At 44.3% G+C, this 104,689-nt stretch overlaps 1 protein-coding gene across 1 annotated transcript; it reads left to right on the plus strand.

The window, feature by feature from the left end:
• Positions 1-9,593: 9,593 nt before the first annotated feature.
• On the plus strand, positions 9,594-77,694 carry TRAF3IP1 (TRAF3 interacting protein 1). Its single transcript, XM_068245300.1, has 15 exons — positions 9,594-9,870; positions 20,198-20,266; positions 26,088-26,249; positions 31,250-31,393; positions 33,940-34,497; positions 35,664-35,741; positions 37,107-37,188; positions 41,070-41,090; positions 42,696-42,771; positions 45,898-45,981; positions 46,934-47,063; positions 47,154-47,190; positions 52,901-52,968; positions 73,272-73,495; positions 77,436-77,694. The coding sequence occupies exons 1-15, from the start codon at positions 9,748-9,750 to the stop codon at positions 77,599-77,601; spliced, it is 2,022 nt and encodes a 673-aa protein (XP_068101401.1). The 5' UTR covers positions 9,594-9,747; the 3' UTR covers positions 77,602-77,694.
• The last annotated feature ends 26,995 nt before the right edge of the window (positions 77,695-104,689 follow it).

Consider the following 104,689-nt stretch of genomic DNA (forward strand, 5'->3'; position numbering starts at 1 on the left):
GGGGGGGAGGACATGCTGCATAATGCTTAGTTAACTTGGGGACATACCTGTCTGCTTAATTGTGTTATTCTGGGGACATAGGTAAAAACTATTATAACAGCCACCACTGTACAAGCAGCAGTCACCGATTAGCTGCCACCACTATTCTAGCAGCCATCACCATATGGCCCTGTGCCCACAGCTACCACTGATTAGAAGCCGCCACTGTGCCAGCAGATGCAGTACCCACTGCGTAGACAGCTGCTACTGTACCAGCAGCAGTAATAGCCATAGATTTGCAGCTACCACTACCAACACCAGTAAGGGCTGGTGCACACCGCTTTGAAAAGCGATTATCTACTGCCTACTGAAACCCTACAAGGGTGTTCAGCGTTGTAATTTTTCTAAAATTGCAAGGATTCTGCATGTAGCATTTTTGGGAGTGATTCAGCTTGAATGAATGAGCAAAAACACTCAAATAAGCGGTAGGTCCACGCATGTGACTGACGGAAGTGCGGGGACCCAGTACCGGCACTGCAGAAGACTGAGGGCGGCGGCGTGGGAGCGATCAGAGCATATGGGGCTGGAGGAAGCCCCAGGTATGTATAAATCTTTTTAGTTTCCTGAACTCTGAGTTCCTTTAAAGTGTACCAGAGCTCACAAAAGGAAAAAGACTTATACATACCTGGGGCTTCCTCCAGCCCCATCTGCTCGGATCGCTCCCACTCTGCCGTCCTTCGTTGCCTGCAGCTTCGGGAACCGGGTCCCGTCACTTACGTCAGTCTGAGCCAGTCTACACAGGTGAGGTGCACCCTCTACGTATTTCTCCAGCATTACCCTCTACTCATTGTGTGGTAAGACTTTACACATGTTACGCTGCTTATTGCTGTTTAGTGGTCACAACCATAAGCACTGGCGTAACAATAGGCCCTGCAGCCCCTGCTATCACGGGGGGGCCCAGGCCCCCCCCCCCCCGGGGCCCGCTTGTGGCCATTTTGTGGGGGCTGGAGGGGTGGCAGCATGAGGGGAAAGCCTTGGCCACAGTCTGCGGGGAGAGGGTAAGTTCCCCCCCTCTCCCTTAGGGCTCTCCCCTCTGCGCTCCCCTCCAGCTAGTTACAGTGTGGGCAGCGGCAGGCAGATACATACCTTCCGTGCGTTCCACCGCATACTCCTCGCTCTAGCTGTTTAAAGGGAACCTGGACTGAGTAAAATTATTTAACTACTTTACGACCGCTCCACGCCAAGGGGCGTGGCCGCGGTGGCAGCCCCAGGACCGCCTAACGCCAATTGGCATCAGGTCCTGGAGCCGGCTACTGAAAGAGATCGCACGCATCTCCTTCTCGGGGGGCGGAGCTCCGCCCCCTCTTCAGTCTCCGAGCATGTATTGCCGCTTGGGAGACTGTTAGACAGCGTGATCGCCATCTATTTACACCGTGCAGCGCTGCGATCAGCAGGAGCGCTGCACTGGGGACAGCCGTGTGTCACGGCTGTCCCCCTGGGGGCAAGAGAGCGATCGGCTCTCATAGGCAGAAGCCTATGGCAGCCGATCGCGTGATTGGCCGGCTGGGGGGAGGGAGGGGATTTCTAAAAAAAGAAAAAGAAGAAGAGTTAGTGAAAAACAGTAAAAAAAAAAAACCGCAACATACATATTTATAAAATATGTACATAAAAATATAAAACACTCTAAAATTTCATATCATAGTTATGAGTTGGAACACAGTTGAGGGTCTTCTTAGACGGTGAGTCAGGCACCAAAGGGTGAGGTGGAGGCTGTTCTATTGGATGTATGCCTGGCACATGTGAACAATACTAACTTTGTATCCATCTGGATGGAATGAGAAGCCCTCCATATGATATTATTTTGGACTGTGTATATACTACATGGACTTTGTGATTGAAGTAGCATTATAGAGACCACTGTGTTCCAACTCATAACTATGATATGAAATTTTAGAGTGTTTTATATTTTTATGTACATATTTCATAATACCCCACCAACAGAGCTCTCTGTTGGTGGGCTCTGATCGCCCCCCTTGTGTTTATTTTTTTCTTATAAATATGTATAAAAACCAAAAACACAAGTGCGCAAGACACCCGGATACACCGGCTGAGCTCCCCCAATATTTGAGATAAAAAGATATATAAAATGAGCAAAACAAACACAAAACACCTGGTTCGCCTCCTCTTCTTAAACTTTACACAGCTGCACAGAGGTGGCGCACCTCTGTGCAGCTGTGTAAAGTTTAAGAAGAGGAGGCGAACCAGGTGTTTTGTGTTTGTTTTGCTCATTTTATATATCTTTTTATCTCAAATATTGGGGGAGCTCAGCCGGTGTATCCGGGTGTCTTGCGCACTTGTGTTTTTGGTTTTTATACATATTTATAAGAAAAAAATAAACACAAGGGGGGCGATCAGAGCCCACCAACAGAGAGCTCTGTTGGTGGGGAGAAAAGGGGGGGGGGTCACTCGTGTGCTGTGCGGCCCTGCAGCTTGGCCTTAAAGCTGCAGTGGCCTATTACACAAAACACAGCCTAGTCTTTAGGGGGGTTTACCATAGTGTTGGGCGAACAGTGTTCGCCACTGTTCGGGTTCTGCAGAACATCACCCTGTTCGGGTGATGTTCGAGTTCGGCCGAACACCTGACGGTGCTCGGCCAAACCGTTCGGCCATATGGCCGAACTAAGAGCGCATGGCCGAACGTTCCCCGAACGTTCGGCTAGCGCTGTGATTGGCCGAACGGGTCACGTGGTTCGGACCCGAACGCGCTCTGATTGGCCGAACTGTCACGTGGTTCGGGTAAATAAATACCCGAACCACGTCATATCTCCGCCATTTGTCTGTGGGTTTAGCTTTGGGTAGGCAGGCAGGGTAGTTCGCGCTCCAGCCACGCTAGCCAGGGTCCCCCCTGTCATTGTGTCACTGCTGGGAACAGTAGTACACCGCTTGCTCAGCCACACTATATAGCATTCTGTTTACTGCCACTCTGTGTACCTCGCTCAGCCACACTATATAGCATTCTGTTTACTGCCACTCTGTGTCTGCTGGGAATAGTAGTACACCGCTTGCTCAGCCACACTATATAGCATTCTGTTTACTGCCACTCTGTGTACCTCGCTCAGCCACACTATATAGCATTCTGTTTACTGCCACTCTGTGTCTGCTGGGAATAGTGGTACACCGCTCGCTCAGCCACACTATATAGCATTCTGTTCACTGTTCTGTGTCTGCTTGGAATAGTGGTACACCGCTCGCTCAGCCACACTATATAGCATTCTGTTTACTGTTCTGTGTCTGCTGGGAATAGTGGTACACCGCTCGCTCAGCCACACTATATAGCATTCTGTTTACTGTTCTGTGTCTGCTGGGAATAGTGGTACACCGCTTGCTCAGCCACACTATATAGCATTCTGTTCACTGTTCTGTGTCTGCTGGGAATAGTGGTACACCGCTCGCTCAGCCACACTATATAGCATTCTGTTCACTGTTCTGTGTCTGCTGGGAATAGTGGTACACCGCTCGCTCAGCCACACTATATAGCATTCTGTTTACTGTTCTGTGTCTGCTGGGAATAGTGGTACACCGCTCGCTCATCCACACTATATAGCATTCTGTTCACTGTTCTGTGTCTGCTGGGAATAGTGGTACACCGCTCGCTCAGCCACACTATATAGCATTCTGTTCACTGTTCTGTGTCTGCTGGGAATAGTGGTACACCGCTCGCTCAGCCACACTATATAGCATTCTGTTCACTGTTCTGTGTCTGCTGGGAATAGTGGTACACCGCTCGCTCAGCCACACTATATAGCATTCTGTTTACTGTTCTGTGTCTGCTGGGAATAGTGGTACACCGCTCGCTCAGCCACACTATATAGCATTCTGTTTACTGTTCTGTGTCTGCTGGGAATAGTGGTACACCGCTCGCTCAGCCACACTATATAGCATTCTGTTTACTGTTCTGTGTCTGCTGGGAACAGTAGTACACCGCTCGCTCAGCCAGAGTATATAGCATTGTGTTTACTGCCACTCTGTGTACACCGCTCAGCCAGACTATATACCATTGTTTACTGACACTCTGTGTACACCGCTCAGCCAGACTATATACCATTGTTTACTGACACTCTGTGTACACCGCTCAGCCAGACTATATACCATTGTTTACTGCCACTCTGATTCTGCTGGGAACAGTAGTACACCGCTCGCTCAGCCAGACTATATACCATTGTTTACTGACACTCTGTGTACACCGCTCAGCCAGACTATATACCATTGTTTACTGACACTCTGTGTACACCGCTCAGCCAGACTATATACCATTGTTTACTGCCACTCTGATTCTGCTGGGAACAGTAGTACACCGCTCGCTCAGCCAGACTATATACCATTGTTTACTGACACTCTGTGTACACCGCTCAGCCAGACTATATACCATTGTTTACTGCCACTCTGATTCTGCTGGGAACAGTAGTACACCGCTCGCTCAGCCAGACTATATACCATTGTTTACTGACACTATATAGCAGACTATATAGCATTGTGTGTACACCGCTCAGCCAGACTATATACCATTGTTTACTGACACTCTGTGTACACCGCTCAGCCAGACTATATACCATTGTTTACTGCCACTCTGATTCTGCTGGGAACAGTAGTACACCGCTCGCTCAGCCAGACTATATACCATTGTTTACTGACACTCTGTGTACACCGCTCAGCCAGACTATATACCATTGTTTACTGCCACTCTGATTCTGCTGGGAACAGTAGTACACCGCTCGCTCAGCCAGACTATATAGCATTGTGTTTACTGCCACTCTGTGTACACCGCTCAGCCACACTATATAGCATTGCGTACTCTGCCAGTCAGTGTGTATATTGCTGGGATCAGTAATACTCCACTCACCGTCAACCACTATATGAGCTCAACATGAGTTCCCCAGAGACCTCCGCTGTGAGCAGCACTCCCAACAACAGCAACAGCCAACGCCCCACGCAAGCTATAACATCCACCCCAGCAGCCAGTGGTCAGCAGCAGCCCTCCCCGGAGGAGAACGTTGTGTCCATCAGTCCGTCGCCAGAGCGATTAATGAGGGCTGCCATTGAGGAGATGATGGGGCCTGATGTGGAGGAGGAGGTCTGGCTCAGGCCAGCATCCCAAGTTAATGTTGAGGACGATGAGGGGTCTGTGTCTGGGGATGTTGGGGTGGCAGAGGTGGTGGGTGGGTCAGACTCAGGAGAAGAGTTGTATGATGAGGATGATGATCGGGACCATCTGTATATGCCTCAGAGTCCGACCCCGGAAAACATGTTGTATCGTGTGTTTAGGTACTAAAATCTGCGTTCCCTCCCAGTAGTGTTGGGCGAACAGTGTTTGCCACTGTTCGGGTTCTGCAGAACATCGCCCTGTTCGGGGTGACTATATAGCAGACTATATAGCATTGTGTTTAATGCCACTCTGTGTACACGGCTCAGCCACACTATATAGCATTGTGTTTACTTCCACTCTGTGTCTGCTGGGAACAGTAGTACACCGCTCACCCGCCACTGTATAGCATTGTGCTCTGTGTCACTGCTGACAATAGTGGTACACCGCTCACCCACCACTGTATAGCATTTCTGTACTGCCACTGTACTGCTGCCAGTCAGCGTGTACTTTAAGGATAAGTGAAATGAGGAAGAAATCCGGTGAAAGAGGGAGGGGCAAGGGAAGAGGTGTTTCCCCTGACGGTTCACGTACAGGCCACAGGGGAGCACCCAAGAAAACCCACTCAATACTGCCCATGTTGTCCAGGACAACAACCCTCACAGATCCAAAAGAACAGGACCAGATAATTACTTGGATGACCTCTCAAGCGTCCAGCAGTGGGTTAAGCAGCACCAGCACATCACGCACGAGGTCCGAGTCCTCAGCCAGTTAAAGTCTGGGCTTTCTTTGAAGACTGCACTGAGGATGTTACCATGGCGATTTGCAAGGTGTGCAAGACCCGCCTGAGCAGGGGGAAAAGTATTAACAACCTCTCCACCACCAGCATGAGCCGCCACATTCTATCCAAACATCCCACTCTGTGGGCAAACGCGGCAGGACAGGGTACCACCAGCAACACTGCCTCCCTTGGGTTCACCAGACTCACCACCAGACCCGCCTCAGCAGCAGCAGTAGCCCAGCCATTGCGTGGTTCACAACATTCACAAACATCAGACGATGCTGACACTGTCACTTTCCGGACTAGTGCTCTTGAGGTCTCCCAGTGTTCATCAAACACAACAACCAACAGCCCTTCGGTGTGCAGCGCTACGGTTGAGTTGTCTGTCTCTGAGATGTTTGAGCACAAGAGGAAATTGCCAGCAAATGACCCCCGGGCCGTGGCAGTAACAGCCAGCCAGCATAGCCAAGCTTCTGGCCTGCGAAATGCTGCCATATCGAGTGGTGGAGACAAACAGCTTCAAGGGCATGATGTCAGTGGCCATCCCACGTTACGTGGTTCCCAGCCGCTACCACTTTGCGCGCTCTGCAGTGCCTGAGTTGCATGAGCACGTGGTCAGCTAAATAACCCGAAGCTTGAAGAATGCCGTTGCCTGCAAGGTTCACCTCACCACTGACACCTGGACGAGTGCGTTCGGCCAGGGTCGATACATCTCCCTTACCGCGCACTGGGTGAACCTTGTGGAGCCTGGCAGCGATTCCTCACCTGCTACGGCGCGGGTGTTGCCCACGCCGCAAACAGCTGGATAACAACAGCAGCACCTACCTCTCTGACTCCTTCTCCTCCAACGCATCTCAAAGCTGTACCTCATCCGGAAATGCTAACCCAGCACCAGCAGCAGTAGGATCGTGGAAGCAGTGCAGCACAGCTGTTGGCATGCGTCAGCAAGCGTTGCTGAAGCTGATCTGCCTTGGGGATAAGCAGCACACAGGGGAGGAAATTTGGAGGGGAATAAAGGAACAGACGGATTTGTGGCTGGCACCGCTGGACCTGAAACCGGGCATGAAGCTAGACACCTGGCACGAACTGGCAATGTACGCAATAGAGGTGCTGGCTTGCCCGGCAGCCAGCGTTATGTCGGAACGCTGTTTCAGTGCTGCCGGAGGCATCATCACAGATCGGCGTATCCGCCTCTCCACAGAAAATGCAGACCGTCTGACTCAAATTAAAATGAATCAATCCTGGATTGGAAACGACTACGCAACACTCCTGGACCCCAACCAAGTAACATGACCGATGAACATCTGGGATGGTTTAGCGTTTCCGGTCCCTGTTTATTGAACCTCTCATCTGTATTACATTTATGACTGCATGGCGGCAAAAAGCATTGCTGCTATATCCGCACGCTTTTTGTCCTCATGCAAGGCCTGGGTTGTTGTGTCTCACAAAGCGTGGCCTTCTCCTCCTGCGCCTCCTCCTGTTCCATCACGTGTGCTGCTGCTGCTGCTGCTGCTGCTGGGTTACCGTTGCCGGTCCCTGTTTATGGAACCTCTTATCTTTATTACATTTATGACTACATGGCGGTACAAAGCATGCTATCCGCACGCTTTTTGTCCTCATGCAAGGCCTGGGTTGTTGTGTCTCACAAAGCGTGGCCTTCTCCTCCTGCGCCTCCTCCTGTTCCATCACGTGTGCTGCTGCTGCTGCTGCTGCTGCTGGGTTACCGTTGCCGGTCCCTGTTTATGGAACCTCTTATCTTTATTACATTTATGACTACATGGCGGTACAAAGCATGCTATCCGCACGCTTTTTGTCCTCATGCAAGGCCTGGGTTGTTGTGTCTCACAAAGCGTGGCCTTCTCCTCCTGCGCCTCCTCCTGTTCCATCACGTGTGCTGCTGCTGCTGCTGCTGGGTTACCGTTGCCGGTCCCTGTTTATGGAACCTCTTATCTTTATTACATTTATGACTACATGGCGGTACAAAGCATGCTATCCGCACGCTTTTTGTCCTCATGCAAGGCCTGGGTTGTTGTGTCTCACAAAGCGTGGCCTTCTCCTCCTGCGCCTCCTCCTGTTCCATCACGTGTGCTGCTGCTGGGTTAGCGTTGCCGCGTGGTCCCTGTTTATTGAACCACTTATCTTTATTACATTTATGACTGCATGGTGGTACAAAGCATGCTATCCGCACGCTTCTTGTCCTCATGCAAGGCCTGGGTTGTTGTGTCTCAAAGCGTGGCCTTCTTCTCCTGCGCCACCCTCCTCCTGTTCCATCACGTGTGCTGCTGCTGGGTTAGCATTACCGGTCCCTTTTCCTGGAACCTCTTATATGTATTACATTTATGACTGCATGCCGACAAAAAGCATGTTACCTGTGCAAAGAAAACAGACATTTCCCGCATTTAAAAGACAGTTTTCCCTTTGAAAGTTTAAAATCGATTTTCTCAAAAACTATAAGCTCTTTTTGCTAATTTTTTTTTTCCTCTTGTACCCACTCCCAAGGTGCACATACCCTGTAAATTTGGGGTATGTAGCATGTAAGGAGGCTTTACAAACCACAAAAGTTCGGGTCCCCATTGACTTCCATTATGTTCGGAGTTCGGGTCGAACACCCGAACATCGCGGCCATGTTCGGCCTGTTCGGCCCGAACCCGAACATCTAGATGTTCGCCCAACACTAGTTTACCACTGTGGTCCTCAAGTGGTTAATATAAACACATGACGTAGCTGCAAATAAATATTACATACTTCCCTCGCTGTCAGTTCCTCTCAGATGCTCACCATTTTCTTCGTACAGTGATCCCTTCCAGTTCTGACAATATTTTGTCAGAACTGAAATATACCAGTTGGTGTCAGTTATACATCAGCTGCTGTCAATTACAACTGAATGTGCAAGGTAATGTCCATGTTTCCCTATGGCTCAAGTGGGTGATATAACAGTTTAACAGTTTGCTGACCAGGAAACTGTTAGGGGATAATGGCCATTTTCGAAATGGAAAAAAATTCCATTGATTACAGTGGACAAACAGGACATAGGAGAGGACAGGGGCGTAGAAATAGGGGTTGCAGAGGTAGCCACCGCATCGGGGCCCTTGTGCCAGAGGGGCCCCGAAAGGCCCTCCCTCAACTGCAGTATTAGCTCTCTGTTGGTCCTGTGCTCATAATAATCACTTCTATAAGATACTTTGAATAGCGGTAATCATTAACAAACTGTTCCCCACCCCCTTCTTGCACCTCTGACACTGTAGTTGCCATTGGCAAGTTTTGGTGCGCTGTATCAATTGTTATGTACAGAGTGCTTGGGGGGCCCCATTGTAAAACTTGCATAGGGGCCCACAACTCCTTAGCTACGTGACTGGGAGAGGAGAAAGAGATTGATGAGCAGACTGCATGGGAGGTAAGTATTACTTATGTATGTTTATTTTGACTTTTTATTTTCCGTTCAGGTTCTCTTTAACAAAGTGATCGTGTTCATTTTTCATTAATTTCTAATGTAGAATTTATGGAAGAGGCACCGCACGTCTCTAGCGTATCTCATGACTTGTATCACTGCTGGATGCTGTCACTACTAGTCCCGCCCTCCACTGAGCTGACAGAATGACACCTAGATTGACTCCAATTGTATCTGCAAGCCACGCCCTTCCTTGTGTTACTGTGTGTTGCCATGGCGGCGGACGCTTAGTAACGGCGGAGGCGGTGCATGCGCAGAACGGAGAGCGCTAGGCCTTGTGGGAAGGGAAGGTCTGGCTGCTGCTGAGCAGCATACCGAACCTTGGAGACCGGGTGTAAACGAGCGGCAGGAGGCGGCGGTAGAGCAGTGGGGTAGGACTCCTCCTGTTCTTTCCCCGGCATGGATGCCGCTGTTATCCGGAGCACTCAGGAATCTCTGGGCAAGGTGATCAGGAAGCCGCCGCTCACCGATAAGCTGCTGGGGAAGCCTCCGTTCCGCTATCTGCATGACATCGTGTCGGAGGTGAGATTCTGTAGAGCTGTACTCAGGGCAGGTCTGCTGGGACTTGTAGTACTGCTGGGGCAGACAAGCTACAGGTTATCTAAACTCACTGACCAAAGAAACTAGAATTCAGAGTACTGAATCAATCAGGAGTCCTGACTCAGGACTACTGACTGTGGCAAAAATAACAAAAGGAGAGCTGAAAATAAATTCTGGGATTCAGGTGGGATTATGCTGCTGAGTGTATTAGCTCCTGAGTGTACAGATCAATGTCACCTAACTGCCTGGATCAGGGCCCCTGATTCAGGGGTGTCACACTCATATACAAAGTGGGCCAAAATGTAGCACTGCGACCAAGTCACGGGCCAATCTCAATGTCTAGTGGCTTCTCCCTCACTTATAAATTTCTGTTGTGTCAAATTACATCCTGGTGTCTTGTGATTTCCCCCCCCCCCCCCTCACACCTCCTAAATAGTTCCCTGGGGTCTAGTGACCCCCTCTCTCCCCTATACAGTTTCCTGCTTTCTAGTGCTTTCCCCCCTCCCTCCCCCATACGGCTTTAAGTATTTATATAGCTCTGACATATTACGCAGCGATGTACAGAGTATATTGTCTTGACACACTAGCTGTCCCTCAGTAGGGCTCACAATCTAGTCTGATCTTGGGCTTTACCTCTAATATAGCTTCCCTGGTGGTATAGAGTGGGCCAAACATAATGTAATGTAGGGAAAGCCACATCTGGCCCTCGGGCCAGAGTTTGACATGAATGCCCTAGACCATGCGTGTAAGGATGGAGGCACCCAAGTGTAGAACGTTGTCAACCTGTAGCTGCTAAATGTGCATGACATAGGGCTCTATTCTCAAAGACTTCCCGCATGCGGTAAAGTACATGCGGGAAGTTTGCACCCAAAATACCGTCAAGTTGGAATTCTCAAAATGTTCCGCATGTTTTTTCCGCATGCGGAAAAAGTGTGATAAAAGTGCGGGATTCATGCGGAAAAATTTCCGCAAAAGTCTGTATTTTCCGCAATAAAAGATCAATTCTCAAAAATGTTCAGGCGCATCATTTCGTCGTTAATTACCGATTTTTTTTTTTTTTTTTTTATCACCTACAAATAGTAGGTGATATATTTCGCATCCCATTGACTTTAATGAAGTGTGGAGGCTTAAGAGCTGGACTTTAACTTTTTTTTTTAAACACTTTTTCATGCGACCTTTTTACCGCATGATTCCCGCATTAATAATCGCTGTTTCCGCATCTTTTTCCCGCATGCCGAAAATATTAGTGAATGTGGAAAAAATGCGGAGTTTACCGCTGGCGGGAATATAGCGGTTAAAGTTTGTGGAAAATTTGGCTCTTTGAGAATAGAGCCCATTGTCATATACCAGTGCCGTGGCTTTTGAGTGTGCATAATGTTGTCACATGACCACCCTTAGCTCCTGCGTGGCTGTGCATTCAGATATTATGGATGTGCTGTACCGCTCAGGAGGTCCATTACAGTGTTTGCTAAACTCAGGAAGGGATGTGTGCCATTCTATGGAAGGAATGGCAGTGCATCTGCTGGCCAATATAATTTTTCAGGTCAGGTGTATGTGTTGCAGAAACGTAGAGCACAAACCCAAAAACTGAAACAGACCTGTTCATGACTCAGGGTTGTCTCTGGGCATAGGAATTTCAAGTAAAGGCCTGTAGGTAGAAAAAACAAAGACTGTTTGCGCAGGCCCTGGTGTGCCGATTTGCATATTTTTTTCTCTTTTTAAACACGCAGCTAGCACTTTGCTAACTGCGTGTTTTCCCGATTCCCCCCCCCCCCCCCCCCCCCGTGAAAGAGGACCCCCCCGCTGACCCCTTGTGCAGCCTGACCAATCACCGCCAGGCTGCGCTATGGGGTGGATTGGGGCTCCCCCTGATGACGTCACTCCGATCGTCACCATGGTGGTGGGGGAAGCCCTACAGGAAATCCCGTTCAAAACGTAATTTCCTGATGGGTATTAACGCTGGCGGCGATCAGAAGGGTGGGAGGGAGAGAGCAGGGAGGGGGAATCATGTAGCTAGTGCTAGGCTAGCTACATGGAAAAAAAAAATGAGGTCAAAAAAACCTTCCCGCGGCCGTGCGCCGCACGTAATCAAAACGCCAGGGAGGTTAAATAATGCAAGCTTTCTGGGATCTAGTCCCCTTCTTCAGGCATATTTCCAGATGTTAGCTGAAGTAAAACACTGATGCAGGTAAATAGTAAACACGAAGATGGCAGTTGTGCTAGTTGCTGTTTTAGCAGTTAGATGTCAGGTGATGATTCAGCAGGCTGGAGCCAGTGAGCTCATGCAAGCAAACATGAAATCTAGCTGGTTTCTGAAGATCATGAAGCCAAGTCAATCATGTTACATAAGGAGTCATGAATCCCGTTCCACAATTTAACCCTTCTGTTAATGTCTTAAACATTTTCATAAATTTGTACTCACAAATCTTTCTTGCTTGTTCATTTTTTAAGTTACCCTTAAGAGTAAGTAGTTTGAGATCTTGCATGCTGTGTCCTGGTTCACAGAAGTGTTGGCCCACTGGTGTGTCCATTTTGCCCTCGTTAATTTTAAAGCGGTGATGGTTCATTCTTGTGCGCAGTTTTTGTCCTGTTTCTCCTTTATAGATTCCTCTTGAGGGGCATTTCATGCAGTGTATCATGTATACAACATTGGATGACTCACAGGAAAATTGGTCTGATATTTGATGATATTTCTGTGAGTTTGGTATTTGTATTTGGCTTGTGCACAAGATATAAGGGCAGGTCTCACACCTTGCGTTATTGCAGGGTAATGTGCCTGGAGTTTCTGGTGTAGATAATGCACTTCTGATCATCATTTTTCTGAAATTGGGAGGTTGTCTGAAAGCAAGCAGTGGTAAATCAGGAAAAACTTATTTCAGGTGTTTGTCTTTGTGAAGTATCGGTTGCAGGGCTTTCGATATCTTCCTCAGTGTCTTTAATCTTGCGTTGTAGGTGACCACTATTGGGACTCTGTTGTTTTCAATCTTTGGTGTGTACTTCAATAGTTCCTCTCTAGATTTTAAAGTTGCTCTGTGTATTTGATCATCAACGATTCGTGGGTGATATCCCTGATCTATTTAATATATTACGTAGTGACATAAGTTGTCTGTCTCTGTCCTCTGAATTAGAACATATTAGGTTATACCTCAGAGCCTGGCTGTAAACATTAGATTTTTTTGGGTGTGTTCCGGGTGGAAACTATTCCACTTGAGGTAAATATGCCGGTCAGTTGGTTTACGGTAGATGGATGTTTGTAAAAATCTATCTTGTACATAAATTGTGGTATCCAGGAAACTGACATGGGAGGATGAAAAGTTGAGTTAACTTGATGTTCTTGTGGTATTCTGAGAATTTTTTTGTGGAATTTGATTAATTCATCCTGTGATGCTGTCCAAATTAATAGGCTATTGTCTATAAATCTGAAGTAAGCCCAAGGTTTAATTTCACAAGTTGAAAGGAAGTTTTCCTCCAATCTGGCCATAAATAAATTTGCATAGTGGGGTGACATTCTACTTCCCATAGTCCATTGTCTGTAGATACATCATTCCCAAATGAAACATAGTTATGAGTTAGTGTATATTTGATAAGTTGTAGTGTGGGCTCTGTTGGTAGATCATTCAGTTGATTATTTTTTAAAATCTTTATTAATTGTTCTGTATTGTGATACAATTCTTGTGCTAAGGCTGTGGCTTCAGTATATTTCAGTAAAATATTTTAGCTTTTAAAAACAGATATAACGTTACACCACAGCCAAAATGCCCACATTCCTCAATAAGCTTTAGACAATTTTTTTTTTCTTGGATGAATTTAGTGCTGGCTGTGCTATAAATGCTAATGGCATTATAGCCTTCATTAAGTTCACTTTTTCTCCTAAGTTTTCTCCTATGAGATAATTTTCCATCTTCTGTTTTACATAACTTTTCAGCACTCTGCAATTAAAAAAAAAAGTTCCAAAAAGTAGATATGTTCTTTCTCACTGGGGGCTTAAAAGGCAGTGATGAGGTGTAAAAATATCACCTAGGAGAAAAAAGGAGGACATAAAGAGGTAGTGGAGAGACACCTGGGTAGTTATTCATTTAGCTTTCCTACTGAAAGTATCCAAACAAGTTTATTATTCTTTTACCTACTTTTTTTACTTTATTTTCTAGGCGCTGAAAGGTTACTTTGTAGGTGACATGAAAAAAATGGTCTTCTGAGAGAAAACACAGGAGAAAAAAAAAATAGAATTGGGGATATAGAGAGGTGGCAGAAGTAGTGGAAGGGGGAGAAATTGGACATCAAGATTGGAGAGACTAGCTAAAAAGAGAGAGAGCTCTCAGCATATCACCCTTGAGAAATGCACCCTCCTCCTCGTTGTGTGGCTCTTCCCATTTCCCCTCCCTTGGCATTGCTGCCCTCCGAATTATGCCATCATTTCACTTACCCTCATAACAACCAACTCAAATAAATGAGCCTCTTTTTACTGGAATACATACTGGAGTACTTTTCCTACAAAAGGGCAAACGTCCACAGCGATACCTCAGAGACGTATCTCCACATAATGTAAACATGTTTATTAACTGAAATAAAAAATTGACTCCGGCATAAAACAGTCAAAGTTTATCCACAGTATTGGCCTCCAGGGGCAGGCAAACTTGCATGGAAAGTTGGAATTCAAGTTTTGACAAATAAAACGTTCACAATCACACTTGCCCAATAAAGGGGCACATTGGTGCATGGAGGAAAAAAACGTTATGACAAGTGCTCCTTTTTACTGAGCATGTGTGAATGTGAATTCACGCTTGTCCAGTTCAAATGCAAACTTTGTGGCATCGGGTGCTTCTGGAGATTATTAGTATTAACTAATAATCAACAAGACTGTTGGAAGACCATTTCAGGTGACTACCTATTGAAGCTCATCAAGAGAATGCCAAGAGTGTGCAAAGCAGTAATCAAAGCAAAAGGTGGCTACTTTGAAGAACCTAGACTATGACTTATTTTCAGTTTTCACACTTTTTGGTTATGTACTATATGTCCACGTTAAAGCAGAGAAACCGAGAGCCCAATATAGTGTAGTATGTATTGGATCAGGGAGAATTAGTGTAGAGTAAGTATTATACTCTATATGTCCACGTGTTCATTCATAGTTTGGATGCATCAGTGTGAATCTACAATGTTCATAGTCATGAAAATAAAGAAAACTCTTTGAATGAGAAGGTGTGTCCAAACTTTTGGTCTGTACTGTATATGTTATGGCCAGAACCCAAAGTCTGGCCACTTCGGGTTCTGGCCAGTCAAAGCTAGATGTGGCCAACTGAAGCGACCAGTGTGCGAAACGAGTTTTTGCAGACTTTGACCATCCAGAACACATTATGGCTAGATGTGGCCGGCCAAGTCCCGTTCCCCACCGCAAATGACCTCCTCTGCCTTCACCTGCTGCTGCTGCCGCCCTACCCTTGGTTCTCCTCACCCCTCTCCTGCATAGATCCCGGGCTGCCTTTCATGCCGGTATTTTGTCGGCAGACCAGCTGCAGCTGACTCTCCTGCAAGGACCTGGCTGGCTCATGGCTGGGGCTGGCTCATGTGCTGCCGGGAGCAGATTCCCCCGCCGCCTTCCGTCTCAGGCTCTCCGCTTTCTCCTCATATTCTTCCCCACTGCCTTCTGAATTTTCTTCATCTTGTGTTCCTCTGCTCCCCGCCGCTGCCTTAAAGTGGACCTGAACTCACAGGACAGAAGAAAACAGACAAATTACACCCTGTTTGAATTTAGAGAGTTTATTCTAATTTCCCCTTATCTAACTTTAAAGTGGACCTAAAATCTTGCTCAGGACAGAAGGAAAACAGAGAAATGCACCCTGTAATATTTAGAGAGTTTAGCTTGTCTAATTCCCCTCTCATCTGTGTCTAATCACAAGTTGTAATTTGATGTCTCCCCGTGTTACCTAACTGCCACAGCAGATAAGCTCATTTGAAAGCACAGGATGTTAACAATATGTTTGTAGACACACTGCAGATATATTGCAGGATTTGTATCAGCTGTAACAAAGAAATGTTTTTCTTTAAAGATTATTCTGCTACTGCGGGTTTCAGAGCAGAGAAGTTTCTGAGTGCCTTTCATGCTGCCGGACAGGACCCAGGATGTTCTGCGACTTGTACATTTTCGACTTTGGGCAGTTGACTTTGGCCACTTTGCAAACTGGCCTGCCAATGTCAGAAATTCCCCAGCATTTTGGACTTTAGCCGACGTAAAATCGGCCAGTTCTAGAAGTGGCCGGCCACTTCCCACTTTGGCCATTTCTGTTTTTGGCCATAACATATGCAAAGATGTCAGCCAGCTTCCGTGCTTGTTTGCATGCTATTTTGGCAGTTGGACTGACCAACTGCACTTCAGTGCTTTTTGTAAAGAGAGAAATAACTGACAATACCCCGTGAAGACATGGACTAGTCCAAAATCGGAGAGATCTGTCCGATGTACACTACCCACTGTAATGCCTGGTACACACCATGCAATTTCTTGTCAGATCGAATCGATAATTTCTGACAGGTCCGATCATGTTTTCGATTGATTCTACAATCGATTTGTGCAGAAGTGATCAGACAGTCGTTGGGAAACTTGAGCGGACCTGTCGGAAATCATTGATTTGACCCGTCTATCTGACAGGAAATTGCATGTTGTGTTCCAGGCATAAGTGATCGTGACCTAGGAAGAAATTAATTTATAGTGCATTTTACTCTGGGGCAAAATGTATATTTCTGTATGTATATTACATTTTAGAATTTTTCACAATAGTTGTCCTTTATATCAGTGTTTCTCTCAGTCCTCAACTCCCGCCTACAGTGCATGTTTTGTGGAAATGCACCTACAAATACTGGGTTTACCTCTGCATGGTGTAGGTGATTACACAAGAGAATGTATGCGTTTAACTTAGCTGTAGGGATAGCAGTGGTTCCTGGATGATTGATTTCCATGAAAGCATTTGTATGTACATTTGCATGTGAGTGTGCGAAGGGTTAATTGACTTTATTTTCTTGGCCACACCCCCTTTAGCACCTCTCTAGTAACTTATTTAAATGTCCTAACTTGAGGAGATGTGCTTTGATCTATGTGTTTTTTCTTGTGGAAATCCACAGAGGTAGTTAATGAGCTCTGCTGGGACACTAATTACCCCACCTGTGAATGTTTGGTTTTCTGAAAAGAGTTGAGAAACTCTGCTTTATAGGACTATGGGGTTGTTTCATTCATGAATATTACCACACGTGCACGGCAATTGTACTTGTACTAATGGCAGCAGAGTACAGTGCTTTTCACAATTAGCGCAATCCCCGTTACACCAGTAATACGGGCATTGTTGAGGTAACGCTTGTAGTAAGTGCATTACTGTAGCAGCATGTGTGTTATGTACTTCAGGTCGTGCTAACTGCATAACACATGATACTCTGCTGCCGTTAGCACTGGTAATTTTGCCATGTGCTGCCTGCGCAAGGCAATGTTAACGGCGCTATGTGAATCATCCTTTCAGTGCACATAGTATTCTTGTAAGCATTCAAAACCTTAAAGAGAACTTGAGATGAGAAGGGAGAGAAAAATTATACATACCTTGCGCCTCCTCCAGCCCCCTTCAGGCTTACTGCTCCATGCCATCCTCCTCCGCCTCCTGGATCTTCTGCAATATGCCACGGAAAGTCCTCCAGTTCGGGGTATACTGCGTATGCCTGGCTGCGTTCCCGCCCCCAGCCTACACCGACTGGAGGACTGTTAGGGGCCAGTCACAGAAGATCCAGGCGTCAGAAGAGGACAGCGACAGGGTGATAAGCCTGGAGGAGGTAGTAGATAGGTATATAAATGCCCCCCCCCCCCCCCTTCCCGGTCTGGGGTACACTTTAGGCTTTTTCTTTAGGCATCATGAGACATCAGAACTAGATCAGCAGTGTATCTTCTCTATCTATGGGCCATACCTCACTTGCTTGTTTTAAAAGTGAACGGCATTGGCTGGATGGCATTACAGAGAGAGATTAGATACAATTATAAAAGATAATTTCCGACATATCCGATCGTTTTTCTGATCGATTTGTCATAGCAGTGAATGGAAATTGATCAGGAAAAATAAGAAAATTGATCGGAAATAAGATCGGACAGTAAATAGACTGAAAAATCTCATTGTGTATTCCCAGCATTAAAGGAAACCAGAGCTGATGAAACATAAAAGATTTATACATACCTGGGGCTTCCGCCAGCTCCATAAGCTCGGATTGCTCCCACATCGCCGTCCTCCGCTGTCTGCAGCTCCGGTATCGGGTCCTGTTACTTCAGCCAGTCACGGCCAGTCTGACGTCTTTGCGTATCTCTCCAGCAGCCACTTCTCTTACGTCAGATTGGCCGCGACTGGCTGAAGTTACGGGATCCGGTACTGGAGCTGCAGAAGGCTGAGGACAGCAGCGTGGGAGCGATCTAAGCTTGTATGAGGCTGGAGGAAGCACCAGGTATGTTTCATCAACTCTGGTACACTTTACAGAAAACCTGTAACATCAAAAAGTTCCCCTGGGGGGTACTCACCTCGGGATGGGGAAGCCTCAGGGTCCCAATGAGGCTTCCCACGCCGTCCTATGTCCCTCTGGGGTTTCGCTGCAGCCCTCCGAACAGAGGCGATGTAAATATTTACCTTCCCGGCTCCTGCGCAGGCGCTGTGGCGGCTCTCGGCTCCAAAATAGGCGGAAATACCCGATCGCCGTCGGGTCTGCTCTACTGTGCAAGCGCAAGTCTCTGGCGCCTGCGCAGTAGAGCGGACCCAACTGAGATCGGGTATTTCCGCCTACTTCAGAGCCGAAAGCCGCAACAGCACCTCCGCTGGAGCCTGGAAAGGTAAATATTGAACAAGCTACAAGCTGTTGGATCTGTCGGGCCGCTGTTCGGAGGGCTGCAGCGAGACCCCTGTGGGACAGAGGACGGCGTGGGAAGCCTCATTGGGACCCTGAGGCTTCTCCCTCCCGAGGGGAGTACCCCCCAGGGGAACTTTTTAGTTTCAAAAGGTTTTTATTGAACAATATGCTCATTAACACAGAACAAGCTTTTCCATCAGTTCCCCAACATGGGGTGAGGGTATAACATTGCATGTTAAAGAATTACAAAAACATAGTTCCACAGAAATATAAAACAATATGGCACGTTGGTAGCACAGGAGATTTGCAATATACATTCCCATAGTTTCCACTGTTTGTTAGAGATCTACTTATGCGTCTGTGGGTTAGGGATTTAAAACCAGGGTGCGGAATCCAGGGTTATCTATGTAGTCCAGCCAAGGCTGCCAAGTTTTAGTAAATACGTGCAGTGTGTCGTTGACTATGGCAATTAATCTTTCCGAGGTGAGGATGTCGTTAATTATAGTAATGGTCATTTCGACAGAGAGTGTGGGCTTTTGCCACATTCTAGCTATGTGGAGTTTGGCAGCCTTAGCTAGATGTTGAGCCAACCTATGCATTGGATATTTCCAACCCTTGGGTTTATCACCTAACAGAAGCATGAAAGGGTCCGGTGCTAGGTCTACTTCGAGTGTTGAGCTTATCAGGGAGGTAATTGATGCCCAGTAAGTTTTAACCTTTGGGCAAAACCACCAAATATGTGAATGGTTACCTTCTCGACCACAGTTCCTAAAGCATGTTTTGGGCCTGCTGCTGTCAATTCCATGCATTACAAGTGGGGTGATGTGTGTTCTATGTAGGACTTTCAAGCTTGTTTCTATGTGAGAGTAATAACTACTTCCCTTGTTAATAGACAGACAGCATTTAGACCATTGGGAAGTAGTCTTAGTGGTGTTGAAGTCAGCTTCCCATTGAATCATTGGCTTCATCTTATACGGATCTAGGGGTTGGGATAGTACAGAATATAAATATGATATAAGGCCCCCTGTCAGTGGGAAGTGTTCACACCATCTTTCATACTGGGTGACAGCAGCAGGCCCTTTGGCACGTCCTGGGATGGACCTGATGAAGTGGTATATCTGGAGGGCCCTAAAAAATTCGGTTGGAGGAAATCTAATCGTGTTACTAAAGTGCTCCCAACTAGGAAGATTGTCTTTCAGTAAATATTGTCGTAGTATTGTATAGTTATTGTTTTTCCACCATTGGAAAGCTAGCGGGTCCATCCCCCAGGGGAACTTTTTGATGTTACAGTGTCTCTTTAAGCAATTATAAATGTCCTAATTCCGACATGAGCCTTATTGATTTGTTATGATTTTTTTTTCGTGATGAGAACATTGTAAAAGTGAATGAACCTATAACTGTTAGAGTGCTGTATTTTAAAATCCTGTCATTTTCAACCACCTGGGTTTTTCAGGTAATCAGAACTACTGGCTTTCTGAAGGGATTGTACACAGAGGCAGAATTGAAGTCCGACAACGTTAAGGTAAGGATTATTCCTTATGTGTTTTATAGTCTTCCACTGTTAGTGTATGGTGTTTACATGTAGAGTTCCACAATTCTTCTTTTGCTGAAATCTTAACACTATTTGATATTTCAGTAATAAATATTTGTAAACTATACAGCCTTTATGTGAGAAAACGCGGAAAAGCCGCCGCGTGTGCTCAGAGTAAGGCGGCTGTTTCTGCGTCCAACGCGGCGGTCTACATCTGCTAGTATGGCCGAACGCGGAGAAACCGCTGCATGCCTTGATAGCGGTGCGTCGGTTTCCGCGACCAGCGCGGCGGGTGGTACGCAAGACATGTCTGGTGTGGCTGGGACTGATAGTCCACACAGGTTCAGAAGGGCGCTCGCGTTGAGGCAGAACTTTTATGACAGCCAGAAGGGAGTCAGCTGACCAAGCCGGTCAGCTGATGATTGTACCAGTTCCCATTGGTCCAGCACTTAGGGGAGGCGCTGGAGAGCTCTGGGCTCTATATACGGGGTGCTGGTCATTCTCTGGTTGTCTGCCGTTGCGATCACTACGTGGAAGCACTCAGACCTTATTGTCAGAATCTGTGTTATCATTCTGTTATACTTCAGACTAGGGGTGCACGGTTTCTCGATTTTTAATCGAAACCGCGATTCATTAGAAGACGATCTTCTGATCGTCAGTACCTTGAAAATCGCGGTTTTCCGGCGCCCGCCCGCTTTGTGGACGTTGCTCCTTTTACCCGCGCTGTGCGCTTTGCAGACGGATTACCAGGACTCTCCGTTCATCCTCGGCTTCCAGCTGGAGGGCAGTACCGACACCAAGCTGTCAGTGGACGGGCAGCTGTAAGGTGACGGAGGGCAGCTGGCTGCAGCTCCGCTTCTGTGGCATCAACCTGCAAGCCGACAGCGCCCAGCTGCTGGCATTCACTGAGGCGGGCGGGACTAGGCGGCCAGGACAACCACAACTGCGGGGTGAGCACTCAGGACCTGACGTGAAACCACACCAGGCTGAACGTGAGCGAGGAGGCGGCGGGTACGGCCGCTCTGCTCCGCCTGGAAAGTGCTGCCCCTGCAGAAGACCTATCACTCACGGATCTATGCTCTGTGCACCTGCCGGGGCCCCGGGCTGCCCTGGACTCTGCACCCGGGCCCTGATGGCCACCGGCGGGTCCTGGAGGAGCACAAGCCTCTCATGCCGATCTGGCTGCAGGCGATCGTCATTGCGGTGCTGCTCGCCTTGTCCGGCATCTTCAGCGGCCTGAACCTAGGGCTGATGGCGCTGGACCCCATGTAGCTGCGGTGCAGCGGTGTGGCACGGACCGGGAGAGGGAAGTATGCCGCCAAGATCAAATCTGTGCGCCGCCTACTGTGCTCCCTGCTGCTGGGCAACATGCTGGTGAACACTACGCTCACCACCATGCTGGACGAGCTGATCGGCTCCGCGCTGGCTGCTGTGGCCGCCTCCACCATGGGCATCGTGGTGCTGATAGAGATTGTGCTCCCACCACGACCTGGCAGTGGGGGCCAACACGCTCTTCCTCACCCGCTTCTTCATGATTGTCACCTTCCCCATTGCCTATCTGGTGAGCCGCCTGCTGGACTGCGTGCTGGGGCAGGAGATCGGCACCGTCTACAACCGGGAGAAGCTGCTGGAGATGCTCAAGGTTTGTGTGTGTGTGACCGATGTCCTGCCAGCACGAGGTGTGTGTCATTACACCTGCCTGATCCTCATCAGGGGTCTTCTTGTTTAAAAAAAAAAAAATCATGAAAAAATCGAAATTGCAATTTCTGAAAGAAAAATCGCAATTTCAATTTTTTCCTAAAATCGTGCAGCCCTACTTCAGACTAGTCCCAGGATGTTGATGATCAAGGACCTCACACCCAAAGATTAGGAATCTGTGTTATCATTCTGTTATACCTCAGACTAGTTCCAGGGTGTTCATGATCAAGGACCTCACACCCAAAGATTAGGGACTTGTGTTACCATTCTGTTATACTTCAGACTAGTTCCAGGGTGTTGATGATCACGGAGCTCACACCAAGACTAGGCATTGTTTATTATCTGTGTTATGACCTTCTGCTTTCCTGACCACTCTTCTGTTCACTGATTTAGTACTTCGCTATATCTGATACTCTGTTGCCAAACCCTGCTTGCCTTAGGATTACCGAATCAGCCTCCTGTCTTTGTACTTTGCATGTCCGTGTGTTGCCGACCTGGCTTGTCCGACCTTGAGAGCTATCTCCTCAGTTAAGAGAGAGTTCACAGATCAGTCAGTGACATCCTCCTATTGGTGTCACTCACGCTCTGGTCCTTACTCTCCCAGTCTGACTCCTCCCTGCGGGAGGTTCTCAGGCTGCTAAAGGTACTCATACTCCAGCAGTATTCCTTACTGCCTTTGTACCTGTCCTCCTGATATTGTTCTCAAAGTATTACTGTTGCGCCAAACACTCATATCTCTCAGATGTCCAGAGGTTAGTAATATATCTGATTATTGGTGATACTGCAGATCGGCAATAATCAGGTATATACTGTATCTGTATTCTTGGTGATACTGCAGATCACCAATAATCAGACCCTCTCTGTGTTACACCGATCGTTACACTTTATAGGATGCTTTATATATCATGTCTCCACTTCACATTGCCAGATTCCCTCTTAGCTGTTCTGCAGAACGTTTTGCAAGTTTCCCTTTTTCTACCATTCATTGAATGGTAACCGTGTGTGCACGGCTCAACCTCACCTCTACTATACAGTGGTGCAGGAACCAAATAGAGGCAAATGCTGTGGAGAAGTCTAAAGCTCGCTGCATTTGAATAACATCCAACCTTTATTGAAATCATCAGAAAGACACAGGTAAAAGGGGCTAAACGTGTTTCAGACCGCACGTCCTTAATCACAGGCTATAATTAAGGATGTCTATAAAAGAAATGGAGCGCACGATAGTGGGATGGGCGTGGCTGAGAATCAGTAGGCGTGCAGCGTCATTACGCGTTTCGTCATCTGGCGAAGGCGCAGACTGCCGAAACGCGTAATGACGCTGCACGCCTACTGATTCTCAGCCACGCCCATCCCGACAGCGAGACGGCTCTCCCCAACCACCGGGTCCCGCGCTGCTGGCCACAGTGCGCTGCCGCCCTGCCTGGGATAATAAGCGGTTGGCTTTACCGCTGAAAAGCGTTTTTAGATTTGAACCCTTGTGAGTATAACATTTAATTCTTCAATAAAAACAAACATAGGTAATGCACTATTGTGCGCTCCATTTCTTTTATAGATATCCTCTTTTGTCCTAATATCTGGAGCGGCACAGTACATTATCTCCTTTAAGCAAAGAAGACCCACAACTGTGTATGTGTGACTGCAGCCTCCAGAGAGGAGCGCAAGGATTTTCGTTGCTTTTGTTTATAATTAAGGATGCACCGTCTGAAACTTTTGTCCATTCGTGTCAGGTACACTTTAAATCCCCTGAAATGCAGTCTTGTAGCAAGTGGTTGAGTCCCCATTTATTAGCATTAGGACTTGTTCCTTTTGTATTACAGTTCTCCAGCTAGACTGCCCCTTTTTCAAGCTATCCAGACAAACACCTGATATTCAGTTACTAAGATATTAAGCTGCCATATGCCCTCAGGCTCCTTTTTCTGTTTAATCTGGAAGATGGCAAATCCAGGAATTTATCAGCACCCCCTCATTTTAATTTTAACACTTACATTTTTATTAAATACACTTCAAATAATAGTTTTTAGCAACCACTTAAGTAAAAGATGACTTCTCAAAGTTTGTACTTATCCTAAGCACTGACCCATTGAAATATGTGATACAAGCCACTGGAGCTGGTTAATTTATTTCATGGTTAAACACATGGCACATTCCTGAGCTATCACTTACATGGCAACCTCCATATAAACTGCTGCGGTGTTGCCCAGTTACAGATGAACACAAGGGCAAGCTGCAGTGACTGAGGAAAAGGGAGAGGCAGCCAGACTAGTAAATTGATGGCAGGAATTCCATATCTGCCTGCTGGGCCTGTGTAGGTTCACTTTTTTGTGTTTCTGTTCTTCTGATTTTCCACCTCTAATACTTTTAGCCATAGACACTGAACAAGCATGCAGCAGATCAGGTGTTTTTTGTCAAATCTGACAGCATTAGCTGCATGCTTGTTTCTGGTGAGATTTAAACACTACTGCAGCCAAATAGATCAGCAGGGCTGCTAGGCAACTGGTATTGTTTACAGGGAGATAAATATGGCAGCCTCCAAATGCTTCTTGCTTCAGGCTCCCTTTAACAGAAATCTGTAGTCTTTATAAGCCAAACTGCAAACAAGCATAAAAAAAGTGTGAAATGAAGGAAAGTCGGCACACTTAAAGAGAAACTCCGACCAAAAATTGAACTTTATCCCAATCAGTGGCTGATACCACCTTTTACATGAGAAATCTATTCCTTTTCACAAACAGACCATCAGGGGGCACTGTATGACTGATATTGTGGTGTAACCCCTCCCACAAGAAAAGTTCGAACTTTTGTGGGAAATAGCTGTTTACAGCTGTTTCCAACTGCCAAAAACCATGCAGCAGCTACATCACCTGCCAACAGTAAAATGTTCACTGGAGTTCCTCTTTAAACTATCTGGGCGCCCGACAGAGCTGGGCCGGGTTAATTGACGCTTCTCAATTCACGGATAATGGTAGGCAAAGCTTCCCTCTGCGTGCTCAGCCACAATATGACAAGAAGTAGAAATCCAAACAAGAGAAACAAAGGCTGGCACTGCAGAGCTCCAAACACTTTTGCTATATCAATGGTGCATCCAATTGGACAAGTGAGGTGTGTACAACAAAAACGGGGTGAGAGCAAGGTGGGTGCCCAGGGAGTAACGGAGCAGCTAACAGCGGTTTTGTGTGAGCGGGAACACTTGTTCACAGGCTTGCGGGAACAAGCAGGATGCTAGTGGGAAACATCTCTGGGCACCCACCTTGCTCTCTGAAACACTTCCCCATTTTTGTGGTACTCGCCTAGTTTGTCCTATTGGATGCACTTTTGATATTGAATAAAACTTCTGGAAAACTTTCATTTCTTTTGTTTGGAAAAAAAAAATCTTAACTTAATGTGCTCAGGAATCCTAAGGCTGAAAAATCGATTCAAAACATTTACCTCTGTGTATTCAGGATGTGCAGCAGTGGAGGATCGCGTCCTCTGTTTCTGCTCGTAGTGCTTTGTTTTAGTGTAAAATCCTCCATAGCACGCCCAAACCAGTCGGGACCTTTGAACCAGATGTTGTAAAAATTGACAGACGAGGAGCCCCAATGTAGTACGCAATGGGTAAATGTGGGTAATGAAACAGTCCTTCCTCAGGTAGGAGGTTTAAAGATAATTTTATTAGACAAAGGAAAAGACAATGCATTTTGTGGGACCTGCCTGCTTCCTCAGGTCTACAGTACAGTGTCTTATGCAGCTGCACACATGGACTGGGAGCGCCTATGGGAATCACTGCCATAGGCTTCCTGTAGTTAAGTGCTTTTGGAATTGCTGGCTATTCCTAGAAAGTGCAGGTCTCTTGTAAGTGCTGTAGTGGGCCCCAAGTCTTTTTTTTTTTTTTTTTTTTTTTTTTACTACCGTAGGTGCTTTCGGCAATGGACAGATGTCCTCGTAGGCACTCTGACTGGTCTGTGGCCATGTAGCTCCATACACAGAAATCTCCAATGTGCTCCTTGGAGTCTCTGTGCATCTCTACTATTAACTCTAAGCTTGTTTGAATTTTAAGATGTCATATTCCTAAATACCATGTTGAAATTGCTTGCACTTTTCCACATGTTTCTGTATATAATGTGTTTGTCACCCATAGGATAAGGATGCCAAAATCAGCTTCTTGCAGAAGGCAATAGATGTGGTGTCCCTGGTATCTGGAGAATCCCTCTCTGTGAAGCCAGCTCGTATCGTAGCTGGACATGAACCGGAGAAGACTAATGAGTTCCTTCAAGCTCTAGGAAAATGCTGTTTAAATAAAGTACGTATTGGAATTAACAAGGCCTGTTCATATTTTTTCTTTCCCAAAACATTTTTATTGTGGTTTAGACTAGGTTCACAGTGGGCCATTGCTGTGCAGCTTTATTGTAGCATCTTAACGCAGAAAGTCGCACTGCAATAGTAAGTCTATGGAGCTTTCACAGAGCATGCGGAGCGTTGAGATTCAGCCCACTACAGTATCTTAGCTCGCTGCATGCAGTGCGTTACTGCATGACGCAAGTTTTATTGAAGATTTTTCTTTTAAAGAATAAAGCTGCGCAATTCAATAGTTGCATTCAAAGAGTACTTGTATACAAATGTTTCTGAACTGAACAATCATTTTCAGATATTTGGCAGCTTGTGAGACATATGTCTTAATAACAGAACAAGACGGTTGCCGCTATGAGGTAAATTGGGGAAGGGAGGGCTGAGGGTAGGGGAATGGGAGGTTGCAGCTGGGAGGTAAATTATGGAAAGGAGGGCTAAGGGTAGGGGCATGGGAGGTTGCAGCAATGAGGTAAAGTAGGAAATGGGAAGGGAGGGCTGAGGGTAGAGGAATGGGAGGTTGCAGCTATGAGGTAAATTGGGGAAGGGAGGGCTAAGGGTAGGAGCATGGGAGGTGGCAGCAATGAGGTAAATTAGGAAAGGAGAAGGGAGGGCTGAGGGTAGGGGAATGGGAGGTTGCAGCCATGAGGTAAATTGGGAAAGGGAGGGCTAAGGGTAGGGGCATGGGAGGTTGCAGCAATGAGGTAAATTAGGAAAGGAGAAGGGAGGGCTGAGGGTAGGGGAATGGGAGGTTGCAGCTATGAGGTAAATTGGGGAAGGGAGGGCTAAGGGTAGGAGCATGGGAGGTGGCAGCTATGAGGTAAATTGGGGGAAGGGGAAGGGAAAGGGAGGGCTGAGGGTAGGGTAATGGGAGGGGAAGTGTGAGAGATGGGAGGAAGAACATCTAAAGTCAACCATGCATACATAACAGAAATCCCATGGACCTAGGATTTTCTGCCTACATCGTCTGAGAAGCAATTCATTCATTTACTTGGACATTTTGTAAACCAAGTTGAATTATAGGGAAGTATTGTGTTTTAACTGGGACAGATGGTTGAACCATCTTAGGGGAAGGAGGGCTCAGAAAACTTTGAAATGGTTCCAAACCCAAGATCGGGTACCAGTGTTCTTTGTGGGGTGTATCAAACCCCACTAGAACTTTGTTGGATACTCATTTGTATCAAATCGTTTAATTTATGAGTCCCTACATTTAATCCAAACTGCCCAGTTCACCACAAACCTAACCAGCTTGTTTAGAGCTGAGAGATTAAAGGAATACTGTGTGGGGCAAAGTGGAAAAAGAGTTGAATTCACCTGGGGCTGCTAATGATCCCCCGCAGACGTCGTGTGCCCGCACAGCCACTTGCTGATGCTCCGGTCTCCGCCTCACTTCCGAAATTTGCCACTGTGCCTGCGTGGCCGTCGTCTTACTCCTGCTGGCGTCACGGGAGAGTACTGTGCATGCGCAGTACGGCGTGCGCCTGCACCGTACGCTCCTGTGGACGTCAGCAGGAGTGAAGAGAAGGCCACGCAGGTGCAGTGCTTTTGGGACTTTAAAGTCGCAAAATCCGGAAGTTACCGGCGGCAGGGTCCAGGGCATTGGAGAGTGGTTGCACTGGCACAGAACATCTGCGGGGGACCATCGAGCCCCAGGTAAGTTCAGCTCTTTTTTTTCCCCTTTGCCCCATACAGTATGCCTTTAAGTTCATCCATTCTCGTGTAGATGTTTAATTCACCAGCTCAAGAATGGATGGGTTAGATTGCAACTTCCATAATTTGGCTACGAGGAATCCAGCAGCTATTAATATAAAGCTGAAAATGTTTTTTTTTTGTTTGTTTTTCTTTTCCTATTGACCAAGGCATCATGTTCTTAAAGGGACTCCGAGCAGTGCAGAAACTATGGAAAGATGCATATCATTTTAAAGCTCTCTTTCTCCTCTTTCCAACCGCCGCCCTACGCCTTTTAGTTTTCGCTATTTTCACGATTGAAATTGCCGCGGCCGCGATTTCAATCGCAGAAATAGAGAAAACTAAAAGGCGTAGGGCGACGATTTAGGTGTCGCCAGAAAGAGGAGAAAGAGAGCTTTAAAATGATATCCATCTTTCCCTAGTTACTTGTATTACACAGGACGACACTTTCCCCAGTGTCAGCAGCTCCATTCAGCAGAAAAAGTCGGCCTGTGTAATACAATGTAACTATGGAAAGATGGATATCATTTTAAAGCTCTCTTTCTCCTCTTTCTGGCGACACCTAAATTGTCGCCCTACGCCTTTTAGTTTTCTCTATTTTCGCCGATTGAAATTGCGGCCACGGCAATTTCAATCGCGAAAATAGCGAAAACTAAAAGGCGTAGGGCGGCGGTTTATATATCATTGGAAAGAGGAGAAAGAGAGCTTTAAAATGATATGCATCTTTCCATAGTTTCTGCACTGCTCGGAGTCCCTTTAAGGGGAATCTCTGGGGTATGTGACATCAGAAATCAATATATACATTCGTAGAACTGGAAGAGCAGATGCCAAAATGGTTTAATCAACCAACAAGCCCACCAAATGTGTAGATAATTATTGTTAGCCTTGCCACTTCTCCAACAATTGCCATCCATATCTGAATTAAACTTTCTTCATCTGGTACCATCTAGTGAATAGTTTGTAATTCCGTTCTTGTGCTGCAAGTGAAGGAGACCTCTTGTGTGGAAGCACAAAGGCTTTTCCCCAGTACTCCTCATCTAAAGAAGTACCCATGTCAGCATTCCATTTTTCAATCAGACTATCTACCGTGGCATCACTGTTTGAGTTAATTAGGAGTCTCTGAAGATAGTTTCTTAAAACTGGTCAGTTCTCTATGGATCTGAGTATCTGGCGTGTTTACCCCAAACACCGTCCCCATTGCTCCTTGCCGATTGGTGTTAAACTAGCCTTAAGATCTGCATCAGTGGGTTACACTATAAAAAGAGTTATAAGTGCTATGCCGAAACTAGGGGCAATAAGTAAAACTGTGAGATTGCGTTGTGGCTGAAATACCTTCCCAATAGCAATTACCAGCTGTATCCCCACCCTCCTGTGATGCTTAGCCTAGGGCTTAGGCTGTTTAGCTTTGTGGAATTCTTCAGCCCCAGAGCATATTGGGAGACCAGACATTATTGTTTGCATGGAACTCTCAGTAAGCACACATTCTGCAGAGCTGCACCTGAATGGACTGCAGATGTCGCCACCTATGATGAGTTTCAGAATGTAAATCGGGGTTTGGAAATATTTTACATTGGGCAAACACTGACTCATTTTTAAAGGAATATTGTAAGAAAAGAAGAAAAAGTATTCATTATATTTTCACTACAGCTCCTCTTTAACCTCTTCCTGCAAATAGGAAATTTTAAAACTATCTGTTTTGCAGGGCAGAGGATCGGGCTGCAGCCGCGGGTGCCGCAGGGGGCACATGTTCACGTGCTAGCATGGCCACTTTTCACCGCCTATGGGCTGATGGGAAGTAGTTAATTAGGATCATACTACACCATATATCATACTACACTCAGTCCAACCTCAAGAAGCATAATCTCCTAGTTTAAGATAATGTTAAATCATTTAAATACAACACAAACTGCATGAAATTATATCCAGGAGGTTGGCCACTCCAGGGAAGATACCTAGAGTATTCTTTCTTGCATAATTAATATACAACATCGTCACTCCTTGTACACTGATGGCTTCTTTAAAGAGTAACTGTCGGGCATAAAATCAAAAATCAATTCTTTATTTTTATCTGGTAAACAAGTAATAAGGATGCTAATCAGGCAATCCAAAAGTTAAAATCAGTATTACTTTTCTTGTTGATAAATTATCATTCCCCAGTTTACATGACTCTTATTTGCTACACAGAAAATTTGGTACACAAAAGAGAAGTTGCAGGGCATGCTGGGTTGTTGTTTTTTTTTTTTTTTTTTTTTGTTTTTTTGCTTCTCTGCTTCCCCTCAGACTTAACTAATGCAGCCTGATTGGCTGATACCTCTTTCCCTCCTGTTTTCCCCTCCCACACCTTTGTTCCTATCTGATTGGCCAAAATTTCTCAGGCTGAAACAATGTACTTTCTATAGTGAAGGGCGGGCAAATCAGGCAGAGGCGAGTAAGGGCGGATATTACATCACGACTGGCTTCAAAATAGCCACAGTAAATATGGAAACTGTCTAGAATAGGATTCTCTACTTTTCCTTTATAAAATTCACAGGAATCATAACGTGGACAGTGCAATACATATGTTATGTAAGTAGAGCAAGTATTTATCTACTTATATATTTGTTTTTTTTTCCTGAGATAGTATGGCTGACAGCTCCTCTTTAATGGTGCAGGAGAAACTCAGTTATGGTCTGAAGGGGTTTACATTTGCTGTTTTCTGTGTAGTAATATTCTATTCTACAGCCCATGACATGCCCCATCCTTCAGATTTCTTGAGGTTCATGAATCCCGTATAGTGAGCCCTGAGTCAGGGCAGGATTTACTCATAAGTAATGTAGACGTGCAAAAAGGCGGCTGAGTCTGGCCGGCCATGCCTCCCCAAGTGCAGAGTTTTGTGCTGGAATAATAGTAGTTACATTTCTTCCAAGCAGATTCTGTGGCTTCCGAAAGACCCATGTCTTTGGATCTGTTGTATTATAAACTCCTTGGCTGGATTACAAGACAAAGCAAAATAATCATAACTTTCCTAACAGAAATGTGTTGTAAGGAAATCATGTTGTAAGGAGTATGCATGTAGGCATCCACCCATTTTTCCATTGAGAAAAGCAATCCCAACTTTCATGAGTCTCTCCAAAGTAGTCTCTTTTTCATGGGCCAATTATGGAATGTGAATTGACAGGCTTGTTTCCTGCACAGGCTGGTACCATGTTAATTATCCCATCTTTACCTGTCTGAGCTTCCATTTCCATTAATTGCACACTGGAATTACTTTCTTGATTTTGTACATAGCTGTCTAGTGATGATGCTGTGAAGAGGGTTCTGTCAGGAGAAAAAATTGAACCAAAAGGGAAGCCTCCATCCAGTACCAAATCCCAGGATAAAGAGAACAGAGAGACTAAGGATGAAGAACGGAGGAGCCACAAGGAGAAGGAGGTAGGCGTGTGTGTGGGCGGTCATATTATAGCAGATAGAAGATAGGCGTGTGAAAAGGCTGTCCATCTGTTACAATAGAGAGAAGATAGGGGTATGAGTAGGCTATCCTCATATTACATCAGAGATGTGAGTGGGCTGTCCTTATATTACAGCAGAGGGAAGATAGGAGCGTGTGTGGGTTATCCTTGTATTACAGCAGACAGAAGATAGGGGTGTGAGTGGGCTATCCTCATATTACAGCACAGAGCAGATAGGGGTGTGAGTGGGCTGTCCTTATATTATAGCAGAGAGAAGATAAGGGGGTGAGGGGCCTATCCTTGTATTACAGCAGAGAGAAAATAGTGGTGTGAAATGTCTGTCCTTCTATTGGAGCAAATAGAAGATAGGGGTGTGAGTGGACTGTCCTTATATTACAGCAGATAGGAGTGTGAGTGTGCTTTCCTTATATTACAGCAGAGAGCAGATAGGGGTGTGAGTGGGCTGTCCTTATATTGCAGCAGAGAGCAGGAAGGGGTGTGAGTGGGCTGTCCATATATTCCAGCAGAGAGCAGATAGGGGTGTGAGTAGGCTGTCCTTGTATTACAGAAGAGAGAAAATAGGGGTGTGAGTGGGCTGTCCTAATATTACAGCAGAGAGCAGGTAGGGGTGTGAGTGGGCTGTCCTAATATTACAGCAGAGAGCAGGTAGGGGTGTGAGTGGGCTGTCCTAATATTATAGCAGAGAAAACATAGGGGTTTGAGTGGGCTGTCCTTGTATTACAGCAGAGAGCAGATAGGGATGTGAGTGGGCTGTCCTAATATTGCAGCAGAGAGCAGGTAGGGGTGTGAGTGGGCTGTCCTAATATTACAGCAGAGAGCAGGTAGGGGTGTGAGTGGGCTGTCCTCATATTATAGCAGAGAGCAGGTAGGGGTGTGAGTGGGCTGTCCTAATATTATACCAGAGAGCAGGTAGGGGTGTGAGTGGGCTGTCCTCATATTATAGCAGAGAGCAGGTAGGGGTGTGAGTGGGCTGTCCTAATATTACACCAGAGAGCAGATAGGGATGTGAGTGGGCTGATCTAATATTACACCAGAGAGCAGATAGGGATGTAAGTGGGCTGTCCTTGTATTACAGCAGAGAGCAGATATGGATGTGAGTGGCTGTCCTAATATTACAGCAGAGAGCAGATAGGGATGTGAGTGGGCTGTCCATTACAGCAGAGAGCAGGTAGGGGTGTGAGTGGGCTGTCCATTACAGCAGAGAGCAGGTAGGGGTGTGGGTGGGCTGTCCTAATATTACAGCAGAGAGCAGGTAGGGATGTGAGTGGCTGTCCTAATATTACACCAGAGAGCAGATAGTGATGTGAGTGGGCTGTCCTAATATTACAGCAGAGAGCAGGTAGGGGTGTGGGTGGGCTGTCCTAATATTACAGCAGAGAGCAGGTAGGGGTGTGGGTGGGCTGTCCTAATATTACACCAGAGAGCAGATAGGGATGTGAGTGGGCTGTCCTAATATTACAGCAGAGAGCAGGTGGGGGTGTGAGTGGGCTGTCCTTGTATTACAGAAGAGAGAAAATAGGGGTGTGAGTGAACCAAACAAATATTGATTGGTCCACTTTCAGTTTGCATACAAATGCAACAGAATGTGTATCAAGATGAAAAAGGTGTAATTGATTGCTTATCTCTACTGAGAACCTTCATACAGGATCCACCCGAACATAAACTCGCTTGCCAGCATTATTTATGAACTTTATTTGTGTATGACGTATCATTAGGACAGCCGGGCAATGGCCATTATTAAGAAAATATTTCTGCTTCCATATCCCTCTCCCTACAGGGACACTTAAAGAAAACCTGTAGTGAAAATTAAAAGTCAAAATAACCATACACAAGTCATACTTACCTGCTGTGTAGTCTGCTCCTCAATCTCTTTCTCCTCTTCTGTGTCCTGTTTGTCCACTGTTATCAATGGAATTTTCCGTCCTCCATTTTGAAAATGGCCATTACCCCATAACAGCTTCCTGGTCAGCACACAGTTAAACTGTAATATCTCCCACTTGAGCCATAGGGAAATATGGACACATCAGTTCTCCTCTCAGCTGTAACTGACAGCAACCGATATAAAACTGACAGCAACTGATATATTTCAGTTCTGACAAAATGTTGTCAGAACTGGAAGGGAGCATTGTCAGAAGAAAATGGTGAGCTTCTGAGAGGAACTGATGGCAAGGTAGCCATGTAATGTTCATTTGAAGTTACCTTATGTGTTTATTTTAAATAATTTTACTCAGTACAGGTTCTCTTTAAAGCTTGTGAAGTCCATGTAAACGGTGATGGTCTTATCTTGCAAACTATTTTGATTGCATCATGGAAAATTTCACCTTGTATGTACTGATTTTATTTCCTGTTGTAGAAACCTATGGTTAGGGTCTGAGCCCACTAACGCAGTTGAGCGCAGTTGTGTCCGCTTTTCAAAAAAAAATCAATGTTACAGATGCTGAAAAGTGGACACAACTGCGTTAGTGGGCTCATGCCCTTAAGGCTTAACGTTTTGTGTTTGTGTAACAGGATAGGCGAGAATCTGAAATCCGGGAAAGAAGTGGCAGCAGAGACAGAAAAGACCGACAGCAGCTGAAAGACGAGGAAAGGAAATCCTCCGAGAGAGAAAGAAAGAAGGAACGAGGAAAAGGGGGAGAAGCAGAGAGAGATGGACTGCGAAAAGGAGAAAAGAATGATAGAGAGAAAAATCGAGTGAGAGAGTCTCGATCAGAACCTGATAAAGATAGAAGTAAAGAGAAACCTGAGCGAGAAAGGGACAAAGACAGAGAAAAACACAGTGAAGGGGGGCATGGCAAAGACAGGGACAGAACAAAGGAAAAAGGACGAGACCGAGAACAGGAGAAGGTGCGGAACCAGGAGAAGGATTCTGGAGATCACAGCCGTGAGAGGGACAGAGATCATGGCGAGCGTAACAGAGAAGAGAAAACAAGGATGCGGGAGCATGATAAAGAGCGAAGAAGAGATCGGGATTCAGAAAGGGAAAGAAGGAAAGAACGTTCAAGGGACAATGAAAAGCAAGGTGACAGAGAAGAGAGGCCACCAGAGGAAGAGCGACCAGAACGAAAGGTAATACTACATGTAGATCAATTTATAGGAAGGGACTGCTGACATTACTTGTGCCAGGTCAGTGGTTTACAAGATAGTGGTACCATAGAGCAATTCACCCAGTGTTAGACAAATTTTTAGACAGTTACCAGCTGGCTGACTTATTTTTGGCCGATAGGACTGAGGCTAGGAACACACTAGGCAGAAACAACAATGGTGAAGAGGCGCCCAGGATGAAATAAAACTTTATTTGCAAATAAAGTCAACTTTATCTAGTCTCAGTAGTATCATTGAAGAAATAAGCCTCCTCCAATTTTTCTATTTTATTCTGTTTTTAATGTTGTTTTATTTCATCCCGGGAGCCTGTTCCCCCTTGTCAGTTGTACCCCCCTTGCCATTTTTATAGGGGAGATATTGGACTACAGTGGCTTAGCTATTTACAGTACCGATTACCTTTTTTTTTTTTTGTGACAAGTGTGACAAATCTCTATCCAGCTACACCTGGAATGCCCTAGTGGAAGACGGGTATAGTTCTCCTTTGGTTCATGTGGTTGGTTGCCCCTTGCTGCTGCAACCCACCTTTTGTGAGTATATTTCTTCCTGTCCATTTCTTCAAATTCGGTGAAATATTGGGCTCCTGTTGTCTCTTTTTTTTTTTTTTTTTTTCCAACGTGCTTGCTCACCTCACCCTCTCTTTGTCTCTTTGACACTAGGCAGCAGTAGTGTTGCGGAAAACACTAGCGTTTTTGAGGCTAATGAAAGTGTATGGGCCGCATGTAAATACGCATATATGTGCATTTTACATTGTGCATCTGAAAATGCACAGCTTGCTAAATAAGGGCTCTTTTTCACTAGCTGTGATCCGCTTCAAAAAGCAAATCACAGAAGTTTTGCCGATCCCTAGAGCGCTGTGATTTACTTTACATGTAAATCGAGGTGCTCATTTCCCACTAATGCTCATCGATTTTTCGGCAAATGCAATCGCTGACTTTCGCGATTCTGATTACGTTTAGTTCCTGACAGCTACGGCACAATAGAAATTGTCCACTGCGGCCAGGGAAAATTGTTGCTTGGTCATAAACCTTAACTAAATAATCTGTAAATAAATATTGTAAACAAGAAGCAATTTTATTCATTGTTGTTTTCACTACAATTCCTCTTTAACAACTTAATTTCTCTTTTAACAGCCCAAAACCTCAGATGACGCTGTGAAGAAAAGTTCTGACATCTCTATGAGAGAGAGCAAGCATGACACAGATAGGGAGGTATGGATAAAGTGTGGAGAATTAGCTGAGTTGTGTGCGACTCCCTGGATGAGTTCATGAGCGTAAGAACAGGCACTACAAACCGCAGTTATCAAAAATAAGTCTATTTAGAGGCTGTACACAGTGTGTATAGGAGCAAAGGAAACCTCGCCATACAGCAACCTTGTTATCGCCAGTACACACATTTTAGTGTTGGCTGCCCGAAATGACCATTCTTGTATCCCTTAGGTTGGCTTTCCTCTACACATATACATATGGAGGGTGGAGGTTCGGGGGATAAACATGAGTGAGCTGCAGCAGGAAATAACAATAGCTATTTGTTAGTTTTTCCAACATGCCGAACTGCTAACAACCAGTAGGTTGCAGTGGTGTAGCTAAGGAGCTATGGGCCCCGATGCAAGTTTTACATTGGGGCCCCCAAGCACTCTATACATAACAATTGATACGGCGTACCAAAACCTGCCAATGGCAACTACAGTGTCAGAGGTACAAGAAGGGGATTGGGAACAGTTTGTTAATGATTACTACTATTCAAAATATCTATAGAGGTGATAATTATGAGCACAGGACCAATAGAGAGCTAATACTGCAGTTGAGGGAGGGCCCTACGGGGCCCCTCTGGCCCAAGGGCCCCGATGCGGTCGCAACCTCTGCAACCCCTATTGCTACGCCCCTGGTAGGTGGGCATTGGAAGACACCAGTATATATGAAAAGCATCCAAACTTTTCACAAATGATATTTTCTGGAGCCCTAAAAAACACCAGACCGGCTTAAGCCCAATTTACACGATACGATTCTTTGTACGATTCGATTACGATTCTATTTACGGTTCGATTTAAATCCGACATGTCCGATCGGGATTCGATTCAGTTCGTTTTGCAATTGCAAAACAATGGCAAATCGAATTGCATCGAATCCCGATCGGACATGTCGGATTTAATCGAATCGTAAATAGAATCGTAATTGAATCGTACAAAGAATCGTATCGTGTAGATTGGGCTTTAAACTGTGTGTGTGTGTGTGTGTGTGTGTGTGTGTGTGTGTGTGTGTGTGTGTGTGTGTGTGTGTGTGTGTGTGTGTGTGTGTGTGTGTGTGTGTGTGTGTGTGTGTGTGTGTGTGTGTGTGTGTGTGTGTGTGTGTGTGTGTGTGTGTGTGTGTGTGTGTGTGTGTGTGTGTGTGTGTGTGTGTGTGTGTGTGTGTGTGTGTGTGTGTGTGTGTGTGTGTGTGTGTGTGTGTGTGTGTGTGTGTGTGTGTGTGTGTTATCAGATTCTATAACTGAACCCATTGGATATATGCTACTAACCAGGTGCCGCTAAATACTGTGTTTTACTCACATCCCAATCTCTTGTCTATTACATTGTTTAGCATGCCTCCATTCCATCAAAAACATCTCGGCCATCTGCCTCAAAATTACGGGAGAGAAGGCCAGCTAAACCCAGTGGAGAAGGTGAGCAAACTGCTCTGAGGCTTGTGATAAGCTTATGTAAGACAATGTAGTGGACGTCTCTATGACATATTGCAATGTATTCCCTAAAAATTAGAAGTGTGTAAGACTATTTTTCCATCTTTAAAGATGGTTCCCTCATATTCATCCATTTATAATATAAATCTAAAATAAACAGCTGTGCACTGAAAATAAGCTAGCCTTGCACCAAGCAATTGTGGTAGATCAGGTAAATGATCAATTGTTTACCTGCTCTACCACGTTGACAATGGCAGTTTTTACAGCATATCAACTGTACTATGGGAACTTATAATTTGTAAATGCACGGTGATACTTGCGTACAAAAGCAAATATGATAACTGTATGTGTAATAAAGAGTAGGAAACACTTTTTTACTGAATGTTATGTCAGTTTAATGCTGCTTTAGGTGGCTCCTTTGTTCAATCTCTACGCATGCCTGAATACAGATCTTCAATGTTGCTAGACTTCCTGTAATGATCCTTGCCGTTTAATTGCTTTCCCTGCAATCTTTTTGTTCCTTATGGGAACTTAAAATAAAGTTCATGCTGTGTTGCAGCTCTTGCTCCACACCCACTTCTCCCTCCATTGAGTCATATATATTAGTTAAGAAATAAACCGTGTATCTGCATGTCTGTACTTGAAGTATATAGAAAGGATTTTTTAAAAAAAATTCATACAGGATTTTCAAAATACAAAAATATCAAAAAACTTTATTGACACAAATTTCAAGAAAAAATTCATTAAAATTCTCTGTAAGAGATTCCTTGCAGGTGCTTCAGATACAGAATATATAGCACAGACATGTACTTCGTTCATAAACTTAATGCAATATGAAAAAAGGCAACGGCACGCTCGTTTCGGGCCCAAACAGACCCTTCATCAGGCCGAGTTGCAGAAAGTGCTGTCTACAAAAAAACACATAGACAATTTCATATAAGTAACATTACTGTAATATATATATCAATTTCCACCACCTCACAGAGAAAAAAATCCAAAGAGTGGAAGACAGACACAGTGTGCACACCGAACACCGTATACACGGTTTTCGACACTTGTCTAAAGAAAAAGAAAAAGTGTGTCAACAAAGAGTACATGAAGACATGAGGAGAGACTAGTACATGGACCTGGCGTCCCAAAGACCATGCGGACTAGTAAATATCAGTCTGCTGCAACGCCTAAGGTCCAAAGGCAATAAGACACATAGCAAGATATAGTATGGCAACAAACCCCAGAGGTCTGTAGATATCGACCTCATTGTTGCTATAGCGATACAGTACATAGAGTAAAAAATTGTACATCATGCATATGTTTCTGCAAACCTGTCAATCCTGTGTGCAGTGCATGGTTGGAACACCAAAAAAGCAAGGAGACATCTGAACCGACCAGATGTAATTTACACCTTAGAAGAAGGCACAGGAGGGCATAAGAAAAGTTATAGACAATCATATCTGCATGTCTGTACAGTGATTGTTCCCAAACTGCCTTCAGAAAAGGTCTGAGGTATAAATATTGTTTCAGGTGACAAGTACCGGGAGCCGGTTCACACAGGAGGCAGTAAAATAATTTTACATTGAGAAGCAGTATAAAGTGTTGCAAAATACTTACACCCAATCTCTTAGAACAGAACCTGTGTGTAAGTAGGGGACCGTACAATAAGTGAAGAGGCAGAGCACTATTGGCTTTGCTAATTAAAATGTATATTATAGCACAACAGAACAGCACACTACATGTTACGAACCATCACGGTCCTTCACCAGGTGTATCACACACCTGATGAAGGCCCGTGAGGGTTCTTAACAAGTAGTGTGTGGTTCTGTTGTGCTACAATATATGCTTTAATTAGCAAAGCCAGTAGTTTGCCGCCTCTTCACTTATTCTACAGTTCCGAACTCGGGGGCGACCTGAGCGAGGTGCAGCACTGACTGTCCAGGGATTGCTTTCCCTGTGAGTGTTCCAGTACCGTGATTTCTCACTTGTGGATTAGAAGTAGGGGACTGCTTGTATCTGATTGGACCACACCCTTTTAGCACCTACTTCACCTATGTATGCACGTGCGGAATTTGTGGACTTGTTTGTCAGTGTCTTCATGTTACAACAGACATGCAAATTTCTTATTAATTCTTTTTAGTCTGACTTGGCTCTTGTTGGCGCTGATTCAGGATTAGGCTTGTAAGCTCTGCTGCCCTAACATGGGGCGTTCTGCTTCACCTGAACACAAAGGCCTCGAAGAGGTATAAATTACCCTTCGCTTGTAGCGTGGCAGGCACTTCAGCCTACAGACCAGTTTCTGTGTTCAGTCTGTATCCTTAATGCTTTTTATCTTTAGCATACGTTACATGAAGCCTGTTCTGTATTTTATTGTTTTGTGGTAATACTGCCATTGCATTATTTGGTCATAGTTATCTAGAGGAGGAAACTTTTGCTTTTGAGTTATGATTTCTCCAGTTCTTACTTTAGACTTATTTATATTTACATTTATTCTGAGTAAAGTTAGAGAAACCAAGAGCCCAATATAGTGTAGTATGTTCAGCATAAAATTAGTAAAGCTAATTAGTGAGAAGATTATACTCACAGACGTGGGTTACCACAAAGGCAACCACTGTATAGGCAGGTGAGGAGATTAGACCTGTCCTCACTCAGGATTAAGTCGCTCTCTGTAGATCAGAAAAGGGGTAGATCACCCCTCCACCAGGGGTGGACACAGTACAGCAAAAGGGGAACAGAGGCTCCAGCAGGGTAAAAGCAGGGCTGTGGAGTCGGTACAAAAAACGTCCGACTCCGACTCCTCAGTTTATAAACCCACAACTCCGACTCCGGGTACCCAGAATGGCTCAGATTCCTCGACTCCGACTCCTTCGTCTAACACTTAACAGGGCTGTGGATTTTGTACAAAAATCATCCGACTCAGACTCCTCAGTTTATGAAATCAATGACTCCAACTCTGACTCCGGGTGCCCAAAATTGCCCCGACTCCGACTCCACAGCCCTGGGTAAAAGTGGATAAAACCTTTAAAATTTGCTTGGAGGAAGCGGTGGACTTGCCTCCATAAAGCAGACACGAAAGACTGTATAATAGTAATTACATTTATTATATAGTACCCCAAAAGTGCAACGTGTTTCGCAGGCCACGCCCGCTTCATCAGGCAATAAACGTGGGGACAAACAGAATTTCAGCAGTAGCAGGAGTATATTCCTGACCACCACCACGGTACCAGCAAGACCGAAGCGGTCACTTCCATGCCTAAAAAATAAGTCTTTCAGGCTGAAAAATAAAACCATAAAACAGCCTGGTTATTAACCAAATGCAGACCGACACAGTACGAATCTACGTCCAGCAGATGGTGCTGCCGCTCTGTCTGGATGTAGATTAAACGTCCTTGTAAACGAAGCATCCTGTTGTGATTGTGCGCACCCGAGAGAGGGAGATTAAGCTGTCACATGACAACTGACCTCTCCCCTCAGTGATCAGGAGCAATCACAATTGGCTCCTGATCATGTAGTGATCACTATTAGAGCAGCGGCAGTAGGAGGGGAAGAAGAGGATCCATTCACCTTCCTCTCCGCTCTGGCAGGCATCCCTGCCTGCTCTGACTGTAATGTCGGGTCCCAGCTTGATGACATCATGAAGCCGCGACCAGGATCTTAGTCAGTGTGAGCAGGGATCCTGGCCAGAGCGGAGGTGGCTAGAGCTGCTCATCGCAGGACCCAGGGAGGTGAGTAAAGGCTGCTGGCTGTTCTGTGGACACCTGGCTAAACTGGGGACACAAATGTCTGACTAACTATACTAGGGAAACCTGTGCAGTGTATAATTTTCTTTTTCTTTTCTTCTTTTTTTTTTTTCTTTTTTTTTTGTCTCTCTTCAGGGGAATCGGCCAGCGATGAGGGTAAGAGCATTACTGTCACATTACTAAATAAGCTGCTGGTGATAGCATTGTCATTTTATCTTGGATCTACACATCCCTGGCACTGCCAGTGTTAAACGAAGGAGTTTCTTCCAGCTTTCTTCCACTAGCAGTAAAGTGATTCTCCAACAAACTTATATTTTAGTTGCTTTGCACAGAAAACCTTCTGTTACTGAGTCAGTTAGAAAATCTTTCTTAAAGTGGATCCGAGGTGAACTTTTACTCATTGCATAAGTGTGTTCCTTTCCTATTGTTTATAGGGCATTCCTCAAGCCAAATACTTTTGTTTTAATACTCTGATTCCCTATAAACTAAATAAACCATGCCCACAGGTTTTCAGAGAGCCTTGGCAGTAGCAAGGGAGCTCAGTCTGGACAGGAGGAGGAGGAGGTGTTACTAGTCATTGATTTCAGAGACAGAGGGGAGGAGGGAGGAGGGGGATTAGGTTTTTTTCACAGGCTTAGTGATCAAGATACAGATAAGCCTGCCTCTGTGTATTGTTTACAAACAACATGGCTGCTGTCATTGTATCACAGGAAGAAATAATAATTTTATATTAAAGCTGTTTGCAGCTATATTTGCTGTGTAAACTATCTAAACTTTAGATAAGATATATAGACAAGTTACTTGTTATAGTTAGTTTTTCATCTCGGATCCGCTTTAAAGAAAACCTGAATTGAAAATTAAAAGTCAAAATAAACATACACAAGTGATACTTACCTCCTGTGTAGTCTACTCCCCAATCTCTTTCTTCTTTCCTGCGTCCTGTTTGTCCACTGTGAACAAGGAAATTCTCCGTCCTCCATTTTGAAAATGGCCATTACCCCATAACCGCTTTCTGGTCAGCACACGCTTAAACTGTAACATTGCCCACTTGAGCCATAGGGAAACAGACATTACTTGGCACATCAGTTGTCCTCTCAGCTATAACTCACTGCAACTGATAAATAACTGACAGCAACTGATATACTTCAGTTCTGACAAAATGTTGTCCGAACTGGAAGGGATCATTGTCAGAAGAAAATGCTGAGCTTCTGAGAGGAACTGATGGCAAGGTAACTATGTAATGTTCATTTGAAGTTACCTCATGTGTTTTATTTTAAATATTTTTACTTAGTATAGGTTCCCTTTAAGCTGGCTGCAGTCATGCATATTCAACAATTTGTGAACCACTCATGTGGTGCAGACAATTTCTGCAGGGTACATTCAGCGATTCAAGTCAGTAATTGTTGTGCAGAGAAGCTCACACTGTAATCCCTACCACAGTTTTGGTGTGTGTGTGTGTGTGTGTGTGTGTGTGTGTGCGTGTGTGTGTGTGTGCGTGTGTGTGTGTGTGTGTGTGTGTGTGTGTGCGTGCGTGTGTGTGTGTGTGTGTGTGTGTGTGTGTGTGTGTGTGTCCGTCTATATTAATTTATCAGTTTGTGGATAGGTGGAAGCCAGATTATTCCATGCAAATACCGGGAAACCATATAAACTAGAGTTTTTCAATGTTATTTACTGTTAAATGGAGAATATTTCCATGGTCAGAAGTTTTAAAGTGAATGAAGCCTTTTTTCTCACTTGTAATACTAGAATTATTTATTTCAGAGGGAGGAGCTCTAGAGATGCAGAACACCAAAAACAGTGATGCTTCTGATGTAATGGCAAATGTCAATGCTCAAAGGTATAGGCATCTGTAGGCAATTGATGTATTTTCCTTGTATGTGCTACCATGGCTTCTAAACAAGTGTATACATAATAATAATAATAATAATAATCTGAACATTTATATAGTGCTTTTCTCCTGTCGGACTCAAAGCGCTCAAGAGCTGCAGCCACTGGGACGCGCTCAAGAGGCCACCCTGCAGTGTTAGGGAGTCTTGCCTTAAATTCCTTACTGAATAGGTACTGACCCTAGCCAGGATTCGAACCCTGGTCTCCCATGTCAAAGGCAGAGCCCTTAACCAGTACTCATCAGCCACCTATGAAAGTTATCACATTGTCTATAAAGTTCACATATAGTTACTGACCCTAGCCAGGATTTGGACCCTGGTCTCCCATGTCAAAGGCAGAGCCCTTAAAGAGAACCCGAGGTGGGTTCTAAGAATGCTAACAGCACACAGAGGCTGGATCTGCATATACCACCCAGCATCTGTTGCTATTCCGATTCCCCCCTAAGCCCCCCCTGTGCTCTGCTATGCCCCCATAAATCACCCAGCCGTGCTGTCGAGACCCAGTGTGTTGCAGCCAGCTGTTTACTTCTGTAAGTGTCAGTCTCGCCACTCCCCCACCTCCTTCATAGCTCCGGTCCCCGCCCGCATTCCTTCCTTCCAATCAGCGGGGGGGGGGGGCGCTGGAGCTATGAAGGAGGTGGGGGAGCGGCGAGACTGACACTTACAGAAGTAAACAGCCGGCTGCAACACACTGTGTGTCGACAGCATGGCTGGGTGATTTATGGAGGCATAGCAGAGCGCAGGGGGGGCTTAGGGGGTATTGGGATAGCAAGAGACGCTGGACAGTATATGCAGACCCAGCCTCTGTGTGCTGTTAGGAGTCTTAGAACCCACCTCGGGTTCTCTTTAACTAGTACTCTCTCTAGCCACTGATAATACTCTTGCCAGTCTTCTGTCCGTAATAAAGGGGCTAGTGGAAAATACCACAGTTTATTTACAATGACGTTTTAAAGGCTGTTAAACCATGGACCTGTAAAGCCCTGTAAAATGTACACTGCATGGGGAGAAAAAGAGCAAATCCTCAGACCAAGGAGCACTTGCCTTATATATGGCTGTAGAATAGGCCTCTCAGCAAATTTAAAGGCACATATTGTGCTATTGCTTCTTCAGCACAAATACAGCTGGAACTGAAAACCGAATGCAAAAGAGACATTGGTTCCACATATTGCAGTACATGCTAGCAGGCCCACCATGTGCTGTCTAATATCCTCTCCCTAACCTCTCTCTATGCTGAGTGGTTTAGGAGCTTCTCCTTTAGACTGGTGCTGGAATTAAGAATTTGGACCAAAAAGTCACTTCACACGTTAGCTGTACAGTGCGACCATACAGTGAAGGATACAGCAAAAGGGAAGTATGCTTCACTGCCACTATAATCGTGGATGTTGTTTGTTAGATGCAGTATAGCTAGTATAGTGCCCAGTATAGCGCTCAGTATAGCTAGTATAGTGCCCCAGTATAGCTAGTATAGTGCCCAGTATGGATAGGCAGTGCCCAGTATAGCTAGTATAGTGACCTGTATGGATAGGAAGTGCCCAGTATAGCTAGTATAGTGACCTGTATGGATAGGTAGTGCCCCAGTATAGCTAGTATAGTGCCCCAGTATAGCTAGTATAGTGCCCAGTATAGCTAGTATAGTGCCCCAGTATAGCTAGTATAGTGCCCCAGTATAGATAGGCAGTGCCCAGTATAGCTAGTATAGTGACCTGTATGGATAGGTAGTGCCCCAGTATAGCTAGTATAGTGCCCCAGTATAGCTAGTATAGTGCCCCAGTATAGCTAGTATAGTGCCCCAGTATAGCTAGTATAGTGCCCCAGTATAGCTAGTATAGTGCCCAGTATAGCTAGTATAGTGCCCCAGTATAGCTAGTATAGTGCCCAGTATAGATAGGCAGTGCCCAGTATAGCTAGTATAGTGACCTGTATGGATAGGTAGTGCCCCAGTATAGCTAGTATAGTGCCCCAGTATAGCTAGTATAGTGCCCCAGTATAGCTAGTATAGTGCCCAGCATGGATAAGTAGTGCCCAGTATAGCTGATCCCACCCCTCCTCCTGCGGCCGCCGCTGCTGTTACCTTAGCCGGCGGCCGCTTCCTTATATTCCCTTCACCTGCGTATTATTGTGATTCACAGCAGCGCGCCCCGATGCTGCTGTGATGAGGCAGGAAGCTGGTCAGTGGCTTCCTGTAGCGGCGATGAGTATCGACGTTACCAGGGCAACCGCTCTCCTGCTTCTGCCGCGGGGCGCACTGCTGGGAATCACAATAATACGCAGGAGAAGGGAATATAAGTAATATATATTTATTTCCTTTTAAACAATACCAGTTTCCCGGCAGCCCTGCTGATCTATTTGGTTGCAGTAGTGTCTGAATTATACCAGAAACAAGCATGCAGCTAATCTTGTCAGATCTGACAATCATGTCAGAAACACCTGATCTGCATATGCTTTTTCAGGGGCTATGGCTAAAAGTATTAGAGGCAGAGCATCAGCAGAATAGCCAGGCAACTGGTATTGCTTAACAGATAATAAATATGGCAGCCTCCATATCCCTCTTGCTTCAGTTGTCCTCTAAGTGCTTCAGAAAACAGGACTGTATTCAACACAGTGGGTGGAATAGTTCAGAGAAACGCTTTTGTATGGATAACTAGTTTTTTTTTGTTGTTGTTTGTTTAACTCTTCCTGTACTGGAAACCTTTTTGCCACTAATGTTCTATTTCTTAGCTGTATTACACATACAATTTATCTCAAAAGTTTAATTTCAATTTATGTTTGCTTTAAATTCATAGTTGCATTTATTTTATGCTGATGCATGAAAGGGTATGTGATCCTTTCTGCATTCAAATGTAAAGTAATAGAATATAACTAGTTGCAGTGTAATTCCAAGCAAACCCCTCCTGAAAAGTCCAGTCACTGCAGATTTGGTGCTCATTCACCTGATTTGCTGCATTTTTCCTGAATAGCATTCACAGTCCTCTTTATAAATGTCAGTAAGCGCGGGTGAATCTAGGCAGATCCATCGTGTCTATATTAACCCATGTTTATAACCAAAGCCCATGATATCCTCCATCCATGTATTGCAGGAGAATTCCTCGGCCTGGAAGTGCACGACCTGCTCCACCAAGAGTAAAGAGACAGCCCAGCGCTGAGGTCATTGTCCCTGAAAGGTGGGTACAGAGGGACTGCACATTTTAATGTTTGTGAATTCACAGATCTATAGTAATATGAAACAAAAACAAAAAAAAACTTACTTTAAACCTCTCCATGCATTAAACACACTTTCAGCAATGGCCATCAGGAATTATTCTTATGTACAAACACACTACACTGTTCAGCTATCTGCTGAGCAGCATGGTCTGCTCTGAGGAAAGGGGTGGTGGGTTGCTAGTTGCCTGTGGCATGAAAGAACCGCAGCAGTCAGGTTTTCTGCTGTACCCTGTGATTTAACAAGGAAATGCAGACATTAGGAGAAACCTGAAAACAATTAGGAAAAGGCAACCAGTATATGAGGCAACCTTTTGATGAAAATGTGTACATTAAGGAACTAATGACCATTCCTTTAACACACAATGTCTGTTTGCTCTGAATTCTGTTCAGGGCACACATAATAAAACGTGAGAAAATCTAGTGATAAAAAAAATCAAAATCCATAATCTGGATTGGTATTTCATTTTGCCATCATGTCAATCACGGTTTACTTGATAAGCAATAAAAGATCTTGATTTTGGCCTGCAATATCTAAATAGCAGGATCTACAGACTCTCTTACTTGGTAAATGCTGATCTCCGTAAAAGTGCTGTGGAAGATGTTGGCGCAATATAAATACTAAATAATAATCGCATCTGGGTTTTTTTTTCTCCAAAGTTGATTGATAATCTGGTTTGATTGAATTTGCCGCTAATCAGAGATATTCCAGTGATTTCAGCAAAAGAATCAGTCAACCTCTAACCCACAACAACAAAACCTGGGGTCTGACAAGCACAATTATTATTGCCATTGTTTAGCATATTGTCATTTAATGAGACAGATTGTATCATGTGTTATAGTATACAGAATGTTGCAGAGATTTTGGTAATGTGTGTTGTGGAGAAATTTATGCGGATAACTGTTTTGATGTAGGGTCAGCAGTGGAAAAGGTGTCTCTAGTGTGATTGTGGACAAGCAGAAGGATGAGGGTGATGATGATGACAATGAATTTGTGGTGGAGGAAGCTTCCCCTCAGCTGTCAGACATGCCTGCGGTGGAGATGGTAAGTGAGGATGAGTAGTATTCTATAGAGTTTATACCAGGAGTTTATTAATCCCATTGATTCACTGATATGTACATGTCTTCTTTCTAGGAGGGCGAACTAGAGCTCCCGGCGGATGAGAAGCATGGTAATAATAATGCAACAAAATCATCACTTCTAGTTGCCGTATTGCTTACACTATTAATTATAAAGTGAACCTGTTTTATAACAATACCGGTCTGGCTGAGAATACTAAATGGTGGTATGTACTGTGTATTCATTGCAAATTTATCCAAAAAATTAGTACACATCTGCTCTGCAGTGTCAGCGAGCAGAGTCTCGGCCAATCAGAATTTTTTTTTCTAATGAATGGACGATTTTATGTTAGCTATTTGAATATAGATCATTCCTGTGTTAGCGTTCACCTCAGCTAGGGATGTGATTGTGGAGACTTTTTTTTATCAAGGTTAGGTAAGGTTCCAGTTGCTAAGTGAACAGAAACTGTAGTGATATGTGCAGAAAACACCACTTTTCCAGTGGACAACCGTATTAAAAATCTATATTGTCTGCATTTTCTTTATGGCAATATAGGCAATCCTAGGAGTGGGAGGAGACTTATGACAATATTGTTGCTAGATGGATCCTTCTTCCTCCTGGAGTTGACTCTTCTGTGGCTGTAGAGGTCCTCGAATGCCACCAGTACAATATGCAAGGGATTAACCGAGATCCGTTGGCTGCTTGATTTACCAGTGCTGCTCTGACAAGTGGAGAAGGGCCAGACAATAGGCTGCTTACACTGACTATATAAATAACAAATATGGCTTTATTAGGACAGGCCTCTAGCAGATGCTAGTAACATAGCAGAACCCTCCTCCCCCAAAACTAGGCAAGGACCGGGATACCTCCCACCAATGTTCTAAGGTTGCATCTACACAGGCACTCAGTCAGGTGGCAGGGGAGACCAGTATACAGACAGGATATACAGATCCAATTTGAGAGCTCTCCCCTCACCAAAACAGTGTGATGGGGAGAGGGGAGCTATGGAGCAGCACATGAGGAGGTGAAAGGAAGAAGATGCAGCCGAAGGACTACCATAAGGGCCCTTTTCTGCTACGAAATGAGATTACATTTCTTTCTATTTTCCACTGTCACGAGTCTGCTATGATCAGTCAGGTGTACTTGGCGATTGTGGTGTGTTTGCATTATGCATCCAGGAGAACAAAAAATAAAAGCAGGGAAATATAAAGAATTGCTGAATTGTGGCAAAATCACATAGTAGTGCAATTGCTATGCATTTTCCCTGCACTCCTTTATAAAGCATAGGAGTTCAAGCACATGAAAAATGCAGCAAGATGACAATTGCGATTAGGAATAAAATTGTCGCAAATTAATCACACTAATGGAAACGTTTGCCTGTGCCAATCGTTATGCAGTTCGTAAGCAAGCAAAATCACATCCCAAAATGCTGATTGTGGAAAAGGGCACTTAAAGGACTACTGTAGGGGGGTCGGGGGGAAAAAAGAGTTGAACTTACCTGGGGCTTCTAATCATCCCCGCAGACATCCTGTGCCTGTGCAGCCACTCTCCTATGCTCCGGTCCCCACCCCCGGTTCACTTCTGGAATTTCGGAAAACCACTGCGCCTGTGCGGCCATGTCCTCGCTCCCGCTGACGTCCAGGAGCATACTGCGCAGGCGCAGACTGTACTGGACCTGTACAATACACTCCTGGTGACCTCAGCGGAAGCAAGGGCACGGGCGCAATGGTTTTCCAACTTTAACGTCGGAAATTCCAGTAGTGAACCGGAGGCGGGGGGACTGGAGCATCAGTGAGTGCCTGCGCGGGCACGGGACGTCTGTGGGGGGCCATTAGAAACCCTGGGTAATTTTTTATTTTTTTCCCCCTACAGCAGTCATTTTAAGTACTGTTTATGAATGGTTCGGCTGACACTCTGCTGTGGCACCTAGGGCCAGTTTATACATGTATGTCTTGGATGAGCATGAAGAAGAAGAATGCCCTCCGTGGTATCCAGGTGCAAAGCAATTATCCAAAAAACTCAGCTGCAGCCTATTGCTTGTCACCTTTGTCTTGACTGGCACAGGGAACAGGCTGATGTCTGTGCAGATGTCACACTTATGGCCAAAATGATCCAGTGGCTGTTTCAGCCATGAAAAGTTTAATGTTTAGGCTGTATTACAGGAACCTAAAGGTACATAAAGTTAGGTGCACACTGAAGGGAAGGCTGAGGACCCTTCCAGGCAGAAGCTGAGTTTTGAAGATGTTAACCAGTTCGGCCTATCTGGACGAGCTTCCTCGTCCAGATAGGCACTGCTGCTGCCGCCGGCTGGTGCGCGCGATCGGGCGCGCTCCCGCTGCCTGCCGCTAGCCCCCCGATCAGTGAATGGGATTATAATTCCCATTCACCGATCTACCTTCCCCGCAGAAATACCGACGCTTTCTCTCCAGAGAGCACGGTATTTCTGCCCCCAGGAAACATCTCCCCAGCATTTTAGTTCCTGGATGCGAGATCGTACGCATCCAGGACTTTTTTCACTGTGGCCATCTTGTGGTAGTAAACTGCACCAACATACAATTTTAATTAAAAAATATATAATTTGCTGTGGAGTCGGAGTCGTGGAGTCGGACAATTTTGGGTGCCTGGAGTCGGAGTCGGGAAAAAATGCACCGACTCCGACTCCTAATGAATTTGTAACTGTAATTAAAATAGAAAATATGATAAAATGTTCTATTTCTCAGATAATAGTCATTAAAAATAATGTATATATACAGTATATATACAGTAATAGCTGTGCTTAGTCCACAAAAATGAAATAAACCAATCAAAATTAGTTACTTGTGCTGCTTCAATAAAGCAGTCCCCGTATTTTTAAGGTCAGATATACATATCTGATTGTGACTGTATATATGATGTGTACACAGGAATCTCTTATATATACTAAATAACATCTATGCTGTAAGAATAAAGCCTGATGTGTAGCCGTGTCACTAATAGAGATGGTCAACGAGATGGAAATAATTCTGCATTGATGCTGATTTATGCAAATGTATGCACTCCCTTTGCTGATGAAATCAAATAATTTGATATGTTATTAAAATTTGGTTTGGTGACTACAAATTAAAGGGTAACTGAGACGGATGAAAAGTAAACTTTTATACATACCTGGGGCTTCCTCCAGCCCCCTTCAGGCTAATCAGTCCCTCACTGTCCTCCACCACCCGGATCTTCTGCTATGAGTCCTGGTAATTCAGCCAGTCAGCGCTGTCCGGCCGCATGCCGCTCCCACAGCCAGGAACATTCTGCACCTGCGCAATAGTGCTGCAAAGGTGTAGTATGCTCCTGGCGGCGGAGTGTGTGCATGCGCACTACGCCTGACTGGCTCAAGTACCTGGACTCATAGCAGAAGATCCAGGTGGTGGAGGAGGACAACGAGGGACTGATTATCCTGAAGGCGGCTGGAGGAAGCCCCAGGTTTGTATAAAACTTTAATTTCATCTGTCTCAGGTTTACTTTGTTACACAGTGGTACTATACTCTACATATGCCCTCCCCACAGAGCTGCAGGGAATCCACTGAGAATGCTGTGCACATTGAACACAGAGGTGTTGTCTGTTTACAATCTCCTCATTCCCCTGCAGAGTACCTGCACATCATTCTTACATGCAACCACACTTACATTGCCTAGGGCCTGATAGATGTTCTTTGTTCCGGTTTGTACCTTTTACAAGTACTCTTACCAAGGACTAGTTTTAGTCTAAAGGGAATAAATATAGTAGTCTACATATCCTTCTCACTTCAGTTGTCTTGTAAAATTCCTAAGCGTTGGCAGTTAAGAGACGAATTTCATGTTACATACTTTTAATCAACAAAATTGTAATATGCAAATTAGAGGAGTCGGAGTCGTGGAGTCGGAGTCGGTGGAATCCTAAACTGAGGAGTCGGAGTCGGTGGATTTTTGGACCGACTCCACAGCCCTGATTTTACATTTAAAATTAGCAGTTTCCCTCCCACACCAAAAATGACCCACATACACTTTTTTTTATTAAAAAATACAATAAAAAACAAAACAAAAACAACATAAATAGTTACCCAAGGGTCTGAACTTTTTAAATATGCATGTCAAGAGAATATGTTATTATATTATTTAAAATTATAAGCTTATAAATAGTGATGGACGCAAATTGAAAAAATGCACCTTTATTTCTAAATGAAATATCGGCACCATAAATTGTGATAGGGACATCGTTTAAACGGTGTAATAACCGGGACAGATGGGCAAATAAAATACATGAGTTTTAATTACGGTAGCGTATATAAATTTCAAACTATAATGGCCAAAAACTGAGAAATAATTAATTTTTTTCATTTCTTTCTTAATATTCCTGTTAAAACAGATTTAGAAAAAAATAATTCTTAGCAAAATGTACTACCCAAAGAAATCCTAATTAGTGGCGGAAAAAACAAGCTATAGATCAATTCATTGTGATAAGTAGCAATAAAGTTATAGGCGAATGAATGGGAGGTGAACGTTGCTCGGATGCATGAGATTTTCGGACTGCGGTGCAGCTATGCACCACAGGAAACTGTATTTCCATTTTTTTTCAATCTGAAATGTTTGCCTTGTGGAGGGTGGAGGGTGACAGAGGCAGAAGAGGCTTGAGACACTGTCTATACACTTTAAATGGTACTTATCTTGGTGTTGCAAAAACCACAGTCATGATGTGTAGCATCTGGAGCTATTTGCTTTGAATGTAATACTGTATGTGGTGTTTGGGTCATTCCAAGGCTAAAACTGTCTTAGATTGTATGGCATTATTTTAAGACCGTATAGTTTTTTTGTTTTTGTGGAATTTCGGTGAGTTTACTCAAGAGGAGGTTTCTTGGCAAAATGTTGTTTAAAATATTTTCTCCATCAACAAAAAGGCTTAAAGTGGACCTGAACTCTTGCGCAAGACAGAAGGAAAACATAGAGAATTGCACACTGTATGTATTTAGAGAGTTTAGTCTGTCTAATTCCCCCCCCCCATCTGTGTCTAAAGTTGTAATTTGATCTCTCCCCTGTCGCCTGATTTCCACCGCAGATAAGCTAGTTTGAAAGCACAGGATGTTAACAATATGTCTGCTTCCATGAAAGCAGGAAGTAGACACACTGCAGATTTATTTTAGGATTTGTATCAGCTGTACCAAAGAAATGTTTTTCTTCCAAGGAATACTGTAGGGGGTCGGGGGAAAATGAGTTGAACTTACCTGGGGCTACTGGTCCCCCGCAGACATCCTGTACCCACGCAGCCACTCACCTATGCTCCGGCCCCGCCTCTGGTTTACTTCTGGAATTTCCGACTTTTAAGTCTGAAAACCACTGCGCTTGTGTTGCCCTGTCCTCGCTCCTGCTGATGTCACCATGAGCGAACTGCGCAGGCCCAGTATGGTCTGTGCCTGCACAGTACGCTCCTGGTGACATCAGCGGGAGCAAGGTCACTGCAACGCAAGCGCAGTGGTTTTCAGACTTTAAAGTCGGAAATTCCAGAAGTGAACCGGAGGCGGGGCCAGAACATCGGTGAGTGTCTGCGGGGGACCAGTAGAAGCCCCGGGTAAGTTCAACTCATTTTCCCCTGACCCCTCTACAGTATTCCTTTAAAGGTCATTATGCTGTTGTGTATCTTTTAGAGCAGAGAGGAAGTTCTAAGTTCAGGTCCGCTGCAAATAACTGGAGATTTTTATATTTTTGGCCACTAGAGGGAGTTTCCAGTATCTCTAAAGTGAGCAGCAGAATACCATACTAGTAGTAACAGAATATTTTTCATTTTCAGATGATCTCACTTAGAATTTCTATTCTTACAGGTAGTCTAGTGAAGAAAATCTTAGAGACCAAAAAGGATTATGATACACAGACTGATGGAGTCAGTAAGGTAAGAGGCTCAACAGCCTGAACAAAAGAGAACTGTCCCATTGCACATACATAATAAAAAACAGAGTTTAGCTTCCAGTTTCAGTACTTTGCTGGAAAGTGAAACAGTTGGCCTGTGATCGGTTGGTTTGAGCACCACCCACACTTACTTCCTTAGTGTTAGTTTAAGAGTGTTAGCTTAAGTGGATGATTAAAGTACATTTGTCTTAGAATAAAGGAAGCCACCATTGCTGGTGTCCTGAAATATATTAGCTTCTGCAGTTGATCTTTGTTCTACAATCCTTTGCTAAATAATGAACTAGGAAGAGGTATGCAGATCAAATTTTGATATGCATACCAGGAGGTCAGTGACAGAGGACACGTCCTGGCGGATCAGATTTGGTATTTATATAGCGCCGCCATCTTACACAGTGCTGTACAGAGTATATTGTCTTGTCACTAACAGTCCTTCGGAGGAGCTCACAATCCAATTCCTACCATAGTCATACGTCTCTGTATGTATCGTGTAGTGTATGTATCGTAGTTTAGGGGGAAGCCAATTAACTTATCTGTATGTTTTTGGGATGTGGGAGGAAACCGGAGTGCCCAGCGGAAACCCCAGCAGACACAGGGAGAACATACAAACTCCTTGCAGATGTTGACTTGGCTGGGATTTGAACCGAGGACCCTGCGCTGCAAGGCGAAAGCGCTAACCACTATGGTGCCGCCCTGGCGTCTATTTCACAAGGCAGTCATTAACCACTTCCGGATTCTCGGTGCGTATATGTACGCCCCTGAATCCTGAAGTGTATTCCATGGAAACCGTTCCATGTCAGTTCACGGAGGGTGTCTCCGTGAACACCCTGCGAGCCGATCGGCGGCTCGCAGGGTAAATGTAAACACACGGGGAAGATCTTCCCCGGTGTTTACATGTATATGGTGCTTCTGCGCAGCAGCGCCGTAGAGGAGATCGGTGATCCCCGGCCTCTGATTGGCCGGGGATCGACGGCATCTGATAGGCTAAAGCCTATCCCATCAGGCGCAGGACGGAAATCCGTCCTGCGCCGCTCACAGGGGGAGGAAGGGGAAGGAGGCCAGGAAGCGCTGCGGAGGGGGGCTTTGAAGGCCCCCCCCCGCAAGCGCAAGCAGCCGGCGGCGATCAGACCCCCCCCCCAGCAGGACATCCCCCTAGTGGGGAAAAAAGGGGGGAAGTCTGATCGGCCTGGCTGCAACCTGATCTGTGCTGTGGGCTGGAGATCCCACGCAGCACAGATCAGCACAAAATAGCATGGTATAGAAGTGGTTAAAGTGTCTCCAATAATAGATAGGACATCATCATTGCTCTTTATGGTTAAAGAGGAACTCCAGTGAAAATAATGTAATAAAAAAGTGCTTAATTTTTACAATAATTATGTATAAATGATTTAGTCAGTATTTGCTCATTGTAAAATCTTCCCTCTCCCTGATTTACATTCAGACATTTATCACATGGTGACATTTTTACTGCTGGCAGGTGATGTCACTGAAAGGAGATGCTGCTTGATTTTTTTTTTGGCAGTTGGAAACAGCTGTTATTTCCCACAATGCAACAAAGCTCCCACAGTGTGATGTCAGGACCTCAGAGCTGTGAGGCGCTGACCTCACATGTGGGAGGGGTTTTACCACAATATCAGCCATACAGAGCCCCCTGATGATCCGTTTGAGAAAAGGAATACATTTCTCATGGGAAAGGGGGTATCCGCTACTGATTTGGATGAAGTTCAATTCTTGGTTACAATTTCTCTTTAAGGCTTGGTTCACATTAGGCTGTTTTCAGCCTACGTTCCGCTTCGATGAGTGGAACGCAGCAGCCGCAGCAATGCTTTCTCTATGGTAAAGGTCACATTGCTACGTTCCGTTCCATTCCCTGCGTTCCGCTCATCGGAGCGGACGTTCCCGACATGTCGGGACCTTGCGTTACCCCTCCGCTCACTGAGTGGAACGCAAGCGTACGGGCGGATGCGTCCTAATGTGAACCTGGCCTTAGTTGGAATTATAAGAAAACTAAAGTGAAAGGGATATGTAGGTTGACATACTGTTTTTTTATTTTAATCAATACACATTGACTGGCTGTCCTGCTGATCCTCTCCCTTTAATACTTTTTTGTCATAGACCATGAACAAACATGCATATCAGATGTTTCTGACAAAAATCTGACTAGATTATCCGCATGCTTGTTTGTGTGGCAGGATGCCAGGCAACTTGTATTTTTTAAAAGTAAATATGGCAGCCTCCATATCCCCTTCACTTTAGGTTCCCTTAAAAACATACTGGCATGAAGGAAACAGTGCAGTTAATGTAACTAGTAAACTTGCTACAAACCTCTGTTGTAAAATGCTCTAACATTGAAATAGCCTGGGATGATTTTTTTTCTTGTTTGCCATCTTCTGCCCAGTGTTGGGATTGAACGGGGGACCCACCGCTGCAAGGCAACATCCACTACACCACCATGCTTATAGTGTGAACCAGCCCTAAAAGGACATTTGAGATAGAATAGTGCAGAATGTGATTCTGATTAATTTTACAGCACTCCAGGATCCTGGAGGGGAGCTCTGAGCAGTCACTACTGTTGCATTTTTTTTTAAGTAGTTTTTATTGCCACTGCAATGTAAGACTCCACAATACTGTATATTCCTATGGAGAAATCATCAGACGATACTTGATTAATGCTGTATATCTATCCTGTGCTGCCCTCTAGTGGATCCTACAGCACACAGTGTTGAACATAATTCACATTATTTAGTATCTATGTAGTGCTGACATATTCTGCACTTACTGTCACTCGAAGAAGCTTACAATCTAATCCCAACCACAGTTCATGGTAGTCTAGGGCAAATTTCAGAGTAAGCCAATTAACTTATCTGTATGTTTTTGGGATGTGGGAGGAAACTGGAGTACCTGACGGTAACCCATGCAGACACGGGGAGAACATACAAACTCGGTGCAGATAATGGCCTGGCTGGGATTCAAACAGGGACCCAGCACTGGGTACTTGTTCCCTCTGCCCAAGTTCCTATGAGCTATAAAAGATTCATCAGGGAATTAAACCTATGTTTGGGATCTGTTATTCAAAGTGGATCTTCAGGAAATACAAAATCCACACCATTCTTCATCTGCAAACATTACAAGAATTAACATGGAAAAAAAAAACCTGCTAACTTAAGTTAATAATAAATAAGTTATCATCTTTGGGTGATGGCTGCTTGGCCTATTCTACTTATGCCTCTAGTTAAAGAATGTGCTACATCACAAGAAAATGACATGGTCAATGTCCAGCTTTGGCCTAGGATGTTGTCTTAGATCTCCATGTCTCTTAGCAGTGCAGAATTCCCCCTGGTAGTCAGGACAGGAGAGCTAAACAGTTGTCACATGATACACATCATGATACACATGAGTTATGGTTTCATGTAAGTATAATGATGACAGTTACTAGAGATTAAACGTGAACTTTTGTGTTAGCCATGTATTCCCAGTTCTTCCAGCGTGTATGTATATTTATATTTATTTTACAGTGTGTTATATTTATGCATTTAAATTTGAACCAGACCTAAAAGTTAACTGTATTGTGTTCCTTAAAATATAGTTAAATTGTCATACTTGGCAATTCCATAATTAACAGCTTAAATTTCAGCCCCTTTGCTTGAATGCAAATCACATTAACCAGGCTTGGCGTCCATATAGGAATCTTCAGTTTGCAGTTGGAAGTCATTAGACTGTAGTAATTTTCCTGGGATTTGTGGCTATGGTGATGGTTGTTGTTCTGCCAGGACAATACACTCAGCTCATTTTACTATACAGACCCTGGGAGATCTGCAGCTCCTCAGCTGTGGCAGGGAAATTATAGTTTTAATAAGTTCTAGGTTAGGAGACCCCAGTGACCACGAATGTGCAGTTGTAAAGCCTGTGTAGTTTTCTAGAAATACTGCTCTTGACTCCCACTTTATTATCTTCATTAATTATGGATGAATGCTCAGTATGTGTAGCAGAATTTAATATTGTAGCACTGCTAATACGCTCTGTAGAATATCTGCTGAAGGCTAGCTGAGCGACCCAACAACAGGATTTTACATTTAGTAACTTCACCTTTCTTCATATCTTTGTAAATCTGATGAACCAAAGGTAAGTACAGACACCAGATTTTAGTTGTGGGAAAATCAATTATCCAAGTCGAGTACCAGTACAGCTTTTCCGTGTTGTCATTTAGGGATCCGTCCTATCCTATTACTAATCTAGCAATGGCAAATCATTGTTCGTGCCTTCCACTAGGCTGCCACTTCTTGTTCTTTCCCCTCGCCATAGAACAGAACAGGATGCTTGGCTATATCTAGACAGTACTTGATCTGAACACCGTCACCCTCAAGATCACTTAATAAAGTGAACCTCCAGACTAAAAATTTACTAAGCAGCACTGAGAAGGCTTGGTGTTTCTTTAAAGAGACTCCGTAACAAAAATTGCATCCTGTTTTTTATCATCCTACAAGTTCCAAAAGCTATTCTAATGTGTTCTGGCTTACTGCAGCACTTTCTGCTATCACAGTCTCTGTAATAAATCAATGTATCTTTCCCCTGTCAGACTTGTCAGCCTGTGTCTGGAAGGCTGCCAAGTTCTTCAGTGTTGTGGTTCTGCTATGAACTCCCCCATCCAGGCCCCTCTCTGCACACTGCCTGTGTGTTATTTAGATTAGGACAGCTTCTCTCTTCTCTCTTATCTTTTACAAGCTGGATAAATCCTCCTCTGAGCTGGCTGGGCTTTCACATACTGAGGAATTACATACAGGCAGAGCTGTCTGCACTCTGCAGGAAGAAACAGCCCGACACATCAGTGGAAGATAGCTGAAGAGGGAAAGAAACACACAAATGATCTTTTGAGATTCAAAAGGAAGGCTGTATACAGCCTGCTTGTGTATGGATGTATTTTCTATGTGTGGACATACTGTACATCAACCTACTTCCTGTTTTGGTGACCATTTTGTTTGTTTATAAACAAACTTTTTAAAACTGTTTTAACCACTTTTAATGCGGCGAGGAGCGGCGAAATTGTGTCAGAGGGTAATAGATGTCCCCTAACGCACTGGTATGTTTACTTTTGTGCGATTTTAACAATACAGATTCTCTTTAACAGTTTCACAGCATCAGAACTTTGTTTTTCTTACCCAAGACTCATTTTTAGCTGCACAGAAGTGAAGCTCCGCTCCATCAAAGAAATCTGCCCGGGCATTTTTCCCCTGATGCTGTGCAAAGCATGATGGGATTTCTGATGATCTCCTGCCGGGGGCATTTTTCCCCTGATGCTGTGCAAAGCATGATGGGATTTCTGATGATCTCCTTCTGCTGTTTTGTAGCAAACTTGTTTTTTTAAATTTGAATTTGAGATTTGAAACCTAGCGCATGCAGCTGGGAGGTGTGATCAGGACACAGGACAGTTGAAACTGTCTCATGCTCCCTGTCACCTCCTTTCAACCAAAGAGATGGCTGCCCCCATGAAATCGCAAACATTTGCCTGTTCTTTCAAAACAGGGTGGGTAAGAGATTATATTGCCTATCTATTTTAATTAACATAACGAATATAACTTAATGACAGTATGTTTGTTTAGGCTGAAGTTCTTCTTTAACTACTTAACGACCGCGTCACGCAAACTGGCGTGACCGCAGCAGCAGCCCCAGGACCGCTTAACGCCAATTGGCGTCAAGTCCTTGGGCTGGATTTTGCAGGAGATCATGTGCGCCAATGCTCCGCCTTCAGTCTCCCAGCGGCGGCGAAGTTTCGCCGTCTATTAGCATAGTACAGCGCTGCGATCAAAGGCAGCATTGTACTGAGGACAGCCGTGTGACAAAAGAGCGATCGGCTGAAGCCTATAACAGCTAATCGCCGTCATTTGGCTGGCTGGGGGGAGGGAGTTAGGAGGGGAAAAAAATAGGGAAATTTAATTAAAAAAAATTTTTTTTATAAAAAAATAAACACTGGGGGAGCGATCAGACCCCACCAACAGAGAGCTCTGTTGGTGGGGAGAAAAGGGGGGGGGGGATCACTTGTGTGCCGAGTTGTGCGGCCCTGCAGCAGCTGCAGTGGCCAATTTAGCAAAAAATGGCCTGGTCTTTAGGGTTGGGTTTACACTGCGGTCCTCAAGTGGTTAATAAGGCAAGCGTACGTGCAAAATGGGTGCCATAAAGATGTGGGTGCTGGAAATAGGCACTTTGATGTTGTATATAATATAGCAGCCAGTTTTGAATGTGTATCTCGTGGAAGCCATATTTTTTCATTTTATGTCTGCTGTGCACTATCTCATATGTGTATGTCTGTTAGAAGCCAGTCTGGCATGCGGGCTTTGGAAATAATTGTCACCTGGACACTGGGTAAAGTAGGAAGCAATCTTGAAAGGGGAAATCTACATCTTTCTGTGAATCTAATTTGACTAGACTATCTAAGTTTAATAGGCCACGGACACCTGGACAATGTGCTAGCCTCCAGCAAGGAAGCAGTCAAATAATGACCCAACCAGGGGGGCGTGGCCTACGCATGGCAGTGTGAGGACGTGTTGTTCCGGAGCTCCCGCTACCTCACCCAATATTATCCCCAAAAGCTCCTACTAAAGCGCACCAAACCTCCCATGGGACCCCAAAAGCAAAAGGGGAAGAAGAAGTCGCCGAAACAACGAAGCTCTGCACACATTCTCAAGTTCTTAAGGCCGCTGGAGCGGAGACTGACGGAGGCAGAGGGAGGCAAGATGGCGTCTCCGCAGGGCCAACGGCAGGCCACACCATCCTCGGCAAAGCAACGGAGAGATCCCGCTGAAGACAGAGGGTCACAGGCCAGGTCAGTCTCTCCCTCCTCTCCATCGCATTCAGAGGCAGACCGCACATTAGAACTGCGCTCATCGCCAGCATCCCCGCCGCAATATGACGGCGAATCACAGGCCCCAAACCACGCTACACCGCGCACAGGCCTTACCTCGCCCTCCAAGCAACAGCAAATCTTCACCACTCAGGGCACACAATCCTCCCAATACAGAGGGATAGACCCGGAGATGGAGGTGGCGATGGACTTCCAAAGTCAGCAGGCGGTAAGCAACGGGCGCCATCTTGGCTCGCACCCTCCTTCACCATCCGTATCAGCAAGCTCTGACTCGTACATAGAAGTTGACTTACAAGATTACGTCAAATCTCTCCCGACCAAACTAGACTTTGAAAAGTTTATTGTACGCATGGAAGAGGTTTATAAGAGAGAGATGTCGGAATTCCGACAGGAGGTGGGTCAGATGGTGCACCGGGTGGAAGAGGTGGAGAAAAGACAAGACTCCCTGGAAGCTAGAATGGAGAAGCAAGAAAGAGCCACAGCAGATAATGCTCAGCAAATAGATAACATCTTTCTAAAAATGGATGACATAGAGAACAGACATAGACGCAACAATATAAGGATAAGGGGAATCCCTGAATCCACTAAACCACCTGAGATCATGCCGACAGTGGAAGGTCTTTTCAAGCAAATTCTGGGCGCCCCAGCGGATCACAAAATAGAGATCGACAGGGCACATAGAGCTTTAGGTCCTCCACTAACAAATCCACCTAGACCACGTGATATCATATGCAGGGTTCATTTTTACAAAGAAAAGGAGGCCATCATGAGGGAGGCTAGATCCCAGAGAGAAATTGACTTTGATGGGGTTAAAGTCCAGCTTATGGCTGACCTATCTACGTTAACACTACAGCTTAGACGAGCAACTCGCCCTCTCCTTGAGGCTTTGCGTGATAAAGAAATAAGCTACCATTGGGGCTATCCCTTTGCTTTACACATATCGCATGACGGCAAATCCAAGGTCTTCAGATCTCCAGATGACCTACCTACAATCAGATCGACCTTTGGCCTTCCCCTGATCTCCATTACTGAATGGCCACTTTCCCGGCCCCAGACCGTTACGACCCACCCGCAACGAGAAAGATGGGAAACTGTGTACAGAAGGGGTAACCGTCACAGAAGGTGAGCTACGGAACCCTCAGATTCTGGTTTGTGTTAAAGGGAGGGGGTCTCCTCCCGTTTATAAGTCAATCCCCTATCAGGCAGATTTTCGCAGATTTTCTAAGAATTGGCGAGCCTTTGATGAATACATGGAATTACTAAACGCAAGATTGCACGTCTCTATAAGAAAGTAATTCCTCTCACATCTAGGACCATCCAGGGTTCCTCGGTATGCTACATAGGATGGGAACTGATAGCTAGTAACCTCAAACTTTATCACGCATATGCTTCAGTTTTTTCTTTTTTAAGGAACAAATTGCTATGTGTATTGAGAATGCATAAACACAAGTATTTTTTCTCGTACATGGTTAGAGGTGTTACAGCTCACACTCTGTTATACGGCAGTGAGAGGGGAAAAGACAGGCACTAAATGCGGGCAGAGAGGTCCTGGGTTTCACCGGGTTATGTACTCCATGTTGCAGCGTGCTACTCAGAGATAAACAGTGATCATGTGAAGTAAAGAAAGTCGAGGCACTGCTGCAGTAAAAAAGAGAGGTACCTTTAATCCACGGTGTTCGGACACAGCGGGGTATACAGTGGGGGTGAGGGGATGCCTGACAGCTGTTTCGCTAAGAAAGCTTCTTCAGAGGCAAAATGTAATTCCTTACATTTTGCCTCTGAAGAAGCTTTCTTAGCGAAACAGCTGTCAGGCATCCCCTCACCCCCACTGTATACCCCGCTGTGTCCGAACACCGTGGATTAAAGGTACCTCTCTTTTTTACTGCAGCAGTGCCTCGACTTTCTTTACTTCACATGATCACACTCTGTTATAGTCTGTTGAACTTCCAAGTTAATCCTACCTAATTACTGCTTGGGAATCCTGTCCCATATGTTATTTTGACTGCATGCATTTTATTGTATCGGTTAAAAGAGAGCTAAGGTTTACTGCTTACATTTTATGTGAGGTAGCGGAGCACACCTGTTATGTGTTCCCTCGTTCCCCGGATCAGAGATCCGCTCGGGAGTGCAGAATTTAGCACTCCGGTGGATTCACGGTTTGTTTCTGATCACCGGAGGAGAAAGAGGAGTTTTGGTGTACTAACACCGAACCTTTTTGTCTATGTTCTATGTTTGTTCGTCTGTCCGTCCATGTACTCTCTTTTACTAGTACTGCCACACTCTCCCTCTAAAATTACGGAGGATCTTACCTATGTTCTGGGGAATAACCAATATACGCTGACCACGACCTGCAAACTAACCAGGCCTAATCTAAATTTACATAGTAGAAAATGGAGGATTGTGTAGTAGCTACTTTCAACGTTAAGGGCTTTAATGTCCCCCAAAAAACGATCCCAGGTCCTATATCACCTTCATAAGCAGAAAGCCTCAATTATCGCACTCCAGGAAACTCATTTTAAAACTGATGCCATACCCACTATCAAATCAAGGTGGTATGACAGGTGGTACCATAGCTCTAATCCGGATGGTAAATCTAAAGGGGTTTCACTGGGTTTACATAAATCCCTTAAGGCTTCTTTTCTTGATGTTCTGTCAGACCCCCTGGGCAGGTATATATTTATAAATATTCAAATTGCCGAGGTTAAATATACAATAGCTAACGTATACCTTCCTAACCAGAACCAACCACAGAAGCTATCCTCCTATATTAATAAACTAATCCCCTTTGCAAAAGGTCACATAATCCTATGTGGGGACTTCAACTTTTGTATGAATCCTCAATGGGATTCCTCATCTGGGAAATCCTCTATCCCTAACAAAGCCCTGCTCCAGATACGCCATAAACTTACTTTGTACTCATTGGTAGATACATGGAGGACACTCCACCCTAATGAGCGCAATTATACATTTTACTCCCAGGTGCATGGATCCCATAGCCGGATAGACTATATAATGGTCCCACAATTTTTGTTAGACAGAATATCCCATACATCGATTGGGAATAGAATATGGTCTGACCATGCTCCTGTATTCTGTTCTCTCTCCATGGGTAAAGTGGGTACTTCTCATTGCTCTTGGAGACTCAATGATAACTTACTTAAAGATCCTACGTGTCTGACAGACGTCAAGCGAACCATTGAGCTATTTATACAAGATCACAAGGAGGATGATTCTGCTCCAAGCATCAAATGGGAGGCTCTTAAATGCACCCTACGCGGAGTCTTAATCTCCCATGGAGCTAGAATTAAGAAGGAAAGAGGCATACAGATTAAGGAGTTATTCCTTAAAATTGATAAACTCGAAGAAGATCTTAAGAATAACCCATCCTCGCTGACAGAATTGGAGCTATCTAACACCAGACACAGTCTCCTCTCTAGGCTAGATGAGAAATCATTATCTGACAGAATGAGATTTAGGGGTATGCTTTACGAACAGGGAGGTAAGTGTGGCCGCCTCTTAGCCCGTTTCTTACACCCAAGGAATAACCCATCCACTATATTCTCCATCAATAAACCAAATAGCACAAAGGTATACAAAACATCTGAAATTGCTGACACATTTAAGCAATATTATGAATCGCTATATAACTTACGAAATGAAGTGGGGGAGTCTGGATCCCAAAACTTTAAATCCCGCCTAGACTCCTACTTAGACAAAACAAAACTACCTTCCATCCCTATAGAACTTCAAGAGGAATTAGACATGGACTTTTCTGAACAGGAGCTAATGGAGTGTATCAAGGCCTCCAAATCGGGTAAGAGCCCAGGCCCAGACGGCTTCACAGGCTCCTTCTACAAAAAATTAGGCACTCTGCTCTCTCCCTTGATGTTGTCAGCTTTCAACTACATCTCAAGAGAGAAGACCTTCCCTCCCCAGGCACTTACTACGCACATTACTGTAATCCCTAAGCCAGACAAAGATTCATCCTTGTGTTCCAATTTCCGCCCTATCTCCTTAATAAATCTAGATTTAAAATTTTACTCTAAAATGTTGGCTGAGAGGCTAAAACCCTTACTCCCCGACATTATTCATAACGACCAAACGGGTTTTGTTATAAAAAGAGAGGCTAGAGATAATACTCTTAAAACAATATCTATAATCCACAAAGCACAACATACTGGTCTGCCTCTGTGCATTGTCTCGGTTGACGCGGAGAAGGCATTCGACAGGGTCCATTGGCAATTTTTAGAGGGGGCTCTATCTAAGCTGGGTTTGGGACCAAAATTCATCGACAGTGATGGCACTATATAGCAACCCTTCTGCTAGGGTCAAGATTAATGGGACCCTGTCGGATGCCTTCCAGGTACGAAACGGGACTAGACAGGGCTGTCCCCTGTCCCCACTCTTATATGTCATCTGTATGGAACACTTAGCGGTGGCTCTCCGTCAGAATCCAGCTATACAGGGGATCTCTAATGGTAGTACCCAGGCCAAGCTAGCATTATTTGCGGATGACTTATTGCTCTATGTATCAAACCCTAACATAGCCTTTCCACACATACTACAAGAAATGTCAGAGTATGGCTCATTGAGTAACTTCAAAATTAATATTTCCAAAACAGAAGTTTTGAACATTACTCTATCTGGGAAAATAGTACAACATCTTTCAGCCTCCTTCCCATTTAAATGGCAGAAGGATAAGATTAAATATTTGGGACTATATATTTCTAAAAATCCTACAGACTTATTCCAACTTAATTTCCCCCCCCCTGACATCGAAAATATATAATGACTTAGAAAGATGGCGAACTTTACATCTGTCCTGGTCAAGCAGGATCTGTGTGCTCAAAATGGATATCCTCCCCAAGCTCCTTTATGTAATGCAGGCCCTCCCAATATGGCTGCCTGGCTCCTTCCTCAAAAGGATCCAGAGTAAATTCTTAAACTTTGTATGGGACAAAAAGCCTCACCGCATAAATGCTAAACTACTCAGCCGACCCAAAGAAGGAGGTGGAATGGGCCTTCCAGATATTCGAGCTTATTACCATGCGACCTTACTAACCCAAATCCTAGACTGGTTTCAGAGTAGACAATCCAAACAGTGGGTTGGGTTAGATGTAGTCTTCTCTGAGTGTGACCCAAGAGCCCTACTTTGGGTTAAACCATCAGCTAGGCCTAAAAGAAACCTGATGGCTCTCGGCCCTCAGGTAGTTTTGAGGGGCTGGGATCTCATAAGACAGAAGTATAACCTATCCACTATACCGAGTCCACTCATGTCACTACTTGACAACCCATATCTAGCCATGGGCCTCCATTCTAGCTCTATTTTGGGTTGGAACAGAGAATATTGGCCTCAGGTCCGTCACATCTTAGGAAACAACACAATTTTAGACTGGAAGGACTTGGGCAACCCAGATAACAAACCCAATATTAATTGGTTCACATGGAGACAGATTAGGGAATTCTATTGCTCCTTATCCCCTAAAATGAATATCCATAGAAGCCTTACCTCATTTGAACTATTGTGCTCTTCTTCAGTTGACACTGAACACAAAATCTCACATATATACTCGGAAATAGTATGCTCATCTAGCACAGGCCATTTAATACACATAACAGACAAGTGGGATTCAGATCTGGGAGTAACTCTTAAAGCTGAACAGTGGGAAAAGATATTTTTGCTGACACACAAGTCTTCCATTTCCTCTTCCTTCCAAGAGAGGAACTATAAGATATTAACAAGATGGTACAGATGCCCTTCCCTCATTGCCAAGTTTAGGGACAATGAAAGTGACCTATGTTGGCGATGCCGGAGACAGGTGGGCTCGTATATACACATCTGGTGGGGTTGCATGGTAATACAACCATTCTGGAAAATTATCTTTGGCATCAATGACTCTCTGTATTTGGAAAACCTACCATTCCAACCAGCTATAGCGCTCCTGAATTTGCTCCCGGGGAAGATCTCACAAGCTAAAAAAAAATCTAACAGGGACCCTAATGATTGTTGCCAAACTATTAATTGCTAGGAATTGGAGAAGCCCCAATGTACCAAGCATAAATCAGATCTTCACTGAACTCAATGAGATCTGCAGACTGGATGAACTGTTTCATAGTGCACATGACCGTAATGAGGCGTTTACTAGAAAATGGGTGGTTTGGTACGAATACAGAGAGTCAGAAGAGGCTAAATCCCTGATACTTGGCAACCTCCCCATATCCAGTCCTAGAATTCCGAACACATCTCAGTTTTAATATCGCTATCTAACGGTGACATCAACCCTAGATCAATAACCCCTCAAGGATGATCCCCAGACTGGTACAAATGGTGGTCTTGGTAAGGTTCCTCCTGTATAATATTATACTATCGGTAATCACATCAGTGAATTGTTTGAAGAACATGGACAAGTATGTCTGTCCCTCCCCTGCCCTATGTGGTTTTCCTGTCTAGACTTCTCCTTCCCTCCCTTTCCTATCTTCTTCCTTTCCTTGCTTTCCCTTCTTCCTACTCTGAAAGAACTAACGTTCTTGTACCATAAAGAGATGCATATACCGTTAACACTCTTATAAGTTGTGCCTAGGTTCCGTGGTTTTTAACCATAAGTGACCCTAGAGGGTACATCTTAGGTAATGCAATTCCATGTAATGTTCTTCAGATTGTTTGTCTGTATTCTATATGTTTTTTGTATGAAAAAATTTTTCAATAAAAAGTTTTATTACAAAAAAAAAATAATGACCCAACCATTTGTCCTGAATCTTCTGATGTGCTGGAAGGTGTCTGTGTTGCTTTGACCTCTGTATACATAATTGGTCTAGAGTCTGGCGGAACAGGAAACCTTGGAAATTTACATGACAGCAAGCTGGGATATTACAGAGGTCTTTGAAAACCATGATGTCATAATCTAGGGAAATTCGATTATTTCTGGATCTGAACATTGTACTGATATAGTAAACCACTGTTCCTGGTCCCTTGGAGTTCACTATAACACGATTATACTGTACTTCAAAGACTAAAACAAAAGCTGCATTTAGAAACTGCTTGTAGGTGATCTGCCAGTGTGGGGTTAGCATGATGGTTTTCCTTCTTCGCAAGAAATGAGCTTTCAGTGTTGCTAGAAACTACACTGCTTATAGCTGTTAATGTTCAGTGCTGTGTCTGTGAATTCAGATTCCATTACATAGTATTTTCAAATAACAGCAATAGATCAGCTTGATGAAATGTGCGTGTCTAGTCAGCCTCTGTGACGCTCTAGTCCATTACAGATTACATTGCAGTCGACAAAAACAGCCATGGAGAGAATGGTCTATAGCGTTCATTATTATTGTGGTTTGTATTGCAAGCAAATAGGTTAATTAACAATGCAGCGGGCAGGTGCTCTCTGAGGAACATTTTCTAAGCAGCAGACTTAGCAGCTGTTTGTAGCTAAATCACCACTTTACAAGTTGAGCATGCATCTGTTCCTGTGCGGAAATGCTGACCCCTCAGTACAATGTGATCTTCTGAGCATTAAAACTTGGGATACATTCTTAACTTGTTCAGGACCACAGTAGTCGGGGCCTGGAAAATCATTCTTCTTTCTTTGCATTTGTGCATGAGACCCATTCTTCATCTTGGCTTATTATATGCATCACTTTATCTTATTTTGCTAACTTGGGTATTGGTAGGAAGGACTGTTGTGCCTGTATAATTCCTCATATGAAATGCTCTTCTGTCAGTATATACCAGGCCCGGATGTACATCACAGGAGCCTATAGGCACAGATGTCCTGGCACCCTAGACTCGCCTTGAATTGAATCTAAAAACGCACACTGAACCACACTGCAAGTGTGCTGGCTGACCAAGCTGTCACTTCTCCCTTTCCTCCCTTGCCTGTCATAGGTAGCTACAGGTGCTACTTAATATTAGGTAGGCAGAGAAACCTTCAGTATTAAGTAGTTAGAGGTGCCTCAAAGGTGTGAGGTAGCTAGAGGTGCCCCTGACTGAAAGGAGAGCTCATCAGTGGAATGCAGAGAGCTGGGTGAGTAACTTCTCATTTAAGCACAATTGGGGGAAAAAGGCGCCCTGGTTGGAAGTGTCTAAAAAGAGCTTAAAAACGAAAAATATGAGGTAGCTCATATTGTATACACAAAATCCTTGTGTATAACAAAAGATTTTTTATTTAGCACAGGCAACGCGTTTCGCAGGTCTGAGCCTTCATCGGCCTGATGAAGGCTCAGACCTGCGAAACGCGTTGCCTGTGCTAAATAAAAAAATCTTTTGTTATACACAAGATATAGCACAAGAATAGCAGTACCTAGAATAGCAGAAGAGCTCCTCAGTATAGCCATATAAACACTACATAATAATACAATAAACGTTTGTACATTACACAACCTATCAAATCGTGATAATACATCCGCTTTTTTGGTTGTATTTTGATTCAGATGTTCAATGAGTCGATCAATTCATTAATTAACCAATCAATACATCAATCTCTGCTATAGAGGGAAATTGGATTAAGGCTCTGGACTATTATCTCATAGGAAACTTTCTATTGCTACATCTGATTGGTAATAATTTATACTTCTACATATGCAATGTATGGCAGTATTTTGGAATAATAAAAAATCCAAAAATGAAAGGATATCAATAGGAATCTATAGTCCATATACTTAAAAGTTCTATATAAATATATTGTTAATGGAGGAGACTTGTATGACGAAGTATAAAAATTAGGGATGGGACGAATCCACAATTTCTTCGAATCCGAATCCGGATCCGAATCTAAAAAGGTTCTCGAATATCTCGAACCTTTCGAATCCCGAATCTAACGAATCCTGCACATACGAATTGTGCGATCCGTGGTATAGTTGCCCGCAGTATAGGTAGCGAGGTAAAGGTGCCTTCAGTATAGCTAGCTAGGTATGGGTGCCTTCAATATTGGTAGCGTTCAGTATAGGTAGCAAGGTATATGGGCCTTCAGTATAGGTAGAAAGGTATATGGGCCTTCAGTATAGGTAGCAGGGTATATAGGCCTTCAGTATAGGTAGCAGGGTATATGTGCCTTCAGTATAGGTAGCAGGGTATATGTGCCTTCAGTATAGGTAGCAGGGTATATGGGCCTTCAGTATAGGTAGCAGGGTATATGGGCCTTCAGTATAGGTAGCAGGGTATAGGGGCCTTCAGTATAGATAGCAGGGTATATGTGCCTTCAGTATAGGTAGCAGGGTATATAGGCCTTCAGTATAGGTAGCAAGGTATATGTGCCTTCAGTATAGGTAGCAGGGTATATGGGCCTTCAGTATAGGTAGCAGGGTATATGGGCCTTCAGTATAGGTAGCAGGGTATATGGGCCTTCAGTATAGGTAGCAGGGTATATGGGCCTTCAGTATAGGTAGCAGGGTATATGGGCCTTCAGTATAGATAGCAGGGTATATGTGCCTTCAGGATAGGTAGCAGGGTATATGTGCCTTCAGGATAGGTAGCAGGGTATATGTGCCTTCAGGATAGGTAGCAGGGTATATGTGCCTTCAGTATAGGTAGCAGAGTATATGTGCCTTCAGTATAGGTAGCAGGGTATATGGGCCTTCAGTATAGGTAGCAGGGTATATGTGCCTTCAGTATAGGTAGCAGGGTATATGTGCCTTCAGTATAGGTAGCAGGGTATATGTGCCTTCAGTATAGGTAGCAGGGTATATGGGCCTTCAGTATAGGTAGCAGGGTATATGGGCCTTCAGTATAGGTAGCAGGGTATATAGGCCTTCAGTATAGGTAGCAGGGTATAGGGGCCTTCAGTATAGGTAGCAGGGTATATGGGCCTTCAGTATAGGTAGCAGGGTATATAGAGGCCTTAAGTATAGGTAGGTATGTAGGTAGGTATAGGGGCCTTTAGGTAGGTAAAGGGACCTTCAGTATAGGTAGCAGGGTATGGGCCTTCAGTATAGGTAACAGGGTATATAGAGGCCTTAAGTATAGGTAGGTATGTAGGTAGGTATAGGGGCCTTTAGGTAGGTAAAGGGACCTTCAGTATAGGTAGCAGGGTATAGGGCCTTAAGTATAGGTAGGTATGTAGGTAGGTAGGTAGGTATAGGGGCCTTTAGGTAGGTAGGTATAGGGGCCTTTAGGTAGGTAGGTAGGTACGTATAGGGGGCCTTTAGGTAGGTATAGTGGCCTGTAGGTAGGTAAGTATAGTGGCCGGTAGGTAGGTATAGTGTCCTGTAGGTAGGTAGGTAGGTAGGTAGTTAAAGGGACCTTCAGTATATGTAGCAGGGTATAGGGCCTTGAGTATAGGTAGGTATGTAGGTAGGTAGGTATAGGGGCCTTTAGGTAGGTAGGTATAGGGGCCTTTAGGTAGGTAGGCACGTATAGGGGGCCTTTAAGTAGGTAGGTAGGTATAGAGGCCTGTAGGTAGGTATAGGGGCCTTTAGGTAGGTAGGTAGGTAGGTAAGTATAGGGGCCTTTAGGTAGGTAGGTAGGTATAGGGGCCTTTAGGTAGGTAGGTAGGTACGTATAGGGGGCCTTTAGGTAGGTATAGTGGCCTGTAGGTAGGTAGGTAGGTATAGTGGCCGGTAGGTAGGTAGGTATAGTGTCCTGTAGGTAGGTAGGTAGTTAAAGGGACCTTCAGTATAGGTAGCAGGGTATAAGGCCTTAAGTATAGGTAGGTATGTAGGTAGGTAGGTATAGGGGCCTTTAGGTAGGTAGGTAGGTAGGTATAGGGGCCTTTAGGTAGGTAGGCACGTATAGGGGGCCTTTAGGTAGGTAGGTATAGAGGCCTTTAGGTAGGTATAGGGGCCTTTAGGTAGGTAGGTACATATAGGGGGCCTTTAGGTAGGTATAGGGGCCTGTAGGTAGGTAGGTATAGTGGTAGGTAGGTAGTATAGGGGGCCTTTAGGTAGGTATAGGGGCCTGTAGGTAGGTAGGTATAGTGCCCGGTAGGTAGATAGGTACGTATAGGGGGCCTTTAGGTAGGTATAGTGGCAGGTAGGTAGGTAAAGTGGTAGGTAGGTAGGTGTCGCTCCCCCCCCCCCCCCCCCCCCCGTGCCTCCTCCGCTCACCCCCATGGCCTCCTCCGTCCCCCGTGCCTCCTCGCTCACCCCTGCATAAGTATCAACTCACATGTCCAGTGGAGCGCAGAGCGGCAGACCTCGTCCTTACTTCTCGGTTCCCTCTAGTGGCCGGACCGGCTTTTACTGATGACGTCATTGTAAAAGCCGTCACTAGAGGGAACCAGGAAGTCAGCGAGAGGTCTGCCGCTCTGTCTGCGCTCCACTGGACGGGTGAGTTGATACAAAGTATGCGGGCGGCCGGGCGGAGGAGGCGCGGGGCGGTCGGAGGAGGCGCGGGTCGGAGGAGGACGAGTGCGAGCGGCGGATGCGCGGCGATGCAGCGTCGGGATTCGGCGGATTCGTAAAGTGGAAAATGGCGTCGGGATTCGAATCCACGAATCTCGAATATTTCCCAATATTCGAGGGATTCGTGGATTCGCCGGATTCGTCGTCCCATCTCTAATAAAAATATATATCTATATAAAAATATAAAAAACACATATATAAACAATCTAGAATTCTCATTTAAGCTCTGCTCGGGACTCTGTATAGGAAAGGAGGGAGGGACTTGGGGAAGGGAGTGAGCTGCCTTTTCATCATCAGGCGCCTGTAGGCATGTGCCTTGTGGTAAATGCGGCCCTGGTATATCCATTAGTGTCAGACTCCACAGTATATTAGACAGCCCTGTAGAAAATAACATCTCGCATCACTGGTGATGGGATTTTAGGATTCATTGTCATTTATCGATCCATCGTGTCAGCTTGCTAAACTAGTGAGACAGCTGTACAGACACTAGATCCATTCATGGGATGACCACAAAACACAGACCCTGGTGATTCTCTAGTGATGGAATCTAGTGTCTTTGCTTTTTAAAATTACATTCCTGGACTAGTTTTCCACATTCACAGCCTCTACCTGATAACCGGTCATTTTGATTCTCATTTTTGTTGACTAATTTTAAATCTGATTGGCAGCTGTCAAGTTACAGTCAGGTTCATAGATGGTTTTAAAAGCCTAGAAGATAATGGCAGCCAGAAATTCTGACAGATTTTAGTCCTAAATTACCGAAAGTAATATCAGGTCATAAAGTGTGCAGCATTTTGCCTTAATTTACCGGAAATCGGAATTCTCATGGAAAATAGGCAGCATTTTAGCAAATTTACTGATCAGTTTAAAGAGAATCTGTACTCTAAAATTCTTACAATAAAAAGCATACCATTCTATTCATTATGTTCTCCTGGGCCCCTCTGTGCTGTTTCTGCCACTCCCTGCTGCAATCCTGGCTTGTAATTGCCAGTTTTAGGCAGTGTTTACAAACAAAAGACATGGCTGCTAACAGCATGTGATAGGCTGAGAGTAGCTCAGTGTGTGAGTCATACAGAGCTTGGAGGGGGCATGGAGAGGGTGTGTATAGCTTCTATCCAATCACAAGCAGACCAGCACATTCCAGCCTGAGTGCCTGAGCCCGACTGTGCCGACAGAGGAAAGATTAGATTATATAACAGAGATAACACAGCAACTGTGCAACTGGGAAAGGCTGCAGTAAGCCAGAGCACATAAGAACAGGTATAGGAACTTATAGGATAGAAGAAATAAAGCTGAACATTTTGTTAGTCTCTTTAAGAACTGCCTGTACCTGGCGGTAAAGTCAATTTGTGTGCATTTTGTAGTTTAGTGGAGTTCCTGTTCTGGTGGAGTGGTTATTCAGGCTGTGTAATAGAAAAGAATAGTAGACATAAATGAAACTCCGAATATTTACTAGATTTTTTTTATATGGGATGCCTATAAATATACTTTCTATAGGTTGCAAAATAATCCAACACACCTTCCCCCTAATCCCCCCCTCCCCCTTCCTAATCCCCTTAACACCTTCCAAAAACTTTCTTAACTTAATAATAATAATAAAATATGAATTGTCTTTCTTATTATTATTTGCAGTAGGGTATTGTACCGTGTTAGCCATCAGTAAAAGCAAGAAGTTTTAAATCAGGATGATACCATTTATTGGCTAACTAAAAATGAATAAAAATAAACAAGCTTTCGGCCTTGCAGCCTTCGTCTGGCTTATATCCTGTTATTATTATTTACCGCATACATTACTGCTGGAATACTGCACTTTTACCGCATTTTTCGCACTTTTTACTGCAGTTTCAGAAAATTACCAAAAAAATGCCCACATGCGGAAAAATCCGATTTTCCAAAAAATCTGGAAAATACCGATTGCTGTATTATCCTGCTGCCCCCCCCCCCCTACTAAAAAAAAAAAAAAAGAGACATTTCCGCACACATCTACAAGGATTGAGTCCATTAGGTTGCTAAGAGGTGTTATACAAGTAGGCTTTGACATAGAATGCCTGCACTATCTGGATCTGTGTTTTAAGAATGTTTATTTCTTCCAACTATTTTAGGACAAGACTCTGTTTTCTGATAATGGAAGGAAAAAGGAAAGAGATTTGGTAACAAAGGAGATTGAGAAATTCCGGAGCTCAATCCAAATCTTGTGTCGCAGTGCTCTGCCACTGGGCAAAATCATGGACTACATCCAGGAGGACATGGACACCATGCAGAATGAGCTGAAGATGTGGAGAAGGGAGAACAGTGAGCATGCAGAGGTTCTACAAAGAGAGCAGAGGTACTTTCATTATCTGAACTCTTCATACACTATTAGCCATTATTTCCATCAATTCTGTTCTAAGGAAAAATGCATGCATGCTTTTCCACATCTGTTGAGATTTGCACATGCGCAGTTTGGCTGTGCTCGTACTCGGAACTACTCCGGAATACAAGTAGTTTTGAAGATTACCCGAGTACTTATGAAGAGCTATTCTACAGAGTAGGTGGAATAGCTACACTGGGGGGCTAGGAGGAGGAACAGAAAGGCTTTGTTATCCAGACCATTTCCTCTGCTAACAGAAGTACGAGACCTGAACTGAGTTTCCTAACTTCAGGCTTGTTTTAAAGATGAATGATAACTGGCATGATCCGGTAGACACTTTAATATGACATACTGTGGTGTTCTCCAATTAGGGCTGGTTCACACTAGGCCTAAAAACACTACAAATCAGTGGGGCGGAAGTGCATGGGGAAGCGGATCCAACTGTATGTTAAGCATAAGATCCATTCACATTTGCCACCTAAAATGGAGCGGAGCACACATACCCGACACGCACAATTTTTCTGGCCACTGAACAAACCCACATAATCAGTGCAGTACCTATGGGAATGGACAGTGTCCATTCTCACCAGGTTGTTTTCCCCTCCTATTCTGGTTCTACTCACCTGTCTTCTGTGTTTTCTGCTGCCAATCCAGTCCTCAGCCACTGCTAGCAAAGCTGCTGGGCACAGGTACAAATGTTGGTATATCTGTTGTAGTCCCGGCAGAAGCATAGGGCTACTACTGGATTGCAACAGGCCAATAGGAATTCTCCCTAGCACCAGGGAAGATTTCCATAGCTTCAGTGGTGGCCCAATGAGCATCTGCCATGTTGTTAGGGAGGATATGGGAGGATATCCATTGGTCTTTTGCAAGCTAATGGGAGTATGCTTCTGCTGGGACTCCGAACTATTTGGCGCTTGTCCCCCAAGCCCAGAAGCGTTGCCAGCAGAGGAGGTAGACCCGAATGGTGGCAGCGGCAGACCGGATGCACTATGGTGAGTAGTGAGCAAATCTCGCAGGACCCTGAGATGGGGTACAGCGTATCTGATTCACACTAGGTCTAAATACGCCCCATAGCCTCTTCATTGGTCGGCATGCAGATGTGTGCTGCTACTATGTTATACTCCTCTACAGCCAGCTCTGTGACACAAGATCTGAGGGCTGTGCTGTATTTCCAGTAGGCTTCACAAACTGCTAGTCTTTTAATAATAGATGGAAAAGATGTAGCTCTTGTCTGTGTGGACACAGGCTGTACTGACATTAATAGCTGCTTCTTCACTAAACTAATATTTCAGGTTTCATTGGAAACTATGGCTTCCAGCTGCTGCTCATCCTTCTTTGGGATTGCAGTGGGTATGGATCCCCTTTATAGTTGTCAGCTGTGACCAGCCCACAAAACCTCCAGGGTGCTCATCCAATTAATCGTGTGTTTTAAGTACTGGATGAAACAGGAACACGACACCCTTGCCAGAATGACTGCAGCCACTAGAAAGCCTGCCATTTGCTAGTTTATAAATGCTAGCGATAAAAGAATCCAGGGAAGGGACCACTATCACAAAAACATTTAAAGTCCATGTGTATACATATGTATAAAATGTATATTTGACCTACAGTAAAATTCAATATAAATTACATTTTTCCTACATCACTGTCACTTACAATAGGTTGTAAAAGTCTGACAGATTTTGGACTAGTCCATCTCCCCATGGAGTATTCTCAGGCTTTTCTTTAATTTAAAAAAGCACATACTGAATGGCAGTTCCTTAGTCCAGCTGCCAAAATAGTGCACTAATAAGTAGGGTGACTGAAAATACCCCATGAGGAGATGTACTAGTCCAAAAGCTGTCAGATCTTTCACATATTTAATACCTAATGTAGGTGAAGGCAACATAGGAAAAAAGTCATTTATAGTGCATTTTAATCTGGGAGAAATGTACTTCTAAGTATGTGTACACATGTATCAAATTTTTCAGAAGATAAGACACACTTTTTCTGCCATAAAATTGGGGAGAAAAAAAAATCACTGTCTTCTATCCCAAATACTATTGTCCCCATGTCCTCCTCACAGCGACAGCGCGTCTCTCACCTCATCCATTGGTTGCAGCGGTGATCAGAGACCTCTCCTCTCCCACAATGTCCCCCTTGTGTAGGTCGCGTGTGATGATGCAATCAGCAGAAGCCGGCACAGTGAGAGGTTTTTGCCCTCTAAACCTAGGTGCGGTTTATAGTCCGGAGTGCCTTCTATCCTGAAAAATATGGTATTTTAAAACATCCATCCTGAACTGAAATGCTGTATAGTATTAGATACTTTGTCCTTATTTGATAATGAAAGATGTGGTTGTCAGCTGTGACTATGCCATGTATGCAGAGTACGTATCCCTACAGATGTAGTATTCATCTTTCCTTGTTACATGAATGTGTCATTGCAGTAAACCTAACAAAGCAATGTGGATGCAATGGAGTGCAATAAATGTTAGTTCATAATTATTTTGCAGTTTTATGAACCAGTGAGTAAGATGTGAGAGTTCTGGAAATCTTCTACACTAAGACATTTACTGTTACCAGACTTTTATAGTTTCCGAAGAAAGTTATTGCTGCTGCCCACCAAAGTTGAATGAAAATATTTAGTGGAATTCCGTTTCAAAATGAATTGTTTTAGTGATAACATGGGTTAGTAACACGTTCAGTCTTATGAGGCCTGCTCCAGTTCTATATTATAAGCAGAATGACTGCAGTCAGTGATGCTAGAGCCTTTTACACACGCTATAGAAATGTCATCGGATCGCATGGTCAACAACCAGTTACAGTGAGTGATCTATCCTGGCAGATCCAGTGAGTTGGCAAGAACAATACTCCCGGTTGAAACAATCGGCCAGGCAGATCACTGGCTGAGAGGGGTTGGGAGCTGCTGTACACATGCTGGACTCTTGCCATAGGTGGTTGTTATGGGCCACCTCTGATGAGTTGCATCTACTGTGTGTACAGAGTTTTAGGCATGACACAGAGATTGTTGCCCCATCCTCTCCTTACACTGTTGGCAAAGTACCTTTCTCAGTGCTAGTGTCATCTATGCCTTACTTCGATACTACAGAAAAAAAGTGTGTTACTATAAGCAAAACCATTTGTGAACATGTTCCTACTAAATGGAAGCACATGTCTGAAAACCAGTGGAATGTGTTTGCCCAAGTTGTTTTTTAGTATTTATGTAGCGCTGACAAGTTCCGCAGCGCTGTATAGAGTATATTGTTACTTTACTGTCCCTCAGAGGGCTTACAATCTAATCCCTACCATAGTCATATGTCCATTTATAGTCTGGGGCCAATTTTAGGGGTAAGCCCATTAACTAATCTGTATGTTTTTGGGATGTGGGAGGAAACTAGAGTGCCCGGAGGAAAGTCACATAGACACGGAGAGAACATACAAACTCCGTGCAGATAGTGCCCTGGCTGGATTGGAACCAGGGACCCAACGCTGCAAGGCAAGAGAGCTATCCACTACGCCACCATGCTGCCTGATCAAATCATCAATAAATGTATGCCTCAACATGTCTGATCAATCGAAAATTCAAAGGATTTTGACCAAAAATCAATGAAAACTATTGATCAGACAGGGCAAAAAAAATCTGTTAGGTGGGGCAGAAGTTGTGGTTAATTGGTGGCCCATAGTGTTATAATGCATTGAGGAGTGCAACCCTATGGTTCAACCAATTTTCAATCGATATCTTGCTAACATATATTGAAAATCGATGTACTGTGGGTGGGGAAAAAAATTAATCCCTCTCTGATCAGATTGTGATTTGAGAGGGATCGATTGTTTTGCCACATTAGGTGGCAATCTGAGTGTATGGCTAGCTTTGAAGTACATAGTCACAAGGCTATATGTTAGATCTGATCATGTCACTTACTTTATCTCTCAGCATCACTGACGCGGCTGTGGAACCTCTTAAGGCAGAACTGGCTGAGCTAGAACAACTGATGAAAGAGCAACAGGATAAGATCTGCACAGTGAAAGGGAACATTTTACGGAATGAGGAGAAGATCCAGAAGATGGTTCAGAACATCAGTGGCTCTAGCAGAGACTGAAATCATGCTGTGACTGACCCACATTCCATCTCTCAGTGGCACAATCCACTCCTTGCTCTAGATCCAGTAATATAACACTGTTTATTAATTTACTGTTCAGGGTGAGTGTGTCTTCTACATTCCTTGGGAGCTTTGAAGGGCACCTCTTCTCTTCCAGGAAGCATCTTAGCTTTACTAGTAAATCTCAATCTCCCTCAATGGAATGATGGCCCCTTTCATCAATGGGCTTATTGTGCAAGGGTTCTCCCAAGTCACTGTTTCCCAAAGCTGTCCTCCGGTCCAACTAATGGCTCATGGTTTGTAAATATCCACACAAGATGCTAGGACTCTGAGTGACCCATCTGGGCATGTGGAGCCTGCAAATCATACATGTTTTGTGGAAACTAAGAGGATTTGGGAAACTCTGTCCTGAAGGAACCTGTTATATTCGTGCTGTGGAGGTACTGTACACATTTACATGGATAGGGCATTGTTGACTCTATGGGCATTGCATCGTAACACATGCATAATGTTAACAGCTGCACTTTTGCACACTTTCATATGCATTATCCAGAGATTGACTGTAGGCAGCACATTAGAATAACACATTTCTTAGCAACGCAAGAATGTGAATGTCCCTATTGAGTTGTTTGGGTGGCGTGTTGGCATGCGCTAACGCATCGCATTGTTGTGCATCGCATTGTATGAATGAGGCCAGACTTCTGTCTTGTCAGATTTTTGAAGCAAAGGTTCCATCAGAGCTGAAATAACATCTAGCAGATTAATGAGTGGTAACCATTCCTTCTGAGCAAGAACCATCTGTAATATTGACTATAGAAAGCTTTACATATGTTGGAGCATGTACAATCTCAACTTGATGGGTCAGTCCACCAAAATCTGATTCACTGTTGAAAGTATATTATCAATTGCTTCACTTGAAAACGTTTGACATGAAGGAATCAATCGAATCCTTCCAAGGTGGAACCTGGTTGGTCCACTTTCAAGCTGCATAAATTGACATGCAAACGCATCAACTCAGAATTCTTTGCACGCCACTGACTATCTCTAATGACCTTTGTAGTCAGATTTTGCCCCAAGTTCTTCGCTCCAGCACCACCCACTGTCTACAGATATGGATAGGGGATCACAAGTCTTAACCCCCTTGGCGGTATGAAAAATACCGCCAGGGGGCAGCGCAGCAGTTTTTTTTTAAATTTTTTTTTTTTTTAAATCATGTAGCAAGCCCAGGGCTCGCTACATGATAGCCGCTGCTCAGCGGCATCCCCCCAGCCCCGCCGATCGCCTCCGGCGATAGGCGATCAGGAAATCCCGTTCAAAGAACGGGATTTCCTGGAGGGCTTCCCCCGTCGCCATGGCGACGGGGCGGGATGACGTCACCGACGTCAGGGACGTCATTGGGAGACCCGATCCACCCCTTGGCGCTGCCTGGCACTAATTGGCCAGGCAGCGCAGGGGTCTGGGGGGGGGGGGGGGCGTGCGCCGCACCGGATAGCGGCGATCGGGCGCGCGGCGGCGGCGATCGGGGTGCTGGCGCAGCTAGCAAAGTGCTAGCTGCGTCCAGCAAAAAAAAAAAATATGAGAATCGGCCCAGCAGGGCCTGAGCGGCACCCTCCGGCGGCTTACCCAGTGTCCAGCACGGGGTTACCGCTAAGGAGGTTAAAGAGAATCTGTACTCTAATATTCTTACACTAAAAAGCATACCATTCTATTCCTTATTTTCTCCTGTGCCCCTCTGTGCTGTTTCTGCCACTCTCTGCTGCAATCCTGGCTTGTAATTAACAGTTTTAGGCAGTGTTTACAAACAAACTAACCAGCTTGTAATAGGCTCATATAAGCAGAGTGTGTGAGTCATACAGAGTGTGCAGGGGGCCTGCAGAGGGTGTGTATCCCTTCTAACCAATCACAAGCAGCCCTGCACATTCCACACATTCAAGCATTAGCCCGACAGACACGACAGAGGAAAGCAGATAAGATTAATTACAGAGACAGTGCAATTAGGAAAAGCTGCAGTAAGCCAGAGCACATTAGAACAGGCATAGGAACTTATAGGATAGAAGAACTAAGGCTGAAAAATTTGTTACAGAGTCTCTTTAAGGTGCCTAATAACGGTACAATTTTTTTTCCTTCAGATTTGATCTTTTGATGCACTTTTTAATGATTGAGTTGTGTAGAAAACTGTGCCGTTTGTGGCTCAAATCGATGCAATACGATTCTTTGGTCGATTAAAAAGGAAAAATATTGATCCGAAAGTTGGATTTTATGATCCAATCGAAATGTAAAACCTTCTTAAATTGTTCCGTTAATGGGAACAATTGCCTTTCGGTTCATTTTGATTGTTCAAATCACATTGAAAAATCGAATCGGAAGGAAAAATTGTACCGTTAATGGGCTCCATAACCTTACTTAGCCTACATAACAGATTTAGCAGGAGTCAGTGGAGCAAAGGGAACTTAAATACTTTTGTGGCGAGATCTTCTGCTGGAGTTATCAGAACTAACTAGCCTGTGGGTAATAACAAATTTTAATAATAATGTTAAAATAAAAAACACAGTTTAAAGCGACTACTTTAAAGTCATAAAAATCGCAATCTGCCAAGAAACAGAAATCGTGGTGCTTTCTGGTAGAAAACATAGCAGGAAATCTTCATGGGAAACTTCGTGAAAAAATTCATTTGAGCTGGAGGGAACACAACTGCCTTGAGAATGTGAATACGTGCAGTTTATTCCAGACAGGCTGTTCAAGTTTCTGCCTTCTACAGCTGGCTAATTCCTGAGCACTTTCTAAACTACAAGCCATCCTAATCACCAGCCCGTCTTGCGCTGTAGGTCCCTCTAGCGCTCTGCAGATGAATGTGGGATGTCCGAGTCCCATCCTGGTGGCAGCTTGTAATCTGATTGGGTACAATCCCTGCACTTTCAGGGCTGATCTCCAGCTGAGTTTCATTATCACCAGTTCATTCCAGATTTCTATACAGACTGCAGCTGCTAACACAAGATTTTGTTTTGCACAGGTGAGTGATCACAACTAGTTCTGTATGGACGCAGATTTTATATATTGTTGTGTACAAATTATTTATATACATATTAATCACATGAAAAAAAAATTGTGTGAACATTTTGTAAAACTTGAAGCGTTACATTCTATCAGATTCTGTTTTAATTTTTGCTATAAAAGCTATCCAAACAGCCTTTGTGCGTGTGTCTTATTACCTTACATGTGTGATCCTGACATACAAGCATGGGCTCCGGGGTGGGCTTCCATGCTACTGAGAAATTATCTCTGCCATATTTACCCTTTCTCCATATGCATGCATGGGTGCATTCTGGGCAATTCAGGAAATGGGGTGGAGCTTCATGAAGGAGGTACATATTAACACAAACATTATACAGCTGCAAAAAAATAACTTGGCTAGGGTGGCACCAGTGGTGGATCTACACTGGGGCATTGGCCCTCTCGGAAATCACTGTGCCCACCCTGTTTTGTTTTGTTTTTCAAATTCTTTTTATTATTATTAAACACAGAAAAATACAAACAATAACATAGACACATGACAATGTCAAAAAATATCCATTACTAGAGATCAGTAATGATAGTATACAGTCCAGCATTGTTAGATAGAGTGCAATTGTCCATATAACCGGGCTAATATACGAATACTACATTTGGAGGCAAATTTCCAGGTTAAATTCTTTAATAACCGATACATGGTTTGAGAAACTGTGAGATGAAAGGCACAGTATAAAGGGCCATCACAACAGGGGTCTGACCCCACAAGATTATATAGAGACTACAAAAAGTCCAGAATGTTAGGGTTGATATCAAGATCAGGAGAAGCCGATTCAGTGCAGTTGAGCCAAGGGTCCCAGGTATTGGAAAATTTGGATAGGGCACCACGTCTGTCCCAGGTGAGCTTAAAGTAGGGAAGGGCTTGGTTGACTAGGCGAAACCACAAGGAGATTGGGGGTTCAGAGGGTTTTTTCCACTCTAAGGAGATAGTGTTGTTTTGGCATAGAAGAGAAGAATCCTCATCATCAATTTCTTATGCTTATTAATATGTAAGTCTTCCACTAAACCTAGCAGACAGACTTTATAAGGAAGATGTAAATTATTTTGCATGAAAGTAAGGACTTTCGACCAAAAGGCCTGAATGAGGGGGCAATCCCAGCTCATATGTTTAAATGTTCCAGGGACAGTGCCACAGCGCCAACAGGCATTTGAGGAGTTGGGGATAAATTTATTCAGACGAATAGGGGTGTAATAAATCTGATGGAACCAACGTACCTGAATCAGCTTATCCCTAGAGGCAATAACAGTTTTCATATATGTATCTTCAAAGTCCCCCCACTCTATTGTGGAGATTTCCTCTCCCCAATCCGACCAAGTGCACCTGGCTTTGCTTTCTCTGGAACGAAATTTATATATAACTAGATTAGAATAAAGTCTAGAAATGAGTTTGGAAGGATCCTTCACCAGTAACCATTTTTCTACATTTCCGGGGGACAGAGGGGCCACAGGGCCTCCAAACTGGGCTATGGCAGCATGCCTAAGCTGGAGATAGCGGAAGTGAGCATGATGAGGGAGGTGAAATTCTGCGGCCATATTTGACCATGACTTAATGGAGTTGTTTAAATATAGCTGGTTGATATATTTAACCCCCCTGTTTACCCAAAAGGCCGGATCAGTAAGGGAGAAAAATTCGGATAAATTTGGATTACACCATAAGGGGGAGCTCGGTGAAAACTTAAGGTTTTTATCTCCCACTATGCGTCTAGCCTTATGGAAGATTCTTAGGGACATATTAAAGAGAGAGGTACCAATGTTTGATGGGGGTTTACCTCTGTATATAATATTGCATAGGGCCTCATATGAGGAGGCAATATCGGCTTCTGTATCAAGTGAGGAATTATCTCTAATACTGTGAAGCCATCTGTAAAGGTAAGAGAGCTGTGCTGCTAAATAGTATAGCTGAAAGTGTGGCAGGGCAAAGCCACCTTTGCACACCGGCAGCTGTAAAGTTTCTAAAGAGAGTCTAGGAGATTTCCCGGCCCAAATAAAGTTTATCATAATAGAGTTGATTTTTAGGAATATAGAATTGGGGATCCAGCATTGGGACATTAAAAGGATATACAAAAGTTTGGGGGCGACAATCATTTTAATAAGGTTGATTCTACCTAACAAGTCTAACGGTAACCGCCTCCATCTCTTAAGTTTTATTTCTATGTCAGCAATGACAGCGGAAAGATTAGTTATATAGAAATCATTTTCCCTGGATATAGTTATGCCTAAATATTTGAAGGAGGAACCTAATTGTAGAGGGAGATCTGGGGGAATCGTGGAATGGGACCCTGCATCCACCGGGAATATTATTGATTTAGACCAATTCACTTTCAGTCCAGAGAAAGTCCCAAATACTTCATACACCTCCAGTACTCTTTGTAAAGAGGGACCAGGGCTATCTAGGTATAAAAGGACATCGTCCGCATATAGTGAAATTTTTTCCTGAACCTTATTAATTATCCACCCTGTTATACCACAGTCATCTCTGATATAGGCAGCCAGGGGTTCCATGGCAAGGGCGAATAATAAAGGAGAAAGGGGACAGCCTTGTCGGGTGCCTCTTTCAATTTTAAAAGGGGAAGACAGTTGACCGTTTACACGGATACAAGCTCTAGGTCCTGAGTAAAGGATACGTATCCATCTCCGAAAGCCTGGCCCCAACCCAAATCTCTCGAGAATTATTTGGAGGCATTGCCAAGATAGGGTGTCAAAGGCTTTGTTAGTGTTTAAGGCCAGGAGAATTCTATTACCAGAGTTGGAGTGGGGGAATTGTAAGTTGGCAAATACCCTGCGGAGGTTTAATTTAGTAGATCGTGTGGGTATAAAGCCTGTTTGGTCAGGAGAAATTAATTTTCCAATTACAGTTTTCAGTCGATCAGCTAAAATTTTGGCAAGAATCTTAACGTCTGTATTTAATAATAAAATCGGACGATAAGAATCGCAAGATTCAGGGTTTTTCCCAGGCTTCAGGAGAAGGGTGATGTGGGCTTCTTTCATGGAATCTGGAAGAGTGTCAGTGGAGAGGGAGTTATTAAATGCTAGAAGAAGGGCATGTGAGGTAACACTTTTACTTTTAGTCTACCATTCAGAGGGAATCCCATCTGGTCCAGGTGACTTGTTCTTTTTAAGGGAGTTAATTGTGGCCAGTACCTCAGTTAGGGTTAACGGAGCATCAAGCAGAGCTTTATCCTCTTCTCCTAGCACTGGAAGTTGGCATTCAGTTAGAAAATTATTAAGGGATATCGGATCACACTCCGGTCCTGCCCGGTACAAATCAGAGTAGAATGTATGAAACGCTTCAAGGATATCATCAGATGTATTGTTAATAGAGCCAGAGGGGCTGATAATTCTGGATATAGCTATAGGAGAACAGTGAGCACGTACCATTGAGGCAAGTAACTTGCTAGAATTATTACCAAATTCGAAGTAGGTTTGGGAAAGGATGAAGTTACGTCTTTTGGCTCTGTTCAAAAGCTTAAGTTCATGATCACGGCGGGCCTTTGCCCATAAAGCATAATGTTCTGGTGAAGGGGAAGTCAAAAATTGTGAGTGGGCAGCTTTCATAGCATTTTCAGTGATTGCCATATAAGCCTCGTCATTCTTAAGGGTAATACCTTTTATGTGCCCAAAGTGCCCCCGTAGAGCTGCCTTAGATGCATCCCAAACTACTCCCGCAGAAGATGTATCTGGATTAATGCGCCAGTATTCTTCCATTTGTGTAAGACAGTGGTTCAGGACGGTTTTATCTTGTAGCCATAGCTGACCCATTCTCCAGCATCCTGAACTACGGCCAGAGACCCCACTCAATTTACAAAGGAGGGGAGTATGATCCGATATCCCATGTGAGAGGTATTCCAGAGAGTTTATTTTAGAAAGGGCATCATAGGAGCCTAATAATAAGTCTATTCGAGACATGGTACCATGTGTATCAGAGAAACATGAAAATACTATTTTATCCTTATTACGCCATCTCCAGACATCAGTTAGAGAGTGCTTCTGCATCCATTCCAGGAAGGCTGTATGGCCTCTATGTTCACCAGGGGAAGATCTGTCCAGACAGGGATTGGTAATATTATTGAAGTCACCACATAATAGTAAAGAGCTAGAGGGAAGATTGTAAATAATTGACATTACTTTATCCAGTACAGAAACCTGGAAAGGGGGAGGAACGTATATGGAGGTGATAATATAGGATTGACCTTCATGTGTAAAATGCAGAAGCACAAACCTGCCCAAAGGGTCAGTACGTACATAGTTCACTTTGATAGGGGCATTTTTGGAGACTAAAATTGCAGATCCCCTAGAGTAAGGAGAGTATTGTGCTGCATAAATTTGCCCTATCCAGGGTTTCTTAAGAGTATTAAGGCGGGAGCCCATTAGGTGAGTCTCCTGTAGGCATATAATATAGGGATGGATCTTTTTAAGGTGGTCAAATACTAATCTTCTTTTGATGGGATGATTCATACCTATAACATTCCAAGATACAATCTTGAATTCAGCCATTATCAAATGGAGTTGTTAGAAAAGTGTCTCCAAAGTGGAATATTGCACTCTTAAATGTTATCAAAGAAACGACAAAGTCATGACACATAAAAACATATAGACAACAAACCAAAACCCCTTTTCCCTCCCAAACCCACCCCGCAAGCTGTCCCAAACCACAACCCGCTTTTCCCCCGAACTTAAACGGCAACATGTGGGGGCGTTGAACCAGAGAACTGAACTCCAATACCCTGAAAAGACTTAGAGTAAAACCCAGGTTTCTATCCTAAACACCCCTGAGACCAACTTAAATTATTGTTGAAAAGTAAACGCTCCAAATAAAGGAAAATGAGTAGCAGAGTAGGGGTGCCACCAGTGCATGCCCGGCACCCAAGGAGGCAGGATAGTTAAGAATAACAGGCATGAACCGGTGGCAACAACCCACTCCGCCAAGGCACCTGGTAATTATTGACATATTGCACCTATAAATCCCTATTGGGATATCCAGGCAAGAAAGATTATATATAGTGGGAAGAAAAGGTTAGTACCTATAATCATAAACCAGGTGCATACAGGATAGACATGATATTAAATGAAGTGAAGGACCCTCTGCATGAGGAAAGATGACATAATGCAATTATACATACAGTGACCTGCTACAGGGTCTTAGGAGAGGCCTGATTAAGCCAGATTGCATAAATGTTCTCCTTGACGCTGGACATTACGAGCAAAGTACAGGTAAGAGGTCAATGAGGGGAAAAGAGCACCAGCAGCAGATTCCAAGTAAGCAATTGAGAAAAGGAATCTGTTAAGAAACTCAGAAAACCAAAAGTTAAAGTCAGCGACGTTTGCGTGATGGAGAGAGATTCCCAGCTAAATCCGAGCCGTTTCTTTCCAGCCAGTTGGCGACATCACGTGGATTCGAGAAAAAGTTGGTTTTTTCCTCATGTATGATTTTTAATTTGGCAGGATACAGCATACTATACGTTAGTTGCCTATCCCGCAGGATTTTTTTAACATCATTGAAGGCTATACGTTGTTTTTGAATGTCCACTGAAAAATCCTGGTATATGTGTATAGTGGTGTCATTAAATTTCAGAGGCTGAGCATATATTCTTGCAGCTTGAAGAATGGAGGCCTTATCACGGAAATTCAGAAATTTGGCAATCAGAGGCCTAGGAGGGAGTCCCGGTTTGGGAAAGGCGCCCGGTATCCTGTGGGCCCTTTCAATTGCAAAAGTGCAGGAGGGTATGACGCCCGGGAGAGAGTTAGTGAGCCATGATTCTAAAAATTCTTCTGCGCACGGACCTTCAGCTTTTTCTGGGAACCCCACAAACCTTAAATTGCTACGTCTGGAGCGGTTTTCTAAGTCAGAAAGTTTAGACGAGTGGCCATCCGAAATCTTGCCATAGTACTTTACATCGGAGCAGAGAGGCCTAACCTCGTCCTCCAGAACGCTGATACGGTTTTCCGCCTCTTCGGTTCTGTCTTTGACTTTTTGCATGTCAGCTTTAACAAATGAGAGTTCTACCTGAATGGTATCTAGTCTTCCCGTTATCAAGGCCTTAAGATCTGCTATGGCTTCCATAAGTTGGAGTCTGGAGGGCTCTTCCTCTAGGCTGCGGTCAGCATCGCCATGAGGCCGGGTAGGGGATTCCCCTTTGTCGCCCTGAGGGGAAGTGTTTATCTTCTGCTGCTTATGGGCTTCAGGGGTGGTCTTTGGGCTGTTAGCAGGGCTGAGACCTACCTCCTCCAGCGGCAGAGTATCATCGAGAGTGGTGTCCTTAGTAGCAATGGAAGTTGCGGAGGTGCCGGCGCCATCTTGCCCGTTAGAGTGTGCGTACTGCGCCAGCCGGGCAGAGACGGAGGATTGCTTGGGATCTCCACTTTTCGTCATGGCTGAGATCCAGAAGGTAAAGCAGGCACTCTGGGGGTGAATCGCCAAGAAACCGCGGGTTTTTAGATGCAGGATTAAGTCAGGATCAGCAGGGTAGAGCGGAGCTAAAGAGCCGTGCGTCTTCCTCACTCCATGGCCAGACCACGCCGCCGTGCCCACCCTGTTTAGTAACATACAGGTAATGGTTTCCAGGCTCCAGCGGCATACACTGTACAGTATACAGGATCTTCTCAAAAAATTAGCATATTGTGATAAAGTTCATTATTTTCTGTAATGTACTGATAAACATTAGATTTTCATATATTTTAGATTCAAATACACACAACTGAAGTAGTTCAAGCCTTTTATTGTTTTAATATTGATCATTTTGGCATACAGCTCATGAAAACCCAAATTTCCTATCTCAAAAAATTAGCATATTTCATCCGACCAATAAAAGAAAAGTGGTTTTAAAACAAAAAAAGTCAACCTTCAAATAATTATGTTCAGTTATGCACTCAATACTTGGTCGGGAATCCTTTTGCAGAAATGACTGCTTCAATGCGGCGTGGCATGGAGGCAATCAGCCTGTGGCACTGCTCAGGTGTTATGGAGGCCAAGGATGCTTCGAAAGCGGCCTTAAGCTCATCCAGAGTGTTGGGTCTTGCGTCTCTCAACTTTCTCTTCACAATATCCCACAGATTCTCTATGGGGTTCAGGTCAGGAGAGTTGGCAGGCCATTTGAGCGCAGTAATACCATGGTCAGTAAACCATTTACCAGTGGTTTTGGCACTGTGAGCAGGTGCCAGGTCGTGCTGAAAAATGAAATCTTCATCTCCATAAAGCTTTTCAGCAGATGGAAGCAGGAACCCACTTTTGAACCAGAAACAGTGGCAGAAGCGCCTGACCTGGGCTACAGAGAAGCAGCACTGGACTGTTGCTCAGTGGTCCAAAGTACTTTTTTCGGATGAAAGCAACTTTTACATGTCATTCGGAAATCAAGGTGCCAGAGATTGGAGGAAGACTGGGGAGAGGGAAATGCCAAAATGCCTGAAGTCCAGTGTCAAGTACCCACATTCAGTGATGGTCTGGAGTGCCATGTCAGCTGCTGGTGTTGGTCCACTGTGTTTTATCAAGGGCAGGGTCAATGCAGCTAGCTATCAGGAGATTTTGGAGCACTTCATGCTTCCATCTGCTGAAACGCTTTATGAAGATGAAGATGAAGATTTCATTTTTCAGCACGACCTGGCACCTGCTCACAGTGCCAAAACCACTGGTAAATGGTTTACTGACCATGGTATTACTGTGCTCAATTGGCTTGCCAACTCTCCTGACCTGAACCCCAAAGAGAATCTGTGGGATATTGTGAAGAGAAAATTGAGAGACGCAAGACCCAACACTCTGGATGAGCTTAAGGCCGCTATCGAAGCATCCTGGGCCTCCATACCACCTGAGCAGTGCCACAGGCTGATTGCCTCCATGCCACGCCGCATTGCAGCAGTCATTTCTGCAAAAGGATTTCCAACCAAGTATTGAGTGCATAACTGAACATAATTATTTGAAGGTTGACTTTTTTTGTTTTAAAACCACTTTTCTTTTATTGGTCGGATGAAATATGCTAATTTTTTGAGATAGGAAATTTGGGTTTTCATGAGCTGTATGCCAAAATCATCAATATTAAAACAATAAAAGGCTTGAACTACTTCAGTTGTGTGTATTTGAATCTAAAATATATGAAAATCTAATGTTTATCAGTACATTACAGAAAATAATGAACTTTATCACAATATGCTAATTTTTTGAGAAGATCCTGTAGGGTCTATCTAAGAAAACTTGCAAGATCCCTTGTAATGTATCTGGATGAAACTTGTATTTGGAAAAAAAAATATCTCTAGCTCCTTCTGACTGTATGCTATAAATTGTCAGTTGAGAGGAATAGAGTCTGAAGAAGGCTTACTATCCAAAAGTTTACTGTTTTAAACCACCACTGCCAACCACCACTGGGAGCAGCTGGCACTATACGGCTTTAGGCATTGGCTACCTCTGTCACTTATTTGAATCAATGCCTACTGTTGCTATAACTTTTTTTGTCAGTCACACTAATCCAGAAAGTGCTTTGAAAGCAGTGACAGTGTTTTTGGATACTTATTTATTTTTAAGCAAATCAATGGATTTGTTTTAAAGCCTGACAAAACCCAAAATGTACAAGACAAATTGTAATAGGATAAGATAATATAAAAATTGGATAGAAGCCAAGTGGTTTGATTCCTCTTCGCTTTGGATTCAGCTGATGGGCAAAGTCCATCAGGTGTGACCATATGACACCCAATGTAGTCTGACATTTATTATTCTTACTACATTTTCCAGCTTTCCTTCATTACAGTAGAAAATAGGGGCACCCTCCTGCCATGTTGATGCGTGGCAATGGAGGTTCAGATGCAATGTGTGGGAAAAATACGTCAGACACTATTTTTTTTCTCACACGTATATCGTAAGCAGCCTGTTGATTTCTGTTTTCGTCTGTGGGGAAAATAGAGCGATTCCGCCCCAGTGGAAATGAGATCTTATGCTATAAATGGGAGTTACTGCATCATCGCAATGCTTTATTATTCCTCATGATGTACCCTAAGCTATGTGTTTACTTATTTCTTTGGTTTGGGTCACCCCAAGCTGCTTGATTACTCTGTTGTACTGGTCCAAGCCCTATCCCATACAGCCATATCAATCCCTCCCATTTACTGATGAGGGCCGAAAGACCGAAACGGGCTGTCTACATGTGGGGTTGGTGTGGCTGTGTAATATTTAAAGCTATAGGCTTGCTATACACCAGCGGTTCTGGATGCTTGCCTGGCTTACAGGGGTGAAAAGAGATAATTTGCATATTCAGTAGTGATGTATTGTGAGTAACCACCAATGTTCACTAAGGGCCCGTTTCCACTAGGAGCGGTGCGATGCAGCTACATAGCCGCATCGCATGACGTGTATGCTGAAACACATGCATGCCAATGGAACAGTTTCCACTGTGCTCATGTTGTGCGGAGCGATCCGAGAATCTGCAGCATGCGGAAGTGATGCGGCTAGGTAGCCGCATTTGCATCACTTTGTAATGGATACCGGCCCTTATAGTTCTATTTTTGCAAGTTTCCTTTTGTTTTAAGAAGGCAAATTTCACCAAGCATTTCTTAGTAGGAGGGCTTTTCGGTCTCTCTTATCTTCCTATACATTGGTTTGGGTCACCCCCAAGCTGCTTGGTAACTCATTTCTTTGGCCAACCCAGAATTTTTATACATTGAATAGATGTAGAGCAGAAGATGAAATTTGAGAAACTTAGTCTTAACTAGATATGGAGGTTGTTCTTTCCCAAATCGAGAGGGGTGTCTATCTCTTAAGTGTAGCTAATAATACAGGGTGGGCAAGGGGTGCTTAGCAAAAAAAGGCAGATTTCCACCCCCTGGTAGATAAAATATATACTTTACAAACATGGTCCTAGCTGTTCTTAATTCCACTTGCACCCCCACAGCAATTCTTTTACTGGCTTTTTGCGACCTGCTCAGTGCCAAGTAGCTTTGCTGTGCGGGGCAAAAATGGTTCAGCACACCGTCCAGCCACTACCACCACCTGCCGAACACTGGACCTTAGCACAAATCCGAAGAATGCAGGAGCTGCATGCAGCCAGATAGAGCAGGCATTAGCTTTTCAAGGACCTCCAGTGGAGTACAACAGAAGGCCTAAAGAGCTGCATGCCTGATCCCCAGCGAGAGAGACAAGCTATACTGCTGGGAACTCCGTAAGGGCTTACCAGCCACCAATTCTGGTGAGGTTAATGGCCGGCCATCTGACACCACTTATTGCGCTTTTTTTTTTTTCTTCTTGTCACCCCTATTTCCACCCTCTCTTGCAGAGTACTGTACTGGTTGAGCTGCAGAACAATGTGGCCATACTTTGCTCAACTTATTTTGTAGAGAAGATGAAAAATACTCCTGGGATATAACTCAGAACAGTTAATTGACTAAGGGCCATGTACTCTCTAACCACCTCCTGTCATCATGGGATCAAGAACATATCTCACATACAACCCTTCCTCGCTCAGGACACTACTAAAAGTGCACATTCTAAAAAATATTAAAAAAAAATTATACCAACGTAGTAGCATAACACCAATCTATATTGAAGATTGGGACAAGTCAAATGACTGATTTCAACTGCTGCTTTTCTCTGCCAAGCTCTTCACTGGCTGCCAGTCCGTGGTATAGCTACAGACTTCTGGGCACTGATGCAGTATTTGAACCTGCTCCCCATATAGCTTAACCAATCCTAGAGTTGAACACAATTCCCAAAAAGGTGCAGGAACTCAATAATTCTTATGAACACTAAAAAAAAAAGTCAAAAACCTCTGAAGTATATTTACTGTTTTAGGGTTCTGTCCAGCTTTTGTGGTTGGTAGGAATAGATTGTTTTCTTGCTTCCAACATTGAGATGGCTGATGTGCCCCACCCAGATCAAAGAATGAAGTTGCCAGGAACCCCCCCCCCCCCCCCCAAACACGAGAATTAAATAGCTAGATCCCCCAAGATTAAAGGCGCCTGTTGTCCTTCAGATACACAAATTCAGCACAGCCATGTGCTTCCAAATATCAGTATTAGCCATTGTGCCCTTAGATATCAGTGTTAGGTAGTTTTGTAAGCCCCCTATATAATACTACTAGTAGTAGTAGATAGTGCCCCCCCTACCTTCCCTACCCACACTCGCCTACCCAAGCAGTAAGTAGTAGTAGGCACCTCTAAGACAGCAGTATTAAATGCTCCTTCCCACCCAGGGAAATATCACCGTCCTGCTGTGGCGATCCCTTTTTCACAATCATCATCAGCCTAATGGGCATCCAGTGACTCCACACTGGGCCTTACTTCATTCCTGCTGCCACATGCTGGCGAGTCACATGAGCAGACGAGGCTGGAGTAATGGATATGAGATGCTGTTACATAGTTATTTTGGTTGATAAAAGACATACGTCCATCGAGTTCAACCAGTATAAAGTACAACACCAGCCTGCTCCCTGAAATATCCCTGTTGATCCAGAGGAAGGCGAAAAAAACCTTCCCGTTAAAGGGAACAGGGATGGAGCCGGCACAATCCACTGCCAACTGCATCTTAGGGGACCTGCACTGGCCCAAAAAAACCCACTCCCTGAAAGCTCACCTGAGACCTATGCCATTGCTCTTCAGCCTCTAACCCAGGTCTGCTTTTTTAACAATATGATTTAAATCTCAGAGCCAGGGGCGTAACAATAGACCCTGCAAGGGATGCAGCCGCAGGGGGGCCCAGAAGCCACGGCCCCTGTTCTGTGAGACTGACAACTAAGGGCAAGGAGAGAAAAAACATTCTGCTTTTTGCACAGTTGTTCTAATGACTGCATCTGCTCAGCCACTGATAAAGGAATCATACAAAGTTTTGCAGACAAATATTTGTAGACAGTCCCTAATTAGTGTCCAGCAGGCTCTTGTGTACAGCCTGCTCTACCCCCAGCCTTTCTATCCCTCTCCAAGTGCTAGGTTCTGTAGTGATGCTTGAAAGGTCTGGCCATGGAGAGAAGGCGGGAGGGGGGCCCATCCAAAGTTTTGCCCATGATTTTTAGTTACGCCCCAGCTCAGAGCAATATAATTTAGAATTCAGATATACATCTTACACATTTCCTCCCTATTCCAATTATGAGCATGTAAGGGCAAAGATTGCTCCATTTTCTTTGTTGTAATTTGCTGTGCATTTTGTTAGTCAATGTGACATTTATACAGACTGGTGACAGCGCTCATGGATGTATCTGATTGCAAGCCTACAGAGGCAATGCAGAGCCCCTCTGGAACTAAATACACGCCCTGAATGCAAAGCAGATGCAAATTGTGTACTAATTCTAATCTAAAGCTTTTTGAAGTGATTTTGCAGCTGGCCACTAGTATACTTACATTCAATGTATACAGCAGGAGGAATGGCAGCGCTTTCAAACCTCATACCTGAATATGATTTTTGGTGTGTACTTTAGTCCAGTAGTTATTGGAGCTCTGCACATCTATGCAAAAAAAATCATATTCAGGTATGAGTTTTGAAAGCGCTGCCATTCCTCCTGCTGTATGAATTAAATGTTACATTTATGTTGTCTACCAACTCTTTATTTAGTAATAATGTGTGTATTTTTAAGTAGCCATCGATGTTTCTGAAGGTGCGCCTTTATGTGCCACGCCGGGACCATTGCGGCAGCCCCCATTCTGCTCCCTGAAGGACGCCAATACTACACTGGTGATATTCATTCCACTTCAAACTTAAATGAAGTATTTGTTGCCTCATAAAAATTGGATACTACCCTACACTGGGGACTCCAAAACACATTCCTTGTTTTCCATTCTGCTATTAGCCTGGGTTTATAAGAATTATATTACAATGATAGTTTTCACTAACCACATTATTGTTTGTTGGAGCTACGTCTAGGGCATAAACTCAAAGAAATGTGCGGACTCCAAGGGTTTAAATGCATTGTACTCGAGAGCTGAACAACTTCTAAGGAAGTGAAGCTATATCTTCATGAAACGCATTGGGCTGAGTGCTTGGCCTTGTTAAAAATACTTTGTTTAATAATATTCTTACACATAAGTTCTGATGGTAGAACGGGATTTGAATACTCTCATACCATAATAGATCTATATGCAAAGATTGTCCACTGTGGTCTGTTGCAAAATGTATGTACTCTTTATATATAAATGATACTACATTGATCCAGACACCAATAGTGGTGGCTCCCTTTTAAAGGACATCCGAGGTGAAAATAAACTGATAAGAAAAACAATTGTATCCATCCTCCTTCTCCTAAAAAATACTTTTTTAGATATCACACAGTTTTATTTTATATTAAAATCTAGTTTTTGAATTTTTACTGTTTCGTTGTCTCTACTCAATGACACCTTCACTGAAGCATGCCAGAGCTCAAATCTATGAATTATTGACTCTTTTTATCTCTTTTCTGCTCTCAGAAGCCATTTACTGACAGGAAAGTGTTTTATGGCTGTAATTACTTATCAGTAAGGGTTATGCTATAGTCTGACCCGGTCCCGACCCGAATAGAAACTGTCACTTTTATACCTGATGTTTAACTCTTTCAGGCAGAGAAATAAAAAAAGGAACACAGCCTAGTTATTTGTGTGCTAGGCACTGTACATACCCATGTCTATCTCATTATGTCACATGTCACCTCGGTTGTCCTTTAAAATGTTCGTAATGTTTTTCCATTTTGTTTTATTGTGTATAAAAACATTTCTAATTCTAATTCTTATATAGGCCTGGGACCCACTAGGAGCGCTTTTCTGAGCTCTCTGTGATTTGAAAAACTCTTGCTAATGTAACGCTATGGGTGCGATCCCACTTGAGCGATGTGATTTTATAAAAATCCCCCATAGCATTGCATTAGCAAAAGCTTTTTCAAATCACTGTGCTTAGAAAAGGCTGCTGGTGGGTTTGAGCCCTCATGCCATGTGACTTTCTTGTGATTGTTGTAGTACACTTTATTTACCTCCAAACACCTCAATTCATTATGTATGCCCTATTATACAAAATTAGTGTTATTTATATTTCCATCTACTCCAAAACACTAGTGTGATTTACTATCTGGGTCAAATTGGAAAGTCACATTTACAGTATGTTGTCTACCAACTCTATTAGTAATATTGTGTGTATTTTTAATTAGTCATCTTTGTTTCTTAAAGAGACTCCGTAACAAAAATTTCATCCGGTTTTCTTCCATCCTACAAGTTCCAAAATCTATTCTAATGTGCTCTGGCTTAGGCCCGATTCACACTTGCGGTTGTCTGCCAAACGGACCGGATGACCTGACCGGATCCGGACCGGATCCGGATCGGAACCGTACGGTTCTGATCCGGATCCGATCCGGATCCGGTCAGGTTGCATCAGGTGTCCATCAGGATGCGATCCGGATCCGTTTGGCAGAAGTAACGTAAAACACCAAAAAAAAGTTGGGGTCTGGGAGGTCAGCAGAAGGGGGACCTGTGGAATCAGGCCCTCTGCTGTTTAGCACTCACCTCCACCTGCGACATGCTGCCAACATCTCCGGATCCGGATCCAGCTGTGCTGCTCCACTCCAAAATGCTTGCCCATGTGTCCCCAGCCAATATCGCCGCAAAAATCCGCATAGGAAGTGGGGTAGAAGATCCGGATTTCTCAGCCAGTGTGTTGTGCGGCCTCCGGTTCCCATTTGTTTGTATTGGCCGGATGGTGCAGTCCGGCTCCGCCCCGGATACGGCTGCCGGAGGGGCCGGATGAAAAAATAGCGCATGTTGGAACGGAGGCCGGAGTCCGGATCCGGCCCGGATCCGGTCCGGCTCCGGTTCTGCAGAACGGACCCATGTGAACGGACGCATAGGCTTTAATTGCTATGCCGTGCGTCCGTTCCGTCCGTTCTGCAGGCGGTGCGGCTCCGGCACGGCGATTCCGGAGGGCCACCGCTAATGTGAACCGGGCCTTACTGCAGCACGTTCTACTATCACCATCTCTGTAATAAATCAACGTATCTCTCTCTTGTCAGACTCTGTGATGCATCTCCCCCCTCCAGGCCCCTCTCTGCACACTGCCTGTGTGTTATTTAGATTAGTGCAGCTTCTCTCTGCTCTATTATCTTTTACAAGCTGGATAAATCCTCCTCTGAGCTGGCTGAGCTTTCACATACTGAAGAATTACATACAGGCAGAGCTGTCTGCACTCTGCAGGAAGAAACAGCCTGACACTTCAGTGGAAGATAGCTATAGGGGGAAAGAAACACACAAATGATCTCTTGAGATTAAAAAGGAAGGCTGTATACAGCCTGCTTGTGTATGGATGTATTTTCTATGTGTACATCAACCTACTTCCTGTTTTGGTGGCCATTTTGTTTGTTTACAAACAAACTTTTTAAAACTGTTTTTAACCACTTTTAATGCAGCGGGGAGCGGCGAAATTGTGACAGAGGGTAATAGGAGATGTCCCCTAACACACTGGTATGTTAACTTTTGTGCCATTTTAACAATACAGATTCTCTTTAAGGTTTGTACACTTCTTAGCTTCAACTTGGCTGAGACGGCTGTTAAAAGCTGCATTGAGCATGATTCTAGTATGTGTATAGCAGCCCTAATATTGCAGCAAGGACAGGCATGCTGCATCATCTTGTCCAATTGCAGCCTGACTCCATTGCTCTCCCCCACGCTCTGGGTCCTCTGCCCCACCATCCTAGGCAGTGACAGACCACGGCAGCTAGCTTATTGGCTACGGATGTGTCTGGGAAACAGTTTGGGGCTGTACAAAAGCAGTTAGAACAGATCCACAACACATCAATGGCTACAGTAAAACTCCACTTTTATTTTGCTTCATGGCAGGACAGACAAAAATGGCCGATGTGTTTCAGACAGCGATGTGTCTTTAGTCATAGCCTGTTTGCTGTTGCACAAAGTATCATAGCCTGATCCCTGTTGGGTGACAGAAGGTTATGTGTACCCAGCTTACCTCTGTATAGCACCACAGAAGATGATGGTACTACAGTGTATACATTAATAATAATCTCTGGGCCATATGCAATTCAGTTTTTCTCCTAAGTTATATTTTCACACTTTATTAATAAAATGCTTTATAAAAGACAACTGAAGTGATGGGTATATGGAGGCTGTCATATTTATTTTCTTTTAAGCAACACCAGTTGCCTGGCAGCACTGCTGCTCTGTTTGGCTGCAGTAGTGTCTGAATCACACCAGAAACAAGCATGCAGCTAATCTTGTTAGATCTGACAAAAATGTCAGGAACACCTGATCTGTTGCATGCATGTCCAGGGTTTATGGCTAAAAGTATTAGAGGCAGAGGATCAGCAGGACAGCCAGGCAACTGGTATTGCTTAAAGAGAATCTGTATTGTTAAAATCGCACAAAAGTAAACATACCAGTGCGTTAGGGGACATCTCCTATTACCCTCTGACACAATTTTGCCGCTCCTCGCCGCATTAAAAGTGGTTAAAAACAGTTTTAAAAAGTTTGTTTATAAACAAACAAAATGGCCACCAAAACAGGAAGTAGGTTGATGTACAGTATGTCCACACATAGAAAATACATACATACACAAGCAGGCTGAATACAGCCTTCCATTTGAATCTCAAGAGATCATTTGTGTGTTTCTTTCCCCCTGTTCTCATGCACTGAAGTTTCAGGCTGCTTGTTTCTTCCTGCAAACAGCTTTGCCCTTGTCTGTAATTCTTCAGTATGTGAAAGCCCAGCCAGCTCAGAGGACGATTTATCCATCTTGTAAAAGATAAGAGAGAAGAGAGAAGCTGCTCTAATCCTAAATAACACACAGGCAGTGCATAGAGGGGCCTGGAAGGGGGAGTTCATAGCAGAACCAGAACACTGAAGAACTTGGCAGCCTTCCAGACACAGGCCTGACAAGTCTGACAAGAGAGAGATAAGTTGATTTATTACAGAGATGGTGATAGTAGAAAGTGCTGCAGTAAGCCAGAACACATTAGAATAGCTTTTTGAACTTGTAGGATGATAAAAAACAGGATGCAATTTTTGTTACGGAGTCTCTTTAAAGAACAAGCGACACCCATGCTAACCTAGAAATAAAAAAAACACATATACAAGTAGATAAATACTACTTCTACTTACATAACAGATGTATTGTGCTATCCACTTAATGATTCCTGTGAATTTTACAAAGGAAAAGCAGAAAATCCTATTCTAGGCAGTGGCCATCTTGCCAAGCTAATGCTGACATCATATCCTCCCTGACTCTTGTGTCCCCTCCCTTCGCTTGCCCATTGTGTATTCATTAGCTGCCCTCCTCCCAGAGTCTTTTTTTTATTTACACATCCAATCACTGAGTCACCTCAGCCTTGCTTGTAAACAGAAGTACCGTATATACTCGCAAGCAAGCCGAATTTTTGACCCCCCAAAAGTGGGCCAAAAGTTGGGGGGTCGGCTTGCTTGCGAGTCATGTGTGGGTGGGTGGGTGGATAGGTGCTGTCCCTCCCCGCTCCCCCCGCGGCCACCGCTGCTATTACCTTAGGCGGCGCCGCTGCCTCTATCCCCGTCCTCCTCCGGTAACTCATTCACAGCAGCGCGCCCCCCGCTGCTGTGATGACGCAGGAAACCATAGAGAGCGGTTCCCATAGTAACGGCATCACGCTACAGGAAGCCGCTCTCTATGGTTTCTCGTCATCACAGCAGCGAGAGGCGCGCTGCTGTGAATGAGTTACTACCGGAGGAGGACGGGGATAGAGGAAGCGGCGCCGCCTGAGGTAATAGCAGCAGCGGCGGCCGCAGGGGGAGCGGGGAGGGACAGCACCTACCCACCCATACTGGGGCATTATGCTAGCTATATGGGGCACTATACTAGCTATAATGGGGCACTATACTAGCTATACTGGGGGCACTATACTAGCTATACTGGGGGCACTATACTAGCTATACTGGGGGCACTATACTAGCTATACTGGGGGCACTATACTAGCTATACTGGGGCACTATACTAGCTATAATGGGGCACTATACTAGCTATAATGGGGCACTATACTAGCTATACTGGGGGCACTATACTAGCTATACTGGGGGCACTATACTAGCTATACTGGGGGCACTATACTAGCTATACTGGGGGCACTATACTAGCTATACTGGGGGCACTATACTAGCTATACTGGGGGCACTATACTAGCTATACTGGGGGCACTATACTAGCTATACTGGGGGCACTATACTAGCTATACTGGGGGCACTATACTAACTATACTGAGCACTATACTAGCTAAACTGGGGCACTTCACTAGCTATACTGAGCACTATACTAGCTATACTGAGCACTATACTAGCTATACTGAGCACTATACTAGCTATACTGGGGCATTTTACTAGCTATACTGAGTACTACCTACCTATACTGAGCACTATACTAGCTAAACTGGGGCACTTCACTAGCTATAATGAGCACTATACTAGCTATACTGAGCACTATACTAGCTATAATGAGCACTATACTAGCTATACTGGGGCATTTTACTTGCTATACTGAGCACTACCTACCTATACTGGGCACTATACTAGCTATACTGGGACATACTGGGGGGATCACGCGGCCAGCGTTTCCTACCCCGGCTTACATGAGGGTCAATCATTTTTTACTGTTTTTTGGGGTAAAAGTGGGGGGGTCGGCTTACATGCGGGTCGGCTTGCTTGCGAGTATATACGGTAATCAGCTAGGCAGGGAAATAAATGGAAGAGGAGGAATATATTATAGATAAAAAGAACTCCCAGCATTCAAAAGAACTCCCAGCATTCAACTTTTTGGCACTGTTTGGCACTAGGGCCAGTGCTCCTAAAGTATGTGATAACTCCAAACCATAACAGCAGAAAAAGTTTTGATTGCAGGAATAACATCTTTATCACTTAATACACTCAGACCAGTTGCTGTCGAAATTTGATTTTTATGGTGACAATACCGCTGTAAAAGCAAAATAAATATCCATCTCACTTAAGTTGTGCTTAGCAATAAATATTTTTCAAAAAGATGCCTACTGTTGGGTGTGTGTAGTTGTGCAAATCCTTACCACACTTCCCGTGCCCCAACATTTCCCTCCGTTCTCTTGTAATCAGTGCTGGGCCGAAATTACGCATTAGCGTAATTACGCATCGTAATTCACTACAAATGCACTGTAAGCATTACGTGTAAGGTTATGGTATTACACGTAATTAATTATGCGTAGACCGTAGGTTACGTTATTACGCGTAACAAATTACGCGTAAGACAGTAAACTCCTATTGAAATTACACAGTCTGCCGTAATCGCGTAATATTACGCTCCCGTATAATATAAAAAAGCCGCCGACTTTAAGGGTTAATAGCAAAGCCCCCTTAAGTGCTAAGGGCCTCAAATTTGGAGAATATATTAAGGAGATCAGAGGGAATAAGAGGAAAAAAAAATTTTTAAAAAGACCTTATAGTTTTTGAGAAAATCGATGTTAAAGTTTCAAAGGAAAAATATATACATTTAAAAACCCGCCGACTTTAACGGTTAATAGCAAAGCCTGCTTAAAATTTAGGAACACCAAATTCCCAGGATATATTAAGGGGATCAGTGGGAATAAGAGGAAACATTTTTTTTCAAAAAGACCTTATAGTTTTTGAGAAAATCGATTTTTAAGTTTCAAGGGCAAAAATGTCTTTTAAATGCGGAAAATGTCAGTTTTTTTTGCACAGGTAACAATAGTGTATTATTTTCATAGATTCCCCCAAGTGGGAAGAGTTTTACTTACTTCGTTCTGAGTGTGGGAAATATAAAAAAAAAACGATGTGGGGTCCCCCCTCCCAGACCTCTTTAACCCCTTGTCCCCCATGCAGGCTGGGATAGCCAGAATGCGGAGCACCGGCCGCGTGGGGCTCCGCACCCTGACTATACCAGCCCGCATGGTCCATGGATTGGGGGGTCTCGGAAGGGGAGGGGCAGTCAAGCTTTCCCCTCCCCCTCCGAGCCCTTGTCCAACCCAAAGACAAGGGGCTCTTCTCCACCTCCGATGGGCGGTGGAGGTGGAGGCTGCGATTTCCTGGGGGGGTTCATGGTGGCATCTGGGAGTCCCCTTTAAAAAGGGGTCCCCCAGATGCCCACCCCCCCTCCCAGGAGAAATGAGTATAGGGGTACTTGTACCTCTTACCCATTTCCTTTAAGAGTTAAAAGTAAATAAACACACAAACACTTAGAAAAAGTATTTTAATTGAACAAAAAACATAACCACGAAAAAAGTCCTTTAATATTCTTAATTAACCATTAATACTTACCTGTCCCTTTAAATAAATGATCCCTCGCAATAGCCTCGGAAATGTTCTATCAGTTACAATGTAACAAAGTTATTACAATGTAACAACTTTGTTACATTGTAACTACGCCGCACCCGACGTCACTCGCTGCTCAGCCGCCGCATACACTTACGCGTCCGTGCAGGACGCTAAGTCCCCGCCGGCTCCCGCTGTCTACCCCGCCCACATCTGTCACCCACATGTCACCCACATGTGGATGACATGTGGGTGACATGTGGGAGAGGCGGGGAGGGCAGCGGGAGCCGGCGGGACTTAGCGTCCTGCACGGACCCGACAGAGCTCTGAGCTATATAGCTCAGAGCTCTCTAAGCATCTTTGAATTTAAGCTCCAAGAAGCCCCATTGGTCCTTAGCAGACCAATGGGGTTCCTTCAAAAAACATGTGGGTGACAGATGTGGGCGGGGTGGACAGCGGGAGCCGGCGGGGACTTAGCGTCCTGCACGGACGCGTAAGTGTATGCGGCGGCTGAGTGGCGTGTGACGTCGGGTGCGGCGTAGTTACAATGTAACAAAGTTGTTACATTGTAATAACTTTGTTACATTGTAACTGATAGAACATTTCCGAGGCTATTGCGAGGGATCATTTATTTAAAGGGACAGGTAAGTATTAATGGTTAATTAAGAATATTAAAGGACTTTTTTCGTGGTTATGTTTTTTGTTCAATTAAAATACTTTTTCTAAGTGTTTGTGTGTTTATTTACTTTTAACTCTTAAAGGAAATGGGTAAGAGGTACAAGTACCCCTATACTCATTTCTCCTGGGAGGGGGGGGTGGGCATCTGGGGGATCCCTTTTTGCCACCATGAACCCCCCCCCCCCCCCAGGAAATCGCGGCCTAAACCTCCACCGCCCATCGGAGGTGGAGAAGAGCCCCTTGTCCTTGGGTTGGACAAGGGCTCGGAGGGGGAGGGGAAAGCTTGGCTGCCCCTCCCCTTCCGAGACCCCCCAATCCATGGACCATGCGGGCTGGTATAGTCAGGGTGCAGAGCCCCACGCGGCCGGTGCTCCGCATTCTGGCTATCCCAGCCTGCATGGGGGACAAGGGGTTAAAGAGGTCTGGGAGGGGGGACCCCACGTCGTTTTTTTTTTTATATTTCCCACACTCAGAACGAAGTAAGTAAAACTCTTCCCACTTGGGGGAATCTATGAAAATAATACACTATTGTTACCTGTGCAAAAAAAACTGACATTTTCCGCATTTAAAAGACATTTTTGCCCTTGAAACTTAAAAATCGATTTTCTCAAAAACTATAAGGTCTTTTTGAAAAAAAAAATTTCCTCTTATTCCCACTGATCCCCTTAATATACCCTGGGAATTTGGTGTTCCTAAATTTTAAGCAGGCTTTGCTATTAACCGTTAAAGTCGGCGGGTTTTTAAATGTATATATTTTTCCTTTGAAACTTTAACATCGATTTTCTCAAAAACTATAAGGTCTTTTTGAAAAAAAAATTTTTCCTCTTATTCCTTCTGATCTCCTTAATATATTCTCCAAATTTGAGGCTCTCAGCAATTAAGGGGGCTTTGCTATTAACCCTTAAAGTCGGCGGCTACCTAACATTGATCCATGCGTCAACTTTTCCGCTTGGGAGCATTGCCTTACGCATTAATTGCTAGTAGGAAATTATGCGTAAGGCAATAACGTAACAACCTGCATTACGGTATTCTTACGCGTAATTGCGTAAGGGCCATGCGTAATTACAGACATGAACCGTAGATAAATGTCTACGCCGTAAGCGTAATTCCGTAATGCGTAATAGCGTAAAATTACGCGTAATGATCCGTAAGCGTAGATTTTTCTATTACGACCAGCACTGCTTGTAATTATCCAAGTACTGTACTTCCTGGTTGGCGCCCTCTGACTGGGACATACTACACTATGCATGCGCAGTATGTCCACTTGGGTGCCATGTGACCGCGACCCAGTCACAATGTGCCCAAATGGAAATACTGTGCATGCGCAGCGTAGTATGTCCCAGTCAGAGGGCCCCAACCAGTAAGTATAGAACTTAGATAATTACCAGAGAATGGAGGGAGATGCCAGCACGGGAGGTGCGGCAAGCATCTACACAACTCCCCACTCACACAGGCGTCTTTTTGAGAAATATTTATCGCTGAGGTATGCTTTAACCTCCTTGCCGGTTATCCTTGAGCTCGGGGTAACCTGCGCAGGAGGATTGCTCTGGCCCTGCTGGGCCGATTTTTGCAAATCTTTTTTTTTACACGCAGCTAGAACTTTGCTAGCCGCGTGTAGTACGCGATCGCCGCCGTTACCCGCCGATTCGCTGCGCCGCCCCCCCCCCCCCTCCCCAGACCCCTTGCGCAGCCTGGCCAATCAGTGCCAGGCAGCACGGGACTCCCTCTGACGTCATGACGTCGGTGACCTCATTGCGATCGTTGCCATGGCGATGGGGGAAGCCAAGCAGGAAATCCCGTTCTGAACAGGATTTCCTGCTTGCGCAGATCGCCTGAGGCGATCGGAGGGGGTGGGGGGATGCCGCTGCACAGTGGCTACCATGTAGCTAGCACTAGGCTAGCTACATGATTGAAAAAAATATTTAAAAAAAAAAAAAAGCGCTGCGGGCCTCTCTGGCGATGCCGTCGCATCCTCTGCACCCCCTACTGATTTGCTACACCACTGATTGTCTCCTAGGAGACGTGTGGTAGCAGAAAAGTGTTTTTTTTGTTTTTTGTTTTTTTTAAATCACTTAAGGACAGCAGTCTTAAAACCCCTTAAGGACCAGACACTTCGTTTCCATTCAGACCACTGCAGCTTTAACGGTTTATTTCTCGGTCATACAACCGACTATCTAAATGAATTTTACCTCCTTTTCTTGTCACTAATACAGCTTTTTTTTGGTGCTATTTGATTGCTGCTGTGATTTTTAGTTTTTATTATATTAATCAAAAAAGACATGAATTTTGTCAAAAAATGATTTTTTTTTTACTTTCTGTGCTGACATTTTTCAAATAAAGTTAAATTTCTATATACATTTTTGTCTAAATTTATTGTGCTACATGTCTTTGATCAATAAATAGACACTTATTGGATTTTTTTTTGTTTGGGTAAAAGTTATAGCGTTTACAAACCATGGTGCAAAAAGTGAATTTCCCCAGTTTGAAGTATATCTGACTTTTCTGAGCACCTGTCATGTTTCATGAGGTGCTAGATTTCCAGGATAGTATAAATATCCCCCAAATGACCCCATTTTGGAAAGAAGACATCCCAAAGTGTTCACTAAGAGGCATGGTGAGTTCATAGAAGATTTTATTTTTTGTCACAAGTTAGCGGAAAATGACACTTTGTGACAAAAAAAAGGTTTCCATTTCTGCTAACTTGTGACAAAAAAAAAATGAAATCTGCCACGGACTCACCATGCCCCTCTCTGAATACTTTGGGGTGTCTGCTTTCCAAAATGGGGTCATTTGTGGGGTGTGTTTACTGTCCTGGCATTTTGGGGGGTGCTAAATTGTAAGCAACCCTGTAAAGCCTAAAGGTGCTCATAGGACTTTGGGCCCCTTAGCGCCTAGGCTGCAAAAAAAGTGTCGCACATGTGGTATCGTCGTACTCAGTAGAAATAGTATATTGTGTTTTGGGGTGTATTTTTACACATACCCATTGTGGGTGGGAGAAAAATCTCTGTAAATTAACATTTTTGGGATTTTTTTTTACACACAATTGTCAATTTACAGAGATATTTCTCCCACCCAGCATGGGTATGTGTAAAAATACACCCCAAAACACATTATACTACTTCTCCTGAGTACAGCGATACCACGTGTGACACTTTTGTGC

Source organism: Hyperolius riggenbachi, chromosome 7, assembly GCF_040937935.1.
Source record: "Hyperolius riggenbachi isolate aHypRig1 chromosome 7, aHypRig1.pri, whole genome shotgun sequence".
Taxonomy (NCBI): Eukaryota; Metazoa; Chordata; class Amphibia; order Anura; family Hyperoliidae; genus Hyperolius; species Hyperolius riggenbachi.

What these genes read in the sequence shown, in the direction of transcription:
- TRAF3IP1 (XM_068245300.1), top strand. Translation starts at nt 9,748, where the DNA reads ATGGATGCCGCTGTTATCCGGAGCACTCAGGAATCTCTGGGCAAGGTG. An exon ending in GGAGCCACAAGGAGAAGGAG is followed by an intron (nt 31,394 to 33,939) that starts GTAGGCGTGTGT and finishes TTTGTGTAACAG; the next exon opens with GATAGGCGAGAATCTGAAAT. An exon ending in GGAATCGGCCAGCGATGAGG is followed by an intron (nt 41,091 to 42,695) that starts GTAAGAGCATTA and finishes TATTTATTTCAG; the next exon opens with AGGGAGGAGCTCTAGAGATG.